Below are 138,925 nucleotides of genomic sequence, written 5' to 3'. Positions count from 1 at the left end.
ATGCACCAAATTATAAAGCATCTAGAAATACGTTTTTTAAAATGGTAAGTGATAATATAAAAAAATTTGGTATCGGTATTCCGATTATTGGGGGAGATTTCAATGATACTTTACATGTTATAGATAGAAAAACAACACGACCAAATAGCCAGATTTCAAAACCAGTAAATAGTTTGAAATTAATGTTAAAATCAAACAAACTAATCGATATCTGGAGATGTTTGAATCCAAACGTTGAACAATATACATGGCGGAGGAGAGATAAAACTCAGGCAAGTAGAATAGACATGATACTAATTGGCACAGATTTTAAGTCATTGGTAGAAAATTGTAAAATTAAACCAGCTGTAATTAATTCTACTGATCATCAAAGCGTTTTCTTAAGTATTAGGACTGGTGTGTCAGAAAGAGGTAAGGGATATTGGAAGATTAACAACTCTATTTTAAAAGAGGAAAAATACAAAGAGATAATCAGTAATCTTATTCATAAATATACTAATGGAAATAATAATATCGATTGTCAATTATTGTGGGACGTTTTAAAAGTAGAAATCAGGGAGGTAAGCATAGCATATTGTAAGAATAAATCAAAGGCAAACAGAGAATAAGTCGGGAACTAGAAAAAAACCTGGAAGAGAGAAATAAGATAAGAGATGCATTACCACAGGAAGATGCATATTTAGATGAAGAAATAAAAGATTTAGAACTAAAAATAGTTAAGATATACGAACAGAAAGCTAGAGGCGCACAGGTTAGGTCAAGGGAGAAATGGGTTGAATATGGGGAAAAAAATAATGCATATTTTTTAGGTTTAGAAAAACAAAGACAGGTAAAAAAGTCGATAAATAAACTAAGTGACGAGAATGGAAATATAACAACAGACCAGGCCGATTTATTAACAAAAATTAAACAATACTATGAAAAACTGTACAGTTCCAAATGTCAAAAAAAAGATTTAGTCGAAAATTATATTTGTGAAACTGAATTAGAAAATAATTCAAATAATGTTGACAAATCAGTTTGTGACGGAGAAGTAACAATCGAAGAATGTACTTCAGCTATTAATACAATGAAATTAAATAAAGCACCAGGGCTAGATGGTCTAACAGTTGAATTTTATCAGATGTTTTGGGATAAAATAGGTTATTTTCTAGTCAAAGTTTTGAACACTGGTAATGAAAAAGGAAGTCTTTCGCACTCACAACGTACTAGTATTTTGACATTATTGTTCAAAAAGGGGGATCATTTATTATTAGATAATTATAGGCCAATTTCCTTACTAAATGTAGATTTAAAACTATTGTCATTTGTTCTAGCGCAACGTTTAAAAAAGATACTACCAAAAATTATTAATGACGATCAAACAGGATATATTAAAACCAGATTTATTGGTTTTAATTTGAGACAAATTCAAGATATTATTGATTATGCGGATGCATATTCGATTGAAGGGGCAATAGTTTTTGTAGATTTTACTAAAGCTTTTGATTCTTTAGAATGGGATTTTATGTTAATCACTTTGAAACATTTTGGATTTAATGAATCTTTTATAAACTGGGTAAAAACATTATATACTGGGTTACAAACTTGTGTTATTATTAATGGATGGATTTCAGAAATATTTCATAACTCAAGAGGAATAAGGCAGGGGTGTCCCTTATCAGCTCTTCTTTTCGTTTTATCCGTGGAGATCATGGCTTTAAGACTTCGAAAAAACAGAGATATCAAAGGGTTCGTAGTTAAACTAGATAATAAAAATCATAGAATTAAGATTTCACAATTAGCTGATGATACTACTTTATTTCTCAGTAATAAGAAAGAAATCAAAGCTGCTATGAATGAAATAGAAATTTTTGGATCATTTTCTGGGTTAACTTTGAATAAAAATAAAACAGAGGGTATATGGATAGGAAAACTGAAAAATAGTAAAGATAAGGTAGCTGGGATTAATTGGACAAACAAACCAGTCAAAGCATTGGGAATATATTTTGGTCATAACAGAGAAGAATGTGAAAAATTAAACTGGGAGAATAAAATTGAGAAAATGAATAAACTATTTCATTTATGGGGGAAACGTAATTTAACTTTAATCGGGAAAATTCTTATTATAAAATCATTAGTTTTACCACTTTTTACATTTTTGGCAAGTGCCTGTACAGTTCCGGAGGAATTCAGAAAAGAAATAGAAAGTAAATGTTATAAATACATCTGGGATGGTAAACCAGATAAAGTTAAAAGAAATACCATGATAGAGTCAAACGAAGAAGGGGGGTTACAAATGATCGAAATACAAAGTTATTTTATGTCTCTAAAAGCATCTTGGGTAAGTAAACTCATTAGTAATGATATTTCAAACTGGAAGTTGATTCCATTAAAATATCTCAGTGATGTTGGTATTAATTGGTTAATTTTTAAGATGAATTTTGAAAAGAAGAAAATTCTGGATTATATCAAACATATCCCTGAATTTTATAGAGAAGTATTTAAATGTTGGGTAATATCAGGCGGTGGACAAACAAAAAAACCTACCAACTTCACAGAAGTAAGGAAACAGGTAATTTGGGGGAACAAACAGATTAATTTTAAAAATAAAACTATTATTTTTGAAAATTGGATTAAGAGTAACTTGATATTTGTCAATGATATTATAGACGACACTGGTAATATATCTCAACATTTTATTTTGGATAAATTAGAATGCAAGATTAATTGGATTGCAGAAATAAATATTTTTAAAAAAAGCCATTCCAAAAGACTGGCTTCAGATGTTACAGTCTGAAAGTTCTATTAAAAGTATTGTAAATATTCCTAGACAGAAACTAATCTGGAAAGGTAATTACATTGAGGCTTCAAATTTTTCAACAAATATATTATATAAGTCAATTTGTAAAGATAAAACTGAACCATCAATTGGTGTTAGCAAATGGATGCGTATTTTACAAATTAATGAAAACCTTAGTATTAACCAACTATATGTTTTCATGTTTCATTATTTAGAAGAAAATAAGTTAAAAATATATAGATGGAAACTTTTACAATTCATATTACCAACAAAACAATTATTGTTTAAATGGAAACAGACGAATGACAATCTATGTAATGTATGTAACGAAGAAGAAGATTATAACCACTTTTTTATTTCTTGTCGATTTTTAGAAAAATTTTGGAAAAGTATTCATGAGTTAATGATAAAATCAAATTTAAATTTTAGAGTATCATTAAAGCAATTAGTCTTTGGATATAAAATTTTTGACAAAAATTATTTTGGTCAGAATTATTTCATAACAATCTTAGGTTTTTCCATATACAAATCATATTATGTATCTAATCAGAAATTGACAAAGGTAAATGTTTATCAAATTTTTGTTCGAGAATACATAAAAAGATACAACGAAAACAGAACAATGAAACTTAATCCATTACAAACGTCACTAAAAAGAAGTTTAGACGATTGATAGAATAAAACATAATGTATTAAAATGTTGTATAATTGTATTTCAAGAAATTTATACATATCATTATAATATATACATATATACCAGCAGCTGATTGCTAACCTGGGCAATCGGTGGAATATTACAGGATGCATCAAGAAAAGCTTGGTTTCTTGGTGTAACAATGTAACAAGCATATTTGATGAATTAATATATAATGTTGTTAAAAAAAAAAAAACATATGATAACGACTTATATGATTCCGTAGCTAAAGAAAACAAAAAACAAACATACAACTGAAGCAAACTACTAAATAAAAATTGAAGTATACAAAAGTAAAAGACAACAGGCAATAAATACACTTTAAATTGATACTGCTATTTCTGCTTAGACCATATAAGACTGATTCATTTATTGCTGTAGTATGGTTCATGGTCTATTAAAGGACTGAAATCAAACCATTCAACGGCTGGTTCAATGATCCATCAATGAATTGTTGAAAGTATGTCTTAACGTGTAGAGAGCGTGGGTCTCTCTCTAAACAAGTCATTGCATTCTTGTTATTAAATTAACAACAACAGTATACAATGTATCTATATCATAAAGGTATTTAAATGTAAATATGATATACTTTTAAAAATAGGTCACAAAAAGTCAATAAATAGACTAACTACGAAGTTTGTAACAGGAAGTGTTAATCATTTGATGTGTGTGACGAGTGAGTAAACTTATTAATGTTTTGAGCAAACAGTTGTTTCATTTTCTCCAGTTTAATTCATTTCATTATTCAATATTGACTGGGTAACATATTAATTTCATATGTACTTTCAGTTCTATTTAAAGCAGCGGTAGGTTATTGCATGCCACTATCTTCCACACATTTATATTGTCCAAAAATGTTTTTTTCAGACATTTTCTGTATTATTCAAACCCTCATATTAATCATGTTTATTGTTTATTTAACTGACTAAATGCAGTAATATAAAATTAACTTTGACCTATTCACACTTTTTAAGCAGCAAAAGAGGGTAGTTTAATGATATCATTCGAAATATTATTATATTAAATATTCTCATATTGTGTTTACCATATCAACAAGAGGGTCGTGATGCGGTTAGCGGGATAGAGAATAGCAAAAAAATAAAAATAGAGAAAAATTAGTCACAATTATAATTAAAGAGAATAATGGGGTGCAAAATATAAAGATTAGAAATAGAAAATAAAACTATTAATTAAAACAATACATACTAAAGAAAGAACGATATATACAGAATATAAATATCGTATAATTATACAAACAAGAAAATAAAGTAGCATCTTTTTCAAGAGTGTTTTACAGAATAAGAGTCGGTGAAAAGATAAGGAAAAATGCCTTTGAAATTTTAACAATTCAGAAATTGAAAACTCCTCAACGAGACCCTTAACCATTTTAAACATTTGGTACTCCAGCATATTATTTGCACTGCCATAAGGATTTATAGATATATAATACGGAAACACTTGGAAGTTCGGTTTACCTTTGTTATGTTTATATTAATTACCCTTAGTTTCCTTGTGGTTTTGTTATCTTTGTTTGTCGATCTAACGTGAAAAAACTTTTCTTTTTCACTCTCAAACACAATAAAGTAAGAGGTAAACCACTGGAGTTGATCGGGCTACACAAATACGGTCGTTCATGAACTACCAAGTAAAAATGTTGCTCGAGTGGAGCTTGGGTACGATTGTGAAAGAAGTATAAGTCACTTTTGATTTGGTCGGGAACGTTAAATTATCGTAGTATCACACTGATTAGTAGGATCTTCAAATGTTCAGAGGAGAACAAAAGTGTGGCTGTGCCTGGTATAGAATGAGTGTCACACTCTCTTGACATTAAGGAACCTTTGCATCAATTTTCTGGTTGGCCGGTTGCAAAGCAATAGGTTAATATTATATTCACATTTCAGGACAGAAAATAACCTTATTTAGCGTAGATCGAATCATTTTTTACCAAAGGGAAACAGGCACACCAGACAGAAATGAAACGATGATTTTACAGGTGAGATTAATATCCCTTAAATTTTATCTGCCTTCTATTAATTCCATCTCGGTAGACTAATACTTTGTTTACAATCTAATACATGATATGTTACAACGAGTAGTACATGGTTAAACACATAATATAAAAATCGGATCGATTTGTCTAACTCACTTAGAAATTGAAAATAACATTTCTTAAAAAAAATAAAAACCCTTTCTATTCATTTTATGTCTTATAGAAACAGTATAGTCTATATTTCATCACTGAATTTTTCAAGTCATACTCAAATAATATATCATTAAAAATTGCATCATAACAAAGTTGTTCGTTCCAAACTAGTAATGTTTAAATAATTGATGAAGGCTTTCGTTTAGTCTGTTCAAAAAAATCTACGGACAGACATAAAAGGACAGAATATAATTTAGCAAATGACTATCAATGATAGCATATAAATTGTAAAAATTGAGAATATTAAATTCCTGGTTTTGCCGGGTATTACTGTAAAAGAAAACCAGATTGCACTTTGATAAAAAAAAATAAAAAGAGAAAAGGGGGGGGGTCATTAATTAAATTCCATAGAACACTGAATAGAAAATCAAGAATATAACCAAAAAGAAGGTTTATCTTGGGTTCTCCGGAATGGTTAACAGTTCCTTTTCCAACACTGTACCACGCCACATGGCTCATGGAAAATAAGCATCATAGTAAAGAAATGTGTGTCACGATCAGAGCAATTGGTGCGTGCTCACATTGACACATATATTCCGGTCAACCACATCATGATGGTATCCGTGAAACTTGATATAGACTACTGTCGTTGAGACTGTATAGTAACATGGATGATTATTTTTCATTTGAATTTCGAATAAAATCTCTTCTGTCTTTTTCAGAGAAGTGAATTTTTAGATTTTTTAGATATTGCACTATATCTTCGCGTCGTTGTCCACTTTTCATAAAAAGAATGAGGGATTAATTTACTACCCTTACTTCCATCTCAGAAGTAGTTATTTGCCCTATGTGATTCCTAATCGTTTTTGTTATTGTGTTACATTTTGTTTTGTTTTTATATTATTCAATATACAGCGAAGGATTGACCTTTAAAGAACCTTTAACCCATACCGAACCCTATCTATAACCGAATCTATAAAGAAATTATAGAAAATTTAAATTTCCTTACTAAAAGTTTCCAGAAATACAAAACCTGAAATCAAGGTAATAAAAAAAAATCCTTGGATTGGTTCTTCTGAAATGGACGCAGATTGTGTCCATATGTTAACAAAATCCAGAAAGTGATATTCAGATTTGAAGAAAAAAAATATTTGATCTAGAAGAGGGTTATTCTTAAATTTTAAACATGCCTACGAAAAGCAATGTAAAATTACCATTTATATATCTATTTAAAAGAGTTTTACAAATAAAAGGTATTCATACAGAAAATTATAAATGATATAATATATACTTCTAGTTTTAGGACAAATTGATAAAAGATGGAAGATTCAGAGAAATACCTAATGGTTGCTGCTTTAGACTTTGGTACTACGTACTCCGGCTATGCATTTTCAATGCGGAGTGATTTTTTAAAACAACCATTAGATATACAGGCTAACCCAGTATGGAAGGCTGGAAGCCAAAAATTTATGTCATTAAAAACACCAACATGTCTATTATTAGATAGCAAACAAGAGTTTGTAGCCTTTGGGTTCGATGCAGAGGATCAGTGGACAGACTTGCTTTATGAGGAAGAACACGAAGAATATTATTTTTTTGAGCGCTTCAAAATGAATCTGCACAATAACAAGGTACTTTATTATTGTCAGTTTTTTATTCGTTGGTTTAATAAAAGCCGTTCAACGCTAGGTATCTTCTTCCAAATTAAAACCATAAAAAAACTGTCATACACAGAAGACAACAACTTCCTTTCATTTGTGATTGAAATACAGCCAGTAAGTTTTGATATTGGGAGTTGTAGAACAAATATATTATATCCTGAACGTCATCATTTTGATAGTAGGATCCTCGAATAGGGGTTCCTGCTTGGCTGTGTAGAATGACTTCCAGTTGTTATTTTACTCACCTTCTGGCAAAGACGAAAGGGCGTAGAGGCTATCAATTTATCCGTCCGTCTGTCTATCAGTCCGCCAAATCGGTTTTCAACATTTATTTTCGAGCTTGAAGAAATTGATTTATATTTGGTTTATAGTTACACCTTGATCAGCCACAGTTAACTTTTTTATTTTTTTCTGGTGTGATGATTTTGCGGAGAGATATGGTTCTTGGACTGAGTTAGAAAATTCATTCAAGTAATCAGTTGTCAGTACTTAATTTTCATACTTAAAGATATCGATTTGTTATTTTTTATATAGTTTAACCATGACAAGGTAGGGATCAACTTTTAATTTTCTTCCGTTCATATGATCGTTCTGTTTAAATTGGTTTTTTTTTTAATTTATTGAAAGAAAACTTTTTCATATGTTGTCATTACCTAAAGATAGTGTTCAATATTTTCACTAGGAATTGTTAATCTGTAGGGGACCATATATTGCCATGCATGGTGTTGGAATATCATGTAGTAATTAATTGGAAAAGTAAAATCCCCAAAATACTGAACTCATAGGAACATTCAAAAAAGAAAGTCCCTTGGAAGTGGAAGTTGAAGTGGTCTTTAGATGACATATTTTAAGCTATGTTACACACACAACCTTATACATCTTAAGCTTTCAGTAGTTCTTGATGACGGTTAATTGAGACATGCTTATTAAAAAAATACACATTGTAAAATGTCGAAGCAAACGAATAACAAAAAAACTTCATAAGAGTAATAAATGATAAATCATGCATGCCTACAAATAAAGGCAACAGTAGTAAACCGCTGTTCGAAACTCATAAATCGATAGAGAAAAAACAAATCCGGGTTACAAACTAAAACTGAGGGAAACGCATCAAATATAAGAGAACTACGACACAACAGAAAAACACATTAAAATGTAACACACACAGAAACGAACTATAATATAACAATGGCCATTTCTCTGACTTGGGACAGGGCATTTTGAAATAAAAATGGTGGGTTGAACCTGGTTTTATGGCATTCAAAATCTTCCGCTTTAATGGCAATGTTAATTGTAACATTAAAATGACAATATTACATGACAGGACTACAATACAAATAAATGAAAGAAAATATAGGACAGAGAAACAAATGAATAATAGCCAACAAATGAACCAGTTTAAACAATTAATTCGCCAGACGTGCGCAACGTCCACACAAGACTAACCAGTGACGCTACGTTTGGAAGCCAACACAAGTACAAAGTTGAAAAGCACTGAGGGCCAAAAGTCCCAAAACAAAATGTAACCAATACGCCTGGGACAAAAACATCATTATTATTTAGAATTTAGAATAATTCATACTTTTGTGAACAGTAAATTTTATAATACAATAATTTCATTTGTTAAAACAATTGTGTATTATGTTTTCATTATATTTATAAAAATAGAATATTACAAGTGGAATGCTGCTAGAAGATGTTACCGAGAAGAAACAGCTGCCAGCTTTTGATGTGTTTAAATTATCAATCCAATATTTAGTGAACCATTTGTTAGATGTTTTGAAAAATCAAGGAAATGTCGTAAGACACAACGAGGTTCGATGGGTCCTTACAGTTCCTGCAATATGGACGGATAGAGCCAAAAAGTTTATGAGGTCTTGTGCTGAAGCGGTATGTAAAGACAAATAAGATATTTTAAAAGTCGTAAATTCATTTACAGTAACTCACGCAAGAGAGACATCAAAAGCTTTTAGAAGATCGCTCGAACTCTAAGCGAGGCGAGGTCAGAAAGGATATCCAGTTGTCATGTATCATCCGCGATGCAAATTCACAATTAGCAAAAATTATTACGACATTAAATTGCATTAAATACCAGACGATAAAACTGTTTTCAAATATTATAAGCATGTCTCCATAAATATTTTTGTTTTTGTTTTTAATGGGAATATATATACAACAATTTTACATAGTGTATGAAATCATCAATAATAAAATAGAGAAATGGAAATGGGGAATGTGTCAAAGAGACAACAACCCGACCAAAGAGCATGCAACAGCCGAAGGCCACCAATGGGTCTTCAATGCAGCGATAGAAACTCCCACACCTGGAGGCGCGATTCACTAGGCCCTTAACAAAAATGTATACTAGTTCATTGATAAAGGACGTCATATTAAACTCTGAAATATACACAAGAAACTAAAATTAAAAACATACAAGATAGTGATAAGTTGGTAATAAATGCTTAATTTATTGAATTAGAGTTTACAGTAGTTTTATAATAATTATATATTTAATTTACCTGTTTAAAAAAACTTTGAATTTTTAAATACTCAGGCTTTTTACCGCAGGAATATACTACCTTAGCTGTATTTAACGAAATTTAACGAATTGTTTCAACTTCGTTTATTATATGGCCTTTTTTTTATCTTTTTTTTATTTGAGAATAACTGATGAGTTTGTTGTAGACGAAACGCGCCTTCAAAAAATATCAATCTTTTTTTCAATGCTAGTATCTATGTTTAGTTTATTTACCGATATTCAATGTTTTTGAATCCATTTAGAATATACAATATGTTGTCTCATCATCGAATTGTTCAAAGTTTGGTGGACAGCTTTACACTTAAAGAAATTTAACTCACGTTAGCATTTTCGTTGAATGCATTGTAGAGCAAATTATCTTTTGGGATACACCTGTAGTTTATAACTAAGTATTATAAACACAAGCACAAATTGGGACTTAATTGATACGTTTTGCTTTAATTTAAACATTAAGAAGCTTACATGCCAATATGAAAACACAATTTAAAAATATAAATAAGGATGTTCGAAGAATTATATCTTATGAAAATTTGTCTTAAGTTACAAGATAGATTTAATATACTTTTTATATTTCGAAAACACGGGTCGCCCATATCATACCTTTAACAATGATTGTGGAAAGTTCAAAACGGAAAGTCCGTAATTAGAAAACTATTGAAAATGATGATTTCGTTTCAAACGAGATAAGAATGTGTTTCTTAAGTGATATCTAGATAAACAAATCAATGTAAAAACTAATTCAACGACTATAATACAATTATTTCTAATTGTCGAAAACGAAACCGTGGCAAAAATACGAAAAACGACGAAAAGTCAAACAACACTTCACAAAACACATAAAACTTCACTTATTAAATGCTCAACGTGATGAGAATCTGGCAAAAATTGTATGACCCCGAGAAAGAACGTCTACTCATACCGTTTGTGTTAGGAAGGGGACCAGCAAACAGTTCAATAGTTATATATGGTGTTCCTTGTCGGTCGAAAATTTATGCCTGTAATCTAGTTACCTACCATCTCCTATTTCATTACAGTTCATTACCATGAGATATTGCAATATTTTTCTATTATTAATCAAGTTTTCCCTATATTCAAGGCTGGTATACCAAAAGACAACTTATTTCTCGCACTTGAACCAGAGACGGCATCAATTTTCTGCCAATACTTATCCACTGAGAAGTTGAAGGGTTCTGAACCAGGATTCACTATGACATCGGAAGGGACAGAGTATATGGTTGTTGATTTAGGAGGTTAAGTATTGGTTACATTATATAAAACATATATTTTATATCAACAATATATCTATTTCATTGCAATACAAATGTTTTCCAGGACTGACGGTTGCAATTATAGGTGTAGTATTTGTTACATTATATAGAACCTTTTTTTTTATAAATTCTGGTTTACACCTTCTAACATTTCATATTTTCGTCTTTGGTACATGTACATATATATTTATGTCAACAATTGGATATATTTATTTCATTGAAATCTCATTCTAATACAATGTTCTTCGAACACTGACGCATGCAATTACAAAGATTTAGATTAGTCGGTCTTGCAATGATCGGCCTTTCCCGAATAACATTGTCTGGTATGAAAATTCTGAAATCGTTTTGCAGAATAAGTTAAACAATGAGCTTTTTCTCTCCTGACTTGAAAGCCCCTATGTTATTAGAGCGCTTGTCGGAGTTAACTGCCTTCGGTTAGGCTTCGGACCACGAAACGTTATGTAACACTGAAAATGAGAAAAAAATAGCTTTTGGATTTCTTAAAAGTTGATAAATTTTTATAAATAAAACATATATATGTGTTCAGAGCGATAACGGTATATGAGTATCTTACTTTGTTCTAGTCCATTCAGATGCTATTGTATTTCATTTGGTATATGTACAGCCTCATTTTTACATTTCACCTTACCCGAACCAGCTATTTTAACTCGTATTAAACAAAGCGTAATTAAGGTCCACGCTTTGCAGATGCATATTGGAAAATCTCTTGCTGTCAGTAGTTTTTCAAGGTTATATTTTATGTGCCAAACAATACGCCAGCTCGACGTCTGTAACGTCACATGCCCAAAAATGACATCACACTGTAATGACTGTTACATTTAGACACCAATTAAAAAAAATATTACACTATTATATCTCCGGACTCTTAAATGAAAGAAATACAGCAGTATTGAGAAGTTTGCATAAACTAAAGCATGCACATATGTGTCCCTTCTGCACATTCGGTGTTGACACGCATGACCCGTCGTCAGAAAGAGGGTTAACCTGGTTACATGAAAGATAGATTTTGCCGGGATAATTATTGCTCAATCTTTAATTTTCTAAATTATGTTTTGTACACTTATGTCTTTTTTGTCTTTTTTTTTCATGGCGTTGTCAATTCTTTGTCGATTCATGAGTTTGAATGTTCTTTGGTATCTGGGCCTCTTATTAGAACAGTTAAGTTTGAAATTGTTACATAAGTGTATGTTAAAACTCCGATGGATGAAGTTATTGGTTTTATTATCTTTAATAACATTTTCATCATCACTTGGCGTCCGTCCTACGTCGTCGTCTGTTAACTTTTACAAAGATCTTCTCCTCTGAAACTAATGAGCTAAATTCAACCAAACTTGGTCACAATTATCATTTGGGTATCTTGTTTAAAAAATGTGTTCGATGACTCAGCCCGCGTACCAAAATGACCGCCATGGTAAAAATAGAACATAGTGGTAAAATGTAGATTTTGGCTTATATCTCAAAAACCAAAGCATTTAGAGCAAATCTGTTAGATTAAAATAGTTCATCAGATTAAGATCTGTCTGTCCTGAAATTTTCAGACGTATCAGACATCTCGTTGTTGGGTTGCTGCCCCGGAATTTGTAATTTTAAGGAACTTTTGCAGTTTGTGGTTGTTATCTTGAAAACTATTATAGATAGAGATAAACTTTAAACAGCAATAATGTTCAGTAAAGTAATATCTACAAATAAGTCCAATGAACAAAGTAATCAATTGACCTCTTAAGGAGTTATTGCCCTTTAAAGTTAGTTTTAGAAAATTTTCGCATTTTTTGTAATCTTACAAAAACTTCTCCTCTGAAACTTATGCGACAAATACAACCAAACTTAGTTACAATCATCATTAGGGTATGTAGTTTTCAAAATGTGTCCGATGATCCCGCCTGCCAACCAATATGGCCGACGTGGCTTAAAAGAGAACATAAGGGTAAAATGCAGTTTCTGGCTTATATTTCTGAAACTAAAGCATGTAGAGCAAATTGGACAATGTGTAAAAGAATAGATAGAAATAAACTGTAAACAGCAATAATGTTCAGCAAAGTAGGATCTACAAACAGGTCAACATGACCAAATTTTTTAACAATTTTCATAAATTTGTGGTAATCTTTCACAAAAGTCTTCTGAAACTAAAGCAAAAGTATAACAGTTATATAATTTCATGTATCAATTGTATAAAAATCTCAGGTGAGCGACACAGGCTCCTTGGAACCTCTAGTTTTTTCAAATATTTATTATGCTGTTTTCCATTAGCCATTGAGGTAATTTATGAACCATTCAAGTTAAACGTCGATGTTGATATTTATGTACAATCAGGTGGAACTGCAGACATAACAGTTCACAAGAAAGTAGCAAATGGTCGGCTGAAAGAAAAGCACAGAGCTATAGGAAATGATTGTGGTGGAACATCGATTGATAAAAGATTCTTTGAGGTATTTGAAGAAATATTCGGAAATACAATCATAAATTTACTGAAAAAAGAATGTCCGATTGCGTATTTGGATCTCGTTCGAGAATTTGAATCCCAAAAAAGAGCTGTTGAAACATCAAATAAAACCAAGGTAACCATGGCAATCCCATTCGTTGCACTTGATGAAATGTGCCAAAAAAGTCTCCAAAAGAATCTAAAGTCTCTGCTTGAAAACTCACCATATTCAAAAGAAATAATGTTTACAAAGGGGGGTAAAATTCGTATAAGCGTTGATTTCTTCAAAACGTTCTTTATGCCTTCAATTGAAGGCGTCATATCTCTAATGAGAGAAATTTTTCGAAATAAGTCACTGAAGAACGTCGCACATGTGTTAATTGTTGGTGGATTTTCAGAATGCAAGCTAATGCAAGATGCTGTTCGAAATGCGTTTCCGGATCAGAGAATAATAAATCCAAATGAGGCTGGTCTGTCAGTGTTGAAAGGGGCCGTTTTGTTCGGTCATAAGCCAGATTATATACAATCACGTGTCATGCGATGTAGTTATGGTGTCAAAACAAATCTTCCTTGGAATGAAAAAAAGTATGATAGAAAACATCACGTAGTTATGGAAGGGGAAGAAAGATGTGACAACATTTTTTCTCTTATTGTTGAGAAAAATGAGAGCGTTGAAGCTGGAATGATAGTTAAAAAATCTTTCTTTACACCTTTCGAAAACCAGGTCAGTATGGACATTATGGTGTATGTATCCGAAGAGGCAACAACACCAGGTTATGTCGATGATACGTGTTACTTGCTTTGTAAACCAACAATCACCTTTATAGACACCTGCAAGGATCGACGCTGGGTAGACGTAGAATTTGTACTAGGAAATACAGAAATTGACCTCAAGGCTCACGATCGAAATTCTGGGAAGGCGATATCAGCAAAGTTTAATCTAATTTAATCATATCGCGTATCAAATTGGTTACGGAAAAGACTTTTTGAGGTATAAGCTATAATGTTGACTTTTATCGTGCAATTATCTTTACCTCGTTGTTTTCCTTATATTCATATTTGAACTAAATCTTTTTATTTCAAAGTTTAATTCAGTTTCATTCATTGCCACATGTTTTACATGTTTCAGAAAGATATATTCACCTATGTTATATATTCATCTCATTATATGTAATAATTCTTTATACTTGTTGTGAACTATTATTTGAACAATAAGTTCTTATGCTGAGTTCACACGTAATTCGAATTCGATTCGCATTAACTAATTCGAATTAGTTTAATTCGCATTCGAAACATTTAACGTCCTAACGTCAATTCTAATTCGAATTGGAATACGCATCAAATTCGCTTTACTGTCCTAACGACGTTAATTTTTAATTCGGATTAACAAAAACGTATTTCTAATGCGAATTAGTTAATTCGAATTAGCCAATTCGAATCAATTCGAATTAAAAAAAAAATTAAAGAGTGTGTGAACGCGATTAGCGAATTTGATTCGCATTCGATTCGAATTAAAGTTACGTGTGAACGAGGCATTAGACTCCTCTCTTGTTAATCTAAAAGACTGTTATAGTTTCATTCTATATTTTTATTTTTTGTTTTATTCTATATTTTTATTTTTTTTTACTTCAGAAAATGCATGTACCAAGCTAAGAATATGATAGTTGTTTTTCATTCGTTTGATATGTTTGAGCTTTTGATTTGCCATTTGCAACTTTTCATTGGAGTTTCGGTATTTTATTTCTATCTTCTAGCACTTCATGGTAAAATATGTACATGCATTTGAGCAAATAAGATTTCCCATGATATTATCTACTAATATATTGAAATTTAAAATATGTTTTCTTAAGTATAATAAATATGTGTTTAGTTTTTACTTTGGTTTTACTCATTGTACATTACATGGCCAACGCAAAAACAAATGAAATCAATTTCATCATCTAAAGAATAATATGTGGAAGTTAAAAGGATGTTTACTCCTCTTTTCAAAATACAGAGATTTTTAAAGACTGTTATAAATTGATCAAAACTGAAAAAAATGGAAAAGGCGATAGGTCTTTGTATTGAGATATATAAGATACTGAAATTTGACGGAAATTGATTCGCTCATACATATATCACTGGAACCTTTTTTTTTTCAAAAGTAGGACAAAATTATAAGGCTTTTATGAAAAAAATGTGTCATAAAACTTCGAACTTCAAATTAGGGATAAAAAGTAAATCACAAAAATACTGAACTCCAAGGCAATTCAAAACGGATAGTTCCTAATCGATTTGCAAAAACAACCCCCATCACGCGATGTATAAGAGCTGTCAAATTGCTTACTTGGTACAGGCATTTTTCTTATGTTGATAAAACCTGGAATTATAGCTAGCTAAACTTGTATGACCGTCGCATCAAATTCCATTATATTGACAACGATGTGATCAAAACAGACATAAAAGGTAAAAATTTCACATATAGGGGTATGTGATTGCAGTTTTAAATGGCACCACACAAATCGATTTAGACGATTTCAAATATCTAACAAAAAGTCTTAAACTATGAAAAATGTATCTATTTAACAATGTTCACGCAAATCAAATTATAAAATATTATCTTTAATGTCAGTAGATACTGTCATTAGAATGGTTCAATCTTTTTATATTCCACTGTTTTAAATGTTAAAAGAGGATGATAATCCAGCACGAATAGTAATACATACTGTAGAACAAATTTTTAGTATTCCGTTCTTGCTTCACAAAAAGATTACCTTTTAACTTACAATAGAAAAAGAACAATCAAAATCCAATCTATCCTAGGTAGAAATAGTCAGTATAGTTCTCGCAAAATTGTTTCTAGTTTCCGACCCATATCGTTTTGCCAATCAAAATCCAATCCATCCTGGATAGAAATAGTCAGAATAGTTAAATTGTTTCCTGAGAATTGATCCATCTCTTATTGGCCATTTATAATACGTCACTTCCCCTCCAGTCAACCATCCAATCCACCAGCTGAAGCTACCAACTGTTGTTATTGTATGATCACAGAGTGATAACGTTGCGATAATTACCTCCCATTTCGGACTATCAATATATTCAACCTTGTTTGTCACGTGACGTGGCATGTTAGCTTTAGCCCAAGTCATGTTTTGTGAAGTTACTACAAAAAGAACATTTCTATATTTTGACAGAAAATAGTTGACAGATTTGGATAGATACTCTGGTGTTGCTATAACAAAACCATTTTGTTTTAAACGACTACTGATGAATATATCTCCTAGTCGAATATGGACGCCTACTAATGTTACCATTTTTCTGGATTCTCCATTGAGCTTGTGCAGAATTTGCCTAATATTGCGTTCAGCCTCGATTTGAATGTGGCGTCGAAAAGTTAATTGTTTCCTTAGTTCGTTCCTAAATTCATAGAAATATTTCCAGGACTGTAGACAACTAACTAGTCTGACATTTTGAGAATTGTTAAACCTTAAAAGACTATCGTCGTAAGCAGACGACTGTTTTTCCTGCCGGTAATTAAAAGTCTGACATATTTTCACGTCTGGTCGTACATCAACGTCAATGTTAAATACACGATTTATTTCTGTATTTTCACCTACAATTAATCGCATATTCTTTGATCTCGAAACACCAAAATGGGATGCAAATTGAAATAAGTTATTTCCAAACCTTGATCTAAAAACAGGACACAAATACGAAATATTACTGGTGTATTTATTTTCATTGTAATTGAAACTATTTGTGGTAGTATTTATGTCATGAGCATGTTCTACCGGTATTTCTCGACAGTTTTTTGTAAAATTGTTCCCGTGTTGAAATTTCCTGCATTTTGTATTATTCGATTTAAAGATGACAAAGAAGGATAGATGTACAACTAGTACATGTAGTATAGATGTAATTAATATCACTGAAAAAGAAAGCATAAAAATTATAACACAGAAAAAGAAAGCACACAATTTGTAAGACTGAAAAAGAGAGCTCACAATTGATAACACTGAAAAGGAAAGCACAAAATTGATAACACTGAAAAAGAAAGCTCACAATTAATAACACTGAAAAAGGAAGCACACTATTAAAAACACTGAAAAAGAAAGCAGACAATTGATATGATTGAAAAAGAAAAAAAACTCACAATTATTAGCAATGAAAAAGAAATCACACAGTTGATAACGCTGAAAAAAGCACACAATTGATAACACTGAAAAAGAAAGCACACACTTGATAACACTGAAAAAGAAAGCACACACTTGATAACACTGAAAAAGAAAGCACACAATTAATAACCTGAAAAAGAAAGCACACAATTGATATGATTTAAAAAGAAACAAAGCTCACAATTATTAGCAATGAAAAAGAAATCACACAGTTCATAACGCTGCAGAAAAGCACACAATTGATAACACTGAAAAAGAAACCACACAATTGATAACACAAAAAAAGAAAGGACACAATTAATAACACTGAAAAAGAAAGCACACAATTGATAACACTGAAAATTAACGCTCAAAATTAATAAAATTGAAATAAAAAACACACTATTAAAAACAATTAGTAAGAATGAAAGTGATTTGTTTCACACAACGAAAAATATCGTATTTGTTTAGAATAAACTTATCATAGATACTAGAATATAAATGTTGTATTTGCGTCAGACGTGCGCTTCGTCTACAAAACTCATCAGCTCGAATAAAAAAAAAAGTTAGAAAAAGATTAATAAAGAACAAAGTTGAAGAGCCTTGTTGATCAAATCACTATATTATACTCGATAATAATCACTCTTATCATCCTGATTGCGCATGTGTTACGTCCTCAGTTATATATAATTGTTGTCAAAGGTACCAGGATAAACCAGTATCCAGTTTATATAAAAACATAAGAACATGTGGTATGATTACTAATATGACAACTATCAACTGCAGTGCAAATGAAGTGGATTTAAGTAACGTTTGGCCACCATACGGTCTTCTGAGATAAGGAAAACCTATAATGTACAGTCAAATATAGACGGACATCGACTGACGTGACAATGACATTTCAAATGAGAAAAGTATCAGCGAAGTATATAACAAAACAATTTTACGAAAAACGAATATGACAGACATCAACTAACAACCATTAGCGACAACACGGGATAACAACCAATATTATGTGGCGAGATTAAACAGTTACATTGGTTACACTTAGTCACCTGAACATTTTAGATACTTTTCTGTTTTCTTTAAATAATTCAATTTTGGATGTAAAGGGTCTTCTGATTGACTGACATTGTTTTGTCAATTAGCTCATAAACACAATTGTATCAAGGACACTGACGTCAACAACGTTTTTCGTGATTGCCAATGAGACAACTCTCAACAAGAGACCACAATGACACAGAAATTAATAACTATAGGTCACCGTACGGCCTTCAACAATGTACACAGCCCATACCAACTAGTAAGCTATAAAAGGCCCCGAAATGACAATGTAAAACAATTCAAACGAGACAACTAACGGCCTTACTTATATCCATAAATAAACGAAAAACAAAGATGCAACACATAAACAAACGACAACCACTGAATTACAGGCTCTTTACTTGGGACAGACACATACATACATAATATGGCGGGGTAAAGCATATTAGCGGAACCCCCCCCCCCTAACCTGTGACAGTGGTATAACAGTACAACAAAAGAACGAACTATAAAAATCAGTTGAAAAAGGCTTAAATCATAAGATGGACAAAAATCTTCCACTTTTTACAAAACGAAGAAAGAACATCTTTGTTGACATGACGACACTCTTTCGAATCTATTTTAAATGAAGGATGTTATATTGGTCCTTTTTACAAAAGTTTTTAACCTTTCTTTCCTGAACGATATCGAGGTCCATGGCCATAGGGGACATATCTAAACTTAGACGATTTATAGTCTTAATTTAAGGGAGTATTAATTATACATTCACGTCTAATGTTACCGACGTACAATTTAAAATTAAACTTCTGCTGGTTTTTTGTATGTGTATGAAATTATAGGTGGTTCTATGTTATCGAAATTGGGAGGTATAAAGTTTTGAACGGTAGAGTCATTAAATATACTAGATAATTGATAAATTCAATACCTCTGCTATTATATCTAGTTTTTAAAAAAAGACGTTTATAAACTTCAGGTTTGTCGATACTCGGGAACAACCTATGGTGGCAAAAAGCTGTAATTATACACGAATATTCCTACAGTGGGCTGAAGAAAGAGATGGTGTCACACTCCTTGAAAATATCGTGTAATTTACTAATAGGTATTTGACCCAGTTCACATAATAATTGATGCCTACCATTGTTGTTAAATATAGATAGGAGATTACCAAGTGTATAATTTATACGATGTTTAACTCGTTGATTTGACTGATACGTTTGCCAAGCAATGTATTATTTCGTTGTCTTTTATCAATAATACTCATGATATCAATAGAAGGTCTAGACTACTCCGAAAGGGAGTAGTATACTTAACCTAAAAATAACTTCACGGTCCGATTACAAGCAAGCTAATCGAACTTTCTACCGTTACCTACCCACTCAATGCATTTTGCTGTAGACAGCTTTGATTACTTCGGATAAATAAAAGCCTCCATGTTTGCATCATCTTGCTCTGGTACTACTACCTCTATTACTTTTTTTTTCAAATATATCTTGTTTAACTAAATAAAGAAGTACTGGTCAAAAATGAAAAAAATATGGATTTGTAACTGACCTATGTAAAGAAGTTTCCTCGTCATATCAATTTGCAATTGTGACCATGGATTGGTAACTAACGTACGGAAAGACATTTCCTCTTCATATCAATTTGCAGTTGTGACAATGCTGGCATACTTCAACATGTCACATGTCATGGTCGACGTTTAATTAGTCAAATGTATTATATACTAATCGATCAAGAATCAAACTATCATAATTATGAAATAATTCGTAAATATATTGAAATGTGTTTTATCTCTGTCGATTTATAATGCAAATAAGATTAATATGCATTCATTTGAACCAAAATTTGCAAATCATGATTTCAAGAAATTTAATATCTATGTTTTCATATGATCTTTTCTATATCGATGTATAATTAGTATTTGTCTGGTTTTGGCCATGTTTATAGCCACCAAGTCGATGCCACAGCTGGTGACCGTTTTGTCTCCGATGGTATATCACAAAGTCAGTATCAGAGTTAACGACATAAACAGCTTTCGTTTAGGTTTAAACATATTTTATTTGTTCAAGTACAAATTGATACGAAACAAGTCAAACAGACTTATGAAGTCTTCTCCATTTAACATTTATAGCAAAATAATACAAAATATATGTATAAGCATGCATGTATAGATTGGTATATCTATTTAAAAAAAATAGCGATAAAAACAAATCATCTTAACATTTCGAGAGTGTTTTCTTATGTACCACTTTAAGGTGGTATGGGTGTCTTCCTCCATCTTGGATTGTAAAAACAGAGAATCAAAGGTCAATATTTTCTATCAAGCTAGCAAAATTTGATTCAGGAATGCAGATATTTAATGTGAATTTTCATTTAAAAGAACCAATTTATAAGATTATAACTTATGAATATTAATATTTTTGCAAATGTTGATTATTTTTGGTTGTTTAAAACAAAAATTAAATTGGCATTTTAAGGGGAGGTAACTCTAAAACAGTGCATTTTTCTGAAGGATTCTACATGAAATTTTCCTGTTTTGTATTTTAGCCGGAAAAAACGTACGGTGACCATATCTTTTCTTTTGATATTCTCAAAACATTGTCTGAAAGCCATCTTATCCTTAAGTATTTAACAATTCTATTTTGTTTAGTATCTAATAACAAAATGGTGTTTTTTCCTGTATAATCCATACAAAATGTGTCATTTTGTCACGTCCTGTAGCATGAGAAAATGCGCGGTGACCTATCATTTTTATTATATTTTTGAACATATATCAATAGATACTACGTTTTGGCAAAGTATGAACTAATTCTATCATTTTTATTTTAGACTCCCATACCACCTTAACAAGCAGGCTTCATACATTTTATTGTCATACTCATAAAATAAACCACCATTGAAGTGTCATAGTTTTCAGAATGGTTCAATCGTTTTATATTCCACTCTTTCATATCTTTAAAGAGGGAGATAATTGAGCACGAATAGAAATACATACTGTAGAACAAATAGTTAGTATTTCGTTCCCACACAAAGGTATCTACATTGTTTCATTGGCACTCATACCACATTTTCCTATATCTATGGAGATTCCCTGTTAACTTACTATAGAAAAAGAACATTCAAAATCCGATCCATCCTGGATAGAAATAGTCAGAAAAATCTTCGTTAAATTGTTTCCTGAGTATTGATCCGTCTCTTATTGGCCATTTATTATACGTCACTTCCCCTCCAGTTAACCATCCAATCCACCAGCTGAAGGTACCAACTGTTATTATTGTATGATCACAGAGTGATAACATTGCGACTATTACCTCCCATTTCGGACTATCAATATACTGAACTTGGTTTTTCACGTGACGGGGCATGTTAGCTTTTGCCCAAGTCATGTTTTGTGAAGTTACTACAAAAAGAACATTTCTATATTTTGACAGAAAATAGTTGACAGATTTGGATAAATACTCTGATGTTGCTATAACCAAACCATTTTGTTTTAAACGACTACTAATGAATATATCTCCTAGTCGAATATGGACGCCTACTAAAGTTACCACTTTTCTGGATTCTTCGTTGATCTTTTGCATTATTTGCCTAATATTGTGTTCAACCTCGATTTGAATGTGGCGTCGAAACGTTAATTGTTTCCTTAGTTCGTTCCTAAATTCATAAAAATATTTCCAGGACTGTAGACAACTAACCGGTCTGACATTTTGTGACTTGTTAAACCTTAGAAGACTATCGTCGTAAGCAGACGACTGTTTTTCATGGCGGTAATTAAATGTCTAAAATATTTTCACGTCTGGTCGTACATCAACATCAATGTTAAATACACGATTTATTTCTGTATTTTCACCTACTATTAATTGCATAATCTTTGATATCGAAACACCAAAATGGGATGCAAACTGAAATAAGTTATTTCCAAACCTTGATCTAAAAACAGGACACAATTACGAAATATTACTCGTGTTTTTATTTTCATTTTAATTGAAACTATTAGTGGTAGTATTTATGTAATGAGCATGTTTTACCGGTATTTCTCGACATTTTTTTTGTAATATTGTTCCAATGTTGAAGTTTCCTGCATTTTGTATTATTCGATTTAAAGATGACAGAGAAGGATAGATGTGCAACTAGTACATGTAGTATAGATACAATTAATATTACTGAAAAAGAAAGCACACAATTGATAACACTGAAAAAGACAGCACACAATTTATAACAATAAAAAAGAAAGCACACAATTAATAACACTGAAAAGAAAAGCATACAATTGATACCACTGACAAAGAAAGCACACAATTAATAAGACTGAAAAAGAAAGCACACAATTGATAACACTGAAAAAGAAAGCACCCAATTAATAACACTGAAAAAGAAAGCTCACAATTAATAACACTGAAAAAGAAAGCATACAATTAATAACACCGAAAAAGAAAGCTCACAATTAATAAATCCTGATTGCGCATGTGTTACTTTATCATTCATATATAAGCGCCAGTATCCACTTTATATCAAAACATAAGAACATGTCACATGACCTTATCAGGAAGAATTAAATGTATTAAGTATTTCTTTGAAATTCGTGTGTCGCTTGAGATTATGTCATTTCAAAAACTTATGTAACAGCATATAAAATCATAAGTTTTGGTATCACTGCAAAAGTATAAGGATAGTGATGTAGATTTTATATTGCAGTAGACATTTTAAGTAGACATAATAAAAAAAAATGCTTGCATATCTATTTCTTTTACATTGCTTGTCCACTGAAACAACATTTTTGTTCTTGAAAATAGATAAAGCATTTAAATTTGATTGAAAGCGTTTATGACAACTTAATGTATAAGAAGATGTAGTTTGAGTGCCAATGAGAAAACTCTCCATCAAAGTCTCAATTTGTAAAAGTAAACCATTATACGTCAAAGTACGGTCTTCAACACGGAGCCTTGGCTCACATCGTACAACAAGCTATAAAGGGCCTAAAAAATTACCAGTGTAAAACCATCCAAACGAGAAAACCAACGGTCTAATCTATATAAAGAAAAACAAGACACACGAAACACTTATAATCCACCAAATAACAACTAATTAACATCACATTCCTGACTTAAGATAGGTGTAAACAATTGCATATCAAAACATTTATCTGCATTGTTTGTCCAGTGAAACAACTTAAACATGTTTGGTCTGGAGAGAAGATAAAGCATCTAGATTTGAAAGCGTTTACAGCAGAATGCATTGAGTGTGTAGGTAAAGGTTATATTTTTGGTTAGATTGTTTTCTAGTCGAAGTCATTATTAGGTCATGTAAACTGCACTCGGTTAAGAGTAGACTAGTCCGATAGATAACCATTTTTTTATTTGGAGGTCTAGACTACTTCGAAAGGAATGTGGTATACCTAACCAAAATCTGTTTTCACGGTTCAGCTAACAAGCGAGCAAACCAAACTTTATAGCCTTACCGACACACTCAATGTATTCTGATGTAAGACAGCTTTGATTACTTTGGATAAATTAAAGTATCCATTGTGGCTTTATCGGGCTCTGGTACTACTACTACTACTACTACTACTACTTGTTTTTAAACATATTTTGATTAACTAAATAAAGAAGTACTGGTCAAAAATGAGAAAATTAATGGATTTGTAACTGACCTATGTAAAGAAGTTTCCTCTCCATAACAATGTACAATTGTGACTATGGATTGATAAATAAGGTATGTAAAGAAATGTCTTCTGCATATCAATGTGCAGTTGTGACAATGCTGGCATACTTCAACATGGTACATATCATAGTCGACGTTTAATAGTCAAATGTATAAACTAATTGATAAATAATCAAATATCATACTTAGGAAATAATTCGACATATGTTACATGTAAAATGTGTTCTAATATGACGTGTTTCTTCCGCTTTGTAAACAACACCGTGATAAAATTCTCAATATATTTATACTTAGCGCAGACTCAGAGATATACATAAACAGGCTGTTACAATATACTTCCCACGTAAATCTATATGTATTGGAACCTATTTGCAGACCCTTTGCCGATTTTATTGCTTTGAAAAGTGCAATTAAAAAAAGACAAAATAACTGTTATTCTTATTCGGATGCATAATAAAAAGAAGTAATGCACAAGAGCTCGGAGAAATCAATAAAATAAAAATAAGATAAAATTCTGCGAAAGTCCGTTAATTTTTTTGGCGCATTTAAGTCATTTCAAAACATGACGTCATACAAATGAAACCGCTAAAGTTGAACGTTTTCTGTTACGGGAACCATCGAAATTTGTATGATATTGTATTAAAACTGATTTTTGAGATAGGTTTTGTTTTATTTTCTATTCTTTTACTTATCACATTATTTGCATATGTACTAATTTTATCAAGTCAACATGGCGGCTCCTTAGTTTGAAGTAGTTCCTCAACTTTGGATTTTACGGAAGCTTACGAGAAAATCGTGCAAATTAAAAATGGCAAATGTTGGGTTTGAGAATTAGAAGAATTAAACAGTTATTCGTTATTCGTTAATTTAATCCCTCGCTAAGGCTCAGGATAAAGTTCGAATATCACGGCCCAGGCCATGTGTAAATTTCCAACAATTTATGGCTTCCATGAATTATTTTCTAATTTTTATCTATATCGATTTGTAATGCCAGTATGATTATTTTTGTATTTATATTAAGAAATTCCATTGGCAAATTCTCGTATGAATCTTTTTTATATTAATGTATAATTGTTATTTGTCTGGTTTTGCAATGTTTATAACCACAAAGTCGATACCACAGCTGGTGGCCGTTTGATATCCGATAGTATATAACAAACTCAATATCAGAGTGTTATGTCGTTGTTCTCCTCTTATATTTAATGCGTTTCCCTCGGTTTTAGTTTGTTACCCCGATTTAGTTTTTTGTCCATGGATTTATGAGTTTTGAACAGCGGTATACTACTGTTGCCTTTATTTAACGACATGTCATGTTACTGCTTTCGTTTAGTTTTAAACATATTTTATTTGTTCAAGTACAAAATAGATAAGACACAAGTCAAACAGACTTATGGAGTCTTCTCCATTTAACATTTATAGAAAAATAATACAAAATATATGTATAAGCATGCATGTATAGATTGGTATATCTATTTAATATATATATATATATATATATATGGATTTATGTCAAAAGACACAAAAGTGAAGAAATAGAGAAATCAATAATACAGAAAAAAAATAAAATATAAAGATAAATAAATGAATATTTAGAAAACAAAAACATAAAATAAATACAAATCCAACTAACAAAAATAGCAAGAAAAACGTCCTAAAAAAGGAAGACTTTTACTTAGTTGATGATGTGTGTGCGATCATTGTTAGCTATCTAGATAACTAGAAATCTTTTCAAGCCTTTCGTTCTTTCTATTTATTAGCAAATAATTAAAATATTAAATAAAAGAGAACAATTGGGTGCCCAGGTATAAACAATAACATTGGAAAATAGAGAATAAAAATCAATAGTATCAATATAAAACTTATGACAGAAATGACGGATCTGCAAAATAACGAAATTGTATATCACAGATAAATTTAATAGTAATTTCTAATTTTAAGTAATTTTTATTAAAACATAAATAATTTTAAGGAATACACATTATTCAATGAGACAAAATAAATATACCCCCAAAACTATAGAAATAAATGCAGGACCTCCAACAACCTAGACCATCAGATAGGCACGTCTTGCAGGAAATCAACTAGTATCGTCACTACTATTAGTAAACAAAATGTTATGGCATGATTTTATAATAAAAAATAAATACCAAAAATACCATACTGCAAGGAAAACTATAAAACGAAAAGTCCCTAGTCCAATGGCAAAATCAAAAGCTCAACATATCAACGAATGTATAACAACTGTAATATTCCTGACTTGGTACAGGCATATTCCTATGTAGAAAATGATGGATTAAACCTGGTTTTATAGCTGATAAATCTCTCACTTGCATGACAGTCATATTAAATTCCATAATGATATTGAGAACAATGTCTGAACAAAACAAACAGACATAATATTGGAACGAAGTCCCCTATTACAGTAGAAAATTCAATAAAAAAAATTTAAAAATAGGGAAATTTTCCCGAATTTTTCATTGTACTAATGAACTAAAAATCATTCAAAGTTTTTGTTGTCGCGTTTTTCAATTTCCGGATCTGCGCAGAAATCTACTTCCGTTTCCGGTCTTGTTTGCACGAGACTTTGAATAAAATGTATATATATCAGTCTAAGAAAGGAACTTAATACTTATTCATTTTTAGAAGTTGTTTGTTATAAAAAAAAAAAACGTTACCTGATGACACTCAGCGTTTCTTTGTTTAAATTGAATATGACGTCATAACTTAAATAACGTCACAACTAAAATCCCTAACAACAGAACCAAAATCGGAAACGTTACGGTATTTCCGTTTCTCTTTTTAACATGTTTGATTTAAAAAAAAAATCATACAGACTTCGTCTCCATTCACAGGTAATGCCTGCCTCATATTAGGTAAAAATGTCAAAAAATAGGGGTACAGCAGTCAATATCTTAATCGCTGTAAAAACAAAAACAAAATATGTCCACAAAAATAACCAAAAAGGCATATTGACAATGAACATTAGCAAAAACGAATGACAAGTTAATATGCAAAAATTTACCATAGCACACTAATATATATACAATGACTGGATGTTATATAAGTAACGATCCATGTCAAATGGATATTTCCAAACATAAATTTGTCAAAACATGGACTAAATTTCAAATATAGAGTTTGATGTGAGAGTATGTTTATAAAAAAAGTAACAATAATATAGTTATCGAAAGTACCAGGATTATAATTTAGTACGCCAGACGCGCGTTTCGTCTACACAAGACTCATCAGTGACGCTCATATCAAAATATGTATAAAGCCATACAAGTACAAGGTTGAAGTGCATAAACTAACTTTAGAAAAACAAGAGACTACTTTGAAACTATAAATAATATTAAAATTCAAAGTTTCACACAAACATCGGACTTTATGTAGATTTAGTTGGAATCACTACTGTCATCAATGAGAAATCCGATTAGGTTATGATAATTGGTATGCATGCGATAAATAGTTCACAACAAAGTTGAGTAGAACAGATTAAACAGCAAACTATTTATCAAATATTCAAAACTACTAGATTTACTACTAAATATATGATTAATATGTACTAGAACACACCCGTGATATCGCGGGTCCGTGACTGAATTAAAGTATATAACTATGCGCAAGCCTTATTTTAGTATAACTTTTTATCTGATAAAGTCATGCCGATTATAAGATACACAGTTTTCTCTGCTTTCAAATCTTTCTGTTTGAACCCGTCGAACTGGAACTTATCAATTATTGGTAATATTAATTATTTGGATAACAAAAGTTCCTGGAATGGAGTATTTTTTAATCAACAGCATTGTCCTATGTTAGTTATAAATAAAGTTGAATTCTTTGATTCACTGTTTTATGTCAAGCCCGCTAACAAATTGAAAACGGTTCCTATATACACATTATTTTTAGTCCAGATTTTTAGTATTCGTATTGTTATCTTAGAAAGTCTTACTGATTAAAATACTACAATAGGTAACAATTTGACAATGATTGAATTTAGTAGTGTCAACCCTGTGATTATGATCCGTGTATATAGCATAATCCTAAATACACCGTTTGGTGGTGCACCTGTTAGATGCGGAACGTACAGATAAGGTAATAGGTAACAGGTGAATATACTTTTGGTATCGGTATCGGACCTGACCCGGAACTTCTTAATTATTGGCAATATTAATTCCGTGGAAAACAAAAGGGCCTGGAGTGGTGTAATTTTTAATCTACACCTTTGTACTATATTAGTTATATATAAAGCTGAATTCTTTGATTCGTCGTTTTTACGTGATGACGGCTGACAAATTGGACCTCGTAATTTTAGTATTATAGATAGCACAACAGAACAATATTAAAAAAATAAACAATATCAACAGGATCATTTACAAACATAAAAGTAATGTTCCTATGTCCTCAGTTCAAAAGACTGTTTTAAAAGGATCCTAACTTAATTACTTGAACGTGTTGTCTTGAGTTGATGTAATTTTATCTATTATTAATGTCATTTAAATCTCATAAAAGTGCATATTTTCATTTAAAAAAATCACGGTAGCCGCTTTCGCGATATAAATAGTCACTATGTTACGAATCATAATGCGGTCAGTAGATTAGTAAAACATATATCTATATCATAAAGGTGATTTAAATTATCAGACAATTGTATATGTATATCAATAAATTCTTTAAATAGACGAACTACGAAGTTAAAAACAGGAAGTTTTGAATTTTTGAAGAGTGAGTAAAATTATTTTTGTTTTTAAGCAATTACACTGTTTCATTATTCCAAGCTTAATACATTCAGATTGAGTGTGATACATGTTTTTTTCGATCATCATTTCAGTTACTGTAAGGTCATTTTATAAAGCTTCATTTAAAAAAAAAGTTTAATCCTCAAAACCAAACTTAATTACACTATACAAACCCTTTGGAGTCTACCATGTGAAGCAACAAAGTCAAACTTTTCATTTTTGGAGCGCCAACTTTCACCCTTTCCTGAAACATATTCTTCAATGTAATATGAAATACATAGATGATGTGTGTAAAATAACAACAATACTGACTTCCGATGAAAATTCAAAACGGAAAGTCCCTAACCAAATGACAAAATCAAAATCTCAAACACATCAAACGAATGAATGGAACTGTCATATTCCTTTAACGATCTTCAACAGATTCTAAACCCTGCAATAAAAGATACCAATTGATTGAAATAGGAAAATAAGGTCACACTATGTAGGTGTTATTTATTGTATTCTGTTGGTTATCATGGTTGTAGTATTATCATCTCTCAAAATAAATGAATTTCTTTTAAGAAAAGAGGGATGAGTATAAGGTATCCATTAGATATACATGCATTGGGCCTTTTATAACGAGTGTAAAAAATAATTTGTGTTCACATCTTCTTTTTTCTTTATTTCTAAGACATACTACAGCTACCGAGACCTTGCTTAATTCGTGGTTTTATAAATAAAAGAATTAAAGATGTGTGTTTACGTTCACAAAATTGTGTGATACAGCTACGTGCATCTATCAGAATAAATAGAACAATAATATCAATGTTTTGAATACATGTGTACTTTTGGTTTCAGGGCCTCGATGGAGGATTTAAGGAAACATCTAATGGTTGCTGCTGTAGACTTTGGCACTACATATTCCGGCTATTCGTTTTCAATGAGGGCGGACTGGGAAGACAACCCTTTGAAAATCAGTAACCCAATCTGGAGGGCAGGAAGTCGACAATTCGTGTCAGAGAAAACACCAACATGTTTATTATTGAATAGTAATCGAGAGTTTGTAGCCTTTGGATTCGAAGCTGAAAATAAGTGGATAGATTTATTGTTGGATAACGAACATAAGGAATATTACTATTTTGAACGTTTTAAAATGAATCTACACAATAACAAGGTATACTTGATTTATCTTATATGTTAAACAAAACCGTCATTTTCTGAGAAAAAAAAAACAACGAATTATTTAAGAAAAAGTTGAAAGTTGCGTAAAAAAAATTTAATCTATATATATATGATAAGAAGTTTCAAAAATGTTATTATACTGAATTGTAAATTAAAAAAGAAACCTGAGCTGTAGGAAGGAAAATTGCCTCCAAACATTCGGTTTTTTTTTCTTTTCTCTATGAATTAACGATTGGTGCGTTTATGAACGTAAAAGCAAGAATGTGATGTGAGAAAACAAGTCCAAAAGGGAAACGCTTTACGGTATAATTTTTTGCTTCAACTCGCAGCCTTTCGTTTTTCCGAAAACAAAGCAAAAGTCACTGTTTTAAAATATTTGATATTTATTTTTTTTTATTATGAAATAGAATATCACAAGTGGTATGATGTTAGATGATATAACTGGTACAAAACGACTGCCAGCTTTCCATGTGTTTAAGTTATCAATCCAATATTTGGTAAACCATTTGTTAGACGCTTTGAAAAAACGAGGAAATTTAGTCAAACATGACGAGGTTCAATATGTGCTGACAGTTCCTGCTATATGGACGGATAGAGCCAAAAGATTCATGAGGTCTTGTGCTGAAGGGGTAGGTGAATAAGCTAGGTATTGTAGCATTTATCTAACTTAATAAGTAATGTTTATGCAGCCGCCATTCAAATCAATACACATAACATTTGTCAAGTTACAAAACTGCTGCCAGGCTGTCTAGTGCATACACGATCGATCACTAACATATTCAGTGAACCACATTTGACAATTAGATGAAATCTTTACCGTAAATTAAGGAAACAGTAGTATATATATGTTACAGTGAATTTGTATAATCAGTGATTATATAGAATTCCTGAAATTTTCAGGGAATATGTAGAATCACTGGCTAGTTTAGGGATTATGTATAATCACTAGAAAAAACGTCAGGGATTATGCATAATAACTGAAATGAAGAATTAGGTTCATTTATAAAGAAAATAAATTAAATAAAATAATTAATTCTATAGAATCATATTAAAACATAATTATTCACATACATTGTGAAATGTTCAGCACAATATGTAAAAAAATGATAACATGATAATATATGTTAGGCACAATGTAACAAAATGTCAAGCACAATGTAATAAATTGATAAGCACAATATATTAATGTATTAAAATGTTATGCACTGTAAACAATATTTTAAAATGTCAAGCACAATATTTCAAAACAATCATTTATTTTTACAAACTAAATTTGGATGGCACCGACTATTGCACTCTTGCCCTGCTTTTCTACTTGCGCATCTGTTGGTTTCACATCTGTTTTTACCGCAACATCCACATTTTAAAAAAAACCCTGTCCTTCACATATTGAATCGAATTTTACAGCACGTATTAAGGAAATAAAATTTTCAGTACACACATCTGAAGGTACCATAAAAAGGGAATCAGCAACCTCGAACTTGGTTCTTGTATATGATCTGAGAAGGGGACCATGTTTTGTGGCCAAGTGATATCCTTTTTCAGTCTTTTAATGAACAATGGCCATAATATTTTTGTGTGTCTCCCTTACCTCTGTCAACATGTGGTGGGATAGGTATCAGAACATAACAACCAATGTCAGCCTCCTCTAAAACTTTGTTCGATCTGTTGATCATTCGTTCTGCCTGTTTTTCTGTACACAAGGAACACAAAAAGCACAAAACAGATGTCCCATAACCTTCTTCGCCATTTGCTTTACCACAAATAACATGCACTGTTGATTTACAATTTGAACATGAATGTGCATTTGACGCTGGCTTTTGACAAACAATACATGTGATGTCGTCGCTATCAATTGCAATATTTATATTATTGATTTCGATGCCTTCTTCGTTATCACGAAATCCTGTGTTGGTAATATCTTTCAGATCATCCTCTGAATTTAAGAGCGAAATGATTTCATCTGGCAAGGAGGATGTTATTAGGCCAACCTTTGCCCCTACTCCAAACATTGCCTTATATGGTGTGCGTTTAATGCCAGAGTGGTAGCTTTGGTTTTTTGAAATTGGACAAATTTAATTCCATCAGGCCAATCTTTTACACCACTACCCCGCATCCATGTAATTGTCATATCTTTGATATCAGCATTTGCACGTTAGACACTTCCTTTGAGGGTGTCTTGGCTTCCCATAAACGATTTTACAAAAAAATGTTGGGGGCACCAAAAAGAAGAAACATATCAAGAATCTGCATTGCAACCTCTGCTGCCCGTTTTGATTTCAGAGGCCGGAGAACCACAAGTTTTGTCATATGATCTTGGTAAACCATGATGTACTTAAAATCGTCAAAACTTAACGATTGCATATCAACTAAATCCATTTGTCCACGTGAACTGAATTCTTTTGGTAACTATAGGTTTAACAACAAGTCCCTTACTTGCAATTTTACGCTTCTTTAATTGACATTCTTCACACAACTCCTTAAAAAGTTTCACAGCCTCTGTTGAAACATTGGCATATTTTCTATTTGCTTCCTTGATCATCTTGATTTTCTTTATCTACAGAAAGCTAACTACAGAAAGCTAAAATTCTTCACTCCTCTTCCAACTTACTTTGTCAGCAGATAGTAATAAGCAGGAGTTTTGTCTTCTTTACTTGGTTCTTTTGTCATCAAATTAACAATATCATTGTATTTATTCCTTGTTCATTTCTTGCATTTTTTTTTTCCTCAGCAATTTGCAGTAACATTTGAGCATACTTTTGCTCTAACCCAAGCAACATCTGTGCCTGTGCCATACTTGATTGTTTGTGAAATAATGAGGTTCAACAATTGAATTAAATATCACTGTTCACTTAAGATTAACTTAGAACATGTAGTAGAAGATCAGGAATAAAAACTGTTCACTAAAATCTTTTAAGGAATAACAAATAAAATTGAAATAATTTGTCTATATTTATTTTTTATCAAACAAAGGATCTTTAGATTATTGATAATCCCTGAAATTATATTAAAGAATTGTAGAACAATCATTAAAATATTTATTTTTTGTAAATAAACAAAGGGTCTTCAGATTATTGATAATCCCTGAAATCATATTTGGGAATTTGTAGAATAATTATCAAAATGTTCAGTGATTATGTAAAATCACTGGTTATTTTCAGGGAATCTACATAATCACTAATGAGATTAATGATTCTACATAATCCCTGAAAAAATCAGGGATTCTTTATAATCACTGATTATACAAATTCACTGTAACATATATACCGGTGTTCAAAAGTCATAAATCGATTGAGAAAAATGAATCTGGGTTACAAACCAAAATCGATGGAAACACAACAACTATTAGCGGGAAAAGAAAGAAACAACAGGAACACCGAAGTACAACAAAAACAAACGCCACATAGGAACGAACTATTTGATAAATGCCCAATGTAACATAAATAGAAACAAACTACTTGTAACAACTGACATATTTCTTACTTGGCACAAGACATTTTACGAAAAAAAATGGTGGGTTGAACCTGGTAAAATAAGCTTGTGAAACAATTTAAACGTGTTGTTTTTTGTTACAGTTATATACAATAAACAAGTATTTCAGACACCAACCAATAAAAAACACTGGATAACAGGTTCATGACTTAAGACACGCACATATAGTGTAGGGTTTTACGTGTTTGTTAGCATCAATTTCTTTGTTGATCATGTTGATGATCTTGTATTTACACGGTAGGCTTATAGAGAACAATTATTTTTCAGCAATGTCAAAAACAATATAAACCATTTAAGACAAACTAGAACAAAACCAATGAAAATATACGACCGCATCTAGAACGCTATAAAAGTCCCGATTTGATATGATACTAAGCATCTATACTTAAACCAATTACGACTGATAGCTATAACAAGTACGACATACAGCAATCAAATACAACCACTTAATACATGACAATGACTTGCGAAACTCACATAAGGAACGAGGAGGGGTTAATCAAAATTGTAAGCGTGCAACACTCAACTAGCCTGGGTAATTTTGATGTGAAAGTATTATACATTAAGGACTACATATAATTCTGTACAGGAGACATTCAAACTATTTAGGCTGATTGTTGCAATTGTTTGTACTTTCTTTCGTATTCACCCTTAGCGTGTCTTACCTCTAATACGTATGGTCTCCTTATTGCCAATGGATTATGATAGTGCAATAATTGTTCAAATCTTAAAACTAATATTTGTTTTAAAACCTTCTTTAAGGCTGGGATTCCCACAAACAACTTGATACTTGCACTTGAACCAGAGGCAGCATCCATTTTCTGTCAGTTTTTATCAACTGAAAAATTAAAAGGATCTGACCCAGGATTCACAATGACAGCAGAAGGGACAAAATTCATGGTGGTTGATCTTGGAGGTAAAGTTTTGTTCACACATTAAAAGAAATATCCGCTTCTATCTATTGTCAACACATTTAAAGATCATAAACCTAAGTCAATATCATTCTCTTACGAATTTGAATATTGTGAAGTGCTGATTGTTCAAATGACTTCCTGATTACTATCAATGAAGAAAGAATTGATGGTGATTGCAATTTATATAAAATTGCATGAGTTTCTTTTTTTATCTATATTCTCCAAGGTTGCTACATAAGAATGAATGCTGAATAACTTAAAGTTTTACGTTTTGAATTACACTAGGTAGAACAATAAGTTACATTTATGTTGAAGGTAGATTTCTTTATTCATCTAATAAGCCCTCTTAGTATTGTCATAAAGATTTGTTTACCTGCAAAAAGACAATCCTAAATGGTAAAACTGGTTATGTTTGCATTCTGATATAAAGATAAGATCATATAATAAAGCGGCTGATGCAACACGTGAAGCATTATCTGCTTTTCTTTCCGGATCATCTGAGATCAACCCTTGTTTTTGATGGGGTTCGTGTTACTCGTCGTAAGGTTTCTATATTATGTGATATATACTGTGTTTATCTTTTGTCACTTTTTCGGGATTGTTGTTTTGTGATGGTATTGTCAGTTCGCTTTCAACTTATTAGTTGAACTGTTCCTTTTGGTATCTTTCGTATTTGCACTGCCTTTCATTTAGATTAAAGTAACGTTAAGATATACTTTATCATGTTTTCTTTTCCTTTGATTAAGACATTGGTTTAGATAAATGTCAGATATATATCACTTTTAACAATCAGTCATTTTCCAAAAAATGTGAATATATCGTCTGTTTCCATTTAAGCTATTTCCTTTTTTAATTCATTAACCATTATGTTCATATTTTTTACAGGCGGCACTGCAGACATAACTGTTCACGAGAAAGCTGCAAATGGTCACTTGAAAGAAAAACATAGAGCTATCGGAAATGATTGCGGTGGAACATCGATTGATAGAAGGTTTTTTAAGCTTTTCGAAGAAATTATCGGAAAGACCACAATGGATTCATTAAAAAAGGAGAGCCCTCTAGCATATATAGATCTAATAAGAGAATTTGAATCCGTGAAAAGAACGGTTGAAACTGAAACAAAAACTAAAGTAACTATGACAATCCCGGTTGTTGCGCTTGAAACATCATATCAGAAAGTTCACAACAAGAATTTAGAGTCTCTGTTGGCTGATTCGTCATATTCAAAAGACATAAAACTAGCACAAGATAAAATTCGTATTGATGTTGAGGTTTTCAATAAGATGTTTATGCCTTCCGTTGATAGTGTTATATCACTTATGAAAGAGATTTTTCAAGATAAATCATTGAAGGACGTGACGCATTTGCTAATGGTAGGAGGTTTCTCAGATTGTCAACTAATGCACGACGCAGTTCGCCAAGCATTTCCGGAGAAGAAAATAATAATTCCAGAAGAAGCTGGGTTAGCAGTGCTTAAAGGGGCCGTTTTATTCGGCCATGATCCAGAGTATATACAGTCACGCATCATGCGATGCAGTTATGGTGTCAAAACGAATGTCCCTTGGCATGACAAAAAATATGACAGAAAACACTATGCAGTTATGGAAGGGGAGGAAAGGTGTGACAATATATTTTCTCTTATCGTCGGAAAAGACGAAAGCGTTGAAGCAGGAATGTTAGTTAAGAAATCTTTCTTTACACCTTTCAAACATCAGGACAAAATGGAGATAATGGTGTATGTATCTGATGAGACAACACCAGGATATGTTGACGATGAAACGTGTTCTTTGCTATGTACACCGACAATCACTTTTTCAGACACTTGTGAGTATAGGCGATGGGTAGACGTAGAATTTGTCCTTGGAAAAACGGAAATTGACCTCATAGCTCACGATAGAAATTCTGGGAAGGCGATATCAGCAAAGTTTGATCTAAATTAATCGTATCGTGAATCAAAGGAAAATTCATTAGTTAGACAGAAGACTTTGAGTTTGAACTATCAGCTAGGGTGTATTCTTTTATTGTACAATTATGGTTACCTCGTAGTTTGATCTTGTATTTATATTAGTACTTAAGTGTATTGTTTCAAACTATAATTCAGTTTCATTCATTGTCGAGCCTTCGACTTTAGTCGAAAAAGCGAGATATAGCGATCATACTTTCCATCGGCGTCGTCGTCGTCGTCGTCGGTGGCGTCCACAAATATTCACTCTGGTTAAAGTATTTGAAATTCTAAAAACTTTCTTAAATTATTCTGGATTTCTTCCAAACTTGGACAGAACCTTGGTACACTCTGTGGTAAAGTTTTAAAATTTTTATAACTTTCTTGAACTATCCTGGATGTGTATAAAAAATGGACAGAAGCTTGTTTTTTATCATAAGATAGTATCCAGAAGTAAATTTTGTAAAAAACAAATCCATTTTTCTGTATTTTACTTACAAATGGACATAGTTTTTCTGACAGGATACAATACATTCACTATATGGTAAAAAAAATAAAAAAATTTATAAACTTTTTTTATACTATCCTGGTTTTTAGCAAACTTTGACTGAAGCTTGTTTATGATCAAAGGCTAGCATCTAGAAGGAAACTTAGTTAAAATTCTGTACCTGTTTATCCGTATTTTACTTATAAATGGACCTAGATTTTCTTCAAGTAAATATTACATACAGTCTGTAGTTAACGTTTTTAAAACATGTATTAGATTCATAAACTATCCTGCATTTTCACCAAACTTGGACAGAAGCTTCTAACAATAAAAAAATAGTATTATAAGAGGAGTATTTTTATTGCCTTTTCCCCTCATTTTTGTTGAGCCTGCGATTAACAGCAAAAGTAGACGAGATATTTGGTTCCGCTGAACACTCACGATTTGTTTTCGTATACATGTAGTTTCCATGTTTCAGAAATATATATTCATGTATATTATATAATCTTCGCATTATATTTATTTATTTCTTATATATATACTTGTTGTGATTCAATATTTGGACAATAAGTTCTTATACTCCCCTCCTGTTAATCTAAAAGCCTGTTATAGTTTCATTCTATATTTTTATTTTTTGTTTTATTCTATATTTTTATTTTTTTTTACTTAAGAAAATGCATGTACCAAGCTAGGAATATGACAGTTGTTATCAATTCGTTTGATATTTTTGAGCTTTTGATTTTGCCATTTGCTAAATTTTCATTGGATTTTTTTTCGACATTTTACTTCTTTCTTCGATCACTTCATGGTAAAATATGTATATGCATTTGAGAAAATAAAATATCCCATGATATTATCTACTAATATATTGAAATTTAAGATATGTTTGCTAAAGTATAATAAATAGATGATTAGTCCTTACTTTTCGTTTTACTCATTATCGAAGGCCATATTATGATCCATAATTGTTAACTTTTATGTCGTTTTGTCACCTGTGTAGGGTTGTCTCATTAGTAATCATACCACATCTTATTATTCTTATAAATAGTCAATTTGTTGATACAGATATTTTGTTTTGTGTCCGTTTCAATTTCCGGAAGATAAATCAATCCTATATTTGGGTTGTTAACTGCTTTTCATAGAAGTGTAGTATGATAATAGAAATATCACTATAATGTAGTATCGGAAACATTTGAAAACCTGCGTTACCATGACAACTACCCGTCTAGGTTATCACAATGAATAAACAAATACGTGAGGTATATCTTGTCCTTCAATGAAGATTCACCGAAACGACCTGATATTAAAAACCTCGAGTCAATTAATTTGTTGTGAAATTATTTGCATCTCCCACTTGGTACTTGTCCGTTCAAAATCATTTTTGCAAACAATGGTATTTTGTTATTCATTCAAGATATGTTTTGAATATATTATTGTATCTAGTGTATTAAAAAGGGTCTGTTTCTTCGTTTTGTTGTCCTGAAACGAAAATTTTAGTATTCATTCAAATTGCGTAAAAACCAAATGTTGGATATTGTGCAAAATTTGATTTAGTATTCTAATGAAAAGAAGTAATTATTCAAAACTTTATAATTAGCGGTAGTCAAAAACTAACAATAGATACTTCGCCAGCATCATTGTTTTTAAAACGTCATTAGCAACTGTACTTATCCCAGGCATAGATAACGTCATCCGTATTTGTTAAAACATGTTAGGTTTTTTGGGTTCTCAATGCTCTTCAACTTTGTATTTGTTTTGGCATTCTAACTATTTTATTTAAGCGTCACTAATGAGTCTTATGTAGACGAACCCGCGTCTGGCGCATTATATTATAAGCCTGGTACATTTGATACCTATATATGTAGGAAATCGTTCAGGATTGAGTCAGCACAAAATTTAACTCAATGTGAAACGGGCTGGCTAAAATAGTACATCAATGAATGATATTGGAGTAAAATATTCAATTTTAATACACTTGATTTTCTACCTTTGCTATAACAAATATGATTTGTGTCTAGCTTCTTCCTAATTGTTTGTTGTGGTTCTTATTTATGTATAAAAAAGTGCGGTAAACCAAAAAGACGAAACAAATTACTAAAGAAAATTAAAAGTCAATATACAATCTTGTGATTATGTTTTGTATATTTTTGTATTAAATATCGCTGCTTGTATGTTTGATTTTACATCTCATTTGTTTTGGTCACGCACTTATCTCTCGAACTCAATTCGTTATTTAGGAGAAAAACAATTAAAAAAATGTATTTCAAATTAAGTCCCAAAAAAATCTTCGCACATTTATTTAATATCATATCGATTTCGTCAATTTCTTTGTGTTCGCACAATTTTTTTAAACCTGCAACCTACACATCTTGATGATCGTAAGTTACATACAGAATGTTGCCATAAGTATTCGTCACTTGCGATTTTTCGCTATATATTGTATTATATTACTAAATTATACATATTTTGGGGTCATTTTTCGTTTGATTTTAAGCAAATTGGTACCAATAGAAGCAGAATTGTCACAGGTATATTAGACTAAGTTTATTTGGTCATATATTTTTTGTGGATCATTTTCATCTTTTTAACAAGATAAACTCAAATATTATTTTCTGTTTAGAAATTCGCTAAATATTCAACCAAATTAAATTATAAGAATTTGTTGTATGTTTTCACATCAAGAGAAAACAAAAACATCGGAAGATAACACTATTACCAAATAAATAAACGTACTTTAGACATTTCTACGTCTTTTAAAAATCCAATCATAAATCACCTCAAAACATGAAAACATGAAATATATTGCAAAAAAATGTAGGTAACAAATACGTGTGGCCACGTTCATTACATGGCCAACTCAAAAACAAATGAAATCAATTTCATCATCTAAAGAATAATATGTGCAAGTTAAAGGGATGTTTACTCCTCCTTTCAAAATACAGAGATTTTTAAAGACTGTTATAAATTGATCAAAACTCAAAAAAATGGAAAAGGCGATAGGTCTTTTTATTGAGATATATAAGATACTGAAATTTGACGGAAATTGATTCGCTCATACATATATCACTGGAACCTTTTTTCTGTCAAAAGTAGGAAAAAATTACAAGGCTTTTATGAAAAAAAATATGTCATAAAACTTCGAACTTCAAATTAGGGGTAAAAAGTAAATCACAAAAATACTGAACTCCAAGGCAATTCAAAACGGATAGTTCCTAATCGATTGGCAAAAACAACCCACATCACGGGATGTATGAGAGCTGTCAAATTGCTTACTTGGTACAGGCATTTTTCTTATGTTGATAAAACCTGGAATTATAGCTAGCTAAACCTGTATGACCGTCGCATCAAATTCCATTATATTTACAACGATGTGATCAAAACAGACATAAAAGGTAAAAATATCACATATAGGGGTATGTGGATGCAATTTTAAATGGCACCACACAAATCGATTTAGACGATTTCAAATATCTAACAAAAAGTCTTAAACTCTGAAAAATGTATCTATTTAACAATGTTCACGCAAATCAAACAATAAAATATTATCTTTAATGTCAGTAGATACTGTAATTAGAATGGTTCAATCGTTTTATATTCCACTGTTTTAAATGTTAAAAGAGGGTGATAATCCAGCACGAATAGTAATACATACTGTAGAACAAATTTTTAGTATTCCGTTCTTGCTTCACAAAAAGATTACCTTTTAACTTACAATAGAAAAAAAAACAATCAAAATCCGATCTATCCTAGGTAGAAATAGTCAGTATAGTTCTCGCAAAATTGTTTCTAGTTTCCGACCCATATCTTGCTGCCAATCAAAATCCGATCCATCCTGGATAGAAATAGTCAGAATAGTTAAATTGTTTCCTGAGAATTGATCCATCTCTTATTGGCCATTTATAATACGTCACTTCCCCTCCAGTCAACCATCCAATCCACCAGCTGAAGCTACCAACTGTTGTTATTGTATGATCACAAAGTGATAACGTTGCGACTATTATCTCCCATTTCGGACTATCAATATATTGAACCATGTTTTTCACGTGAAGGGGCATGTTAGCTTTAGCCCAAGTCATGTTTTGTGAAGTTACTACAAACAGAACATTTCTGTATTTTGATAAAAAATAGTCGACAGATTTTGATAAATACTCTGGTGTTGCTATAACAAAACCATTTTGTTTCAAACGACTACTAATGAATATATCTCCCAGTCGAATATGAACGCCTACTAAAGTTACCACTTTTCTGGATTTTTCGTTGATCTTTTGCATTATTTGTCTAATATTGTGTTCAGCCTCGATTTGAATGTGGAGTCGAAAAGTTAATTGTTTCCTTAGTTCGTTCCTAAATTCATAAAAATATTTCCAGGACTGTAGACAACTAACTAGTCTGACATTTTGAGAATTGTTAAACCTTAAAAGACTATCGTCGTAAGCAGACGACTGTTTTTCATGGCGGTAATTAAATGTCTGACATATTTTCACGTCTGGTCGTACATCAACGTCAATGTTAAATACACGATTTATTTCTGTATTTTCACCTACTATTAATCGCATATTCTTTGATCTCGAAACACCAAAATGGGATGCAAATTGAAATAAGTTATTTCCAAACCTTGATCTAAAAACAGGACACAAATATGAAATATTACTGGTGTATTTATTTTCATTGTTATTGAAACTATTTGTGGTAGTATTTATGTAATGAGCATTTTCTACCGGTATTTCTCGACAGTTTTTTGTAAAATTGTTCCCGTGTTGAAATATCCTGCATTTTGTATTATTCGATTTAAAGATGACAGAGAAGGATAGATGTACAACTAGTACATGTAGTATAGATGTAATTAATATCACTGAAAAAGAAAGCACACAAATGATAACACTGAAAAAGAAACGATTTGTAAGACTGAAAAAGAGAGCTCACAATTGATAACACTGAAAAGGAAAGCACAAAATTGATAACACTGAAAAAGAAAGCTCACAATTAATAAATCTGAAAAAAGGAAGCACACAATTAATAACACTGAAAAAGAAAACAGACAATTGATATGATTGAAAGAGAAAAAAACTCACAATTATTAGCAATGAAAAAGAAATCACACAGTTGATAACGCTGAAAAAAGCACACAATTGATAGCACTGAAAAAGAAACCACACAATTGATAACACTGAAAAAGAAAGCACACAATTGATAACACTGAAAAAGAAAGCACACAATTAATAACACTGAAAAAGAAAGCACACAATTGATATGATTTAAAAAGAAACAAAGCTCACAATTATTAGCAATGAGAAAGAAATCACACAGTTGATAACGCTGAAGAAAAGTACACAATTGATAACACTGAAAAAGTACCACACAATTGATAAAACAAAAAAAGAAAGGACACAATTAATAGCTCTGAAAAAGAAAGCACACAATTGATAACACTGAAAAAGAACGCTCACAATTAATAAAACTGAAAAAGAAAACACACTATTAAAAACAATTAGTAAGAATGAAAGTGATTTGTTTCACACAACGAAAAATATCGTATTTGTTTAGAATAAACTTATCATAGATACTAGAATATAAAGGTTGTATTTGCGTCAGACGTGTGCTTCGTCTACAAAACTCATCAGCTCGAATAAAAAAAAAAGTTAGAAAAAGATTAATAAAGAACGAAGTTGAAGAGCCTTGTTGATTAAATCACTGTATAATACTCGATAATAATCACTCTTATCATCCTGATTGTGCATGTGTTACGTCCTCAGTTATATATAATTGTTGTCAAAGGTACCAGGATAAACCAGTATCCACTTTATATAAAAACATAAAAACATGTGGTATGATTACTAATATGACAACTATCAACTGCAGTGCAAATGAAGTGGATTTAAGTAACGTTTGGCCACCATACGGCCTTCTGAGATAAGGAAAACTTATAATGTACAGTCAAATATAGACGGACATCGACTGACGTGACAATGACATTACAAATGAGAAAAGTATCAGCAAAGTATATAACAAAACAATTTTACGAAAAACGAATATGACAGACATCAACTAACAACCATTTGCGCCAACACGGGATAACAACCAATATTATGTGGCGAGATTAGACAATTACATTGGTTACACGGTATTTGTACATCCCAACAACAACAGAACAGGAACAGATCTTCCACTTTTTACACAGCGAAGAAAGAACATCTTTGGTGACATGACGACACTCTTTCGAATCTATTTTAAATGAAGGATGTTATTTTGGTCCTTTTTTCAAAAAGTTTTTAACCTCTCTGTCCTGAACGATATCGAGGTCCATGGCCATAGGGAACATATCTAAACTTAGACGATTTACAGTCTTAAGTTAAGGGAGTATTATTTTATACATTCACGTCTAATGTTACCGACGTACAATTTAAAATTAAACTTCTGCTGGTTTTTTTTTTTGTGTATGTGTATGAAATTATAGGTGGTTCTATGTAATCGAAATTGGGAGGTATAAAGTTTTGAACGGTAGAGTCATTAAATATACTAGATAAGTTGATAAATTCAATACCTCTGCTATTATATCTAGTTTTTAAAAAAAAGACGTTTATAAACTTCAGGTTTGTCGATACGCGGGAACAACCTATAGTGGCAAAAAAGCTGTAATTATACGCGAATATTCCTACAGTGGGCTGAAGAAAGAGATGGTGTCACACTCCTTGAAAATATCGTGTAATTTACTAATGGGTATTTGACCCAGTTTACATAATAATTGATGCCTACCATTGTTTTTAAATATAGATAGGAGATTACCAAGTGTATAATTTATACGATGTTTAACTCGTTGATTTGATTGATACGTTTGCCATGCAATCTATTATTTCCTTGTCTTTTATTAATAATGCTCATGATATCCATAGAAGGTCTAGACTACTCCGAAAGGGAGTAGTATACTTAACCTAAAAATGACTTCACGGTCCGATTACAAGCAAGCTAATCTAACTTTTTACCGTTACATACCCACTCAATGCATTTTGCTGTAAGACAGATTTGATTACTTCGGATAAATAAAAGCCTCCATGTTTGCATCATTTTACTCTGGTACTACTACCTCTATTACTTTTTTTTTAAATATATCTTGTTTAACTAAATAAAGAAGTACTGGTCAAAAATGAAAAAAAATATGGATTTGTTACTGACCTATGTAAAGGTGTTTCCTCGTCATATCAATTTGCAATTGTGACCATGGATTGGTAACTAACGTACGGAAAGACATTTCCTCTTCATATCAATTTGCAGTTGTGACAATGCTGGCATACTTCAACATGTCACATGTCATAGTCGACGTTTAATTAGTCAAATGTATTATATACTAATCGATCAAAAATCAAACTATCATAATTATGAAATAATTCGTAAATATATTGAAATGTGTTTTATCTCTGTCGATTTATAATGCAAATAAGATTAATTTGTATTCATTTGAAAAAAAATTTGCAAATCATGATTTCAAGAATTTTATTATTTATGTTTTCATATGATCTTTTCCATATCGATGTATAATTAGTATTTGTCTGATTTTGGCCATGTTTATAGCCTCAAAGTCGATGCCACAGCTGGTGGCCGTTTTGTCTCCGATGGTATATCACAAAGTCAGTATCAGAGTTAACGACATGTACTGCTTTCGTTTAGGTTTAAACATATTTTATTTGTTCAAGTACAAATTTATACGAAATAAGTCAAACAGACTTATGAAGTCTTCTCCATTTAACATTTATAGCAAAATAATACAAAATATATGTATAAGCATGCATGTATAGATTGGTATTTCTATTTTAAAAAAATAGCGATAAAAACAAATCATCTTAACATTTCGAGAGTGTTTTCTTATGTACCACTTAAACAAGCAGGCTTCATACATTTTATTGTCATACTCATAGAATAAACCACCATTGAAGTGTTATATTTTTCAGAATGGTTCAATGGTTTTATATTCCACTCTTTCATATCTTTAAAGAGAGAGATAATTGAGCACGAATAGAAATACATACTGTAGAACAAATCGTTAGTATTTCGTCCCCACAAAAAGGTATCTACATTGTCTCATTGGCACTCATACCACATCGTCCTATATCTATCTAGATTCCCTTTTAACTTACTATAGAAAAAAGACCAATCAAAATCCGATCCATCCTGGATAGAAGTAGTCAGAATAGTTAAATTGTTTCCCGAGTACTGAGCCGTCTCTTACTGGCCATTTATAATACGTCACTTCCCCTCCAGTCAACCATCCAATCCACCAGCTGAAGCTACCAACTGTTGTTATTGTATGATCACATAGTGATAACGTTGCGACTATTACCTCCCATTTTGGACTATCAATATATTCAACCTTGTTTTTCACGTGACGTGGCATGTTTGCTTTAGCCCAAGTCATGTTTTGTGAAGTTACTAAAAAAAGAACATTTCTATATTTTGACAGAAAATAGTCGACAGATTTGGATAAATACTCTGGTGTTGCTATAACAAAACCATTTTGTTTTAAACGACTACTAATGAATATATCTCCTAGTCGAATATGGACGCCTACTAAAGTTACCACTTTTCTGGATTCTTCGTTGATCTTTTGCATTATTTGCCTAATATTGTGTTCAGCCTCGATTTGAATGTGGCGTCGAAACGTTAATTGTTTCCTTAGTTCGTTCCTAAATTCATAAAAATATTTCCAGGACTGTAGACAACTAACCAGTCTGACATTTTGTGAATTGTTAAACCTTAGAAGACTATCGTCGTAAGCAGACGACTGTTTTTCATGGCGGTAATTAAATGTCTGACATATTTTCACGTCTGGTCGTACATCAACATCAATGTTAAATACACGATTTATTTCTGTATTTTCACCTACTATTAATTGCATATTCTTTGATCTCGAAACACCAAAATGGGATGCAAACTGAAATAAGTTATTTCCAAACCTTGATCTAAAAACAGGACACAAATACGAAATATTACTCGTGTATTTATTTTCATTTTAATTGAAACTATTTGTGGTAGTATTTATGTAATGAGCATGTTTTACCGGTATTTCTCGACATTTTTTTGTATTATTGTTCCAATGTTGAAGTTTCCTGCATTTTGTATTATTCGATTTAAAGATGACAGAGAAGGATAGATGTACAACTAGTACATGTAGTATAGATACAATTAATATCACCGAAAAAGAAAGCACAAAATTGATAACACTGAAAAAGCCAGCACACAATTTATAACACTAAAAAAGAAAGCACACAATTAATAACACTGAAAAGAAAAGCGCACAATTGATATCACTGACAAAGAAAGCACACAATTAATAAGACTGAAAAAGAAAGCACACAATTGATAACACTGAAAAAGAAAGCACCCAATTAATATCACCGAAAAAGAAAGCACACAATTTATAACACTAAATAAGAAAGCACACAATTTATAACACTAAAAAAGAAAGCACACAATTAATAACACTGAAAAGAAAAGCACACAATTGATACCACTGACAAAGAAAGCACACAATTAATAAGACTGAAAAAGAAAGCACACAATTAATAACACCGAAAAAGAAAGCTCACAATTAATAAATCCTGATTGTGCATGTGTTACTTTCTCATTCATATATAAGCGCCAGTATCCACTTTATATCAAAACATAAGAACATGTCACAGTCATGACCTTATCAGGAAGAATTAAATGTATCAAGTATTTCTTTGAAATTCGTGTGTCGCTTGAGATTATGTCATTTCAAAAACTTATGTAACAGCATATAAAATCATAAGTTTTGGTATCACTGCAAAAGTATAAGGATAGTGATGTAGATTTTATATTGCAGTAGACATTTTAAGTAGACATAATAAAAAAAAATGCTTGCATATCTATTTCTTTTACATTGCTTGTCCACTGAAACAACATTTTTGTTCTAGAAAATAGATAAAGTATTTAAATTTGAAAGCGTTTAAGACAACTTTAGGTATAAGAAGATGTGGTGTGAGTGCCAATGAGAAAAATCTCCATCAAAGTCTCAATTTGTAAAAGTAAACCATTATACGTCAAAGTACGGTCTTCAACACGGAGCCTTGGCTCACATCGTACAACAAGCTATAAAGGGCCTAAAAAATTACCAGTGTAAAACCATCCAAACGAGAAAACCAACGGTCTAATCTATATAAAGAAAAACAAGACACACGAAACACTTATAAACCACCAAATAACAACTAATTAACATCACATTCCTGACTTAAGATAGGTGTAAACAATTGCATATCAAAACATTTATCTGCATTGTTTGTCCAGTGAAACAACTTAAACATGTTTGGTCTGGAGAGAAGATAAAGCATCTAGATTTGAAAGCGTTTACAGCAGAATGCATTGAGTGTGTAGGTAAAGGTTATATTTTTGGTTAGATTGTTTTCTAGCCGAAGTCATTATTAGGTCATGTAAACTGCACTCGGTTAAGAGTAGACTAGTCCGATAGATAACCATTTTTTTATTTGGAGGTCTAGACTACTTCGAAAGGAGTGTGGTATACCTAACCAAAATCTGTTTTCACGGTTCAGCTAACAAGCGAGCAAACCAAACTTTCTAGCCTTACCGACACACTCAATGTATTCTGATGTAAGACAGCTTTGATTACTTTAGATAAATTAAAGTATCCATTGTGGCTTTATCGGGCTCTAGTACTACTTCTACTACTACTACTTGTTTTTAAACATATTTTGATTAACTAAATAAAGAAGTACTGGTAAAAAATGAGAAAATTAATGGATTTGTAACTGACCTATGTAAAGAAGTTTCCTCTCCATAACAATGTACAATTGTGACTATGGATTGATAAATAAGGTATGTAAAGAAATATTTTCTGCATATCAATGTGCAGTTGTGACAATGCTGGTTTACTTCAACATGGTACATATCGTAGTCGACGTTTAATAGTCAAATGTATAAACTAATCGATAAATAATCAAATATCATACTTAGGAAATAATTAGACATATGTTAAAATGTGTTATAATATGACGTGCTTCTTCCGCTTTGTAAACAACACCGTGATAAAATTCTCAATATATTTATACTTAGCGCAGACTCAGAGATATACATAAACAGGCTGTTACAATATACTTCCCACGTAAATCTATATGTATTGGAACCTATTTGCAGACCCTTTGCCGATTTTATTGCTTTGAAAAGTGCAATTAAAAAAAGACAAAATAACAGTTATTCTTATTCAGATGCATAATAAAAAGAAGTAATGCACAAGAGCTCGGAGAAATCAACAAAATAAAAATTAGATAAAATTCCGCGAAAGTCCGTAAATTTTTTTGTCGCATTTAAGTCATTTCAAAACATGACGTCATACAAATGAAACCGCTAAAGTTGAACGTTTTCTGTTACGGGAACCATCGAAATTTATTTGATATTGTATTAAAACTGATTTTTGAGGTAGGTTTTGTTTTATTTTCTATTCTTTAATTATCACATTATTTGCATATGTACTAATTTTATCAAGTCAACATGGCGACTCCTTAGTTACGAAATGTCAACTTTGGATTTTACGGAAGCTTACGAGAAAATCGTGCAAATTAAAAATGGCAAATGTTGGGTTTGAGAATTAGAAGAATAAAACAGTCATTCGTTATTCGTTAATTTAATCCCTCCCTAAGACTCGGGATAAAGTTCTAATATCACGGCCCAGGCCATGTGTAAATTTTCAACAATTTATGGCTTCCATGAATTATTTCTTAATTTTATCTATATCGATTTGTAATGCCAGTATAATTATTTTTGTATTTATATTAAGACATTCCATTGGCAATTTCTCGTATGAATCTTTTTTATATTAATGTATAATTGTTATTTGTCTGGTTTTGCAATGTTTTTAACCACAAAGTCGATACCACAGCTTGTGGCCGTTTGATATCCGATAGTATATCATACTTAGGAAATAATTAGACATATGTTAAAATGTGTTATAATATGACGTGCTTCTTCCGCTTTGTAAACAACACCGTGATAAAATTCTCAATATATTTATACTTAGCGCAGACTCAGAGATATACATAAACAGGCTGTTACAATATACTTCCCACGTAAATCTATATGTATTGGAACCTATTTGCAGACCCTTTGCCGATTTTATTGCTTTGAAAAGTGCAATTAAAAAAAGACAAAATAACAGTTATTCTTATTCAGATGCAAAATAAAAAGAAGTAATGCACAAGAGCTCGGAGAAATCAACAAAATAAAAATAAGATAAAATTCCGCGAAAGTCCGTAAATTTTTTTGTCGCATTTAAGTCATTTCAAAACATGACGTCATACAAATGAAACCGCTAAAGTTGAACGTTTTCTGTTACGGGAACCATCGAAATTTATTTGATATTGTATTAAAACTGATTTTTGAGGTAGGTTTTGTTTTATTTTCTATTCTTTAATTATCACATTATTTGCATATGTACTAATTTTATCAAGTCAACATGGCGACTCCTTAGTTACGAAATGTCAACTTTGGATTTTACGGAAGCTTACGAGAAAATCGTGCAAATTAAAAATGGCAAATGTTGGGTTTGAGAATTAGAAGAATAAAACAGTCATTCGTTATTCGTTAATTTAATCCCTCCCTAAGACTCGGGATAAAGTTCTAATATCACGGCCCAGGCCATGTGTAAATTTTCAACAATTTATGGCTTCCATGAATTATTTCTTAATTTTATCTATATCGATTTGTAATGCCAGTATAATTATTTTTGTATTTATATTAAGACATTCCATTGGCAATTTCTCGTATGAATCTTTTTTATATTAATGTATAATTGTTATTTGTCTGGTTTTGCAATGTTTTTAACCACAAAGTCGATACCACAGCTTGTGGCCGTTTGATATCCGATAGTATATCACAAACTCAATATCAGAGTTAACGACATTTCATGTTACTGCTTTCGTTTAGGTTGAAACATATTTTATTATATTCAAGTACAAAATGGATAAGACACAAGTCAAACAGACTTATGGAGTCTTCTCCATTTAACATTTATAGCAAAATAAAACGATATATTTGTGTGAGCATGCATGTATAGAATGGTATATCTATTTAATATATATATTATTATCTGGAATTTATAAATATTTGGTGATTTATTCTTGATATAAAGTCGTTTCTTAATTATATTTCTAATATTGCATTCACACATTCATTAGACAGATCTTCAAAAATAAGTTTAATTAGTAATTTTAACAGTTAAAAAACAGAATTAACTCATAGTTTTTTCATGTTTTTGTGGTATTACAAAATATTAAAAAGATTTAAAATTAAAAAAAAGAGATTGCATCCAATACAAAAGGGGGCAATTCTATAGAATAATTATAATATGTATTTGAACATTTGTACACTTCACTAGTCGAGCTGGTTTGAACTGCTAAAAAGTAGACAAAATTAAGATATGATTTTTTTACACACACTATTTTCCATTTTTTTTTTATTGGATAAGTAAATTTTCTTTGTTATTAAACAGTTCCACAACTTGTGATAACACAATGATTTCAACATAAATTCCTATCACGTTTTCATATTTTTAAACTATTATTTGATGCGTTTTAATACAAATAACATATTTTATTAATGATTTTATTTCCGGTATCTTGTGAACAGTTGTCTCATTGTCAATTATTCCACATCTTCTTTTTTTTATATTTAGGATGAAACTGGGCCCTGAAGTTTTGCATCAGATAAATCATACTTTTGAAGTAATAGAATAAAATATTTGAAGTACTCAGGATGCATATGAAAGATGTACGTTATATATATTTAATTCTAACTTTTTACAATAAAATTTTAATGTAAAACGTATTTATATTTTTGTACTTTCATTTTTTGTTTCAAAGAGTTTAAATGTACAATTATAATATCAAACTTATTTAAACCTTTAAAGGAGTATGCTTCTGCTACATAAATATGGGCTGTTTTTGACAATACAATGCACATTTATCCGGTACCAGTACCATTAAGTCATGCTAAATTACTGAAATCCTCATAATTCTAGCATTTTAGTTAAATTTTAGACGGTTTTCGTGTAAAACGAAAGTGGCCGCATTCGTGTTCATCCTTAATATTGAAATGTAAGTTGTATTTTATGATAATACATAACATATATAAAGGTTGAGGATGAACACGGATGCGGCCACTTTCATTTTTACCAAAAACCATCTGAAAAGTGACATTTTTCGGCATATTAGGTAGATTTTTCATATTTGAGCTTGAATCGGATCGTTTTTAATGACTAAATCTGTTAAAATCCTTGACATAAACTGATTAATTCAAATAAGATGGACACTTAAGTGTTTAAAAAGTGGTCAAAATCTTTCGTCAGATGAACCTGAAATTTGAGGCCAAAATCGGTCCTTACCGGACCTACTCCTTTAAAAAAAAAAGTATTTTCTAATATTGAATCGTTTTTTTAATTAAAGTTGTTGTTTAAATTTGATATTTTTTACACCAATATTCCGGACAGTGGTTAAAACATCCTAGCTAAGATAATCCTCAAAGATAAAGCTCAGATAGCTTCGATGTGCATGCTGAGACATGTCGTAAGTCGGTCCTTACATTATCATAATTTCTGTCCTAAGAATGTAATCTTATAGGACCATTCTTTGAACAATTTCGATAAACCTAGTTCTCATAATGTTATTATTTAACAAAATATTTTTATTTAAATGAATAAATGTCTTTTATTTACTCGCATTTATATTTTAGGCATTAAGCTTAATGCCTGCACACATTTTTCAGGATTTAAGCTTAAATCCTAGGATTTAAGACTAATGCCTAACATCATGTAGGCATTAGACATACTGCCTAGGCGTTAGCTTATTGCCTAGGATTTAAGCTTAATGCCTAATTTCACTTATTGCCGCTAACATATATATGGATTTATGTCAAAAGACACAAAAGTGAAGAAATACAGAAATACAGAAAAAAATAAAATATAAAGATAAATAAATGAATATTTAGAAAACAAAAACATAAAATAAATACAAATCCAACTAACAAAAATAGCAAGAAAAACGTACTAAAAAAGGAAGACTTTTACTTAGATGATGATGTGTGTGCGATCATTGTTAGCTATCTAGATAACTAGAAATCTTTTCGAGCCTTTCGTTCTTTCTATTTATTAGCAAATAATTAAAATATTAAATAAAAGAGAACAATTGGGTGCCCAGAACAATAACATTGGAAAATAGAGAAAAAAAAATCAATAGTATCAATGTAAAAGTTATGACAGAAATGACGGATCTGCAAAATAACGAAATTGTATATTACAGATAAATTTAATAGTAATTTCTAATTTTAAGCAATTTTTATTAGAACATTAATAATTTTAAGGAATAAACATTATTTAATAAGACAAAATAAATATACCCCCAAAACTATAGAAATAAATGCAGGACCTCCAACAACCTAGACCATCAGATAGGCACGTCTTGCAGGAAATCAACTAGTATCGTCACTACTATTAGTAAACAAAACGTTATGGCATGATTTTATAATAAAAAATAAATACCAAAAATACCATACAGCAAGGAAAACTATAAAACGAAAAGTCCCTAGTCCAATGGCAAAATCAAAAGCTCAACATATCAATGAATGTATAACAACTGTAATATTCCTGACTTGGTACAGGCACATTCCTATGTAGAAAATGATGGATTAAACCTCGTTTTATAGCTGATAAATCTCTCACTTGCATGACAGTCACATTAAATTCCATAATGATATTGAGAACAATGTCTGAACAAAACAAACAGACATAAAATGGGGACGAAGTCCCCTATTACAGTAGAAAATTCAATAAAAAATTTAAAAAATAGGGAAAATTTCCCGAATTTTTCATTGTAACGTCGCCGTCACGTAAAATTGGCACCATGTTTTTTGTTAAAATTTTCTTAAATATCGACCGTGTTTACTAAAGATCATGTTTTTCAATTAGCGGGATCAAATATCATTCCAAAAATCAACTACTGTCCTACCTTTTATTGTGTTTGTACTGTATAATCCTAACCTTCACATAATCCAAGTTTAATTTATATGGTGGAATCCGACATTGTTATTACCGGAAGTGTTGCCGTGGAGTTCCACGTGCTCTCCATTTTCTTGCGTCTCTCGGAGCTTTTCGTCATCGTTACATAAAAAGCGCGGGAAATTGTATCATCAATGACAATGATATTACCGGAGAGTAACGAATGTTATGGAATAAGGGACCCTCATAGAAACCAAGATGGCGGTTATACAATGTAAATAATCTTGAAAAATGTGAAGGTCAGGATTATACAGTGCAAACACAATAAAAGGTAGGACAGTAGTGGATATTTGGACAGGATTTTACTTCTGCTAAAAGAAAAACATCATCTTGAGTAAACACGGCTGATATTTAAAAAAATTTTAACAAAAAACATGGTGCCAATTTTACGTGACGGCGACTATAATAATGAACTCAATATCGTTCAAAGTTTTTTTTGTCGCGTTTTTCAATTTCCGGATCTGCGCAGAAATCTACTTCCGTTTCCGGTCCTGTTTGCACGAGACTTTGAATAAAATGTATATATATCAGTCTAAGAAAGGAACTTAATACTAATTCATTTTTAGAAGTTGTTTGTTATAAAAAAAAAAACGTTACCTGATGACACTCAGCGTTTCTTTGTTTACATTGAATATGACGTCATAACTTAAATAGCGTCACAACTAAAATCCCTAACAACAGAACCAAAATCGGAAACGTTACGGTATTTCCGTTTCTCTTTTTAACATGTTTGATTTAAAAAAAAATCATACAGACTTCGTCTCCATTCACAGGTAATGCCTGCCTCATATTAGGTAAAAATGTCAAAAAAATAGGGGTACAGCAGTCAATATCTTAATCGCTGTAAAAACAAAAACAAAATATGTCCACAAAAATAACCAAAAAGGCATATTGACAATGAACATTAGCAAAAACGAATGACAAGTTAATATGCAAAAATTTACCATAGCACAATAATACAATGACTGGATGTTATATAAGAAACGATCCGTGTCAAATGGATATTTCCAAACATAAATTAGTCAAAACATGGACTAAATTTCAAATATAGAGTTTGATGTGAGAGTATGTTTATAAAAAAGTAACAATAATATAGTTATCGAAAGTACCAGGATTATAATTTAGTACGCCAGACGCGCGTTTCGTCTACATAAGACTCATCAGTGACGCTCATATCAAAATATTTATAAAGCCATACAAGTACAAGGTTGAAGAGCATAAACAAACTTTAGAAAAAACAAGAGACTACTTTGAAACTATAAATAATAATAAAATTTAAAGTTTCACACAAACATCGGACTTTATGTAGATTTAGTTGGAATCACTACTGTCATCAATGAGAAATCCGATTAGGTTATGATAATTGGTATGCATGCGATAAATGGTTCACAACAAAGTTGAGTAGAACAGATTAAACAGCAAACTATTTATCAAATATTCAAAACTACTGGATTTACTACTAAATATATGATGAATATGTATAGCACAACAGAACAATATTAAAAAAATAAACAATATCAACAGGATCATTAATAAACATAAACGTAATGTTCCTATGTCCTCAGTTCAAAAGACTGTTTTAAAAGGATCCTAACTTATTTACTTGAACTTGTTGTCTTGAGTTGATGTAATTTTATCTATTATTAATGTCATTTAAATCTCATAACAGTGCATATTTTCATTTATAAAAATCACGGTAGTCGCTTTCGCGATATAAATAGTCACTATGTTACGAATCATAATGCGGTCAGTAGATTAGTAAAACATATATCTATATCATAGAGGTGATTTAAATCATCTGACAATTGTACATGTATATCAATAAATTCTTTAAATAGACGAACTGCGAAGTTAAAAACAGGAAGTTTTATATTTTTGAAGAGTGAGTAAAAATATTTTTGTTTTAAGCAATTACAATGTTTCATTATTCCAATCTTAATACATTCAGATTGAGTGTGATACATGGTTTTTTCTGTCATCAGTTGAGTCACTGTAAGGTCATTTTATAAAGCTTCATTTCAAAAGAAGTTTTATCCTCAAAACCAAACTTAATTACACTATACAAATCCTTTGGAGTCTACCATGTGAAGCAACAAAGTAAAACTTTTCATTTTTGGAGCGCAAACTTTCACCCTTTCCTGAAACATATTCTTCAATGTAATATGAAATACATAGATAATGTGTGTAAAATAACAACAATACTGAATTCCGATGAAAATTCAAAACGGAAAGTCCCTAACCAAATGACAAAATCAATATCTCAAACACATCAAATGAATGAATGACAACTGTCATATTCCTTTAATGATCTTCAACAGGTTCTAAACCCTGCAATAAAAGATACCAATTGATTGAAATAGGAAAATAAGGTCACACTATGTAGGTGTTATTTATTATATTCTGTTGATTATCATGGTTGCAGTATTATCATCTCTCACAATAAATGAATTTCTTTTAAGAAAAGAGGGATGAGTATAAGGTATCCATTAGATATACATGCATTGGGCCTTTTATAACGAGTGTAAAAAATAATTGGTGTTCAAATCTTCTTTTTTCTTTATTCTTAGACATACTACCGCTACCGAGACCTTGCTTTATTCGTGGTTTTATAAATAAAAGAATTAAAGATGTTTGTTTACGTTCACAAAATTGTGTGATACAGCTACCTGCATCTATCAGAATAAATTGAACAATAATATCAATCTTTTGAATACATGTGTACTTTTGGTTTCAGGGCTTCGATGGAGGATTTAAGGAAACATCTAATGGTTGCTGCTGTAGACTTTGGCACTACATATTCCGGCTATTCGTTTTCAATGAGGGCGGACTGGGAAGACAACCCTTTGAAAATCAGTAACCCAATATGGAGGGCAGGAAGTCGACAATTCGTGTCAGAGAAAACACCAACATGTTTATTATTGAATAGTAATCGAGAGTTTGTAGCCTTTGGATTCGAAGCTGAAAATAAGTGGATAGATTTATTGTTGGATAACGAACATAAGGACTATTACTATTTTGAACGTTTTAAAATGAATCTACACAATAACAAGGTATACTTGATTTATCTTATATGTTAAACAAAACCGTCATTTTCTGAAGAAAAAAAACAACGAATTATTTAAGTTAAAGTTGAAAGTTGCGTAAAAAAAATTAATCTATATATATGATAAGAAGTTTCAAAAATGTTATTGTACTGAATTGTAAATTAAAAAAGAAACCTGAGCTGTAGGAAGGAAAATTGCCTCCAAACATTCGTTTTTTTTTTCTTTTCTCTATGAATTAACGATTGGTGCGTTTATGAACGTAAAAGCAAGAATGTGATGTGAGAAAACATGTCCAAAAGGGAAACGCTTTACGGTATAATTTTTTAGCTTCAACTCGCAGCCTTTCTTATTTCCGAAAACAAAGCAAAAGTCACTGTTTTAAAATATTTGATATTTATTTTTTTTATTATGAAATAGAATATAACAAGTGGTATGATGTTAGATGATATAACTGGTACAAAACGACTGCCAGCTTTCCATGTGTTTAAGTTATCAATCCAATATTTGGTAAACCATTTGTTAGATGTTTTGAAAAAACGAGGAAATTTAGTAAAACATGACGAGGTTCAATATGTGCTGACAGTTCCTGCTATATGGACGGATAGAGCCAAAAGATTCATGAGGTCTTGTGCTGAAGGGGTAAGTGAATAAGCTAGGTATTGTAGCATTTATCTAACTTGATAAGTAACGCTTATGCAGCCGCCATTCAAATCAATACACATAACATTTGTCAAGTTACAAAACTGCTGCCAGACTGTCTAGTGCATACACGATCGATCACTAACATATTCAGTGAACCAGTGTCCCATAACCTTCTTCGCCATTTGCTTTACCACAAATAACATGCACTGTTGATTTACAATTTGAACATGAATGTGCATTTGACGCTGGCTTTTGACAAACAATACATGTGATGTCGTCGCTATCAATTGCAATATTTATATTATTGATTTCGATGCCTTCTTCGTTATCACGAAATCCTGTGTTGGTAATATCTTTCAGATCATCCTCTGAATTTAAGAGCGAAATGATTTCATCTGGCAAGGAGGATGTTATTAGGCCAACCTTTGCCCCTACTCCAAACATTGCCTTATATGGTGTGCGTTTAATGCCAGAGTGGTAGCTTTGGTTTTTTGAAATTGAACAAATTTAATTCCATCAGGCCAATCTTTTACACCACTATCCCGCATCCATGTAATTGTCATATCTTTGATATCAGCATTTGCACGTTAGACACTTCCTTTGAGGGTGTCTTGGCTTCCCATGAACGATTTTACAAAAAAATGTTGGGGGCACCAAAAAGAAGAAAAATATCAAGAATCTGCATTGCAACCTCTGCTGCCCGTTTTGATTTCAGAGGCCGGAGAACCACAAGTTTTGTCATATGATCTTGGTAAACCATGATGTACTTAAAATCGTCAAAACTTAACGATTGCATATCAACTAAATCCATTTGTCCACGTGAACTGAATTCTTTTGGTAACTATAGGTTTAACAACAAGTCCCTTACTTGCAATTTTACGCTTCTTTAATTGACATTCTTCACACAACTCCTTAAAAAGTTCCACAGCCTCTGTTGAAACATTGGCATATTTTCTATTTGCTTCCTTGATCATCTTGATTTTCTTTATCTACAGAAAGCTAACTACAGAAAGCTAAAATTCTTCACTCCTCTTCCAACTTACTTTGTCAGCAGATAGTAATAAGCAGGAGTTTTGTCTTCTTTACTTGGTTCTTTTGTCATCAAATTAACAATATCATTGTATTTATTCCTTGTTCATATCTTGCATTTTGTTTTTTCCTTAGCAATTTGCAGTAACATTTGAGCATACTTTTGCTCTAACCCAAGCAACATCTGTGCCTCTGCCATACTTGATTGTTTGTGAAATAATGAGGTTCAACAATTGAATTAAATATCACTGTTCACTTAAGATTAACTTAGAACATGTAGTAGAAGATCAGGAATAAAAACTGTTCACTAAAATCTTTTAAGGAATAACAAATAAAATTGAAATAATTTGTCTATATTTATTTTTTATCAAACAAAGGATCTTTAGATTATTGATAATCCCTGAAATTATATCAAAGAATTGTAGAACAATCATTAAAATATTTATTTTTTGTTATCAAACAAAGGGTCTTCAGATTATTGATAATCCCTGAAATCATATTTGGGAATTTGTAGAATAATTATTAAAATGTTCAGTGATTATGTAAAATCACTGGTTATTTTCAGGGAATCTACACAATCACTAATGAGATTAATGATTCTACATAATCCCTGAAAAATCAGGGATTCTATATAATCACTGATTATACAAATTCACTGTAACATATATACCGGTGTTCAAAAGTCATAAATCGATTGAGAAAAATGAATCTGGGTTACAAACCAAAATCGATGGAAACACAACAACTATTAGCGGGAAAAGAAAGAAACAACAGGAACACCGAAGTACAACAAAATCAAACGCCTCATAGGAACGAACTTTTTGATAAATGCCCCAATGTAACATAAATAGAAACAAACTACTTGTAACAACTGACATATTTCTTACTTGGCACAAGACATTTTACGAAAAAATGGTGGGTTGAACCTGGTAAAATAAGCTTGTGAAACAATTTAAACGTGTTGTTTTTTATTACAGTTATATACAATAAACAAGTATTTCAGACACCAACCAATAACAAACACTGGATAACAGGTTCATGATTTTAGACACGCACATATAGAGTAGGGTAAGGGTTTTACGTGTTTGTTAGCATCAATTTCTTTGTTGATCATGTTGATGATCTTGTATTTACACGGTAGGCTTATAGAGAACAATTATTTTTCAGCAATGTCAAAAACAATATAAACCATTTAAGACAAACTAGAACAAAACCAATGAAAATATATGACCGCATCTAGAACGCTATAAAAGTTCCGATTTGATATGATATTAAGCATCTATACTTAAACCAATTACGACTGATAGCTATAACAAGTACGACATACAGCAATCAAATACAACCACTTAATACATGACAATGACTTGCGAAACTCCCATAAGGAACGAGGAGGGGTTAATCAAAATTGTAAGCGTGCAACACTCAACTAGCCTGGGTAATTTTGATGTGAAAGTATTATACATTAAGGACTACATATAATTCTGTACAGGAGACATTCAAACTATTTAGGCTGATTGTTGCAATTGTTTGTACTTTCTTTCGTATTCACCCTTAGCGTGTCTTACCTCTAATACGTATGGTCTCCTTATTGCCAATGGATTATGATAGTGCAATAATTGTTCAAATCTTAAAACTAATATTTGTTTTAAAACCTTCTTTAAGGCTGGGATTCCCACAAACAACTTGATACTTGCACTTGAACCAGAGGCAGCATCCATTTTCTGTCAGTTTTTATCAACTGAAAAATTAAAAGGATCTGACCCAGGATTCACAATGACAGCCGAAGGGACAAAATTCATGGTGGTTGATCTTGGAGGTAAAGTTTTGTTCACACATTAAAAGAAATATCCGCTTCTATCTATTGTCAACACATTTAAAGATCATAAACCTAAGTCAATATCATTCTTTTACGCATTTGAATATTGTGAAGTGCTGATTGTTCAAATGACTTCCTGATTACTATCAATGAAGAAAGAATTGATGGTAATTGCAATTTATATAAAAAGTTTTCTTTTTTTATCTATATTCTCCAAGGTTGCTACATAAGAATGAATGCTGAATAACTTAAAGTTTTACGTTTTGAATTACACTAGGTAGAACAATAAGTTACATTTATGTTGAAGGTAGATTTCTTTATTCATCTAATAAGCCCTCTTAGTATTGTCATAAAGATTTGTATACCTGCAAAAAGACAATCCTAAATGGTAAAACTGGTTATGTGTGTATACTTATATAAAGATATGATCATATAATATAGCGGCTGATGCAACCCGTGAAGCATTATCTGCTTTTCTTTCCGGAGCATCTGAGATCAACCCTTGTTTTTGATGGGATTCGTGTTACTCGTCGTAAGGTTTCTATATTATGTGATATATACTGTGTTTATCTTTTGTCACTTTTTCGGGATTGTTGTTTTGTGATGGTATTGTCAGTTCGCTTTAAACTTATTAGTTGAACTGTTCCTTTTGGTATCTTTCGTATTTGCACTGCCTTTCATTTAGATTAAAGTAACGTTAAGACATACTTTATCATGTGTTCTTTTCCTTTGATTAAGACATTGGTTTAGATAAATGTCAGATATATATGACTTTTAACAATCAGTCATTTTCCAAAAAATGTGAATATATCGTCTGTTTCCATTTAAGCTATTTCCTTTTTTAATTCATTAACCATTATGTTCATATTTTTTACAGGCGGCACTGCAGACATAACTGTTCACGAGAAAGCTGCAAATGGTCACTTGAAAGAAAAACATAGAGCTATCGGAAATGATTGCGGTGGAACATCGATTGATAGAAGGTTTTTTAAGCTTTTCGAAGAAATTATCGGAAAGACCACAATGGATTCATTAAAAAAGGAGAGCCCTCTAGCATATATAGATCTAATAAGAGAATTTGAATCCGTGAAAAGAACGGTTGAAACTGAAACAAAAACTAAAGTAACTATGACAATCCCGGTTGTTGCGCTTGAAACATCATGTCAGAAAGTTCACAACAAGAATTTAGAGTCTCTGTTGGCTGATTCGTCATATTCAAAAGACATAAAACTAGCACAAGATAAAATTCGTATTAATGTTGAGGTTTTCAATAAGATGTTTATGCCTTCCGTTGATAGTGTTATATCACTTATGAAAGAGATTTTTCAAGATAAATCATTGAAGGACGTGACGCATTTGCTAATGGTAGGAGGTTTCTCAGATTGTCAACTAATGCACGACGCAGTTCGCCAAGCATTTCCGGAGAAGAAAATAATAATTCCAGAAGAAGCTGGGTTAGCAGTGCTTAAAGGGGCCGTTTTATTCGGCCATGATCCAGAGTATATACAGTCACGCATCATGCGATGCAGTTATGGTGTCAAAACGAATGTCCCTTGGCATGAAAAAAAATATGACAGAAAACACTATGCAGTTATGGAAGGGGAGGAAAGGTGTGACAATATATTTTCTCTTATCGTCGGAAAAGACGAAAGCGTTGAAGCAGGAATGTTAGTTAAGAAATCTTTCTTTACACCTTTCAAACATCAGGACAAAATGGAGATAATGGTGTATGTATCTGATGAGACAACACCAGGATATGTTGACGATGATACGTGTTCTTTGCTATGTACACCGACAATCACTTTTTCAGACACTTGTGAGTATAGGCGATGGGTAGACGTAGAATTTGTCCTTGGAAAAACTGAAATTGACCTCATAGCTCACGATAGAAATTCTGGGAAGGCGATATCAGCAAAGTTTGATCTAAATTAATCGTATCGTGAATCAAAGGAAAATTCATTAGTTAGACAGAAGACTTTGAGTTTGAACTATCAGCTAGGGTGTATTCTTTTATTGTACAATTATGGTTACCTCGTAGTTTGATCTTGTATTTATATTAGTACTTAAGCGTATTGTTTCAAACTATAATTCAGTGTCATTCATTGTCGAACCTTCGACTTTAGTCGAAAAAGCGAGATATAGCGATCATACTTTCCATTGGCGTCGTCGTCGTCGTCGTCGGTGGCGTCCACAAATATTCACTCTAGTTAAAGTATTTGAAATTCTAATAACTTTCTTAAATTATTCTGGATTTCTTCCAAACTTGGACAGAACCTTGGTACACTCTGTGGTAAAGTTTTAAAATTTTTATAACTTTCTTGAACTATCCTCGATGTGTACAAAAAATGGACAGAAGCTTGTTTTTTATCATAAGATAGTATCCAGAAGTAAATTTTGTAAAAAACAAATCCATTTTTCTGTATTTTACTTACAAATGGACATAGTTTTTCTGACAGGATACAATACATTCACTATATGATAAAAAAAATAAAAAATTTTATAAACTTTTTTTATACTATCCTGGTTTTTAGCAAACTTTGACTGAAGCTTGTTTATGATCAAAGGCTAGCATCTAGAAGGAAACTTAGTTAAAATTTTGTACCTGTTTATCCGTATTTTACTTATAAATGGACCTAGTTTTTTTTTCAAGTAAATATTACATACAGTCTGTAGTTAACGTTTTTAAAACATGTATTAGATTCATAAACTATCCTGCATTTTCACCAAACTTGGACAGAAGCTTCTAACAATAAAAAAATAGTATTATAAGAGGAGTATTTTTATTGCCTTTTCCCCTCATTTTTGTAGAGCCTGCGATTAACAGCAAAAGTAGACGAGATATTTGGTTCCGCTGAACACTCACGATTTTTTTTCGTATACATGTAGTTTCCATGTTTCAGAAATATATATTCATGTATATTATATAATCATCGCATTATATTTAATTATTTCTTATATATATACTTGTTGTGATTCAATATTTGGACAATAAGTTCTTATACTCCCCTCCTGTTAATCTAAAAGCCTGTTATAGTTTCATTCTATATTTTTATTTTTTGTTTTATTCTATATTTTTATTTTTTTTACTTAAGAAAATGCATGTACCAAACTAGGAATATGACAGTTGTTATCAATTCGTTTGATATTTTTGAGCTTTTGATTTTGCCATTTGCTAAATTTTCATTGGATTTTTTTCGACATTTTACTTCTTTCTTCGATCACTTCATGGTAAAATATGTATTACTGAAAAATTATTACACCAGGGTTTTCGATATCACAAACTGGTCAAAACATTTACTAAATTTTATCACCGGTATAAGGAAATAATTCGTAAATATAACTCAACATGCAGACATCTTATACGTTCAGGTATTTCACATCCAAAATTTTATGGAAATATTCTTTATAAAGCACAAAAATGTCAGTATTCTCCTCAGAAACTAACAAAACCTTTAAATAGACTTATTAAAAGGGGATATAGTTACGATACTGTTGTCAGGTCATTAAAGATTGCATATTTTGGCTTTAACATTGATTCACTGATAGGGTCTTTGCATCAGAACTAAACACATTTATTTCTTAAAAAAACAGTAGTTGGCATGACACGGGTTATGTTCTTCTCATATATTTTATGATAGTATGATACTAAACCCCTAACGGGAGGGATTGTACCTGATATTCATATGATGAAGACATAATCTTTCAATCAGTTTAATTGAGGTCTGGAGCTGGCTTGTCAGTTAACTGCTAGTAGTCTGTTGTTATTTATGTATTATTGTCATTTTATTTATTTTCTTTTGTTACATCTTTTGACATCAGACTCGGACTTCTCTTGAACTGAATTTTAATGTGCGTATTGTTATTCTTTTACTTTTCTACATTGGCTAGAGGTATAGGGGGAGGGTTGAGATCTCATAAACATGTTTAACCCCGCCGCAATTTTGCGCCTGTCCCAAGTCAGGAGCCTCTGGCCTTTGTTAGTCTTGTATGATTTTAAATTTTAGTTTCTTGTGTATAATTCGGAGTTTAGTATGACGTCCATTATCACTGTACTATTATGCATATTTTAGGGGCCAGCTGAAGGACACCTACGGGTGCGGGAATCCTCGCTACATTGAAGACCCATTGGTTGCCTTCGGCTGTTGTTTGCTCTATGGTCGGGTGGTTGTCGCTTTGACATATTCACCATTTCCTTTCTCAATTTTATTTTTTACAGAGTTTGTCTTTAGTGCCGTGTGGAGACAGTAGAGTGCCTCCCCGTGCTTAAGGTTTATGCTCTTATATTATACTAGATTATGGAGTGTGTGTCCGAGCGAGAACTTCTCTATGTTCATTACTTTAGGAATATCTATCAAAAAGTAGTATTTTAATATTCAGCCCCATTCATCTATTTAGTCAGACGTCAGTCGCTACCTTGATATACCCTATCTCTTGTTAAATTTGTCGGGTAACTTATGACAATAAGCATTTGACGTCTTGAGCCGAACAGTTTTATCATTTTTACACCATTTAATCTACTGTGTGATGGTTCATATTCTGGACGCCAGTCTTTGCTCCTTTGTAATAAATCTACATACCAAAAAACAAATATGAAGCTTAGAAATGGAAAAATATTAAATACTAAACTCGTTCAAAGGGTATCTACACGTCTCAATCTTCAGAATCGCTTATCTAAAAATACTACTATAGCTAACGTTTTTAACAATAAAAATCGTGGTTACCCTTCTATCGATAAGTGTCATGACAAAAAATGACTTACGTGTCCCCGTCTTTCCACCAACAATACAGTAAGGTCCACATTTAATGGTCGCACATTTTCTCTAAATTTTGAAACTGATATTACTTGAAAAACAAACAGTATTATTTATTTACTCACATGAAACAAACCGGGATGCGGTATTCAGTACGTAGGTGAAACTGGGCGATATTTATCTAAACGCACGCAAGAACACCTGTATCGTTTTAAAAGACCCAATAAATTCAAAAGTATCATTTATCAACATCTTAAGAAGCACAGTCATCCTATTAAATATTTAACAGTTCAACCTTTAGAAGTAGTAAATAAGCAGCCTGGTGAATCTCATTCCAAGTTCGTACGATCACGAAAAATAAATGAATTAAATTGGATTAAAAAATTACAGACAGTCTACCCTCTCGGTCTTAATGATAATATCATGGGAATTGGCAATATATCAAGAACCGATTCTGTTAACATTTTGGATATAGTTTCTAAAACTGTTCGTAAAAATCGTTCTCATGGACGCAGAAAAAATCGCAATCAAAGAAAATTTCGGACCAACCATACAAATATTTCGGACCTAATTTCCATTTCAAAAAACAACGGCAGACATTATCTGTTAACCAAGCTTTGTTCTTTACCTATAAATAAATTAAATAAAATTTTAGAGGATTGCAACACAATTTCATATTACAGTCCTAAGTATGAAATTGTCCAAATTATAATGGCATATTGTTATTCTAAACTGTTTCCAAAAATTGATCGCCCTGAAGATCATAAAAAACATTTTATTAAAATAAAGTATGTCAATAAAGGTTTTGATTTTGTAAATATTGCCGGTATTTTTAACGACCATTCTGTTAAAGACCAAATTCCTGGATATTTTGATAATACTGAACTCCCTCTCATTTGTTATATTTACAAGAAATCTACCCGAAAATATGTGTTTAATTATAGCCAATTGTGTAAAGATGTAAATATCACTGAAAATACACCTATGTCGTGTAATTGCAGTAATTCAGAATACACCTATGGACCAATTTCCCATGTTATAACAGGAGACCTTAACATCGTTCGCGACCGAGAGTTAAAATCATTCCTCAGTAAAGGACCTAAATATCGTCCCCCGTCAACTATTAACTGGAATGAGTGTCGTAATATCATCAACGACTCACTCCGCGCCTACTGTTTGAAATGGGTAAAACGGGAAAAAGCTGACAAAAAATCTTTGGACTCTTTTTTTAATTCAGTAATGAAGATAGTTGATATTCGAATACAACATTTTAAAGAACATTTTACCCTCAACAAAAACTATTAAAACCCTATTTCGCGTATCAAAAATAAACTAACAGAACTAGCCAAGGAATTTGTTTTTGTCCCGGCTGATAAAGCTGCTAATAATATCATTATTGTTTGACGTAAATTTTATATAGAGGTTCTGCAAAAGGAAATCACGAATTCACCAACATTCCAACTGACTTCATTTTCAGAAAACGACATCTGTAACAAACATAAACTTTTAGCTACTTCTTTACAAGCAGAACCAAACACAATGAAAGTCCCAACTATGTACTGGCTTCCGAAGCTGCACAAAAAACCTTACAAATATAGATTTATTTCATCTTCCAGCCATTGTTCAACTACTAAATTGTCTGTTTTACTTACTAGTACACTTGGTACAATAAAAAACCTGATAATAAATTGTTCAAATAAGGCCTTTGAAAATAGTGGAATTAATTACTTTTGGAGTGTCAAAAACTCGTTGGAAGTACTTGATAAATTGCATGCATATATTGGTGATTTTGAATCTGTTCAAAGTTTTGATTTTTCTACCCTATATACCACTTTGCCTCATATTCTTATTAAGAAAAAATTCACATCCCTAATTAACTGGGCATTTAAAAAGTCGGATTGCGAGTACATATGTTCAAACTCTTTTAGATCATTTTTTAGTAGCAATAAACAAAAGAACTATGTCAATTGGACATGCTTTGATACTATTTATGCACTTGAATTTTTACTTGATAACATTTTTGTTCGCTTTGGAGATTCCGTATATCGTCAAGTTATTGGAATTCCAATGGGGACTAACTGTGCACCACTTATTGCGGACCTGTTTTTGTATTGTTATGAGTTACAATTTATGACTAAAATTAGCAAAGACCCATCAAAACAACATTTGATACAAAAATTTAACAATACTTTTAGATATTTGGATGATATATTGGCTCTAAATAATGACGACTTCAGTATGTATACTAAAGAAATTTATCCTGTAGAACTTACTTTAAATAAAGCTAATGATAACAATGACCACTGCCCTTTCCTCGATCTTGATATCTATATCATAAACGGGAAGCTTAATACAAAAATTTATGATAAAAGAGATGATTTTTCATTTCCTATTGTTAATTATCCATTTTTAGATGGTGACGTTCCCTTGTCACCATCTTATGGTGTTTATATATCTCAACTTGTACGATTCGCTCGTGTATGTAACAATGTATTAGATTTTAGCGAGAGAAATTTATGTATTACTGAAAAATTATTACACCAGGGTTTTCGATATCACAAACTGGTCAAAACATTTACTAAATTTTATCACCGGTATAAGGAAATAATTCGTAAATATAACTCAACATGCAGACATCTTATACGTTCAGGTATTTCACATCCAAAATTTTATGGAAATATTCTTTATAAAGCACAAAAATGTCAGTATTCTCCTCAGAAACTAACAAAACCTTTAAATAGACTTATTAAAAGGGGATATAGTTACGATACTGTTGTCAGGTCATTAAAGATTGCATATTTTGGCTTTAACATTGATTCACTGATAGGGTCTTTGCATCAGAACTAAACACATTTATTTCTTAAAAAAACAGTAGTTGGCATGACACGGGTTATGTTCTTCTCATATATTTTATGATAGTATGATACTAAACCCCTAACGGGAGGGATTGTACCTGATATTCATATGATGAAGACATAATCTTTCAATCAGTTTAATTGAGGTCTGGAGCTGGCTTGTCAGTTAACTGCTAGTAGTCTGTTGTTATTTATGTATTATTGTCATTTTATTTATTTTCTTTTGTTACATCTTTTGACATCAGACTCGGACTTCTCTTGAACTGAATTTTAATGTGCGTATTGTTATTCTTTTACTTTTCTACATTGGCTAGAGGTATAGGGGGAGGGTTGAGATCTCATAAACATGTTTAACCCCGCCGCAATTTTGCGCCTGTCCCAAGTCAGGAGCCTCTGGCCTTTGTTAGTCTTGTATGATTTTAAATTTTAGTTTCTTGTGTATAATTCGGAGTTTAGTATGACGTCCATTATCACTGTACTATTATGCATATTTTAGGGGCCAGCTGAAGGACACCTACGGGTGCGGGAATCCTCGCTACATTGAAGACCCATTGGTTGCCTTCGGCTGTTGTTTGCTCTATGGTCGGGTGGTTGTCGCTTTGACATATTCACCATTTCCTTTCTCAATTTTATATGCATTTGAGAAAATAAAATATCCCATGATATTATCTACTAATATATTGAAATTTAAGATATGTTTGCTAAAGTATAATAAATAGATGATTAGTCCTTACTTTTCGTTTTACTTATTATCTAAGGCCATATTATGACCCATAATTGTTAACTTTTATGTCGTTTTGTCACCTGTGTAGGGTTGTCTCATTAGTAATCATACCACATCTTATTATTCTTATAAATAGTCAATTTGTTGATACAGATATTTTGTTTTGTGTCCGTTTCAATTTCCGGAAGATAAATCAATCCTATATTTGGGTTGTTAACTGCTTTTCATAGAAGTGTAGTATGATAATAGAAATCTCACTATAATGTAGTATCGGAAACATTTGAAAACCTGCGTTACCATGACAACTACCCGTCTAGGTTATCACAATGAATAAACAAATACGTGAGGTATATATTGTCCTTCAATGAAGATTCACCGAAACGACCTGATATTAAAAACCTCGAGTCAATTAATTTGTTGTGAAATTATTTGCATCTCCCACTTGGTACTCGTCCGTTCAAAATCATTTTTGCAAACAATGGTATTTTGTTATTCATTCAAGATATGTTTTGAATATATTATTGTATCTAGTGTATTAAAAAGGGTCTGTTTCTTCGTTTTGTTGTCCTAAAACGAAAAATTTAGTATTCATTCAAATTGCGTAAAAACCAAATGTTGGATATTGTGCAAAATTTGATTTAGTATTCTAATGAAAAGAAGTAATTATTCAAAACTTTATAATTAGCGGTAGTCAAAAACTAACAATAGATACTTCGTCAGCATCATTGTTTTTAAAACGTCATTAGCAACTGTACTTATCCCAGGCATAGATAACGTCATCCGTATTTGTTAAAAAATGTTAGGTTTTTTGGGTTCTCAATGCTCTTCAACTTTGTATTTGTTTTGGCATTCTAACTATTTTTATTTAAGCGTCACTAATGAGTCTTATGTAGACGAACCCGCGTCTGGCGTATTATATCATAAGCCTGGTACATTTGATACCTATATCTGTAGGAAATGTTCAGGATTGAATCAGCACAAAATTTTACTCGATGTGAAACGGGCTGGCTAAAATAGTATATCAATGAATGATATTGGAGTAAAATATTCAATTTTAATACACTTGATTTTCTACCTTTGCTATAACAAATATGATTTGTGTCTAGCTTCTTCTTAATTGTTTGTTGTGGTTCTTGTTTATGTATAAAAAAAAGTGCGTTATACCAAACAAATTACAAAAGAAAATTAGAAGTCAACATACAATCTTGTGATTATGTTTTGTATACTTTTGTATAAAATATCGCTGCTTTTATTTTTGCTGTTACATCTCATTTGTCTTGTTCGAGCACTTATCTTTCGAACTCAATTCATTATTGAGGAGCGAAACAAATAAAAAAATGTATTTCAAATAAAGTCCCAAACAAATCTTCGCACATTTATTTAATATCATTTTGGATTTTGTCAATTTCTTTGTATTCGCACAATTTATTTAACGTGCAACCTACACATTTTAATGATCGTAAGTTACCTTAGCCGTATTTGGCACAACTTTTTGGAATGTTGGGTCCTCAATGCTCTTCAACTTTGTATTTATTTGGCTTTTTAACTATTTTGATCTGAGCGTCACTGATGAGTCTTATGTAGACGAAACGCGCGTCTGGCGTATAAAATTATAATCCTGGTACTTTTGATAACTAACTACATACAGAATGAGGCCTTAAGTATTCAACACCTTAGAGTTTTCGCTATATATTGTATATAATACTACATTTATTAAAAAAAAATATTTGGGGTCATTTTTCGTTTGATTGTAAGCAACTTGGTACCAATAGAAGCAGATTGTCACATGTTTATTAGTTTATTTGGTCATATATGTTTTGTGGATCATTTTCATTTGTTCACAAGATAAGCATAAATATTATTTTCTGTTCAGAAATTCGCTATATATTAAACCAAATTAAATAATAAAAAATTATTGTAGTATAGTCAGTATAGTTCTCGCAAAATTGTTTCTAGTTTCCGACCCATATTTTGTTGTCAATCAAAATCCGATCCATCCTGGATAGAAATAGTCAGAATAGTTCTCGCAAAATTATTTCTAGTTTCCGACCCATATTTTGTTTGCAATCAAAATCCGATCTATCCTAGATAGAAATAGTCAGTATAGTTCTTGCAAAATTGTTTCTAGTTTCCGACCCATATTTTGTTGGCAATCAAAATCCGATCCATCCTGGATAGAAGTAGTCAGAATAGTTAAATTGTTTCCTGAGTATTGATCCGTCTCTTACTGGCCATTTATAATACGTCACTTCCCCTCCAGTCAACCATCCAATCCACCAGCTGAAGCTACCAACTGTTGTTATTGTATGATCACAGAGTGATAAGGTTGCGACTATTACCTCCCATTTCGGACTATCAATATATTCAACCTTGTTTTTCACGTGACGTGGCATGTTAGCTTTAGCCCAAGTCATGTTTTGTGAAGTTACTAAAAAAAGAACATTTCTATATTTTGATAGAAAATAGTTGACAGATTTGGACAAATACTCCGGTGTTGCAATATTAAAACCAACTTTTTTTAAATAACTATTACTGAATATATCTCCTAGTCGAATATGGATGCCCACTAAAGTTACCATTTTTCTGGATTCTTCGTTGAAATTTTGCAGAATTTGCATAATATTGTGTTCAGCCTCGATTTGAATGTGGCGTCGAAAAGTTAATTGTTTCCTTAGTTCTTTCCTAAATTCATAAAAATATTTCCAGGACTGTAGAGAACGAACTAATCTGACATTTTGAGAATTGTTAAACCTTAAAAGACTATCGTCGTAAGCAGACGACCGTTTTTCATGCCGGTAATTAAATGTCTGGCATATTTTCACGTCTGGTCGTACATCAACGTCAATGTTAAATACACGATTTATTTCTGTATTTTCACCTACTATTAAGTGCATATTCTTTGATCTCGAAATACCAAAATGGGATGCAAATTGGAATAAGTTATTTCCAAACCTTGCTTTAAAAACAGGACACAAATAAAAAATATTACTCGTGTATTTATTTTCTTTGTTACTGAAACCATTTGTGGTAGTATTTATGTCATGTGCATGTTCTACCGGTATTTCTCGACATTTTTTTGTAAAATTGTTCCCGTGTTGAAATTTCCTGCAATTTGTATTAATCGATTTAAAGATGACAGAGAAGGATAGATGTACAACTAGTACATGTAGTATGGATGCAATTAATATCACTGAAAAAGAAAGCACATAATTGATAACACTGACAAAGAAAGCACACAATTAATAACACTGAAAAAGAAAGCATACAATTGATTACACTGAAAAAGAACGCATACACAAAATAACTAGTGTAAAACTATTCAAACGAGAAAACCAACGGTCTAATCTATATAAAAAACAAGACACAAGAAACACTTATAAACCACATTAACAAACGACAACTACTTAACATCAAATTCCTAACTTAGGGTAGTTGTAAACAATTGTATATCTAAACATGTATCTGCATTGTTTGACCACTGAAACATTTATCTGCATTGTTTGTCCACTGAAACATTTATCTGCATTGTTTGTCCACTGAAACATTTATCTGCATTGTTTGTCCACTGAAACAACTTAAACATGTTTGGTCTGGAGAGAAGATAAAGCATCTAGATTTGAAAGCGTTTACAGCAGAATGCATTGAGTGTGTAGGTAAAGGTAATATTTTTAGTTAGATTGCTTGCTTGCTGAACTGTGAAGTCATTACCGGTATTAGATTAGGAAAACTGCCCTCCGTTAAGAGTAGACCTGTCCGACAGATAACCAATATATCTGTATGGATGTCTATATATAAAAAAGAAGAAGTGGTATGATTGCCAATGAGACAACTCTCCACAATGGACCAAAATGACACAGTATTAACAAGTATTAACAGCTATAGGTCACCGTACAACCTTCAACAATGAGCAAAGCCCATACCACATAGTCAGCTATAAAAGGCCTCGAAATGACAATGTAAAACAATTCAACATCCCAACAACAAAAAGACACTAGGAACAGATTTTTGAGTACTCGCAGTTAACTGACAGCTAGTTCAAAGCTTTAACAAATTATAAACAAACCATGCATATAAGACTAAATTATCAATCCGTACACATCCAACATCCAATGGATTTAGTGTAAAGACGTCATAAACAGTCAGAGAAAAACATGATCTTGTGCAATGCCAAGATACAGGACTGGTATCGACAGATTGTAGATCCATGAATGTGTATAATAATGTATAAAACAAACCAGTACTATTTAGGTTGCTTTTAATTTACTGATAACAAAATCAATATTTAAACCAATAAAAACAATATTCAATGATCTTATTACAGTGTTTTTGATAACTATTTACACCACTGGGTCGATGCCACTGCTGGTGGACGTTTCGTCCCCGAGGGTATCACTAGCCCAGTAGTCAGCACTTCGGTGTTGACATGAACATCAATTATATGGTCATTTTTATAAATTTTCTGTTTACAAAACTTTGAATTTTTCGAAAAACTAAGGATTTTCTTACCCCAGGAGTAGATTACCTTAGCCGTATTTGGCACCACCTATTGGAATTTTCGGTCCTCAATGCTCTTCAACTTTGTATTTATTTGGCTTTTTGAACTATTTTGATCTGAGCGTCACTGATGAGTCTTATGTAGACGAAACGCGCGTCTGGCGTATAAAATTATAATCCTGGTACTTTTGATAACTATTTACACCACTGGGTCGATGCCACTGCTGGTGGACGTTTCGTCCCCGAGGGTATCACTAGCCCAGTAGTCAGCACTTCGGTGTTGACATGAACATCAATTATATGGTCATTTTTATAAATTTTCTGTTTACAAAACTTTGAATTTTTCGAAAAACTAAGGATTTTCTTACCCCAGGAGTAGATTACCTTAGCCGTATTTGGCACCACCTATTGGAATTTTCGGTCCTCAATGCTCTTCAACTTTGTATTTATTTGGCTTTTTGAACTATTTTGATCTGAGCGTCACTGATGAGTCTTATGTAGACGAAACGCGCGTCTGGCGTATAAAATTATAATCCTGGTACTTTTGATAACTATTTACACCACTGGGTCGATGCCACTGCTGGTGGACGTTTCGTCCCCGAGGGTATCACTAGCCCAGTAGTCAGCACTTCGGTGTTGACATGAACATCAATTATATGGTCATTTTTATAAATTTTCTGTTTACAAAACTTTGAATTTTTCGAAAAACTAAGGATTTTCTTACCCCAGGAGTAGATTACCTTAGCCGTATTTGGCACCACCTATTGGAATTTTCGGTCCTCAATGCTCTTCAACTTTGTATTTATTTGGCTTTTTGAACTATTTTGATCTGAGCGTCACTGATGAGTCTTATGTAGACGAAACGCGCGTCTGGCGTATAAAATTATAATCCTGGTACTTTTGATAACTATTTACACCACTGGGTCGATGCCACTGCTGGTGGACGTTTCGTCCCCGAGGGTATCACTAGCCCAGTAGTCAGCACTTCGGTGTTGACATGAACATCAATTATATGGTCATTTTTATAAATTTTCTGTTTACAAAACTTTGAATTTTTCGAAAAACTAAGGATTTTCTTACCCCAGGAGTAGATTACCTTAGCCGTATTTGGCACCACCTATTGGAATTTTCGGTCCTCAATGCTCTTCAACTTTGTATTTATTTGGCTTTTTGAACTATTTTGATCTGAGCGTCACTGATGAGTCTTATGTAGACGAAACGCGCGTCTGGCGTATAAAATTATAATCCTGGTACTTTTGATAACTATTTACACCACTGGGTCGATGCCACTGCTGGTGGACGTTTCGTCCCCGAGGGTATCACTAGCCCAGTAGTCAGCACTTCGGTGTTGACATGAACATCAATTATATGGTCATTTTTATAAATTTTCTGTTTACAAAACTTTGAATTTTTCGAAAAAACTAAGGATTTTCTTACCCCAGGAGTAGATTACCTTAGCCGTATTTGGCACCACCTATTGGAATTTTCGGTCCTCAATGCTCTTCAACTTTGTATTTATTTGGCTTTTTGAACTATTTTGATCTGAGCGTCACTGATGAGTCTTATGTAGACGAAACGCGCGTCTGGCGTATAAAATTATAATCCTGGTACTTTTGATAACTATTTACACCACTGGGTCGATGCCACTGCTGGTGGACGTTTCGTCCCCGAGGGTATCACTAGCCCAGTAGTCAGCACTTCGGTGTTGACATGAACATCAATTATATGGTCATTTTTATAAATTTTCTGTTTACAAAACTTTGAATTTTTCGAAAAACTAAGGATTTTCTTACCCCAGGAGTAGATTACCTTAGCCGTATTTGGCACCACCTATTGGAATTTTCGGTCCTCAATGCTCTTCAACTTTGTATTTATTTGGCTTTTTGAACTATTTTGATCTGAGCGTCACTGATGAGTCTTATGTAGACGAAACGCGCGTCTGGCGTATAAAATTATAATCCTGGTACTTTTGATAACTATTTACACCACTGGGTCGATGCCACTGCTGGTGGACGTTTCGTCCCCGAGGGTATCACTAGCCCAGTAGTCAGCACTTCGGTGTTGACATGAACATCAATTATATGGTCATTTTTATAAATTTTCTGTTTACAAAACTTTGAATTTTTCGAAAAACTAAGGATTTTCTTACCCCAGGAGTAGATTACCTTAGCCGTATTTGGCACCACCTATTGGAATTTTCGGTCCTCAATGCTCTTCAACTTTGTATTTATTTGGCTTTTTGAACTATTTTGATCTGAGCGTCACTGATGAGTCTTATGTAGACGAAACGCGCGTCTGGCGTATAAAATTATAATCCTGGTACTTTTGATAACTATTTACACCACTGGGTCGATGCCACTGCTGGTGGACGTTTCGTCCCCGAGGGTATCACTAGCCCAGTAGTCAGCACTTCGGTGTTGACATGAACATCAATTATATGGTCATTTTTATAAATTTTCTGTTTACAAAACTTTGAATTTTTCGAAAAACTAAGGATTTTCTTACCCCAGGAGTAGATTACCTTAGCCGTATTTGGCACCACCTATTGGAATTTTCGGTCCTCAATGCTCTTCAACTTTGTATTTATTTGGCTTTTTGAACTATTTTGATCTGAGCGTCACTGATGAGTCTTATGTAGACGAAACGCGCGTCTGGCGTATAAAATTATAATCCTGGTACTTTTGATAACTATTTACACCACTGGGTCGATGCCACTGCTGGTGGACGTTTCGTCCCCGAGGGTATCACTAGCCCAGTAGTCAGCACTTCGGTGTTGACATGAACATCAATTATATGGTCATTTTTATAAATTTTCTGTTTACAAAACTTTGAATTTTTCGAAAAACTAAGGATTTTCTTACCCCAGGAGTAGATTACCTTAGCCGTATTTGGCACCACCTATTGGAATTTTCGGTCCTCAATGCTCTTCAACTTTGTATTTATTTGGCTTTTTGAACTGTTTTGATCTGAGCGTCACTGATGAGTCTTATGTAGACGAAACGCGCGTCTGGCGTATAAAATTATAATCCTGGTACTTTTGATAACTATTTACACCACTGGGTCGATGCCACTGCTGGTGGACGTTTCGTCCCCGAGGGTATCACTAGCCCAGTAGTCAGCACTTCGGTGTTGACATGAACATCAATTATATGGTCATTTTTATAAATTTTCTGTTTACAAAACTTTGAATTTTTCGAAAAACTAAGGATTTTCTTACCCCAGGAGTAGATTACCTTAGCCGTATTTGGCACCACCTATTGGAATTTTCGGTCCTCAATGCTCTTCAACTTTGTATTTATTTGGCTTTTTGAACTATTTTGATCTGAGCGTCACTGATGAGTCTTATGTAGACGAAACGCGCGTCTGGCGTATAAAATTATAATCCTGGTACTTTTGATAACTATTTACACCACTGGGTCGATGCCACTGCTGGTGGACGTTTCGTCCCCGAGGGTATCACTAGCCCAGTAGTCAGCACTTCGGTGTTGACATGAACATCAATTATATGGTCATTTTTATAAATTTTCTGTTTACAAAACTTTGAATTTTTCGAAAAACTAAGGATTTTCTTACCCCAGGAGTAGATTACCTTAGCCGTATTTGGCACCACCTATTGGAATTTTCGGTCCTCAATGCTCTTCAACTTTGTATTTATTTGGCTTTTTGAACTATTTTGATCTGAGCGTCACTGATGAGTCTTATGTAGACGAAACGCGCGTCTGGCGTATAAAATTATAATCCTGGTACTTTTGATAACTATTGAATTGGTAAACTTTTAGAATAAGTTTATTTCAAGAAGCGATAAGTTTACCAGGATCATTTCTAAATTTCCGGCCACGGTTAACAACATTTCCGTAAAAATGAGGATGTGCTATCCCGTTTGAAAGAAGTTATCTACAGTTACAACCAAACTTCAAAATCAAGTATTCAAATTTATGGAAAAATTTAGTAAAGGTTTTAAGTAATATATTGTAATGATATCCCTGGTTTAATAATTTACCAGTAATACAGCAGAATGCATTGAGTGTGTAGGTAAAGGTAATATTTTTGATTAGCTTGCTTGCTAGCTGAACCGTGAAGTCATTATTAGGTCAGGTAAACTGCCCTCCGTTAATAGTAAACTGGTCCCTAAGATAACCAATTTATCTGTCTGGAGATCTAAACCTCTTCGAAAGGAGTGTAGTATATATATCTTAAAAAGGACTTCACGGTTCAGCTAACAAGCGAGCTAACCAAACGTTTTACCCTTACCGACGTACTCAATGCATTTTGCTGTAAAACAGTTTTGATAACTTCGATTAAATTAAAGCATCCATTTTTGCTTCATCTTGCTCTGGTACTACTTCTTGTTTAAAAACATATTTTGGTTTACTAAATAAAGAAGTACTGGTCAAAAATGAGAAAAATAATGGATTTGTAACTGACCTATGTAAAGAAATTTCCTCTCCATAACAATGTGCAATTGTGACCAAGGATTGGTAACTAACGTATGTAAAGAAATGTTCTCTGCATATCAATTTGCAGTTGTGAATGCTGTCTCACTTCAACATGTTTCATATCATAGTCGATGTTTAATAGTCAAATGTATATACTAATCGAACAAGAATCAAACTATCATAATTATGAAATAATTCTTTTCTATGTTAAAATGTGTTTTGTCTCTATCGATTTGTAATGCAAATTAGATTAATTTGTATTCATTTGAACAAGGATTTGCAAATCCTTGATTTGAAGAAATTTAATTTTTATATGTTTTCATATGACCTTTTCTTTATCGATGTACAAGTGTTATTTGTCCGGTTTTTGCCTTGTTTATAACCACCAAGTCGACGCCACAGCTGGTGGCATTTCGTCTACGCATGGTATATCACAAACTCAGTATCAGAGTTAACGATCGCGACATACCACGTTACTGCTTTTGTTCTTTCTACTTATTCAAAAATAATTATAAAAAAAAAAAAAAAAAAAAAAAAAAGAGGGTGCACAAGTTTAAAGAATAACAGTGGAAATAGAAAAAAAATCAATAGTACCAATACATACTTATTCCAGTAATGAAGGATGTGCAAAATAACGAAAATATATAATACTGATAAAATTGATAGTAATTTCTAATTTAAGTAATTTTTATTTAACATGTAGAATTTCACAGATTAAAAATTATTTTATAAGACATAAAAAAAATACCCTTGAAAAACATAACACAAACGAATTTAGAAATAAATAAAGGATCTTTTTCCACCTAGACCATCAGATATTCGACGGTTTTGCAGGAAAGTCAACTGGTATCGTCACTACTACTAGTAACTAAAATTGTGTGGCATGATTTTATAACAAAAAGTAAAATAATAAAAATACCAAACTGCAAGGAAAATTCTAAAACGGAAGGTCCCTAATCAAATAGCAAAATCAAAAGCTCAAAATATCAACGAATGCATAACAACTGTCATATTCCTTACTTGGTGCAGGCATTTTCCTTATGTAAAAAATGATGGATTAAACCTGGTTTTATAGCTGATAAATCTCTCACTTGCATGACAGTCACATAAAATTCCATTATGATATTGAAAACAATGTGTGAACAAAACAAACAGACATAATAGGTAAAAATGTCAAAAATAGGGGTACGGCAGTCAATATCTTAATCGCTGTAAAAACAAAAACAAAATATGTCCACAAAAATAACCTAAAAGGCATATTGACAATGAACATAAACAAAACGAATGACAAGTTAAAATACGAAAATTTACCAGAGCACAACAACACAATGACTGGATGTTATATCAGTTATGAGCACTGTCAAATGGATATTTGGATACTGCCCATTATAGATTAGTCAACACAGGTATCACTTTCTACTTAAGGTGGTACCCAACACTACAGGGAGATAACTCTGTAAAGTCAGCTAAACGTTTTAATTATGTTGTGTTGTAAAAAGAATATTAAGCTTCTCAATGATCAAAATTGGTGTTTTTCAAACTGATATATAACCAGTGTAATTTTTCTGACAAAACGGTTGGTTCAAAAATTTTGAAATTTTTATATTTTTGTTAAAGGGTCAAAGTTAACACTTTGACAAAATTTTATAAAATTAAACGAGCCAAATTAGTTTTAGTGAAAGTGTTGGGTGCCACCTTAAGACAAAATATTTGATAAAAAAAATAACTCGAAGAATTAAGTAGGTAAGATCAATAGGAGAACATTGTATACAACTTTAGTGTGGTTGGGTGCAAATAGTGCTGAAATTTGCACAGCAGACTTTTTAATTTAGTTTCGTGTATTGTTTATTTTCAAAACAATTAAAGTTTCAGGTGAACGATTTTTCAATATCATAGTCTTAATAATAATTTCAATAATATCAAATATTTAACAGTGACCTATTCTATAAGTGAATTTATAATCTCTGTATTAATCTAAATAATCCGTTTATACAATAGGTTACATTTTAACCACCTCGGAAAGAAATTGATTTTGTGAAGCGTATAAATGATAGACCACTTTAAATTTCTAAATCCTGAACTAATTTAAACAATCGTAATTTTCATTTGCTAAATAGGAATGCTAAACATAGTTATGTTGGAATAAGTTTAAGCTAGAATAGTAAAATAAAAAGACAAGGGATGTTTTAATTATTTAGAAATTAAGGTTAAATTTGATTTTGCATAAATACAAACTGAAATCATGTCGAAACAAATAAAGAAGACATATGGTATCAAATTTCCGAGACCTAAGTTTGGATTTATGTTCAATGTGGAAAAAGGATTAAATAAACTAAAAAGTCATAAACAGAAATCGGTCAAGACAGCATACTTATTAGCCATTTTCTTAGGTCCATTCGGAGCGCATCATTTTTATCTAAACCGATGGTTTATGGGAGTTGTGTATTTGTTGACGTTCGGGATCTTTGGAGTAGGGTGGATAATAGACTTGTTCCGAATACGATCTATGGTTCAGGATGAGAATGATGCGTGTGATGATGATAAGTATAAAACGGAGAAGACAGTGTTGGATTCGTATCTTGTTTGGTTTCCTTTCGGGATAATAGGCAAGTACTTCAATGTGTAGCATAACATGAGGGTCTGAAAAGGGGTATACGTCTCTCTATGATATAAGGCCATGTTTATCCTTTCTTTTTTCTCAGTTCTCTTTTCTTTATTTCAGAACCCTGTTCTTCTTCATTCTTTCGTAGTCGTTTGATTATATTTTCTTTAATCTTTATTTTGTTGTTGCCATTTAGTCTCTGTTTTGCCCTTTTATTCTGTATTCTGTAAATCTCATCATTGTATAGTTTAAAATATAGAAACAAATTAAATGCTGTAAATTACATCTATAGGAGCTTTGTACACCTTTACCTTTTAGAGCTGTTATAATATTTATTTACAAATAGTTCAAAATGAATGTACATACAAAAAAATACAGAACGGTTTTCGTCTTTGATATGCATAACATACTCATCACTGGACGTAAAGCAAACTAAGGCCAATTCGTCAAATAGTTAAAATGGTTAACGGTCGGTTGAAATAAAAGAATGCAAGTACATAGTTGAAATCATTTGGTCTCATATGAAGATATCAGGGGTCTATGATTACACGTAAGACGGCGCAAGCCATGATATTCAAACTCATAAGTAGAAAATAAACTAAAACACCATGACAAAAAATTGAGACCAAAACACAAACAACAGTACACAAAACACAGCATATAAAACTAAACACTACGCTACACGAACCATGTAAAAAAACGGGGTAATCTCGGGTGCTCCGGAACGGTACCAGATATTATATCTATTCTTTCTAACAACATAATTTTGAAACTTTTTTACATTTTCAGGTTGGCATCACTTTTACCTGAGGAACTTCTCGTTAGCATTGCTATATCTTTTAACATTTGGAGTGTACGGTATAGGCTGGGTTCTGGATGGATTTTTCATGCCATCTTTAGTAGAACAAAGCAACACAAAAGAAAAATTCTCAACTGATCTAGAAATTCTGAAAACATACTTAATTGCTGCATCGCCCTTCGGAATTCTCGGTGCTCATCAGTATTACAGTGGGAGAATTTTATGGGGATTGTCATACACGTTCACATTAGGAGGTTTGGGCATTTGGTGGCTATTTGATTTGTTTAGAATTTCCGCCATTGTTCACAGGCGGAAACAATGGAAAGTTGGAGTTAATCTAAACAAAATATACGCAGACGATGTGTACCTGATTTGGATATGGTTTGGAATATTGGGAGGACATCATTTTTACCTCCGACGATATAAAGCAGGGTTTTTGTATCTATTTACATTAGGTTGTTTTGGCGTCGGGTGGTTGGTAGATCTCGTTAGAATTCCGTGGATTGTACGTGATTATAATTTGGACCATGTTGAACAGGACGAAATTACATTTAGCGATGCTTTTATGGAGTCGTTATCAGATTTTGACCGACAAGAAATACAACGTGCCATAAGGCGCGCTCGCTACAGTGGTGATGATAATTCTGTCTTTGAAAACGATGACGGAGATGAAATCGAAGTAAGTGGTCATGAGTTTTCCGGATTAGATTATTCTTTAAATAGTTCACAACGACCAAAATTTGACGTAGGCTCAAGAAGAGAGTCAACTATTGAAGATGATAAAAACGTAGCCATGGTAACAACAGTGGCAATAATCTCTAGTCCAGATGAATCCGTTGCAGCATCTGCAAAAACCGAAAAGTCACATAAACGAACGACAGATAATAACGAGTCCTTTGGTAAAGGCAAAAAGTCTAAATATCGGGGCGAGAAAGAGAAAACGGTAATGTTAAACCCTGCTTTATTTAGTGCTTTACATAATATTAGCGAGAATGAGGACCATCCGATCAATGCATCTATAAATCGTTCAAAGAGTATTCCAGCAAGATTGTGCAATGAAAATAACTTAAAAAGATATTCTAACAATATGCTAGAAAGAAAATCATCAGTGCATACGTTTCAAATAAACGAAATCAATCACATCGAAACAAATACAAATCATAACTGTCATAGTGCAAATGAAATTATAATAAACAATACGGAAGCTACAGACCTTCATATAAATGATAGAAGAAAGCTTGGAAAATCTGCGAGTTCACAATCCTTCACATCTACAGCTGTTCTCAATCGTGTAAATTCTGATGCAGGTGAAGAGGATGCTGCAACTAAGCGGAAGCGGAAGCTGCTCATGCGATCCAACACGCAAGTAGCTGGATTATTGTGGTATGATCCTCATGACGCTGCACAAAATGTTAAACCAAATCGTAGAGCAAGTGAGAGTGAAATAAATGATAATTCATTAAATAGTAATGATTCAGTTTCAACACTTCCTAGAGTAACGAAAATTCCTATACGTGCAGTAAAAAAGGCAGGCATGAAAAGAGAGAATTCTCTTCCAATTATGTCGTCTGCGCAAACGCAAACTTTTTCAAGAATTGACGAGGAATCAGACCTTGAAACAAATGTTCAAAAAGCAAAAAATATACTTCCAAATGGTAGGAAAAAGTGTCACAGCATCTCCGAGGAAATTGTTCATATTGTATCGTCTGCTTCGTTAGTCAATGTTTTTGATGACGTAGAAGAAATTCCAACAGGTCCAGATACGTCAAATAAATCGTCATCAAACATGTTTACAGCAGGTAAAGATACAGGTATAGGACTTCATAATGCCATTTCTGAAAGTAGACCAATGACTAAACGATCAATGAGTTTTCCTAGTCGACAAATATCACTTAATGAAGACACGTCTTATCAAAATGGCAATGTGCTTATTGTTGATGACGGAGAACATTTTGACAATTCGAAGTCGTTAAGACGTTCGTCCACCCAATCTGGGATAAAAGCATTAGCACCTGAAGAAAGTACAAAACTTAAGAAGAGGAGAAAATCATTTATTCCGAAGCTAACTAAATCTAAGTCAGGTAATTATATATAAAAAAAAATTGTTGTGTGCACTCTTTATAGATAAGCTAACTATACCAAGGGGTTATCATAAATCATAATTAGAAAAGACAACACCATCGTCAATGGAAGAAAGAGCCAAATATCATTGTTTTTGTTGTATTTTTGCCTTTGGTGGTACATATATAGTGGCCTTATTACCAAAGTCCTCACATTACATCTTCTTCAGTATCTTTTAAGAAACATCACGTATTAAGCCGTAAACAAACAATACACATCAAAGAGAACTAAGTAGGTTTGGTATTTCTTTTAACGGTATTTCCTTGGATTTGAAATTGGGCTATCATATCACTTTTGTATGTACTGAATAAATGGATTATATCGTAATCAGACTTTACTACATAGGAGGTTTCATTTGGTGAGGGGTCATATACCTGACCCTGCTAGTTGTTTTGACAGATTCCCGTATCCCGCTTATGATCAGTTGATCATTGTAATGAAAACGCTTGTTATGTCATGTGTACAGCCCTCATTCGTTTCTTGTGTTTACGCTTAATAACTTGACTTTCACGCGTCACGCTTACAAAAAAGCGTTATTTGTAATGTTCGTTATATCTCTAGAACGTAAATTTATGACATCGCCGAATGCGAGTTCTTTTTTCTTTTCTTAATGCTTTTTGGGGGTCCAGAAATGCATATATCATTTTTATGCAGCGGGGAAAATCTGCTTTTGTCAATTTAACAGCCTCTTGCTATTATTTTGACCGAAAATAAACCACTTCATTATAGTCATACAAAAACCAAAATGAAGTACTGTAAATTCCGAAATTATTGCGATGTTTTTATTATTGCGAAAAATGCGACAGGGTTTTAATCACAATAATTTAAACACGCATTATTTTTTTATAGGAATTAAACAGGTTTTTCTCGATATCGTAAAAATTCAAATCTGCCTATTCGAAATAACATGACAAATGTGGTGCACACTGTTAAATAACCCGCTACGCGCGTTATTCAGTGTGCACCAAATTTTTTATGTTATTTCTTCATAGACAGAAAAAATATTACAGTCATTCCTTAATTATTTTTTTCATTACTTTAGCCATGGCCTAAGTTCTTCCCAATTTAATATTCATCCTTCCATTGGTCACTTAGTTCTGCTGCAGGACGATCACCCCAGTTAGCAACTGATTAACTTGCTTTTTTTTTAATCTAAGAATACGAGCTTAAATAAGAAATACACCACTGCTTGCAAAATTTAAATGGCATGTTTATAGAGAAAACAATGCGTGTTGTAAAATTAAAAGTTAAAGGAGATTAAAGACTAAGTCGTTAAACAGGACTATTATTTAAAAATAATTAAATGATATTAACAATGCAGGTCAACAATAAATACTTGGTTAATTAAAAATAAACTTCACCTTAATTCTTTATATATTATAAAATAAGGAGGGGCAGTAAACATTCCGATTTTTTTTTACAAAACACATATTTCAGGCTAAAAGGGGCCCGGGCATACATTCGATTACGTGGGCGCATTAAATTTTGAGATTATTTGCGCAGCGTTTGGTTACATTTGCTCGCAATCATTTTACAGTATAATTGGGCGGGCGAAAACCGGACACAAAGATATGTTTAGAATCGTTCATACCTTACACGTTCTTAATTTCTTAGAATTTAATCAGCAAAGACTTAGATGATGCATTGCAATATTGGCATAGTCAAATACAAACAACACCATCAGGTAAGATGAATTTAAATATTCTGAGAATGTCCCTTTTAACATAGCTCTTACCGTATCCCTTGAGTTCGAAAGAATGTAAACTTTCCCGGTGAAGGTGATGGCATCGTCTTACTCAAATTATGCAGCGCCCTCTTACGGGTAGTGTCTTTAAAGATAACGTCTAGCTTATTCGGGCTAGACATAAGGATTTGAGACCGGATCCATATTTTTGCCAAAAGAAAAACGACAGTTGCACAATTATTATATGTCCCGTCAATCATAACTTCGTTTTAAAATTTGTTTTTTATTTTACAGATGCCAATACACCGGTGATGAAGCTTGATGTGAATGACGACGAGAACACACACGAAGCATGGACATCAGGTGATACCAGTAAACCAGGATTTCTTACAATAAAATGAGTTTAACACAGTGACTATAGTTATTTAATTCCATTCTACGCTTTGAACAAGTGGAAAAATTTAAAATACAAAAATACCGAACGCCGTGAAAAATTCACAACGAAAAGTCCCTAATCAAATGACAAAATCAAAAGCTGAAACACATCAAACGAATGAATAACAACTGCCTGTCAGAGCAAATAAAAAAAATCCACATCTGTATGGTGAGTCTTGTATTTCAATGGTTCAAAATAACAGTACGCTAGCAGGCAAAATAAAAATGCGTAATATTATTACTAATTTTTCAACTGTATAAATGTACTTACCTCTTAAAAGGACACTGAATTTTACATCTAATAAGGTGACTAATATAGCAGACTTGATGTTCCAAAGCTGGTATCTAAACCCAAAAATCATACCGTCTCCAGAGATACTATATATAGGAAATCTCTTTTAAACTTCACTTAAACAAATTGGGCCGTGCTTCTCCTGACCTCGGCATGCCAATTAGTAATGGGTTCATATGACCAAGAATATTTTCAAAACTAAAACATAAATAAAAGTGTGTTGGCATTTTTTGAAGAGAGTGTATTTCTGACAATTTGCTGTATTCAGTCTCCTTATTTTTATATTTGATGCACGAACAATTTTGTAGTACAGCTTGATTTTATCATTTATGTTAATAAATAGTATTTGTATATATTCGTTCATGCATTGACTTGTTGACTGACTTTGACAGAGTATACAGTATGACAGTACTTTGATTTTCTATTCACTTAGGTATTTACATCCTGGGTTTTCTATTTCTTCATACGATTGGTTACTCTGTGAACTCCTTTGATATTGAGGCACTCTTTTTAAATTCTATACAGAGATATAGAACACTGATACTTTATTGTGATTTAGAGATATTTATTCTTCTTATTCTGGAAACCATACTTTATATTCAGGTCAGTTATATTCCTTACATTAGTATTTGATGCATGTATTTCTATATTTTTATCTTGGTATAAAAGATATGAATGTGTTAAGAAAATGAGTATGAAAGTCCACTTTGATTCCGAAGAGTATGAAAGAGTTCATATTTTTACTTTTAGTTGGTATTTGCAAGACAGAAAGAATATTACAGTTATTGTATTATTTTTCATATTTGGCTGTTATTAGAGGTTTTCAAATAAAGTGAGGCCTTATATCAAATGTAATATTTTTCACTAACCACAATTTTCTGAAGTTGTTAAGTTATCAAAAAAACTTTAACATATTATAAATGTACTTTTAATGGAAATATAAGTTTCAAATAGCATAACACATGTGGATAAAATAGTCTTTAGCAATGTCAAGCTTAAAAAAACAGGTTGTCAATTTAGGCCGTTCCCCGCATTTACATATTAAAAAGCATATAAATGATATGGGAGATGGAGATATGATTCTTTTTGCTTAAATCTGTGCTTAGATATGACAAAACATGGAGCCTGGATGTAACAAGACTGTCACTTTCAACTATATATGTAGACAGTATGGTCTGATGCAAAGTTTATTAACTTTACTGTTTAAAACCTGAATGAAATTTCAGCCTCAAAAGGCCAATATTTTAACCACTAGCTATCCAACAGAAGAAAATAAAGGTAGTCTGTTAAACAGAAATGGTTAAACAACCAGTAATAAGTGTTTTTGATATAGATTCAGTGCAATCTATTTAGGAATACAACTTTTAAGTGCATAGAACTTCACATTTCACCTGCTGTGTATACTGACCGTTAGATTTAGACTATTAAAACAGCACATTTTGCACTCTTTTAATGTTTTTATCTACTTTTTTTGTGTTCAGAGTTCACAAACGAGTAAAACAACTGAAATAAATACCAAAAACACAAATAGATATCAGAAAAAACCTGTCAGAGAGAAATTAAGCATGCTGTTTTTGCAAAAATATTGAAAAAAGTGAAAAAGCTACATTTTGGTCATTTAACCTGAAAAGTGACTTTTTCACAAAATTTCTATCAAATGAAAGTGAAAATCATTTCTTCTCATGTAGTTTGACAAATTAATACCAATAGATCATTCAGAGAAGATGTTAAAGTAAAAATTCAAAATTTGCTGAAATGCACCTCTTAGGCCACAGACCACAATTAATTCCTCTATCAGTTCTTTATAACGTTTGTATCATTAAAAAAATTGCACCATGCACTTTTGTCAAATTTTTTGTGTGTGTAATGTATAGCCCTAGTCTAAATATATATCCAAAATTCAGAAAGATTGAATCAATCACTTTTACAAATTTAGCCAATACACATCCATACCCCTATTGACAAGTCAAGAGATGTTCCGAAAACTGTAAATATGACCTTTTTGAACTTGGCCTAATCACTCATTCCATATCAAAATCAGTTTAAATACAACATGCAAAAATTTATTTCACCTCTCTTCTTTCATTTCCACCCAAAAAAATCTAAAAAATGAGTGAGGAAGGGAAAGAAAAAAAAATAAGGAAAAATACACTCTAATTAAAAGGAACTATATTCGTGGGACAACGAAAAGCGGGGTCATTAATTGTGGTCTTGGGCCTATGAGGGGCCTAAAACTTGACCAATTCTAATAAAACTTGGCATGATTTAAGCTTAGTATATTATAAAACAGTTTACAAAGTTTCAAAGCCATATGGTACCAAATAAAAAAAATGTGGCATTTTTTATATCTGAACTTTGGGTGTTGAATTGTGGCGTTGAATTAGAACAATTTCAACTATCAAATTTGAGCTTCTAAAAACCAAAAGATACCAAAACTAACACTTTTTAATGTCTCTATGTATAAGAAGACATTTTTTTTGGCTCATATCTCAGAAACCAAAGCCTGGAGAACAAATTTGACGGAATGAATTTGTTTATTAGGTCAAGGTCAATCTGCCCTGAAATTTTCAGTTGCAACCCGTTGTTTGTAAGTCAGCATGATCAAAATGGTCAATTGACCCCTTAAGGAATTATTGCCCTTTATAGTCATTTTTTAACAATTTTCATAAATTTTGTAAATTTTTACAAAATATTTTAACTACTGGACCAAGTTCATTATAGATAGAGATAATTGTAAGCAGCAAGAATATTAAGTAAAGTCAGATATACAAACACATCACCATCACCAAAACACAATTTGTTCATGACACCATCTGTGTCCTTCGTTTATGATATGCACATAGACCAACGTGAACAACACGGGCTCTTTAGAGCCTCTATTATTTTCTCAAACTTGTTCCTTGTCCAAAAAACATTTCTTTCCTTTTCCGTTTCCGTTCCGCATTCCGTTTCCGCCGTTTAGCAACACCCCTTTTTTTGCCCCTTATTCCTAAACTGTTGGGACCAAAACTCCCAAAATCAATCCCAACCTTCCTTTTGTGGTCATAAACCTTGAGTTCAAATTTCATAGATTTCTATTTACTTATACTAAAGTTATAGTGCAAAAACCATGTCTCTTCAGACGACAACGACGACGCCAACGTCATACCAATATACGACTGCAAAAATTTTTTGCGGTCGTATAAAAAATGTAATTCAGGGCAATAATTCATGTAAGGAGATATCTGATAATTATGGCCGACATAGAAAGAACTTTGTGAACATTTTTGTTAATGTCGGATTTTCTTTCTCTAGCATGATTTTCAAGATACAATAAAATAAATGCATTTACCCTTCTGTCCTATTCCTATCCATGGTGGTCATGTTGATTGGTTGACAAGAAGGAAGGAACAAAATGCACAAAGTTATATATTCTAGGTAACCTAAGGATCATGCAGCTAAAGTTTGGTAGATATTGGTTCAGGGTTTCATAAGAGCTTTTTATAATCATTTACGACGATAAACACCATGAAAATGAGGTCAAGGTCAGATAACACCAACCTGATGAACATATACACCTAACAGTCATTTGATACACCAAATATAGTAAACAAATATCATACAGTATTAGAAAAACCATGGAAGTATTGTCAATATAATACTTCCATGGAAAAAAAACACCACAAAAACTTAACTATAACCACGGAACCATAAAAATGAGGTCAAGGTGAGATGACACCTACCAGTCAGAGATGGGTCCGATTATTTTCAATGTAATTGATTAAATTACAATTACTTTGTCATTTGTACGATTAAATTAAATTAATGATTACATCATTTCTGAAAGTATCTGATTAAATTAATGATTACATTGGCAAAGTAATCATGATTGCATCTGATTACAATGAATTTAAAAACAAAACATTTTGAATGATGTGAATGAATAAAAGTTCAATATATCTATAGCATTTTTGAGAAAGTATTTTATTTGGTTCAACATGTTCAATTATAAAATAATAACTTCAAATTAAACTTCATCTATTTAAATAAACACCAAATTTCACTACATATATATATACATTACACTTTATCACCAATGATCTCTGAATTATTTTGAATTAAATTTAATAAAGATATATCATAATCAAGAGGTTTTTTATTTGTCTTCTGACCTCTTTCATATGTATTCCAAGTTGCAGTTTATGGAAGTTTAAATATGGATGAAATACAGTTACCAGTTAAAACTATGTTAAATTTTAATAGAAATGTTTAATCAAATTGTAAACAATATGTAAGTACTAAAAATCATCGCATTTTACATATCCAGTCCAAATACATTTTTTAAAATTTTAAACAACGTATTTGTCCAACTTTTAATTTAGTTTGTGCTAATTAGATAAATTTTCATGTCTGATTTATCTTTTATCATATATATTTCCTTACAGCTATACTCAATTGGTAATTGCAATAAAAACAAACCTTAATTAGTCTCATACTTGTCAATTCAAACGGCGTTTTGCATTTACGCCGATCTGCATTTCATTTGCGCCGATTTTTTCTTTCATTTGCGCCGATTTTTTGTTTTCATTTGCGCCGATTTCTTTACAGGTAAATTACAGGTGAAATGATATAAGAAGATGTGGTATGAGTGTCAATGAGACAACTCTCCATCCCAGTAATGTTATTTTCATTTATCATTAAAGACCTCTTCCGTTAGCCAGTTGTACATATGTTATGAATTATCAATCATAACATGTATATATAACTGTTGTCTACTGCTTAAAATCAAGAAGTAAAAACCTAAGATAAAAGCACTTTGTTTATACTAAAATGACGAATTAAAAATATATGTACAGCATTCAAATCCATAAAAACGTTACACATTCAAATCATACATCTGTTCTTGCCGAGTATGTAAAGGCAACACATCTAATATATTCCTTTCTTATGATTTCGTCTCCTCTTTATTTGGCGTAATTGTCGATAACGAAGGTCATCTTTTCTTTGTCTGGCATATGTACTGGTGGGGGCATTTCTAGAGTTCGCATTTTCTCACAAGGAAGATATTAAACCAAGAGTTCCAAATGGTGAAGTTGAAATCATCCCTTCGTTAATTTTATGGACGCCATCACGAATTGGTTGACCGTTATGGAATGTGTACTTGTACGTTGTCTAAGAATGTATGACATTTGTCACCAGAAGGAGCGGAGCGTCAGACAATGTCAAACGTGAAGCAGTCGTCAATTTCATTTAGGGAAAGGAATGGTAACCCGAAACATTGGGATAGCCATTTACCAATTGTAATGTCACTTGATTTGTCTTTATACACTGTGCTCAGCCAATGTAAAAGTATGAACTTACCTGTATCTTACCTGTAAATCCAATTAGGAAAAAATATAAAATCGGCGCAAATGAAAAAATGAAATCGGCGCAAATGGAAGAATGAAAATTTTCATAATCGGCGCAAATGTCATACGCCCAATTCAAAGTTGACAAAAATCACAAAAATTAACAAAAGATTATAATTCAGGGTTAAAGAAAAGTATTACTTGAATATATAACAGTTATTATCAAATATTAATATGAAGATCATTATAAAACGATGAATATACATGTATACAATATGTTTTACTAAGATAAAAGGTATATAATTGTATTATATGTCTCTGCTTAGGCTAATGATGACTTTTCAATACTGTAACAGTTTATTTTTTACTGAAGTAGACATGCGTAAAGTAACCAAACCATTTTAGTATGTTAAAAATTTATCAAATATGAATAACAAAGAGGTTCATTTAATGACCAAAAACACAATTTTAGATATTTTTTTATTGTAATCAAAATGTAATCAAAAAGTAATCATGATTACAGGGTATTTTGAAAAGTAATTGATTAAATTACATTACATGTAATCAGATTTTTGGCTGATTAATGATTACACTGATTACTTGAAAAATTGTAATCAATTACAGCTGATTAACGATCACAATTACAATTACCACAAGTCTGCTACCAGTTGGACATGTACAACTTACAGACATTCCAAACACCAAATATAGAAGATGTAGTGCTTATAGTATCTCTATGATGTAGACTTAACCATGAAAACTTAATTAACCTTGTTAACTGATCCATGAAATGAGGTATGTGAAGTTGAAACTGTCTGCCGGCCATGAGAATTGCAAAGTATGCACATACCAAATACAGTTATCCTATTATTCATAATACTTAAATTCTTTTTTTTTTGAAGTAGTCACTGAACAAAGAAAATGAAGTTAAGGACAATAGATATAAGAAGATGTGGTATGAGTGCCAATGAGACAACTCTCCATCCAAGTCACAATTTCTAAAAGTAAATCATTATAGGTCAAGGTACAGTCTTCACCACTGAGACTAGGCTCACCCGAACAGCAGCATATAAAGGGCCCAAGTAATTACTAGTTTTAAATCATTCAAACAGGGAAAAAAACGGTCTAATCTGTAAAAAAACGAGAAACGAGAAATACTTATGAACCACATTAACAGACGACAACCACTGAACATCAGATTCCTGACTTAGGATAGGTGCAAACAATTATAGTGGGATAAAATGCACATATGACAGAAGGACACTTCATAACATATTAAAGGCATCTATATACAAAGTATGAAGGATCCAAGTCTTTTACCTTCTGCAATATAAAGCTTTTAAGATGTTAGCTAATTACGCCAACGCCCCCAGACCAATATCCCTATGTCGAGCTTTCTGCAACAGAAATCACAGGCTCAACAAAAACAAGAATCAGTTTGAAAGGATTGAAGAATAAATGTAAAATAAGGCAAATGAGAAAACCAACAAAACGGACTCATTTATGTCTTGGGTATAATTAAGCAAATTGCAAAACCAAAAGCTCAAACACACCAAACGAATTAACACTACCTGTTATATTCCCAACCCAGTACAGACATTTTGTTATGTAGAATATAGTGGACCTACACTGGTTTTACAGCCAGCCAAATCTCACTTGTATGACAGTTCCAAAAAAAATCATAAAATTGAAGTATTACAAAACAGTATTATAATAATTTATTATCAATATTGCACATAAACAAATAGTATAATTAACAACATTGATATAATGAAACAACCAGGAATGTCGATAATTAACACTAATTTTCAAGAATTAATATTAAATTAATTGTTTAATTTAAGTTTTGTTAAATGCTTAGTGAGAGTTGTATTATTTTTAGGACTTTTAAATGATCAGCACATGTCATTATTTAAACAATTTGGAATCTTGGATTCCCCGTTTTCCATAATAAAATAAAGAATACGTACACAAAAACAGCAGGGGTTAAAAAAATTTGATACAGCTAACTAGCCCAGGACTTATTGGCAGCCTGATTTTACTAGCCCTGTTGGAAGAACTGCTAGTCCATCAAAACTGACCTGCTAGCCCTAGTATGCCTTAAAAATCAAGAGTTTGCTGCATAATACAAAGTGGGTGTCCTTTTTTTCGAGGGAGACATTATACATGTTATACACTGTATTTAATAATTTTTGTTGATCTGTTATTTATTCTTTTGGTGCTTAACCTAACTTAGTTATTCCCACATTCAAAGAAGACTTTTTATTGGCGTGCTTGGGGCAACTAACGGCAATATTCACAGAGCATTGTCTGTTTGTTTCATCAGCAACAGCCAACCTTGCCAGGCGAATCATTGTGTCCCAGTTCTGCCAACTTTTCAGGAAGTGAATGCGTGATTTTTTGGCCAAATTGTAAAGATCAAAGAGAAAAAACAATAGATCAAAGGAAAATGCTGCCACATAAGCATGAACATGTGTGAGTCTCGCGCTAAAGACTTGACAGCCCTGCTGTCCTGGTCACTATTATTTTTTTCCGCGGCTTTTCCATGTCGTATTTAGCATTTTTGGGGGATGAATTTTCAGCCTTGTTACTCCCTTCATCTACCGTTTTTCGTTTTGAAACTGGGGTTCCCGTACTAAAATATTAAGAAATATTTTGTTGCATGGTTTCGTGCTCAAGAGCTGTGCAACAAGACAGGTCAATACCAATCAATACAATCATACCCCCAAATACCGTTAATTGAAAATCTCGGCACGATAAGCAATGTACAATACTCCAAGCCATGGTATGAGAAATCAATTTAAAGTACGAGAATTGCAATCAACACATGATACCAGGCCTTCCAGACATGCCAGAGTTATTTGTTCCAGTTTTAAAATATGTACAACAGGACCTGTACAAACCAGTTCAATTTCTTGGAATCCTGGATGACTTAATTGAATCGAAATGGCTAACATAGAATAGTGACGAAGGGATTTTTCACTTTCTATTTTGGAAACGTCAATATTTTTTTGTTACAAGTCCGTCGGGCATATCGGATTACACATTTTAATTGCCCGAGGCATAAATGATCTAGTCCCGGGCGTCAGGCTAGTGGATTTTTTAACCCCTGAACAGTTTATAACATACATCATCCAGCCTCATATAAAAAGTTCAAACACCAACACATGACTATTTTGCCATTAATAAATATTTTTTACATTGGTCAGCATTTTAAAAATAACATATTATGAAAGTTTCCAGTTAAACAGTAATTAAGTTATACATTTCTGAATGATACTAGCTCTTTTCTGATTGGCTAGATGATCGTTTCTTAGCAATTTTTGCTGTTAACATTTCCTCCCTCATTTTTTCTTTCTCTTCTTGTTCCTGTTTCTGTAATTCCTCTTTAATTTTCTGTTGCTGAAGTTTTATTCCTCTCTTCTGCAAAGCAATATGAAATCATCTGATTAGATCAAAATAGGGCAAGCATAAGGACTCCTCCGGGTGCAGGATTTTCTCAATGCATTGAAAACCACTGGTTGCCTTCGCTGTTGTCTTCTCTATGGTCGGGTTGTTGTCTCTTTGACACATTTTCCATTTCCATTCTCAATTTTATTACACAAAAAAATAAAATAAAATAGAATCATAGACTTCTTTAGAGAATATTATATCATTTTCCATATCAAGATTTGCTGCTTCTCCTAATTGCATGTAGATATAGGAGTTGGGAGTAAAGACTGGTTGGCTAATAACGAAAAAAAATGTTTCTAGATCTATAATATCAGCCATGTGTTATTGTGAACTTTCTAGTAAATTATAAACTATCATGAAATTGAAAATCTGGCTCAGAGTGTCGATCTATCACAAGCAGGGTTTATATTATGCTATATATACATGAACATGATCTTAACCTGAATATACATTTCATTGCCGTCTTATATAAATTTATGTAAAAAAAAATTATTAAGGAAAAATTACTTTGTAATAACCAGACTGTGTATTGTATGGCCTACCTTGAGCTTAAATGATTTCTCTCCCAGGTGATTCATTTCTCTCTTTAAATATAACAACTTGGCATGGTAAAGCTTAACTTTGGTCATCTATAAAAAGTAATAAGTTTACAACTGATATAAAAATAATTCTCTCATTAAACTTTACCCAACTCCATAGTTTAATATTTCCTCAATAAGGAAAAAAAAATGTTTCCTCTATATAAACCAAATATTATATCTGTGATTTAATTAATTTCAATGTATTCTAATCATGCTAATGGAACAATGTCAATGACACCAAGTTTTTATAGTGAATTTTGAAAGTACATTGACCCAGAAGCCTTTTAAAAATGAGCTGTGTTGGATAGAAATCGATCTTATGCAAGTGTGATTATACATGTACATGAATAGGTCTTTGATTAACTTTGTAACAATCAAATACAAAATATAAGAAGAATTTTTAGGCATCTTCATGTTCTCAGTGGCGTAGCTAGGTCATTTTAACATGTACGCCCGAACCTTGGCGGGGGGCATGAAGGCCAAAGCGGATCCAGGCCAAAGCACCTGTTGGTAGTAGCAGTGGCGTAGCTAGGTCATTTTAACATGTACGCCCGAACCTTGGAGGGGGGCATGAAGGCCAAAGCGGATCCAGGCCAAAGCACCTGTTGGTAGTAGATTAGCGGGGGTGACGCCTCCTGAAGTTTAAGAGTTATCGAGAATGACCCATTCCATTCCTGTCATTGAAAACTCATCAATAACAACATTCTTTAGATTCAAAATTGTTTCTTTTTTTAAGTTTTATCTATTCATTGTGTTTATTTAGAATTTAATAACGGTCATTGGCTTTAGAGTAAAACGTCCATACCAGTTACTTTCAAATATGATTAAAGCCTTAGGGAACTGTGGGGTAAAGCACTCAATCAACAAAAACACATGTTCATGTGCAAATTTCGCAAACGAGTTATTCAGGTGAAATATTAAAATTTGTAAAGGGTTCTCTATCACGTAAATTAACTCATCAAAGATACCAGCTTTGAAATTTTGTACTTGTGCCAGACGCTCATATCGTCTACAAAGGACACATCAATGTCGCTCGAAAAAAAACGTGACAAATATTCCTGATCGCCTGATTTAAATTGCATAAAAATAAGTCCGTCTGTCAGTATAACACTGACAAATGAGCGAAAAAAAAAGTTGGCTTCTGAAATTAACCATGAAAAAAAACTTCAAAAAGTTTCATTAAATTCGACGAATGTTTAACAAAGTAATTGACATGTCCAAATTTTAACCTCACACTGTAAATGCAAAAAAAAATTCCTTGTATCCATTAGATACGGGAAAACTTCGTCATTATACTTTGGATAGTCTTTTGACCATCAACAGTTTTTGTCCAGCTACCGTAAAATTTTACGAAGGTTTGACAACTAAAGTTATTGATATCTTAAACTTTAAAATACTGAACCTACATGTACATACATGTAGTTATGTATTATATGTTATAATATTGGCACCGCAGACGAAATCTAGGATCGAAATGTCTCACTTTCGCGACAGAAATGTCAATGGCACGACAAAAAATGAAAACTACATATCGAATATTAGCACATAATGAATTGCTCAAAAAATAAAAGGAAAGTAAGTATATAGAATTCACGGTATATTTATACTTTGATAGAAAATGAACAAATATATCATATGATAGAAATTTTAGTCTCTTTTGTCGCAATTACAAGCCATTGGAGGAAGACTTAGAAGGTTGATGTACTGTTATTTAATTCTTTTAATTTAATTTAGATGAAAATATTCTATTTTGCCAAGTTCAAGTGTACGCCCGGGCGTTTTGACGTAAACGTAGCTACGCGCATGGTTCTTATATGGAAACAATTTTCAAACATTTACAGACTTTGCATATAGATTTTTTCAACCTGAAATAAGTGAACAGAGGTGTTGATATTTATTTGCATACAGTTAATCTATCCGACGCGGCTCGAATATTTAAACAATATATCTATTGACAAACATTTAAATTTTAGACACCCAAGCTACCTTACTTATGACATTTTCTTGTATTAGTCTCTAATCTTCCTTTAAGATCAATTAACATGAATCAATATCTTAATCACAAAATTGAGGGAAATAAAATACATACGAAATTTTCAATTTTGCAATAAATTATGCTATTTCACTGAAGACGAAAGTTGTACAGACCATTTTGACTATTAAGATTTAGACCTTTCCAAAAGACAGAAAGAAGTTATAATAATGACTATTTCAACCAAGTGGTAAATGGTATGACCATTTTTTACATTTCCTTTGCATTGTTGACTTACAGTTTGTTCTACGTCTTCATTGATCTTAAATTTACCATTTTCATTTTGTGCTGTTTCATGTAAAATGTTCTGACTGGTTCTGAAAATGAATAGTAAAAAATCATGTTTTTTTTTCTAAAACAAAATGTAAAAGAGTTGACTAGTTCTGAAAAAGTAAAAGTTCTTAAAATATATATGCTAGGATGAAATTAGAAAAAAATAGGCAGGACAGGAGTTTTGAGTAAAAAAAAAAAGGCAGGATGAGACACTTGCAAAAAAAAAGTCAGGATAAACTAAAAAAAAAAAAAAAGGCAGGACCGAACAGGGTGAAAAATAAAAAAGCAGGACAGAGATTAATATTACAGCTAAAAAAAAAATGCAGGACAAAATTTTTCATCCTAGCCCCCCATAAAAATCAAATGGTAGCTCCCTTAAATCACTACCTCGCCTAATTATTATTATTATTATTATTATTGTGAACTATGATTGATGACATACTGATACATTATTTATCTGTATGCATCTTTCCCTGTTATAACAATAATTATTCTCACATTTTGGTCTACCAGTGTTGAAATCAAAATAAAAAGTATATGCAATCAATTTATATCTAAAGACTACAAATTACTCACAATATTTCAGTTAGTGATCCTTTAGCTCTTTGTAAATCTGGTAAACAATGAGACAGGAATCCTAATGTTAACTTTTCTAATGTTTCTGGATTTATGACAAACTCAGAACTTCCTGAAAAAAGAAAATATTAAACATAAATTATATCGTTTAGAAGATCCAATTTGTTTTTATGAACGAGTTTACCATCCTAAAACTATGTATATTCTTCCTCTCATTTTAAGTGCAATGTAGAATCTAAGGGCATACGATACAGTTTTGATCCTGTATTTACATTTTGATAAAAATTTCCATATAGACTATTTTTTACCTGATAAAATCAAATATATGTGATAAAAAATATACCTTCATGTGCTACTTTTGATTAAAATGAGGTCAAAATTTTGTATATTTGCTCAAAATTCAGATTTGTGTCCGTATTTTCCCATTTGAAAGAAAAGACATACATATTTTGAAACTTTTTTGTTTTAAAAGATAAACACAAATTGTTTTTTGTTAAATAATTTGTAATTTCTGTATTTTATAAGTATCCTAAAAATTTATACATTTTTTATTCAGAAATAACTCATATTTATCAAATGTTCATGAATGTAGAAAAAAACATAATTTTATCAAATTTTAAAAAAATTGCACTATTTACGTTTTTATTGAATCATTTTGAATATTGGCACACATAATCTTCTCCTGTAATCAAGCCAAATGGCATTTTAAAATAAGAGGGGTCCATGAACTCCTTTTAAAGTTAGATAAGTTTGAATGATAAAAATCAGTCGAAAACTGAATTTTTTCCTGATAAAACATAGTTTGACGTCGCGAAAATAATAATTTACATTAGCAACGCCATTACCTCCCCTGTAACTGTATCATATGCCCTTAGATATTTTTCTTCTAAAGAAATAACTGAAATACGAATTTCAAATTAAGATAATTCTGTACATACATTGACAATGCAAGACTCGAAATGCAGGATCCAGGGGGGGGGTCCGGGGGTTGGAAGCCCTCTTTTTTTTGGCCGATCAATGCATTTGAATGGGAGCATATAGTTGGAACCCCCCCCCCCCCCCCCCCTTTACTCTGGGTTGGGAACCCCCCCCTTTTTAAAATGGCTGGATCCGCCACTGCAATGCAATTTGATTCGATTTTGTAGCTTTTTAAATCCGAATGTTTACACATGTTACACAACATTAAATGCATATAAATAAACTTGTACAAGGATTCTTAAGTGACCTCTATTACTACAATTGTTATACTGATTTATTGTCATACTATGATTTTCTGTAGCGTTATCTCCCTTATAGCATTTTTCTTTTATTGATAACAGGCTATTATTTAAACTTGGAATTATTATTAATTATGGAATTTTCATAATTTCCTGCGCTTGAAATTTCTAGTAAATTCCATGCTTATTCTGTACTTCAATAGTCTGTGCTGCGCACAACACTTTCTTTTACAAAGAAGATAGTACATTTTCAAAAGAATGTACTGTGCCATGCACAACACTATCTATACAAAATACACAGTGTAGATACTATTCTGTACGCTATCCGGAAGTCGCGATTTTCGAAGCGAGAACTTTTTGGATCACATTTTAAATTTGATTGGTATACTGAATTAAATGGTAAGTTGATCATCTGTACATTGCTTAATGATTAATTCAGCTGACATCGATATTCTCAAATGGTTTAGAATTAAATTCCGCATATTCATTTTTCGTATATTTAATTTGCCTTAATCAAGAGATTTTCAAGTGCATCACTAAGAAAAATCAGTCGGCGAACCTAAAAACAATCTTTTTACCCTCTTAGTATAAATTAACGTAAAAACCTGACTTAATTAACTAAATGAAGTATATTGCAAGTGTTGGTAAAAGTTTCAACCAGATCTTTGAAGCCAGAAATAAGAAAATTACACTTGTTTGAATTTCTCACTGTATGATCAGTCTCGCTTGTATATTTTAAAACTGTATGATCAGTTTTTATGTCACTGTATTCTAGTGGTGATTTCAAAGTTATTTATGATACATCAGAAGGTGGCATTTTTCTAAATAACACAAATATATTTCAATACATTCACATCCTGAAAACTTATGAAACATGTTTTAGCTTGATAGGGTGTACTCGACTTACTACATTAAGTATAAGGATGTTTAAATGTTGCTAAAATAAGAGGAAGGTTTGATGTATACTAGTATACAAGTTTCAGAAATGTCCTCCGTTATTCTTAAAATTGTACAAACACACAGATTTAGTTGTTATATAAAAAATGCATGTATTTACACACATTCGAGGCCGTACTGTAGCCTATAATTGATCACAGTTCCTTCACTTTGTTTAAGATGTAGAGCTGTCTCTTTGACACTCAATTGTACACCACTTTGTCAAGCGGGGGGGGGGTTATACAGATAAAGAAGTCCATCTTTCCGTTCTTCAGTTGGACCGGTACAATATGTTTTGTAGGCGCATCTCCTCATAAACCACTTAATATACATTGTGGGTTCCAGCCATTTTTAAATGGAGAGGGGGTCCAATCCAGGAGAAAAGAGGATTCCAAATATATGTTCCCATACAAATGCATTGATAGTTAAAAAAGGGTTTCAAACTGCCGGATCCCCTTTTTTTGAATCCGTCACTGATATAACTATAAATTAATCTTATTCGGTTTCCTTATCATAAATGATAATGACTATATTGTGCATCGTCTATTTCGAATTTTAGTAAAAACTTTTATGGGGTAACTTTTTTGGATTCGAGCGTCACTGATGAGTCTTTTGTAGATGAAACGCGCGTCTGGCGTATATACTAAATTTAATCCTGGTATCTATGATGAGTTTATTTACAACCACTGGGTCGATGTCACTTCTGGTGGAGATTTATTTCCGCGAGGGTATCACTAGCCCAGTAGTCAGCACTTTTTGTGCTGACATGAATTGTCATTGATATGGTTATATTTATAAATTTACTGTTTACAAAATTTTGGAATTTTTTGAAATACTACGGCTTTTCTACCTCAGGCATAGATTACCTTAGCTGTATTTGGCAAAACTTTTAGGAATTTTGGTTCTCAATGCTCTTCGACTTTGTACTTTATGTGGCATTTTTAACTTTTTTGGATTCGAGCGTCACTGATGAGTCTTTGGTAGATGAAACGGGCGTCTGGCGTATATACTAAATTTAGTCCTAGTATCTATGATGAGTTTATTTATATAAGATACGGACTTGAACATTGCATTATATGGGTTCATCCATCAGGTATTTCCAACACCTCCTAAACCAATCATTAAAGTTTTCTGAAATTGCTCCATTTTTACTCGATTAATGCATTCATAATAATGGACCTTCTATTTCTGTAAACTTACCAAAATTATATCACATGAATTATCCCCCTACGCAAAGCTGTCTTTATCCATTTTTTTCTTAATTTAGAAGAGACAAGCTTGATTTATGTTACTAGTCATCAAGTGGTCAATGGCGGATGGTGTAGATAATCTTAAAAAATGTAATAGCTAAACAGATAACTGTAACGATACACTATTACAAAGTCCACAAGCGAATCATGTAACATTTTTAGGCATTTGATTTTAAATAAGACTGATGGAACAGAAAAAAAAATTATTTTGCCGTCTAAAAAATTCATCCGAAATATATTTGTATTGTCTGATGAAAGTAATTACACGTTATAGTTCCCTGGATAGTTCATAATATCACATATACACGTATATACCTTCAAATTGCTGTTGTTTTTTCTTCAAAATCACGACTGGTCATACAGTAAAAAAATCTGAAATCGCTTCTAGAATACAGTCAGTTGTAGACTGATCGTACAGTAATTTATTTTGGGATCCTCAAGGAAAACATATTTTTTATGGGAAATACGAATATTCTACTTAATGCGGGGTTCACACATTGCCGATTATTGCTCCCTTTTGAGATCAGACAGCGATACGACACGAAAAGTGAAAAAGTCGGATTAGTATCCTCAATTATCTGGAATGTCCTATTATTGTCTGAACGCAGTCTTTTTAGTTCGTAACAGATTCCTACTGGTCGGGAAGGGTCCGAATAGTTCGGCAAAGCACCCCGACAGTTAGGTGCGTCCCGTAACATTCGGGGAAACTCAGCCGATTTTTTCTAGTCGGATTACAATCGTGCCTATGTCGTGACAGATTCTGCTGTATCGGATCGAATTCCTAACAATGTTCTGTGTATTCGGGACGGTGTCCTGTGGAACGGGAATGATCTGGAGAAGTCCCGACAATAACAGAATACAATACGACTGAGACCAGACAAAGCCGTTTGCAATGCGATAGAGCGGACCGTGATAGGATTACGTTCCGACAGTACCCGATCATCCGGATTATGCCGACAGTTTTCGAACGGATAACTTCCGTCAGCGTCGGTTCACTGTCTTGTCACTATCTGATCTCTGTCGGATTACATTCGGTAGAATCAGGACGCAGTCGTGACAGACTCGGTCGAATTTCACCTGGCGAAAGATACAAATCGAATTTCCATCCACGATTCACACGATCTTGATCAGACTTTTGACAAATTTTAATCGGGAATGGTCCTGTCAAGGACGGCAGTAAAAATCGTGAATGTATGACCCCAGCTTAAATACGAAAAGAATATTGAAACAGTATATATTTAACTGTAAACTGAGGCAAATATTTGCAATAAAAGATTATTTGCTTTGTACTATGAGAGCAAAATTGTCCATCGATTTCACTTTTTTCTACAAAGTTGATGTAATGCACACGTATATTTTATATTCTAATGCATGTTTTTGTTACAGTTACTCATATTTATGATGCTAAGTATACCTTGAAGATGTTCAAAGCACTTTGTAGATATAGGACTAAACAAATGATGAGAAAAGTTACCGTAGGCAAAACCGTCCTGTTAGCCAGTTGGAAATCATCGCTTCGAAAATCGCGACTTCCGGATAGCGTACAGAATAGTATCTACACTGTGAAATACATTATATGGAAAGTGTTATGAACCGCTCAAAACATTATTATACCAAATAAACATGGAAATTATTAAAAATTTCCAGCACAGAAAATTTTGCAAATTCCATAATTAAAAATAATTCCAAGTTTAAATAATAGCCTGTTTGATGTACAATGATCGTTTGTACATTTGTCTACCTTTAAAAGTGCCAATCTGCCAAAGAATCTGAGGCAGTGGTGAAATAATGACAAACAAGGACCCACTCAAGTTGATATTAATTTATGTTTAAATTGTATAATGGTGCACAAATATAACATTTGATTTCTTTTCCTGTTCTGGTAATTCAAGACAAAATTAACAATCAAGGGGAGCTAACTCCGTAATTTGCTATCGCTCTAACCAAAAAATATCGAGAGATTTCTCAAATTACCAGACATGCAGAAACAATAGACCTACCATTTCTAACTCAGGATTAAGGTAACTATAAAATAGGATGGTAAGCTCAGTTGGCATTTTTCTGGCTTGTTTTGAAATTTTCTAAATTGCCTGATTCTTACTTACAAGCCTAGCCCTTTAAAAGTTTTATTTACAGCTATACCCTGATCATCTTCAGTTATCTCCCTTCCTACCATTTTTATTTATGGTTACAAGAGCCCAATTAAAGATGGTACTCAGAATAGAATCCTATACGGCTTCTGATTGGTTGATACAGGATTGGAATTCCATTTAATCGAAAACTTATCTAATTAATAGGTTTAAAAATTGCCGAAAATCATATTCACATTTTACGAAGTATAGAAAATATCTTCCATTTGTGCACGTCGGAGCCATCAAAAATATGCCTTTATCATTAAGCGAAAAAAATAGACGATCTTTTTCAACTGCATTTTAAGTCAATTTGAGCAGCATGACCCTATATATTTTTTTGGTTGTAATGCAACACTGGCATTTCTAGTAACAGGAACTGCTACCCGTTTTTCTCTAGTTTGTGTAGTCTTCGAGAAAAAAAATATGGAACACTAGTGGTACCCTATGAAAAAATGCATTACGAATAATTGCGCTCTTGTAACCTTATAATCATACCTTGATCATCTGTAGAATTATCTCCCTTGCTATCTGTTTTCACATCTTCTTTGGTAGCATTATTAGTATCATCTGTATGTTCACTAGAATCTTCATTTAAAGTTTGCTCAACCTTCACATCATCTTTTTGGTCGGACATTTCATAAAATATCTGAAAATAGTTGCAATAATTAGTATAACAAATTCTCTAAGTACTGTCAAATTTAAGACTGCAAAGTAGATTGTCATGATTGTTGAAACTACAAAATGTAGGTATTTAAAAATCATATTTGCATAACTCTTAAAAAGAAAAGGGTATTGAAAAATCTTCAGTGAGCTTCTAAATTCCCATGTGTCATCTGTAAAACACCAGTTAGTTGACAGATAAAACTATGGTGATTTAAAGTGTGTATTTTGAATCAGCACATGAAGCACTTTTAACAAACTCAGCTTAAATCTTTATTTTTGACATTTTTTGTACTTCAACTAAGAATAATATAACAAGACATGCTAGATGTCCATAATGACTAATAACCAACAACAATCTTCACAAAAATGAACCACAAAGTTCCAAAATAATGTAACATTGGGATACAATACGACTTAAAACTATAATTCATAACCCGTCAGAAAATTTCTTTATTGGCCTAAGACTTTTATAAAATAAGGTTTGAGAGCACTGTAGGGTAAAGATTGCATTCATTCTTAAGTAAGAAAAATTGCAATGTATTAAAAAGCATTTAAAGACAATGCTATGAATTAGAGATATCTAGAATAAAACAATGATAAAAATTGTAACCCTTAAAATGATGTCTCCTCAAAAAACACCCAATGGAGATTTTCAACAGCTTCAAAATGGTAGAGAAGATATGAAATATCTGAGAGAGGCAGGGACTTATTTGAAGAGAGACCAATTCTGTACGATTTCTAATCTAAAAGACATAAAATTTCAGTCTAATCACCAAACTGACTGGCTACACCAAACTTACTGACTACAAGAAACATGAGAAATAAGTAGGGCAAACCCACGACATGCAACTATGGAGCATCAGAAAAACCTCACCACTTTCTCTTGGATTTCAAATGCTATAAAAACGAACAAGACAATATGTTCAATCAGGGGTTAAAAAATTGTGTTACAACTAGCTAGCCCAGGACCTATTGGCAGCAGGATTTTACTAGCCCTGTTGGAAGAACTACTAGTCCATCAAAACTGACCTGCTAGCCCTAGTATGCCTTAAAAATTAAGAGTTTGCTGCATAATACAAAGTAGGCACCCTTTGTTTTGAAGTAGACATTATACACTGTATTTAATATTTTTTGTTGATCTGTTATTTATTCTTTTGGTGCTTAACTTAACTTAGTTGTTCCCACATTCAAAGCAGACTTTTTATTGGCGTGCTTGGGGCAACAAACGGCAATATTAACAGAGCATTGTCTGTTTTTTTCATCAGCAACAGCCAACCTTGCCAGGGTAATCATTGTGTCCCAGTTCTGCCAACTTTTCAGGAAGTGAATGCATGATTTGTTGGCCAAATTGTTAAGATCAAAGAGAAAAAAAATAGATCAAAGGAAAATGCTGCCAAATAAGGGAGCTACCATTTGATTTTTATGGGGGGGCTAGGATGAAAAATTTTGTCCTGCATTTTTTTTTAGTTGTAATCTCTGTCCTGCCTTTTTATTTTTCACTCTATTCGGTCCTGCCTTTTTTTTTATTAATTTATCCTGACTTTTTTTACCTAAATTGTCATCCTGCCTTTTTTTTTTTGCAAGGTGTCTCATCCTGCCTTTTTTTTTAACTCAAAACTCCTGTCCTGCCTATTTTTTTCAAATTTCATCCTAGCCCCCCCATAAAAATCAAATGGTAGCTCCCTAAGCATGAACATGTGTGAGTCTCACGCTAAATACTTGACAGCCCTGCTGTCCTGGACACTATTATTTTTTTCCTCGGTTTTTCCCTGTCGTATTTAGCATTTTGGGGGGATGAATTTTCAGCCTCGTTACTCCATTCATCTACCGTGTTTCGTTTTGAAACTGACAAAAGTTCCTGGGGTTCCCGTACTAAAATATTAAGAAATATTTTGTTGCATAGTTTCGTGCTCAAGAGCTGTGCAACAAGACATGTCAATACCAATCAATACATCATACCCCCAAATAACGTTAATTGAAAATCTCGGCACGATACGCAATGTACAATACCTCAATCCATGGTATGAGAAATCGATATTTAAAGTACGAGAATCAACACATGATACCAGGCCACCCAGACATGCCAGAGTTATTTGTTCTATGTTTAAAATATGTACAACAGGACCTGTACAAACCAGTTCAAATTCTTGGAATCCCGGATGACTTAATTGAATCGAAATGGCTAACATAGAATAGTGATGAACGGATTTTTCACTTTCTATTTTGGAAACGTCAAGAATTTTTTGTTACTAGTCCGTCGGGCATATCGGATTACACATTTTAATTGCCCGAGGCGTAACTGATCTAGTCCCGGGCGTCGGGCTAGTGGATTTTTTAGCCCCTGTTCAATCAAATATCAAATGAGGACAGTTTAACAATACTTTATTTATCAACCAAATTAATCAGATTAGGCAACATGGAAGTGACTTAGTGTAACTTCAAACAGTGGCAAATAATATGACAGAGCTGACAGTTTGGATACTGCATTTCCTCATTCCTAATCTTAACCAGTGCATACCATTCAAACACACTCACACAGAGATAATAAGAGAAGAATTTGAAGCATGAAGGAGTAACCCAGCAAATGCGAGACAATTTGTGCTAAGCAGGTATGTTTGACAGCACAGTCAATAGGTATATATTTGATGCTGCAGAAGCATTTTCTCTACCACAAGCCATTATGTTCTGGTAGGTTTTAGATTAAGACAAGCATGTATCATTGTATACAATATTTTAAAATAATACATTTACATGTACATTAATAATTGTTTCAGCAAGGATTTGGCTCACTATAACAATGATATATACACAAATGATACAATTCCTTTGTTTAAGAAAAAAGGATTTTTTTTTATAACAACTGGCCAAGTTAGGGAGCTTCCATTTGATTTTTAAGGGGAATAGCGCTAGGATGAAAATAATAAAAATAAGACAGAAGTTTTGAGTTAAAAAAAAAAAGCAGGATGAGCAATTTGGCCTAAAAAATTTAGCAAGATGACAATTTCAGTAAGAAAAGTAAGATATAAAAACCAACTCTTCAGAGAACAATTCCACCTCGATAATAAGAATGAAATTTAAAAAACGATGTAAGAAAATGTCACTCCATCATTTTTGTCCATGTTGATGTAATGTGGTAAATAAAACTGATACAAATAAAAAAAAAAAATTAATAGGTTTATGCAGAAAACTTAATTGTTTTATAATGAACCAGAAAGAATTTTTAGCAAAGGTCAAAATCTAGAACGTCAAATTGACCTTTGACCTTGACCTCAATTTTGAGGTCACAGGTCAGTGATCTCAAATCAAAAGACCCATGGTCAATCACTTGTATGGTTGTGAAGAAATACTTATTTCAAATACAAAAGGGGAGAAAACTCCTATAAGGGTTAACCAAAACTCTTCGACTTAAATAGGTTGAAGTTGCACCTTTTTGTAAACAGTTATTTGGCAAACACATCATGTCATTTACTGTCACAGTTTCTTTGGAATATCGATAACAAGCAATATTCAAAATTTATTACATGACCTTGACCTTTGACCTAAACCTCAATTTCCTTCAATGGACCAAGGACTTCATATCAGTAGACTGTAGGCCTCTACGACTAATAACATATGAATTTATCCAACAAATCGCATCTTAAATTTTTCAAGGGAAATAACTCCCGTAAGATGTCTTCCGATCACTCAAGTCAAAATAAACCAAATCATTCTTAAGAATAGACGAACAAATTGGTGAAAACAGTTTGCTAAAATCTTTTACGGTTTTAGAGATATAGCGATAACAAGAAAAAGGGGACGCGGGGAGATAACTTCTATAAGAATAAGTGTTTGGTCACACAGGGTGAGTTTTGAAACCCCATTACTGTACAACATCATTGGCCAAAAATCTATTCGATATGTTGTAAGACGAAAAAGCACCTCAGATGGTAGAAGGAAAAAAAAAAAAAAAAAAAAAAATTAATCAGAAGAAAAACAAAAGGTCTTTCCACACCTAATAAACTATTAAAAAAAAATCCAAGATCGAAAAAGGGTGAAAAATAAAAAATGGTCGTAATTGAAGTACTTTTATGATGATTAAAGTTAAAATTTTTGCCAAATGATATTAACAGTAATTTTTGAGGCATGATGATAAAATAAAATTGAAATGTTTTGACAAATCATTGTAATTACTAATTAATTTTTTTCAAAAAATAACCATTACGATAACTATTTGAGACCTCCGAGGAATCACAATAACGATATGTTGACGACAAGGCTATATTTTTTTTTCTGGGACGCCTTCGAATCTCAGTATTCAATGGTATTGCAGAAAAAATTTAAACCAATTTGACATTAATGGTGAGCTAAATTACCATATGAAGCAAGGCGTTGAAGGGAATTATTACCCTCATAAAAAGGCAGGACAGAGATTTACAACTAAAAAATGCAGTTCAACATTTTCCATCCTAGTCCCCATAAAAATTAATTTGGAAGCTCAATGCACAGGCCACAGGCACTTGTTTCTATCCATAGGAAGGTCGACTATCCATTTAATCTATCCATAATATATCTATTTATATGGATAGTCGACCTTCCTATGGATAGAAACAAGTGCCTGTGATAGAAACAAGTGCCTGTGGCTCAATGCCTATGTTTTTTCCCTTGCCCATTGGGAATCCCCATTTAACGAGATACAGATGCTTCAAATTATTTACATTCAAGCTTATGTTACAAGATGTCCAGACTATTTTTGTGTTATATAAAATAAAATCAGTAGCTATTCGTTTTTCGCAACATTTTTTGTTTTGTTCGCTCCTCCTACTTTCACTTTGTGGGTTACACTAATGTCCTGACAATGACCTGACAATGTCCTGACAGAAATGAAAATGCTTAATACTTTTTTATTATTGGAAGGATTTACTTGAAATTTGGAATCAAGCAAGATGAGAACTTATATTTAATAAATAGAATTTAAAAAAAAATAAAAAATATTTTTAAGAGTTAGAAAACTTGACCTGACCAACTTGACTTTGAAACTACTAATGTCCTGACCGATATGAAACGGCTAAAAAATGTTTTATTATTGACAGGATAGACTTCAAATTCGATACCAAGGAAGATTTATACATTTAATACAAAAATATAAGAAAAAATAAGAAAAAAAATATTTTCAAGAGTTAGAAAACTTGACCTGACCAACTACGTACTCCCGTGACTAATGTCCTGACCGATGTAAAACACTTTGTCACTTTTAGTTACCTCCCTTAGAATGACTTAGTCTTTAAGCATATTCCTTATTATTCTGAATGAAACTTTAGGTGTATAGAGGTTTTTTAACTTTACATTAATATTTTGTCGTATTTTGCATTGCAAAATTCACTTCATTTACTAACTTTTGATTTGATAAATTTAGAGAGTAATGCAGTCGGTATCCACTTCCGGTAAAAGATGACTTCGGAGAGTATGATGTCTACAGAATTTTGGAGAAATGGACCATCTCCTGGTTCCGTTTACAATTTCCCAGGCCCAGGACAGACTGCAATGCAAAATCAATCACAGATTGGTGCAGCTAAACGTACACTGTAAGGCATATCACAATAAACAAGTACACATAGAAAGACGAAGCCGTGTTACAAATCCCCCCTTTTTTCTCTTTATTTTGAAACATTAATGTCATTGTTGGTAGTAATGTTGAAATTAGTCTACCAGTCAGTTCAAAACCATGCATGACCGATACATTTGACAGATCATTTCTTTCTTGGCTCCATTCTGTTTAATGTACAAAATAATGAACAAAAAACAAATGTGTAACAAACGAAAACCATTGAATTACAGGCTCCTTTAGACTAGTCCAGCCCTGGCCTCAGTGACTCATTTTTTTTTTTTTTTTTTTTTTTTTGTTGTCACTGAGTCCAGCTCGCCCTCCATTACCTTCAATGGTGCAAGCTCCCGGGTAGATTACCCGGGGACGATAGAGACAATGCCCGAGCGCTCAAGTACGAAAAATGTATCACAAATGGTAAAACTTGATAAAATAAACAAGTTACATACCTGAAATGCTTGTACACTATATAGAAACTCATCTTAACAAAAGGAAATCCCTTGCAGTCGGAGCTGTGGACATCTTGTTTACATCAGTAATGCTATATTACGGAACGTGACGTTTCTACGCTATAACGTTAGACGAAACGAATTCAATGAATCGATAAAGATTTTCAACGTTTAAACTCGTAACACGATACCGAATGGCATATCTCCCGATTTCTAAACTTTTTGGCACACTTGTATTTTGAATCTAGTTACATCAGTATAAGTCATTGTATGCATAAAAACTTTGATCACCATTTTTGGTCTTGTAATTTTATAGGAAAACGTCAATTTTTGCGACAAATTCACATATTGCTTTTTATCCATCAACAGAATTTAAAAGGTTGGTTAATCCGAATCCAGTTCCAAATATCCACCACTCATCATAATATTATGGCTAAAGCTGTAGCCATGTCTGCCAGTCGAGCTCTAAGTTTATTAAGTGTTAAATGTAAAGCACATTGTGGTTTCTAGCACAGTACCTTTAAAACATTATTTGATACTCTGGTCTGGTCAGTAATAAGCTACGGTGCATCCATTTGGGGCACTCGTTCTTTTTCTTGTATCAACGCTGTCCAGAACAGAGCTATCAGGTTTTTTTTATAGGTGTTGGTAAGTATACGCCAAATGATGAAATTAACGGGGACATGGGATGGAGACCTCCTAGTGTAAAACAATGAACATGTGTCTTAAGGCATTGGGCAAGATGTAGTGCCATGACCAATGACAGAATAAATTATAAAGTTTTCAAATGGTCCCATAAAAATGCTGTAAATAATAAGAAAAACTAGTGTAATAGAGTCATGAAAAAAACTTAAATATTGTAACTTTGATTTGTATACTAGTATTAATAGTGTGCTGCATAAAGAAAGTTGTTCCGTACAAATTGAAAATGTTTTATTTAATAAATATATTGCAGAATGGCAAACGAAAATTTTGTCACAGAGTAATGGTAACATGCTTCGTACTTATAAGCGATATAAATCACAATATTGTACAGAGTTATATTTAAAACAAAATATGTCTATTAAATTTAGAAGTGCTTATGCAAAATTTAGATGTGGCGTTGCGCCAATTAAAATAGAAACAGGACGATATGAGAAAAAGCGAGTAAATGAAAGATGTTGTTTCATGTGTAAAAACGAAATTGAAGATGAGAAACAGGTAGTTACTTTATGTCCTTTATATGCAGACCTTCGAAATATATTGTACAGTACTGTTCAAAAATATCGATTCGATAACTTTTTTCTCCGATTTCCGTGTTTCTCGGAATCACACCGAGTACCGCGGATTTCACTCCTAAAATCCTCCAAAGATTCTCTCCCAACACCGCGTGGCTGTTAATTGGTTTATTGCCCATCGGATGTACTTCAAATTAACGACGCGTGACAACATAATTGGATTACCCAGATAATTTACCTTTGAACATTTAATCGATCTTGGTTGCACAGGTGTGCTTTAAAATCACGGTATTATAAATTGAACAAATGTTTTCCTTTCTTTGACAGATAAAGATGTGACAATATCATTTAGAATAAGATAATTATTATCTTTTATATTTGTGTCTTATGCCGTTATCTTTAAAATAGAACGTACATACGAAAAAGTATGAAGAAAATTGTTATTTTGTGTTTCTATTACAGTCCGGTCAGGTCATACATTGTGTTCTTTCAGCAAGGACGATTTTGCCACAATTAGTTTCTTTTATAACTTATTCAATAAGCAATATCAGCGCATTAATTGTTCATTATTAAAAAATCAACTGGCTAATAAAATCATGTTTTTTTTTCGGTAACCCGATTCATCGGATCATCAAGTAAACTTAATTTATTGAGCAATGTAAAATATGATGTTTCACCACCTCGGTACATTTATACAGACTTGAATAATTCAAATTACGAACAGAAACTGTTAAATGACAACTCTGTTGACAAAGGAAATAATTTCAAGTGATATTGATAGTGTTCGTCATTTTCGCATTTTACGGAACGGTTTTCAAATTGACGAAAGTATTTATATCAATTTCGTCATTTGAATTTGGAAAGTGAAAAATATTTTCACATTAATTATATTATAAATGTACTATAATTCTACCGGTGTTTGACAAGTTTATGACGCTCAATCATTTTACGTTTACAAAAGATGTTAAAAGTTGTGATGATAAGTAATCCGCTTATCGCTATCCGATAGGTCACTAATCCTTTAATTATTAATAAAATTTATCAAACCTCATAATTGCCCATCATAATATTCTATTCCAGTTAAATCAGTCATCATTTTATTTTCAAAATTTCCCAACCGCCTACAATTGGCATTTCTTTATCGTATTATCATGATTATTGTCATTTGAATACAATCAGTCACCCCGGACAATTTCCATCATAATTTCCATTAATACATCACCAACTGTAAATCTATATTATTGACCATGGACATATAACTAATGTACTTTCTTTTTTGAAAGATAAAACATTAAAATTCAAATAGTTAAAAATGTGTTCACGTTTATTCGGATAAGAATTATATTTTCCCGATAAATCAATTGTAAAAGGACCTTCTGGAGCCTCAATACGATTGCACAAAAATGTCGCTCTGCAACTTTAGAAACCTTGAATGGACTTTCCCACGGTCGGCCAGAAAGGTCACCTGAGTTTACTAGTACGCGATATTTTTTCCCGCCCTTTAATAAACTCGTGCTGTGGATAACATTGATGTTAACTATTTTTAGCATTTAACATTGTTAAGTAAGTCAAGTTCAACCCAAACTGTTGATAACTGAGATGTGTATCGTGGAATTGTCTTCGCACGGCAAATAATTGTTTTTAAAATCTTTTGTTGAAAATACACAAATTTACATTCATTGTGCGAAAGTTAATATTAAACAAAGACGAATTAATGCAGCTGGAAGTATTCCTGTTGTAACGGAAATGTATTATTATTCTGCTGTACTGCCAACAAATCGTAAAACGAAAATGCCGTAATTGTTTTAAAAGCATAACGAATGGTGAATAATCTTTTCCTTTTTACTTGAATATACAAAACTTTCAAACACGTAATTTTATTTAACTGCTCAGATTAATTTAGCGAAAGTTTCCGGTTATTTTTACACAAGTATGCTCATTTCGTAAATAAAATATTAATTTACTGGTGAAGACATCGAGGTCAAAATTAAGTAGTTTTCATTTTTTATAAAACTTAAATACAATTGAAAGAATTAACAACAACATTTTGCTTTTAAATCTTTTATTCATTCCAGCAATTAGATAATCGTAAAAAGAAAATGCCGTAGATTTACACAATTAATACGGGGCAATCATTTTGTCTAATGAATGGTGAATAAATTTTCCTTTTTACTTGCATATATAAAACTTTTAGACTTATAATTTTTAAATAAAGACTTTAACTTTGAAGTAGAATATTTTGTTTTTCACATATTCCGCTATATTTTATAATCGTTTTTTTTTAAAGCAAGTACATTAAGGTTAAGATATTTTTAGATGGGCTAACAAAAAATACGAAAATATTTTGACTTTAGTTTTTATTACCACAAATGAAATTTAATTAGTATAAAAGACATTTAAAATTATACACCGGTTTGACACTTAAACTGGTACAGTAGACCGGAAATATAACTCTTTATAACTTCAACCTTTACCTGTCAGGTAATCCAATTACCCATTCAGTCTTGTGCCGGTATAGATCAAAGTAGGATAAGGGCAATTAATTCCTCGGTGTCGAGAGTGAGCTCGTTATCACAATAAACATTTACCTGATTTTGGGAGAGATTACTCCCAAATTCCTCCCAACATTTTGAGAGGAATATCGGAGTTTGTCGGAGTGGCTCCGACATTTTCCTCGGTGTAGGGTGTGGGAGAGTTGGTACTCTTGAACTGTACTGTATAATGAAGCAGTAAAACATAACGATCAATTTTATAACTTGTCTTCTGACGAAAAATTTATACTTTTACTCAGTAATGAAGGACTATTACACTGGTTCCCTGAAAAATATTCTAATTTCAACCCATAAATGTATATGTAAACAATAAACCGGTCAATATAAACAAAACAACGATACCAAGATCGACGCTCGTGACACTTTTTACTTCCAATATTCTCTAGTGAAAAACAGATACCCGGAATAAATACACGGTGGAATGAAATTACGCTTACATATGCACCCTCTATATAAGTAAAACACTCCCTGCAAAAATTCCAGTTTGAAATTGTGCATGTACGACATGTAAGCCGGAGTCTGTATTCTGCATGTTATTTTATATCATGTATCATAATGCCAAATCCAGCAACCTGTCATTTCCAAAAAAAAAAACCCTGACGATATACGCAACTTTAGTACAAGCATGCAAGCAGGTATACTATTTAAAAGACTGCCGTCCTAATAGATAAGCCGTATATATGAAACCTATATATATACCCAGTGCAAATTGGACTGCCGAACGGTTAAACAATATGATGGTGCTATTTTATAAGGAATGTGGTGACAATTCATGTATCAGTGAATATGCAGTGTAGTGAAATGGTAAACTGGTGTTATCAAATGTAGCAATGTTAGCAAGCTATCATGTACGTCAGTTGGTCTTTGGTGGAAAATTGTTTCATTGTCAACTATACCACATCTCCTGATTTCATTATGGTTTGATTTTTCTCCAGAAGTTCAATTAGAAGTTTAAGGACTTAAACAAATATGTACTAGGAAACTGAAAAATGTCTATGGTTTTGATGTCGTTAATTGTATAGCCTTTGCTATCTTATTGTATATCCCATACCTCCATTTATTCACACAAAAAAAAACACCCAAAAAAAATCCAGAAACCATTTCGGTTCTATATCGGATTTCTTCTGTACAGAACAATGAATTTCAGAGACTGTTTTTACTTGGAATACAGGGAAAGTTATTCAAACAATAACCATTTTTTTTTCCCATTCCATGCTGACAAACTAATTTTTGTATGATCATGAGTTTCAACGTCTGCTTGTGTTTTGCTTTTTCCTTATTCAATCCGTATTCTTTCAGTCCAATAAATTTTGTTTTTTTCTATTTTTCTATTGGTGTTTTTTGTGATCATATTCAAACGGATTTGCATTAATAGGGTTACAATTCCCGGATTTTCATACACCAACCTGAGTTTCTATAAATTAAATTCCTACTTCCAAAACAAAATTTCATAGGGATACGGCGTGCATTATAAATGAAAAGTTTTTGCAAGAATATAAATGAGAAGTTATTGCAAGAATAAAAATAAAGTGTTAAAACTCAGTCCGTAATGCATAAGAAGATATCTATAATACTAAAATTACGAGGTCCAATTTGTCAGCCGTCATCACGTAAAAACGACGAATCAAAGAATTCAACTTTATATATAACTAATATAGTACAAAGGTGTAGATTAAAAATTACACCACTCCAGGCCCTTTTGTTTTCCACGTAAATAATATTGCCAATAATTAAGAAGTTCTGGGTCGAGTCCGATACCGATACCAATAGTATATTCACCTGTTACCGATTACCTTATCTGTACGTTCCGCACTTGCCAGGCGCGCCACCAAACGGTGTATTCAGGATTAATATGCTATATAGTATTACACGGGTCATAATCACAGGGTTGACACTACTTAATTGTCAAATTGTTACCTATTGTAGTATTTTAATCAGTTAGACTTTCTAAGATAACAATACGAATACTAAAAATCTGGACTAAAATAAGGCGTATAGTACAGTTTTCAATTTGTTATCGGGCATGATGTAAAACAGCCAATCAAAGAATTCAACTTTATTTATAACTTATATAGGACAATGCTGTTGATTAAAAAGTACTCCATTCCAGGACCTTTTGTTTTCCAAATAATTAATATTATCAATAATTGATAAGTTCCAGTTCGACGGGTTCAAACAGAAAGATTTGAAAGCAGAGAAAACTGTGTATCTTACAATCGGCATGACTTTATCAGATGACAATACTAATACTAAAATAAGGCTTGCGCATAGCTAAATACTTTAATACAGTCACTGACCCGCGATATCACGGGTGTGTTCTAGTGTTATATATATAGATAAATCTTGCAGATGCTTAGGTATCAATAGAATTTTCAAAAATGATATTTTTGAAGGTCAACAATCAGCAGAATATTCCGGGGAAAACGATAAAGCAATCAATGTCAAATAACTGTTACGTTTTGCAACAAATCTGTCGGCACTCTGCATCTATGGAAATTAACAGTTATAAATGTCACATAGTTACCAAAACAAAAATATTTTTGATTTTCTAATGATTTTCTAATTAAAGAACTTGCTGCATTAACTCGGATGTATGAACGTTTTCTTCGGGTAAAAAAACCCATTCACACCTGTAAAGGAATGACGTTACGCACGATGATCGTACCTCATTGGAAATTTGATGTAGTTGGCAAGACGCAAGTCCAAAATATATAATTGTGTGATATCATATGCATTGTTATTGTACGTATTTTAAAAAATAACGATTTTTAAAATAAAAACGAAAAAAATAATTGTTGAAACTATGTTTTATGCTGCATGCGACAAGCTTATTTTTTTTAAAACAGCGATTTTTAGGTTGTCCCGCGTAACATATTTCATTTATTGTAACCACTAAACTATGATTTTCGTCAAAACTATTTAATATTTTGAAAAACGGGTTTTTCCATTATCAAAAAACTAAAATACATCAATTTTCGATAAGTAGTTAAAAAGCATCGTCAATTTTGCCGAGTCTTACAAGAATGTCGCACTTGCTTAAAAACAACGTTTCAGTCGAATTTTCGGTTTGAACGTTACGAAATATTCGCGACGTTGTGTTACGCTTACATGTACAAACATCGCGCGTAACGTCAATGTTTTCATAGTAGGCCATATCTTCTAGGACTAAAAAAAAAGAGTCTAATATATACACTGTAAATCTAAGTGTTAATAAATAGAACACTGCTTGAACGCTTTTTTGTAACACTTTTTGAACGTGTAATGGTGTTCCAAATGTTTACACTAGTGTTCATCAATTGAATGTGTGGTGTACAGTTTTTAATGCCTTTGTGTTTCATTTTTGAACACTTGATGTTAAAGACCTTAACATTAGTGTTCAACGATTTAACGTGTCCGAATGTTCAAAATCTTAATACGTCGACGCGTTCAACAGCCATGTAACACTTTTTGAACGCACAGAACATGTTTAAAAACCAAAATGTTAAGATTCAGAACACCAGACGTTAACATTCAGAACAGTTGACATAGGTGTTCAAATTGCTAGTGTTCAATTGTGGAACATGTTCTATTGTTAAGCGTACATAATTTGCCATAAGTACTAAACTTAATTAATATTAAACTGTTATAAAAACTATATTGAATCAGGCAAAATACAACAATAAAACATATTTTAACAAGTAATTCTTTATATAATCAAATGAGCATATATGTAAGAAAAGTGCACAAGAATACCATATGATATCACAAGTAACAGTCAGTGAAATCACATACATAATGTTTTTAAACCGACTTAAATATATCACAAATAATTATTTTCTTCTACAAGACAAGATATAGTTGCTACATCATGTGTATCCTAACCAAAAAAGCATGTCAATGTGATAAGTAGATAGTTTATGATATAGATATTTGTCACAATGAAAGTTTAAAAGTTTTCAAATTCCAACAGTTCTAGTACGATCACACACAATGTACGCTCAACTTTTCAGTGCATCTTCACTAAAAGCTATCAACTGGTTCAACTTGGCATTTTATGTGTTATCATCAACTTCTAATGTCAAAATCCTCCACAACAAGTAACGTCTATGCGCCTATATATCCTGCAAAATAAAATTTAAAATTAATAGAAGAGAGTTGTTCATAAAGCATCAAATTATGCAATAGTTGTTAGGCTTTAATTGGATTTTCGATATATACTAGAGTACAAATTGATATTCCATGGCAGTGAAATGCAAGTTTTAACATTATAAATTACATAAGTCGATTTCTTGACCTAAGGTATACAGATATAGAAAAGATACACCTACATAAGCTATTAATATACATATATTGTCATACCTTTTTGACATCTTTCTTTTTTCCAACACATTATAGCATGCAGAAATGACCTTCGTGGGCTTATTTGCTAACGGTTTCTAATTCAAACATTCCAATCTAAAGATTCCTGCAAAATAAAAAAAAAGTGAATTTTCTAAGTCAAAAATGATGTTCCTTATGTTTACACTAGTGTTCATCAATTGAATGTGTGGTGTTCAGTTTTTAATGCCTTTGTGTTTCACTTTTGAACACTTGATGTTAGAGTTATTTGACACTTAGTGTTCATCAATTGAATATGTGGTGTTCAGATTTTAATGCCTTTGTGTTACATTTTTGAACGCTTGATGTTAGAGTTCTTAACACTTTGTGTTCATCAATTGATTGTGTGGTGTTCATTTTTTTAATGCCTTTGTGTTTCATTTTTGAACACTTGATGTTAGAGTTCTTTTAAACACTTATTGTTCAGCTAATATACGTGGATGTCAAAAATCATCATTTATTCTATATAACAGACAGACGATCACAGACTGGTTATTCAGCAGTTTAGAAAATCACCAGAACAAAGCTGACAGTTATTTACGTTAAATACTGTTCTTTAATTCGTCTTTTATGTTGAATATTGAAAATTTGGATATAACAGTTATGAATATTTGACAAATATATATCTGACATGAGAAAATAACAAGGAAGACTTCGAACTACCTATGGAGATTATCCTAACTTGTTACTCACTTCTTTCGTGTTCATGTGGGATAGAAGTCTATTCTCCAGTTCTCTACCTTATGTGTATCCTTTCTTCGTTTAACCGCCTAAATCACCAGCCGATATCTGTTTCCGGTATTTGGTACCCTGGTATATTTTTTTTAACACGATGTGTTCCAAATTTCGAGCGATTTGAACACGGATTGAACATGTAATGTTAATAAACTGAACAGATCATGAAATATTAAGATAAACATCGACATATTTTTATTACGATATTGTCATAACAGGCCTCATTAATATGCATAATTATGTCACTTATAAGTAAAACTAGTAATAATAATAAAATAAGTTCATAAACTATACACGTATGCCAGCTTGGAAGTTTAATATTTCACAATTACTAAATTATTTGTCAAAAATTCACAAGATCATCATCCTGCGTGTACATTCATATTTTTACATGAATTTCTTTGTAAATTTGCCAATTAGAAATATAGAAAATCGGACAAACACCTATCCTCTTTTTCAGATCAGAATTTGAACACCGGTGTACACTGTGTCTGAACACACATGTTAATATTTTAAACACAAACGTTAAAACTTTGAACACGTCTCTAAGCATGAACATATGACGTTAAAATATTGAACATTCGGTGTACAAATTTTGAACGCGTCCGGACGCGTCAGGCGTCAGGTAGATTTACAGTGTATAACTCGAACGATTATTGCGTTTCGTCGTAAATTTTCAGTCAATGACAGGACAATATAAAATCTCTTCATCAACTAACCATTACACTAGCTTTTATTTTTTAACAATTTTTCTATCCGAATGTTAACGGAGATGGTCTGGCCCTGATACGATTTTGGAAACTGGACTTGGAAAATGATTTATCGATCACCATCCAAAATACTTTATTTTGGTCCATATGTTAATAGCGGGTATGTGTTTCTTTAATTTGAAAGAAAGAAAAATGTATTAAATTGCATTAAATTACAATGTTAAATTGAATACACTAATAAAAGACTTTAAGTGAAAAACAATTTCAGACTTATCATTCGCTGCTTTAAAAAAAAAAGACTTACCGCGTTAAAGTATTAACAAGAACTTTAAAAAAAAATGAGAGAAAATGAAAATCGTCAGTATTAAAGTTGTTCTTCATTTTGTCATAAGTAACAATTAATTCACATTCAAAAAGGTTGATATATTATATGTCATCGCAGGGAAATGGACAGAGCCGCCTGTTGGCCGTACGGCAACCCCAAATTAAATATTCGGGATTTTTGATGGAATTTCGGGATAAAAAAATGTTAAAAAAATAAAAGTGTGATGATAAATTAATGAAGAAATTTATTATAATAATTGTCCGGTCATTTACTGAAAGAAACCATGATATGTGGAAAGTTAAAACTGATTAATTTGGTTTGAACTTTCTGTCACTTGCCGGGAACTGAAGAAAAAAACACAATCATGAAGTAAACTTCATCCGAACAACAGAAGGTACACATATATAAACATGATTTAAAGTGTCATAATTTACCAGCAGCATTCAGTGCCCTAAGGTCCGCGTTTAAATAGTTTGAGGTGCAAAATAGTTGATTTAACGAGTTTTAAACATTGAAAATCTGTATCGATACATTGAATTCGTTTCGTCTAACGTTATAGCGTAGAAACGTCACGTTCCGTAATATAGCGTTACTGATGTAAACAAGATGTCCACAGCTCCGACTGCAAGGGATTTCCTTCTGTTAAGATGAGTTTCCATATAGTGTACAAGCATTTCAGGTATGTAACTTGTTTATTTTATCAAGTTTTACCATTTGTGATACATTTTTCGTACTTCAGCTCTCTGTCATTGTCTCTATCGTCCCCGGGTAATCTACCCGGGAGCTTGCACCATTGAAGGTAATGGAGTGCGAGCTGGACTCAGTGACAACAAAAAAAAAAATTAAAAAAAATGAGTCACTGAGGCCAGGGCTGGACTACCTTTAGACGGGTACAGGTCGTTTCGTAACCTGGTCATTTCGTAACTAGTTGATTCGTAACTTACTAGGTCGTTTCGTACCTGAGAGGTTTTGTAACCAATACCAATATATAATAATAATATGAGTCGTAGGTTACTTAAAAAATAATCAAAAGACCTATTGGTGTACAAAATAATGAACGAAAAACAAATGTGTAACAAACGAAAACCATTGAATTACAGGCTCCTTTAGACGGGTACAGGTTGTTTCGTAACCTGGTCATTTCGTAACTAGTCGATTCGTAACTTACTAGGTCGTTTCGTACCTGAGAGGTTTTGTATCCAATATCAATATATAATAATAATATGAGTCGTAGGTTACTTAAAAAATAATCAAAAGACCTATTGGTGTACGTATATCAGGTTACGAAACGACCTGTACCCGTCTAAAGTAGCCTGTAATTCAATGGTTTTCGTTTGTTACACATTTGTTTTTTGTTCATTATTTTGTACATTAATCTATATTTATTTATTGAATAATTGATTGCACAAAACTTTGCACTTTACAAGTACAGTTTTGCACACATGCGAATAGAACAGAAGAATTTAAATTGTCCATCATCATTTTAGATGTACCCCGTCCTTATCAAAGTATTTAGTTGTCTGTCACGTGCTTTGTTGTCTCCAATACTTGACACCACTCATCTTTATGTTGCTGAGTTCTTTATTAATCTTTTTTTTTTCCATCATTAGGTTTCTTTCATGTTTCTTGTTTTTAGTCTGACGATATTGGAGTCTTATAACTACAGAAAGAACACCTAAGCATAATTACCAATTATAACCAATAATTAAAAAGATTTAAGAAAGTTTTAAATTAAAAACATTACAATATTGTTATTATTAGATAAACAATTTGATCATTTATAAATTAATAACTTTAACTGTTTCATTTAAACTAATTAATTTAAAATAACACTTTATAACCATATATAATTACACCAGGTACGAAACGTCTCAGTTACAAATCAACATAGTTACGAAACGACCAGGTTATGAAACAACATGCATTAATATTCCTTTAGACAACTTTCAAGTTGGATGCATTTTTGCCCAAAAAATTCATTTGAGTGACTATCATTTATTCGTTTAGCGGCATCTTCAATTCTGTGACAATTTACTAGTTAAAAAATTTTCTACTTTTTTTTTGTACTAATTTTACAAATTATTTGTCTTGACAAATTAAATTCTCACAATTGACAATCAGCACTGTTGTCATTAAGAAATTATGATTAAGTACATGCATCTACAGAACAAACCTTATTTCTAGACTATCCTTCAAAATAATGACACTTAGACGCTTGATGAACGTTAATACAAGTGATCCCCTTGCACATGTAATGATGTTACATGTATATCTGGTAAATGATAAAGGCGCACATAATTGTTGATTTTTTTCCTGTGAAGGACATAACTCTATAGCGGTCTGCATTGATTATATTTTTGAGATGTGCTATCAAAACTTTTAAGCAATTTGAAAGCAGAATACCCCCTGAATTTTCTGAAATCTCCACTGTTTAATGAACCTAAGCATAACAGAAATGACAAACAATAAACTGTAAGTTCGGTTGTGTAAGTAGATGTGTTGTATTTAATCATAATTAATCATATTCATTTGGTCTCAAAAGAAGGCTTTTTTTACAAAAAAATCTTATAATCATGATGATTAATAATTAAAGAATGCTTATTCACTAACACAAGAAAAAACTGATGAACTTGTTTTAGAATGCATTCCAAACAAATCTATGGTTTATCAATAAGCAATTTTTATGTCACCAAAATGACCAAGAAGAAACAAATCTCAGACAAGATCAACTGAACTTTCCAATAACTATCAAATTGTTGATTCATCTATCTATGAAATGAAACAACAATGTTACAAAAAATTCAGTACAAGTTGTAACTATTTCATGTATATCTTAATTAGTATATACTGCAGATGTCTAAATATTATCTTGACTTAACCCTCATTTCTTTATTTCATTTGTATTTCAGAGCACCAACTGTAACTGGAACGTCTGTCCTAGGTATAAAGTTTAATGGTGGAGTAGTGATAGCTGCTGACATGTTAGGATCATATGGCTCTCTCGCCCGGTACAGGAATCTCTCTCGTGTGATGAAGGTTAATGACAGTACAATCATAGGCTGTGGGGGAGATTATGCAGATTTCCAGTATTTACAAAGTGTAATTGAACAAAGAGTGTAAGTCACGTACATGTATGGCTTAACCATAGATGCAAATTGCAGCAATATGAAAACGTTTTCTGTTGTTGATACAGCTTAGAATAAAATCCAGTTGCTGAAATTTGATAAAGTTTAAGACAAAGGACAGGATTTTTGTGCAGCTCTTGTTGACAAGCTTGTGCACATTTATAATATATTTATAATACATGTTGTAAAACTACAAGAAAAATTTGTGTACCAAGAGCATTAATACTATATATATTTATTATCACACTCCTGAAAACATCTTATAAGGCCACACCAATTTAATTTCTTGTTCTACGGATTTTTGGACTCCAAAATTTGGGGCGAGCGAGCGATTTGAAAATTTTAATAAAAAAATATTTAATTTGCAAATTTTTGAGGCGAAGCTTGAAAAGTAAAGGCGAGCGATTATAATTTTTTTTTGTAAACATAAAATAATAGGTTTTGACAATATTAAAACTTGATTCATCACTTGTACTTTGACATTTCTTTAATTTCTGAAGTATTTTTTCCCTGTTCACCAAGAAATAATTAAATCTGGTCTATGTATGTGTGACTGACAATGAGACAATTCTCCATCCAAATCATAATCAGTTTGGGGGCAACCCCTTAATGTTATAAATATCCCTTTTACATGTTTTATGAGGGATCAATATAAGTTATGATATATTTGTTTGTACAAAAGGGCTCATATTTTCTCATAGAACTATATATCTATCTGGTATTAAATGGTCAAAACATGTCCAAGAATTTAGTAATATTCCTGGACTTTAACCATGTTAACACATTTACTTTAACAGTTTAATATTATTCAAAAAAAGTGGACCCCTCTTTTAGAAAAATTTGTTTAAAATATGATGTAACTCTCCTCTTTTTGAGTACAAAATTCTAAGTGTTCGGTTTTGTATAGAAGAACTATACAAATCCTTGGTATTTCTATTGTCTTTTCTACATCAGTAAAATGACCCCTTGTCTGAGGGAGGGTTGTTCTCAACCTGATAATAACAAACACAGGTCAAAGTACGGCCTTTTACACAGGGCTTTGATACAGACCAAACAGCAAGCTATAAAGGACCCCAAAATTATTAGCGTACACAATTCGAACAGTAAAACCAACGATCTAATTTATATATCCAAACGGGAAAATACCAATGAACAACATCAACAAACGATAACTGCTGAACGACATGCTCCTGAATCAATCAGGACAGGTGCATAAACATGCAGCCGCTATGGATAGTTTTGTTTCGCCATCATACAATATAATTCCAGTTGAAGGCAAATCCGTCTGAAGTTCTTTGTACTTTATTCTAACAACGAACATTTTTTTATAGGGAATATAAGTAAGGGGGAAAGAAACCAATTTTTTGTTCTTCACGGAAATACCCGCTGTTATAAATTTTTATCGGAGCACTCCAGGTTTCATGCTGAAACAAATATTCTCACAGATATTTGCACAGTGTGGTGGGGTGCTTTTGTGTTTAAAATCGTTATATACCGGTTAGACTGTGATTTAACCAATGTTGATATCTTTTTATAATATTTACAACAACAAAAAATGGTGCGGGAAATGGACATGATTACAATTCCGGATGCGGGAAGCGGGAATATAAAAAAAAATAAAAAAAATTCTGTTTTGAATAAAAATAGGTGCGGGCGGGTCCGTCGAACAAGGGATCAAATTGGTGTGGCCTAAATGTATGTTTGATAGGTCAAAAATATATTGGTTATATTTCATGAACAACTTCAACCACAATATTAAAACTAATTATACTGAATGCATAGTTTTTTTTATAAGTGTGTGGTAGCTGTGTTGAATTCATTTATTATTTTAAGCTTTTCATGTACATGTATGATGTAATTTTAAACATTTCTATTTCATTTTCTGATGACATTATATGTTATTCAGGTCTCAGACAGGGTATATACCCTTTCTGAGACCTGAATTACACTTATATTACGGATTACCCCTGACTTATTATTTTCCAGTGCAGGTATTTGTTGACAACACATATATATTGAAAAACCCAACCTGATATGTTCGGCATACGTGAAGGATTTTCTAATTTGCTGTGAACATAATTTTATCGTGTATGTAATAATTTATAATAACACTTTTAACATTAAATTTAAGTATTAAAAGTGTAAAATGCGTGATTTTGTATCAAAAATGTATTATTGACTGAAGCACGTCATTATTTTCCCTCTGTGAGCCTCTGACAGTCTGATAGCTTTTGACTACGTCACATAGTAACCAGTGTTATGATGACGTTTTTGAGGTTCCAATTGGGGATAAAAACGTAGTATATACCCCGGCAGTTTCCTGAATATATACTGACATCTCTGTGTTGTTATCCAATCACAAACCTCGACACATTTGTAATCCGTAATATATGGCAATGTATGGGATGATATTGTGTCTTATTTGTTAAACATGTGTTGTTTGAGCATGTTGAGTGCATTTTTATAGGAGTTTAATGATAATCATGGATCACTTGTTTAATTTGTATTGAAATCAATTAAAGTTATTAATTTCAAATGTAAATTAATGTTTAATTGTTTTGAATACATATTTACAGAATAGATGAAGAATGCTTAAATGACGGTTTTGGCTACACACCAAGGGGACTGTACTCATGGATGACTAGAATACTGTATAACAGAAGGTCACAGTTTAATCCACTGTGGAATGTGTTCCTTGTTGGAGGATTACAGGACGGAGAACCGTAAGTATTCAATTGTTGAAAGATTACAGAACGGAGAACCGTAAGTATTCAATTGTTGAAAGATTACAGGACGGAGAACCGTAAGTATTCAATTGTTGAAAAATTACAGGACAGAGAACCATAAGTATTCAATTGTTGAAAGATTACAGGACGGAGAACCGTAAGTATTCAATTGTTGAAAGATTACAGGACAGAGAACCATAAGTATTCAATTTTGAACCTGAGATTATTGCTCATTACATCAGAAAGAAAGAGCATAAAAACACAAACAAATTGAAGCAATACATGGTTCAGATAGCCTGATTTTGTTGGGTTTAGTCCTCAGAATTAGCACAGGACGGACAGGATAGTCCTGTAAAAATATATTCAGTCCTGTTGATTTTGGTACATTTGTAGTAGCAATTTGAAAAATCATCAATTAGTTCCTGTAAATTATGCCCAACCCCAATTTCTATGACTGGTTATATATAATTAGCTATGGTTAAACCAGTTCTACTTGCCCACTAGATCTTATGTCATAGTATTGATGTCATTATACTATACAGTACTTTCAAGTAGTAAATATAGTAAAAAAATTCAAACATTCAAAGTATTTTGATAGCTTCTTCCATTATAGCAATGATATTGCATGTATTTATAAAAGAAAATCATTGTATCTTGATGGTTTGCCAAAATTTTAAAAATATAACATCCAGCCTGTGTTCTAAAAAAATATTTATCAGTTAGAACATACTGTACAGATTGCCAATAATTTGCATATTATATATTACAGCTTTTTAGGTTTTGTTGACAAGATAGGTGTAGCTTATGAATCGCCAACTATTTGTACTGGTTATGGAGCATATATAGCAAATGTAAGTCACAATAAATAGTAAAATAACAAAAATACCAAACTCCAAGGAAAGATCTGAATGGGAGGTCCCTAATCAAATGGCAAAATCAAAAGAACAAACACATCAAACAAAAGGATAACAAATGTCATATTCCTGAATTGGTAATCCAGCTTTTTTTCGAAAAAAAAATGTAATTTTCTGCTTTTTGTGGTTAACTATGTATAAAATGCAATCATAATTCCTACAGTTACTTGCTGATATGATATACATGTGTATCATGGCCCCGGCTGGAAGACTCTGAAATTGGTATGTCCTGGTAGGGTGGCCTGTCTCAGTACTACAGACTTGTGAACTAGCACTTTAACACTCTAAATTATGTGACAATAATCTAATATCCCTTCTTCAATATCACAACAAATATATGCTGATAAAATATATTTATTTGGTAAAAGGTTATAAAGGATTAAAATAATTATAAACATTTCAGCCTTTATTAAGAGAAGCTTATGAGAATAATCCTAACATGACGTTAGAGGAAGCACAAAAACAAATAGAAAGATGTATGAAGATTTTGTATTACAGAGATGCTAGATCTATTAACAAGGTAATATTGCTGTGTAATATAAAAATAAGTAGATGCAGTATGAATTCCAATGAGACAAATATCCATCAGATTTCAAATGATGAAGAGCTTGTATGGCCGTCAACTGTTTGAAAAACCCATACGGCATAGTACAGACATAACAAAACGACAGACTAAAAAATTAATATGAAATACAACCAAAAAATTATTACTGCAGAATAATATGCCCCTGACTTGGCACATACACTATTTTGTTATTAGGTAAAGGTTATTCTTATATTAAGAGTTTGGGCACTGGAGTATAGGAAAAACTTTTTTACAAGAAACCCATTAAAATTATTGTGTGAAAAACTGGTTTGGATATTGATTATATTTCATATTTGTATAAAGCAGATTCAAATGCTAAAAATACTTTGAAAAATGGAAAAAGAATAGATACAATTATATGCTCATAACTGAAAATAATTTGTTTTCCTTGCTTTAAAAATTTAAAAACCATAAGATCAAAATACTGTAAATTCAGAAATTACTGCCTGTATTTATTATTGTGATTTTGTCATTTTAGAGTAAATGCGATTTTAACCATTTCAATGCTATACGCGGCATATGACGCGATGACATACGCTGTCCGCCACTGCTATTCGCAGCATATGCCACAATGACAATGGATTTTTTATCAGGACTCTTAAACCATCTGGTTTTCATTCGGGTTCTCTCTAATTTTTCCTCGTATGATTCGAGGATATACAAGGTCTCATTTGCGCTGAAAATCCCAACACTTTTTTAAGTAAAATCATGCAGTAGAAGGAAAATAAAAACAAATATTTTGACAAATGCAAATAGCGGAAATTTGAAACGAAGCTGTTCATATGGAAATATTACAGCATTTCTATGCCGAAACTGACAACAAGGATTAGTTGAAAGGTTTCTTGTTATCTCAATGTGTTTATTACATTTGATTCCTGTGGGAAATATGATTTGATCAATCATTACAAGACGTAGAAAAAGGGGGGGAAACAGAGGTTGACTGAAAATTTTGAGGACGAAGCATATTTGTGCCATGATTACATTTAACATTGTGTAATATGGTGCAATACGCTTTGGAATCGAGCAACTAGGGTTTCTTTATTATATGGCAGATTAAACAACAAAATAAATGAAGATTAAAAGTAGTTTTTTATTCAAAATTCAACACAAATGTTGTAATTTACACCTTTTTCCTGCTAATTACCTGAAATGCAGGTAACCAGATAAAAAAGTTTACTGAAATAATTGCTTAAATTTATATTTCATGCTCTCCTGAGCATTTTTCATGCAATAACTTTCTCTGTATCTCTTATAATAAAAAAGATACAGCAGTCTGAAAAGGAATATACTGTTCTACTTAATGAACACAAAAAAAATGCAGCAGCCGTTTTTCTATTTTTTTTGTGTAGCGTTGAGAGGGTTAATAAGATTAGGGGGTTAGATACAGAGGAGAGACCAATGTATTTTTAATTCAAAGGTCATCATAAATATTGATTATATTTTCAAACATTTTACTTAATATTTGCTTGTTTAATTTCAGTATGAAGTGGCAATAGTAACAAAAGATGGTTGTATAGTAAAACCTCCAGTTCAACCAGAAACTAATTGGGAAATTGCTCATTTAATTAAGTAAGTACATGTTATTGTAAAACCTTCAGTTCAACTAAAAACTGATCGGGAAATAACTCATTTTATTAAGTAAGTAAGTACTGTACATATTACAGTAAAATATCTATTTTCACCAGAAACTGATATTAAATAGCTCATTTTATACTGCAACTAGTTATGCTAGTTGTGTTTATTTCCTAAATATAGTAACAGAGATTTATTTTGTGCAATGTCAATTTCATCATGGAACACTTTTTCCACAATCAATGGTTCATTAAGGGATGATAATAATTTTGAAGTTTGTGTAACTATTTTAATAGCTATCAATGTTTTAATTTAAGTTTCATTATAAAAACCATATTAGGTCAATGTTAGAAAAATATAAACTTTTTTGTATGAGGCTGAGAAACTGCTCAGTAGAACCTCACCCTTACCCAGTTTTGTGCTGAATACAAAAAAGGTTTATATTTTTCTGACATTGACCTAATATTGTATATTAATTAAGTAAGTACATTTTATAGTAAAACCTCAAATTTGGTATACCATTCATATAAGCATGCTATACTGTGCTCTTCATCTTAAACTTAAAGAAGCTCACAGATAAACTTTTTTTTTAACAATTACATCACAGTGATCTAGTTAAATAATATTGTAGGCTATAGATGTAGCCATTGCTGTTATAATTTGATATAGAATAATGGTCATGAATAAAATAAAGAGTCAGAAAAATTTGCAAAAATATTATTACATGTATTGCAAAATCTCAATGGGATAGGTTTCATAATAAAGCAACTAATTTCTATGCTGTAGCAGAGGGGACATTAGATTTTATCCTTGTCCATTTGAATATTTCGTTCCAATTCTCTAACTTAAGTTTGCCTCAACCCTTTTTTCAACCAAATGTTATGAAACTTATACACAATACTTTAACCACAAAACTCAGATCAAGTTTAAACTTTGGTAGCGTCACTTTTACAGTTCTATAATGATGTTCCTTTATAACTTAATTGAATATGCAGTTTTTGTCAGCACCCGTCACCCAGACAATTGTAATTGAGAATTATAGTGCATCATAGTGTGAAAAGTTGCTCAGATACCCATCACCCATGTATTATTAATATAATGTGTCTTCCAAACCCCTCCCCCCCTCCCCCATACATTTTTTACTGGAATAGCCCTTACAATTTACAGTACTTATTATCTACTTTAAATACAATATCCCTTTATAATTTATAGTACTGAACTGTTTTGTCGTTATATTTCCAGGGGTTATGAATGATAGACATTTTCTCCTCGTCATTGATGGCAAGATCACAGAGAATCAACAGATTCATAAGATGACATTTTAAGTGAACTTGATACAAGAACTATTGTTATAGTGCTATTGGATTCATCATCATTTGTTAATAAAATCATAAATATTCCATATTGTTACTTTTTCCTGTTACCAAGGACCTGGGTTCTAATTAAGGGTTTGTGTATGCAGTCCAGGAACTCACGGTTTTTGCAATGGTAAGAAAGAAAAAGAAAGGTTATTGCTATAAAACTTATTATTTGGTTTCCATGGTAAAATAGAGCAAGGAAATGACGTCAAATTTTATATGACGTTAAAAACTTTTTACGTTTTGCTCCATGAGGTGGATGATACATGTATATCTTGGCTCACATGATACAACAATTCACAATCTGATTATATTTTTGGATTAAACCAGTGGAGTCAAGACAGATTTTCACCATGATTCATTGACTCGTCTAAGTTAGAACCATACTTTAACATTTGTTTGGTATTATGATCTCTCATATCTTCCATCAAAATATGTCTAGCAATTAATTGCCAATATTTTTTCCTTTGAAATAAGTATAAATGTATATTAATATAAGTAAGGAGATTTTCCAATTAAAAAACAATCCACCAGAGACTGAAAGACAAGTATGTATTCAAAATTTATATCACTGTACTGCCTAATATAGCTTCCTTAATGTTGTTGTCAGATATATGCTCATTGAAAATTATTAATTAGGATAATGATTGGAAATGTCATTTTAGGACCTACATGTATGTCATGTGTCATTCTTACCTCACCTTGGGGTCCTTGCCTAAACTGAAATGTGAGCTATTGCCATCACTTGGTGTTTGTTGTTAGCTCAAACTTTGTTTTAATTTCACCTAAAATTTTAATTTAATGATCCTTAGGGTATCACATAACGCCACCTTAGCTAAAGATAAAACAAGTGTAAAATGCATTATCTGAAATAAGATAGATAAATAAAATTTCAGGACAACATTAGGATCTATCTATCTTTCTCCAATTTTTAGCTAACCAGAAACAGTACTGTAAAGAGCATAGATGATCAGCAATACAAGATCTACATAAACAGTAACTTGGTTGAAGCCATCAAAGCAATACAAAAATACAGAGTGACTTAAAGCATAAATTTAAGAGTTAATCTGATAAAAATCCAGATCATGTGTCCATTATTTACTCACAAGGAACTGACAAAACCCCAAATACTGCTTCCCCTTTTGAAAAATATGACTTACTGAATTAGACTATTTACCGGTTTGACATAACACAAGCAACAGGATGGGTGCCACATGTTGGCCATTTATTTTCGATCTATGAGTTTAAATCTTTCATCCCTCTCTTGAAAGAGAAACTGTTAACTTTAAAATTGATAAACAAGCAAATTGAAATCTATTAATTATTTTATTGATCTTGAATAATAGTAGAGAGTAATTTAAATATAGGAAGGGGGACGACAGGGTTTCGAAGTTACAGACAAGAAAAAAATAATCCTGATTTTATTTTTCATAAACAAATAATATGATTCTTGAACTGAAGAAAAGATAATAAATACATTCAGCATAACTAATGCTATATCTAAAAATCAATTTAGAAATTAATAAAACAAATCAAATTTATCAAATTGTTATTTTTATGCCCCATTTATGGGTATTATGTTTTCTGGTCTGTGTGTCCGTCCTTCCTGCTTCAGGTCAAAGTTTTTGGTTAGGTAGTTTTTATACAACTGCAAAAATTGAAAATTGTGGTCGTATATTGGTATGTTGTTGGCGTTGTCGTCGTCATCCAAAGACATTTGGTTTTCGCACTATTACTTTAGTATAAGTAAATAGAAATCTATGAAATTTAAACACAAGGTTTATGACCATAAAAGGACGGTTCGGAGTTTTGGTCCCAACAGTTTAGGAATTAGGGGCCATAAAGGCCCCAAATAAGCATTTTTCTTGGTTTTCCCACAATAACTTTAGTAGATATCAGAAATCTATGAAATTTTAACATAAGGTCTATGACCACAACAGGAAGGTTGGAATTGATTTTGGGAGTTTGGGTCCCAACAGTTTAGGAATTAGGGGCCGAAAAGATCCCAAATAAGCATGTTTCTTGGTTTTTGCACAGTAACTTTAGTATAAGTAAATAGAAATCTATGAAATTTTAACACAAGGTTTATGACCACAAAACAAAGGTTGGGATTGATTTTGGGAGTTTGGTCCCAATAGTTTAGGAATTAGGGGCCAAAATTAAACTTTGTTTGATTTCATAAAAAAATTAATTATTGGGGTTCTTTTATATGCCAAATCTAACCGAGTATTTAGATTCTTAAATTTTGGCCCTGTTTTCAAATTGGTCTACATTAAGGTCCAAAGGGTCCAAAATTAAACTTAGTTTGATTTTAACAAAACATATTTTCTTGGTGTTTTTTTATATGCCGAATCTAAACATGTACTTAGATTTTTGATTATGGGCCCAGTTTTCAAGTTGGTCAAAATCGGGGTTCAAAAATAAACTTTGTTTGATTTCAACAAAAATTGAATATATGGAGTTCTTAAATATGCTGAATCTAACCATGTATTTAGATTTTTAATATTTGGGCCCAGTTATTAAATTGGTCCACATTGAGGTCTAAAGGGTCTAAAATTGAACATTATTTGATTTCATCAAAAATTGAATTCTTGCGGTTCTATGATATGCTGAATCTAACCATGTATTTAGATTTTAGATATTGGACCATAAAAGGTAAATGTCCAATTTTAAAATTTTATAAGTTTTTAAGTTTAAGTTCTTAGACCACATTCATTCCGTGTCAGAAACCTATGTTGTGTCAACTATTTAATCACAATCCAAATTCAGAGCTGTATCAAGCTTAAATGTTGTGTCCATACTTGCCCCAACTGTTCAGGGTTCCACCTCTGCGGTCGTATAAAGCTGCGCCCTGCGGAGCATCTGTTTGATGAAGTTGAAGTCCAATCAACTTGAAACTTAGTAAACATGTTCCCTATGATAAGATCTTTCTAATTTTAATGCCAAATTAGAGATTTTATCCTATTTTCACGGTTCACTGAACATAAAAATAAAAAAAGTGCAGATGAGAATCCGTGTACCGGGGACACATTCTTGTTTTTGTTCTTGATTCAGGTTCTAATGCGCCTATTGTATTTAGTTGGGTTTTTTTTCACATTAATATACTTTTCTACCTTGATGATAAGGATAAGGGATCAGTATGAACATACCTGTTCATCAGTTAGAGGCATCGAAGACTTTTAAATTTCATGTTTAGATCACCTGAGATCGGATTTTGGTGAAACATCACCTGAGATCACCTCCTGTTTTTGGTGGAGTTCGTGTTGAGAAGTCTTTGGTTTTCCATGTTTTGTCTTGTGTTCTATTATTTGTCTTTTTGTCTGTATCTTGTCATGGCGTTGTCAGTTTATTTTCTATCTATGAGTTTGAATGTCCCTCTGGTATCTTTAGATGTTAGGTAATGACAACACCATTGACCTACATGTTGATCAGGTAATGAACTGTTAATGACATTTCCTAAGCTTTTTATATAAATAATGGCTCCTGTAGTTACATCATTACCAATTAATCTGATACTTGTGAATTTTAGTATATGTTCAACTCATTTAATTATATAAGTATATAAGTAAGGTCAATTAATTTCTCTTAATGTCAAATTTTTTTTTATACAAAAGGATATGAATACCTGCTTTTACAGCTATTAACACATAAACAGACTTCTGAAAATAGTTTAGTATACATGTATCAATATAATTGCATTACAGACTTGTTTTGTAATACTTAACCCTGATTGTTGGTTGGCAGACATTAAAATCGTGATGTTTTATGTGTCATAATATAGTTATCTAAGGTACTAGGCTTATCATTTGATATACCAGACTCTCGTTTCGTCTACATTAGACTCATCAGTGACACTCAGATCAAAATAGTTAAAAAGCCAAACAAGTATAAAGAAAGAAAATCACCAATCATTTTGAGTATAAAGTGAAATCAATGTTACAACAAAGCATAGGAATTGAAAATTGAATCATATGTTATGTAAAATATACATGCATAGCCAGTTGTAGGATGCAGGAATCTTGGTAATAAAAAAATTACTAAACACAAAATAGGATTCCCCTTACACTACTTTGAATAGCTGGTTCATATAACTTTTTGTGTGATTTACTCTTTTTCAATTGTCTGTATGGAAGGTTTTTTTTTGTCTCATCTGAGACTTTTAATAGTGCGTGGTATAGAAATTACAATCAGGCGGCAACTGTAACAGCATAAACTTGTGTGACCTACTGAATTTACTGGGCTTGTAATAACATGTCGAGCAAATCGACGGGTGTCATATGGAGCAGGACCTGCTTACCATTCTGAAGCACCTGAGATCACTTCCAGTTTTTGGTTTGGGTCATGTTATTTAGTCTTTAGTTTTCTATGTTTTGTCTTGTGTTCTATTATTTGTCTGTAAAGTTTTTTTCTTTTCTGTTTTAGTCATGGTGTTGGCAGATTATTTCCGATCTAGTTTGAATGTCCCTCTAGTATCTTTCGTCTATCTTGAAAGAGAAACTGTTAACTGTAAAATTGATAAACAAGCAAATTGAGATCTATACATTATTTTATTGACCTTGAATTATAGAACGGAGCAATTTAAATATAGGAAAGGGGAGAACAGGGTTTTGAAGTTACAGACAAGAAAAAAACTCCTGATTTTATTTTTCATAAATAAATAATATGATATTTGAACTGAAGAAAAGATAATTAATTCGACTCAGCATAACTCATGTAACTGTAATGCTATATCTAAAATTTAATATAGAAATTAGCAAAAAAAATATAATTTATCAATTTGTTATTTTTTTGTTCTTGATTCAGGTTCTTATGCGCCTCTTGTATTTAATTTGGGTTTCTTTCCACATTAATTGACTTTTTTTTATCTTGATGATAAGGATAAGGGATCAGTATGACCATATATGTACATCGATTGGAGACAATGAAGACTTCTTCAATTTCATGTTTAGATAACCTGAGAACACCCTTAGTTTTTGGTGCGGTTCATGTTGCTTAGTTGTTAGTTTTCTAGATTGTGTCTTGTGTTGTATTATTTGACTTCTGTTTTTCTTATTTAAGGAATGACTGTAATATTTTTTCTGTCTATGAAGAAATAACATAAAAAATTTGGTGCACACTGAATAACGCGCGTAGAAAACCATAAACAAACGTTGATGACGTCACGGTCACATGCCTAAATTATGTCTATGGGCTCATAACAAAATAACGTCAGCCAATCCGAAGACGCGTTACATCCAAAATTAAATTTTTTAGCCTTGGCTGGCGTTGGCAGTTTATTTTCGATGCATGTGTTTGAATGTTTCTCTGGTATCTTTGAACCCTTTTTTATAAGTTAGGTAATGAAAACACTATTAATTGACCTGCATATAACAATGATCAGGTAATGAACTGTCAATTCCTAAGCCTTTTATATAAATAATGGTTTCTGTTGATGCATTATTACCAATTACTAAAGTAATATGATACTTGTGAATTTAAGTAACTGTTTCACTCATCAAATTATATAAGTAACTTAAAGACAGATTAATTTCTGTAGACGTCAGTTTTTTTTCTATGAAAAGGATATGGCTTCCTGTTTTCACAGCTTTTTTAAAACTCATAAAAAAGACTTGTGGAAACAGATTAGTATACATGTATCAATATAATTGCATTACAGACTTGTTTTATAATACTTAACCCTGATTGTTGATTGGCAGACATTAAAATCGTGATGTTTTATGTGTCATAATATAGGTAAGTTATCTAAGGTACTAGACTTATTATTTGATATACCAGACGCGCGTTTCGTCTACATAAGACTCATCAGTGACGCTCAGATCAAAATAGTTAGAAAGCCAAACAAGTATAAAGAAAAAAAATCACCAATCACGGTGAGTATAAAGTGAAATCAATGTTACAACAAAGAATAGGAATTGAAAATTGAATCATATGTTATGTAAGATATACATGCATAGCCAGTTGTATGATGAAGGGATCTTGGTAATAAAAAAATTACTAAACACAAGATATGATTCCCCTTACACTACTTCGAATAGCTGGTTCATATAACCTTTTGTGTGATTTACTCTTTAATTGTCTGTATGGAAGGTGTTCTTTTGTCTCATCTGAGACTTTAGTGCGTGGCATAGAAATAACAGTCAGGCGCCTGTAACAGCATAAACTTGCGGGTTTGTGATAACATGAGCATAACATAACGACGAGTGCCACAGGTGGTGCAGGATCTTCTTACACTTCCGGGCCCCTGAGATCACCCCAGTTTTTTTATGGGGTTCGTGTTGCTTAAACTCTTTAGTTTTCTATGTTGTGTTTTGTGTACTTTCATTTGTGTCTTCTTTTTTTTTAGCTTTGGCGTTGTCAGTTAATTTTCTATCTATGAGTTTGGCTGTCCCTCTGGTATCTTTCGCCCCTCTTTTTGTGTAAAGTTTCAGATACCTTATGTTAGAAAGCTTCCGTCCGTCCTTTGTTCGTTGTCCTTGACCTCATTGTCATTGATAAACGACTGCTTGAGAACATTACGGTTTTTGTCTTGAAAAATACTCCGTGACTTCAAATTCTTTATTAACTTTGAGCCTTACGGCTCATCAGTATAATCATATACATGTACAGTGTATACATGTGGCATATTACAAACAATATAAACAATATGTATAATAAACAATAGGTGACGTCAGAAGTTTCATCAATACAAAATATCTTTTATTACAATAAACTGTTTCTTAATTTAAAAGAGAAATGTAAAAACTTTCCCAAGTTACAAAGCTGTTTTGTGTTTTCACCTGACAATAATTCTATTAATTTAAAAGTTGATGGCCTAGACCAGTAATATTTTTTTATATATTTTTTTTCGCAAATCAGTATATCTACTACATTGAAGGATAAAATGAAATTCATCCTCTATTACTCCTAAATCACAAAAAATACAATTTCTTTCATTTCTATTAGTACCAACATAACGTCCAGTTTCAATACAAAGGTTATGTGAAGACAAACGAATCCTTGTTATACATTTACGAAAAAGTACAGGAATGCATTTCTGTAAATAAAATTGCAAAACTACATTTGTTACAACATACTTATATAATCTACACTTTGAAGAAGAATCTAATAAAAATTGTAACTCTTGGTTAGCTTGATCAAACAAACGCTGTCTTATCAAAGGTAAATATGAGCTGTCTACATTTAACAACCACTGATTATCCCACAAATTATGCATACCAAGACTATATATCAATCTTTTAACATATGTTGCCCAGTTCATACATTTTGAACAATTTAACACAAGTTCTTTATAACAAGACCTTAATATACAATTGTCACTAATTAAAATTTTGAACCAAAATTTAAGTATTCTATAATTACGCTCATACTGCAGTGGAAATCTACCTAATTCAAAATAGACCATCACATTTGGGGTCGTTCTTTTGACACTTAATAACATTTTGCAGTAGTCCAAATGGACCTTTTCTATCATAGGAGATTTGTGTACTCCCCATATTTTACACCCATACATTAATATGCTACTAACATAAGTATCAAAGAGACTAAGCATTGTAAATACATTTAAACATAATGATGATGTAGTTCTTCTCATACTGAACATAGCTTTTCTACCTTGTTCTGCACAATGTTTCTGTGTTTTAAGAAATTTACAATTATACGGTATTAATACACCTAAGTAACAAAATTGTTCCACAATATCCATTGTTTGACCGTTATAGACCCATGTCTCATTAGGCCGTACAATTCCACCCTTCCTGAAAACAACAATTTTTGTTTTTTTTTTGTATTAACAGACAAGCCCCATTTTTCTGTGTAAATTGACAAAGTATTTAACATTTCCTGTAAACCTTCTACTGTTTCAGACATCAAAATCATGTCATCAGCATACATTAACAAAAATAATGTTATATCTTGAAACTCTAAGGCACAGTTGCCATTAGCAATAAATTCATTTTCAAAATCATTCACATAGAACGAAAATAAAATTGGAGAAAGAACTTCCCCTTGCATTAAACCAAGGTTGTTACAAAAGTAATCAGAGTTTAGCCCATTGAATCTAATACAGGTTCTAACATTATTATACATAGATTTTAAAACAGTTAATAGTCTTCCCCGAATACCTAATCTGGAAATTTTGTACCATAAACATAAGCGATCAATTGAGTCAAAAGCTTTCAAGTAGTCTACAAAGCAACAATATAATCTTTTATTTTTACAGAGTGTATTTTGAATAACAGAGTATAAACAAAAAACAGCATCAACTGTACTATAACCGTTTCGAAAACCAAACTGTGCATCAGATAATATATCATTGACAGTTGCCCAATTTAACAATCTTTTATTGAGTATTGTGGTGAAAAGTTTACCTAGATTGCTGACAAGGCTTATGCCACGATAGTTTGCTGCATCATTAGCATCACCAGATTTGAAAATTGGTACCAGGATGGCATCTGACCACGATGACGGGAAATATCCACTAATCAATACGGCGTTAAAAATAGTACATAAATGTGGTATAATAAAATCCTTGTATTCAATGAAAAATTCATTCAGCAAACAGTCTGGACCATGGCTTTTGTCCATTTTAAGTTCATAAATTGCCTTTATAATCTCATCCGCAGTAATATCTGCATCTAGTTCATCAAAAACACATTCATTATTAATCACTTCGGGTCTCTTATTGCTATTCGGCGCACTTGATACAAGTTCTTTGAAATATTCAAAAAAGTCAGTAATGTTTAAATCACATTTCCTCTGATTATTTTTCCTAAATAATGAATAAAATTTTCTTGGATTGTCTTTCTTTAGTTTACACAACATATAGCCTTCCTGTCGTTTGTAACTACGTTTGAGCTTGCATTCATACTTCTTGTAAGCTTTTTTGGCACTGTTCAAATCTATATGACTATTAAATGTTTTTTTACCATTAAAAGTATGTAATTTTTTACAATAATTGGCATATAGCTCTTTACACTTCTGGTCAAACCATGGTTTATCAGTATTTACTCTCTGATTTTGGGAATTTCGCTTTAATTTCGCTTTTACTTTTGGCATTTGTTTGAAAAAAGGAGCTGTCACATTTGTTAAGCACTGAGTGAAGTTATTTATGCACAAGTCCATACCATCCTGAGACGCTATGTCCATATTAGCTATCGTTAAACTTAAATCATCAGCATTAACTAGTAGGGCATTATAGCATAAGTCTCTAAATTCTTTATTCCATTTGAAAAATTGAGATTCTTCACCATCCATTAAATTTGAATTTATATCATTGCACTGCATAGTAAAGTCAGTTTTAAATTGAACATGTATGGGAGCATGGTCACTGTATGTTGTAAAATTACTTGTAATAAATTTTAAAACTTTTTCAATATTAATTGGCT

The 138,925-nt window shown here is 32.1% G+C and overlaps 8 protein-coding genes across 8 annotated transcripts; 5 read left to right on the top strand and 3 right to left on the bottom strand.

Moving 5' to 3' along the window:
• The first annotated feature begins 4,091 nt into the window (after nucleotides 1-4,091).
• LOC139496063 (heat shock 70 kDa protein 12A-like) lies at nucleotides 4,092-15,406 on the top strand. The gene is made up of 6 exons (XM_071284498.1): nucleotides 4,092-4,152; nucleotides 5,378-5,469; nucleotides 6,917-7,250; nucleotides 8,949-9,170; nucleotides 10,916-11,069; nucleotides 13,422-15,406. The coding sequence occupies exons 3-6, from the start codon at nucleotides 6,939-6,941 to the stop codon at nucleotides 14,477-14,479; spliced, it is 1,746 nt and encodes a 581-aa protein (XP_071140599.1). The 5' UTR covers nucleotides 4,092-4,152; nucleotides 5,378-5,469; nucleotides 6,917-6,938; the 3' UTR covers nucleotides 14,480-15,406.
• Nucleotides 15,407-21,823: 6,417 nt separating this feature from the next.
• Nucleotides 21,824-26,707, bottom strand: LOC139494485 (galactoside alpha-(1,2)-fucosyltransferase 1-like). Its single transcript, XM_071282645.1, has 2 exons — nucleotides 26,693-26,707; nucleotides 21,824-22,483 (listed from the first exon to the last, which is right to left on the bottom strand). The coding sequence occupies exons 1-2, from the start codon at nucleotides 26,705-26,707 to the stop codon at nucleotides 21,824-21,826; spliced, it is 675 nt and encodes a 224-aa protein (XP_071138746.1).
• Nucleotides 26,708-29,887: 3,180 nt separating this feature from the next.
• On the top strand, nucleotides 29,888-38,024 carry LOC139496062 (heat shock 70 kDa protein 12A-like). Its single transcript, XM_071284496.1, has 4 exons — nucleotides 29,888-30,260; nucleotides 30,676-30,897; nucleotides 34,523-34,676; nucleotides 35,560-38,024. Exons 1-4 carry the CDS (start codon nucleotides 29,925-29,927, stop codon nucleotides 36,612-36,614), a joined length of 1,767 nt encoding a protein of 588 aa, XP_071140597.1. The 5' UTR covers nucleotides 29,888-29,924; the 3' UTR covers nucleotides 36,615-38,024.
• Nucleotides 38,025-45,249: 7,225 nt separating this feature from the next.
• On the bottom strand, nucleotides 45,250-45,990 carry LOC139494484 (galactoside alpha-(1,2)-fucosyltransferase 1-like). The gene has a single exon (XM_071282644.1). It carries the CDS (start codon nucleotides 45,988-45,990, stop codon nucleotides 45,250-45,252), a length of 741 nt encoding a protein of 246 aa, XP_071138745.1.
• Nucleotides 45,991-54,922: 8,932 nt separating this feature from the next.
• Nucleotides 54,923-62,149, top strand: LOC139496059 (heat shock 70 kDa protein 12A-like). Its single transcript, XM_071284493.1, has 5 exons — nucleotides 54,923-55,054; nucleotides 55,907-56,222; nucleotides 56,634-56,855; nucleotides 59,550-59,703; nucleotides 60,581-62,149. The coding sequence occupies exons 2-5, from the start codon at nucleotides 55,914-55,916 to the stop codon at nucleotides 61,633-61,635; spliced, it is 1,740 nt and encodes a 579-aa protein (XP_071140594.1). The 5' UTR covers nucleotides 54,923-55,054; nucleotides 55,907-55,913; the 3' UTR covers nucleotides 61,636-62,149.
• Nucleotides 62,150-80,305: 18,156 nt separating this feature from the next.
• On the top strand, nucleotides 80,306-84,580 carry LOC139496058 (uncharacterized). Its single transcript, XM_071284492.1, has 2 exons — nucleotides 80,306-82,445; nucleotides 84,464-84,580. Exons 1-2 carry the CDS (start codon nucleotides 80,453-80,455, stop codon nucleotides 84,568-84,570), a joined length of 2,100 nt encoding a protein of 699 aa, XP_071140593.1. The 5' UTR covers nucleotides 80,306-80,452; the 3' UTR covers nucleotides 84,571-84,580.
• Nucleotides 84,581-91,924: 7,344 nt separating this feature from the next.
• LOC139496061 (biogenesis of lysosome-related organelles complex 1 subunit 6-like) lies at nucleotides 91,925-108,142 on the bottom strand. Its single transcript, XM_071284495.1, has 6 exons — nucleotides 108,031-108,142; nucleotides 103,169-103,319; nucleotides 97,139-97,250; nucleotides 96,528-96,606; nucleotides 94,219-94,305; nucleotides 91,925-93,646 (listed from the first exon to the last, which is right to left on the bottom strand). The coding sequence occupies exons 2-6, from the start codon at nucleotides 103,305-103,307 to the stop codon at nucleotides 93,503-93,505; spliced, it is 561 nt and encodes a 186-aa protein (XP_071140596.1). The 5' UTR covers nucleotides 103,308-103,319; nucleotides 108,031-108,142; the 3' UTR covers nucleotides 91,925-93,502.
• Nucleotides 108,143-108,733: 591 nt separating this feature from the next.
• Nucleotides 108,734-129,584, top strand: LOC139496060 (proteasome subunit beta type-4-like). The gene is made up of 7 exons (XM_071284494.1): nucleotides 108,734-108,897; nucleotides 122,171-122,377; nucleotides 124,963-125,109; nucleotides 125,882-125,963; nucleotides 126,430-126,546; nucleotides 128,093-128,181; nucleotides 129,427-129,584. The coding sequence occupies exons 1-7, from the start codon at nucleotides 108,764-108,766 to the stop codon at nucleotides 129,437-129,439; spliced, it is 789 nt and encodes a 262-aa protein (XP_071140595.1). The 5' UTR covers nucleotides 108,734-108,763; the 3' UTR covers nucleotides 129,440-129,584.
• Nucleotides 129,585-138,925: the final 9,341 nt, after the last annotated feature.

The sequence above is a fragment of the Mytilus edulis genome, chromosome 11 (assembly GCF_963676685.1).
Source record: "Mytilus edulis chromosome 11, xbMytEdul2.2, whole genome shotgun sequence".
In the NCBI taxonomy this organism is placed as follows: Eukaryota; Metazoa; Mollusca; class Bivalvia; order Mytilida; family Mytilidae; genus Mytilus; species Mytilus edulis.
This window is presented reverse-complemented; position numbering and strand designations above follow the sequence as displayed.

Coding starts and splice junctions, on each gene's coding strand:
- LOC139496061 (XM_071284495.1), bottom strand. CDS start 103,307: ATGTCCGACCAAAAAGATGATGTGAAGGTTGAGCAAACTTTAAATGAA. Junction 97,251..103,168: donor TAATTCTACAGATGATCAAG/GTATGATTATAA, acceptor TTCTTTTTTCAG/GAAGTTCTGAGTTTGTCATA. Junction 93,647..94,218: donor AGAAATCATTTAAGCTCAAG/GTAGGCCATACA, acceptor ATTGCTTTGCAG/AAGAGAGGAATAAAACTTCA.
- LOC139496058 (XM_071284492.1), top strand. CDS start 80,453: ATGCCATCTTTAGTAGAACAAAGCAACACAAAAGAAAAATTCTCAACT. Junction 82,446..84,463: donor GCTAACTAAATCTAAGTCAG/GTAATTATATAT, acceptor TTTATTTTACAG/ATGCCAATACACCGGTGATG.
- LOC139494484 (XM_071282644.1), bottom strand. CDS start 45,990: ATGCAATTAATAGTAGGTGAAAATACAGAAATAAATCGTGTATTTAAC.
- LOC139496060 (XM_071284494.1), top strand. CDS start 108,764: ATGACTTCGGAGAGTATGATGTCTACAGAATTTTGGAGAAATGGACCA. Junction 122,378..124,962: donor AGTGTAATTGAACAAAGAGT/GTAAGTCACGTA, acceptor ACATATTTACAG/AATAGATGAAGAATGCTTAA. Junction 125,110..125,881: donor GGATTACAGGACGGAGAACC/GTAAGTATTCAA, acceptor TATATATTACAG/CTTTTTAGGTTTTGTTGACA.
- LOC139496059 (XM_071284493.1), top strand. CDS start 55,914: ATGGAGGATTTAAGGAAACATCTAATGGTTGCTGCTGTAGACTTTGGC. Junction 56,856..59,549: donor TGAGGTCTTGTGCTGAAGGG/GTAAGTGAATAA, acceptor ACCTTCTTTAAG/GCTGGGATTCCCACAAACAA. Junction 59,704..60,580: donor CATGGTGGTTGATCTTGGAG/GTAAAGTTTTGT, acceptor TATTTTTTACAG/GCGGCACTGCAGACATAACT.
- LOC139496063 (XM_071284498.1), top strand. CDS start 6,939: ATGGAAGATTCAGAGAAATACCTAATGGTTGCTGCTTTAGACTTTGGT. Junction 9,171..10,915: donor TGAGGTCTTGTGCTGAAGCG/GTATGTAAAGAC, acceptor CCTATATTCAAG/GCTGGTATACCAAAAGACAA. Junction 11,070..13,421: donor TATGGTTGTTGATTTAGGAG/GTTAAGTATTGG, acceptor ATGTACAATCAG/GTGGAACTGCAGACATAACA.
- LOC139496062 (XM_071284496.1), top strand. CDS start 29,925: ATGTGTACTTTTGGTTTCAGGGCCTCGATGGAGGATTTAAGGAAACAT. Junction 30,898..34,522: donor TGAGGTCTTGTGCTGAAGGG/GTAGGTGAATAA, acceptor ACCTTCTTTAAG/GCTGGGATTCCCACAAACAA. Junction 34,677..35,559: donor CATGGTGGTTGATCTTGGAG/GTAAAGTTTTGT, acceptor TATTTTTTACAG/GCGGCACTGCAGACATAACT.